Source organism: Lepisosteus platostomus, chromosome 3 (assembly GCF_059453375.1).
Source record: "Lepisosteus platostomus isolate fLepPlt1 chromosome 3, fLepPlt1.hap1, whole genome shotgun sequence".
Lineage (NCBI taxonomy): Eukaryota > Metazoa > Chordata > Actinopteri > Semionotiformes > Lepisosteidae > Lepisosteus > Lepisosteus platostomus.
The window spans coordinates 58,381,703-58,525,881 of NC_142613.1; the positions used below are offsets into that span (position 1 = coordinate 58,381,703).

The 144,179-nt window shown below is 38.1% G+C and overlaps 5 protein-coding genes and 1 long non-coding RNA gene across 10 annotated transcripts; 3 read left to right on the plus strand and 3 right to left on the minus strand.

Moving 5' to 3' along the window:
- Nucleotides 1-13,655: 13,655 nt before the first annotated feature.
- odc1 (ornithine decarboxylase 1) lies at nt 13,656-18,409 on the minus strand. The gene is made up of 12 exons (XM_088626184.1): nt 18,253-18,409; nt 17,161-17,307; nt 16,659-16,786; nt 16,401-16,574; nt 16,120-16,292; nt 15,900-16,034; nt 15,636-15,717; nt 15,407-15,490; nt 14,959-15,121; nt 14,715-14,830; nt 14,412-14,626; nt 13,656-14,308 (listed from the first exon to the last, which is right to left on the minus strand). The coding sequence occupies exons 3-12, from the start codon at nt 16,758-16,760 to the stop codon at nt 14,170-14,172; spliced, it is 1,383 nt and encodes a 460-aa protein (XP_088482310.1). The 5' UTR covers nt 16,761-16,786; nt 17,161-17,307; nt 18,253-18,409; the 3' UTR covers nt 13,656-14,169.
- A 73-nt stretch (nt 18,410-18,482) lies between these two features.
- On the plus strand, nt 18,483-47,859 carry LOC148675148 (uncharacterized). 4 transcript variants are annotated; one of them, XR_015935457.1, is made up of 5 exons: nt 18,483-19,178; nt 26,615-26,667; nt 42,235-42,370; nt 44,307-44,472; nt 45,454-47,859. It is a non-coding gene; the product is annotated as an uncharacterized LOC148675148 (long non-coding RNA). The 4 variants fall into 4 exon arrangements; XR_015935455.1 differs by having other exon boundaries at nt 37,532-42,370; nt 44,307-47,859; XR_015935454.1 differs by having other exon boundaries at nt 44,307-47,859.
- nol10 (nucleolar protein 10) lies at nt 47,074-69,215 on the minus strand. Its single transcript, XM_088626183.1, has 21 exons — nt 68,998-69,215; nt 68,556-68,601; nt 67,367-67,465; nt 66,287-66,364; nt 64,242-64,279; nt 63,295-63,431; nt 62,942-63,007; nt 62,114-62,174; nt 61,612-61,697; nt 59,875-59,953; nt 58,634-58,783; nt 57,766-57,832; nt 56,326-56,378; nt 55,457-55,583; nt 54,111-54,190; nt 53,752-53,850; nt 53,248-53,334; nt 52,601-52,774; nt 50,304-50,551; nt 48,819-48,921; nt 47,074-47,350 (listed from the first exon to the last, which is right to left on the minus strand). Exons 1-21 carry the CDS (start codon nt 69,061-69,063, stop codon nt 47,225-47,227), a joined length of 2,070 nt encoding a protein of 689 aa, XP_088482309.1. The 5' UTR covers nt 69,064-69,215; the 3' UTR covers nt 47,074-47,224.
- A 1,705-nt stretch (nt 69,216-70,920) lies between these two features.
- LOC148675150 (V-type proton ATPase subunit C 1-A-like) lies at nt 70,921-90,917 on the plus strand. Its single transcript, XM_088626187.1, has 13 exons — nt 70,921-71,131; nt 71,737-71,918; nt 73,513-73,580; nt 78,861-78,946; nt 81,240-81,334; nt 81,635-81,726; nt 82,643-82,741; nt 84,335-84,403; nt 84,867-84,959; nt 85,068-85,161; nt 85,487-85,584; nt 88,043-88,172; nt 89,316-90,917. Exons 2-13 carry the CDS (start codon nt 71,790-71,792, stop codon nt 89,406-89,408), a joined length of 1,146 nt encoding a protein of 381 aa, XP_088482313.1. The 5' UTR covers nt 70,921-71,131; nt 71,737-71,789; the 3' UTR covers nt 89,409-90,917.
- A 1,185-nt stretch (nt 90,918-92,102) lies between these two features.
- On the minus strand, nt 92,103-99,471 carry pdia6 (protein disulfide isomerase family A, member 6). 2 transcript variants are annotated; one of them, XM_088626186.1, is made up of 13 exons: nt 99,314-99,471; nt 97,697-97,838; nt 97,329-97,386; nt 96,941-97,067; nt 96,748-96,854; nt 96,107-96,237; nt 95,904-96,018; nt 95,419-95,559; nt 94,556-94,640; nt 93,780-93,852; nt 93,185-93,343; nt 92,941-93,037; nt 92,103-92,758 (listed from the first exon to the last, which is right to left on the minus strand). In XM_088626186.1, the coding sequence occupies exons 1-13, from the start codon at nt 99,327-99,329 to the stop codon at nt 92,690-92,692; spliced, it is 1,320 nt and encodes a 439-aa protein (XP_088482312.1). In that variant the 5' UTR covers nt 99,330-99,471; the 3' UTR covers nt 92,103-92,689. The 2 variants fall into 2 exon arrangements, with proteins under 2 accessions (XP_088482312.1, XP_088482311.1); XM_088626185.1 differs by having other exon boundaries at nt 96,107-96,240.
- A 10,075-nt stretch (nt 99,472-109,546) lies between these two features.
- kcnf1b (potassium voltage-gated channel, subfamily F, member 1b) lies at nt 109,547-113,070 on the plus strand. Its single transcript, XM_088626189.1, has one exon. The coding sequence runs from the start codon at nt 109,876-109,878 to the stop codon at nt 111,310-111,312; it is 1,437 nt and encodes a 478-aa protein (XP_088482315.1). The 5' UTR covers nt 109,547-109,875; the 3' UTR covers nt 111,313-113,070.
- Nucleotides 113,071-144,179: the final 31,109 nt, after the last annotated feature.

Here is a 144,179-nt window from a genome sequence, read left to right on the forward strand (position 1 = left end):
TCAGAACATCTCTTAATAGTAACAGAGCAACCAGGTTTACCCCATACAGCCCAAAGCAGTCAGAAAAAAGAATTCCCACCACTTAAGCTCCTAATGTCACTCAACCGAAGTCCATTTAGCAAAATGTTTCTCCTATTTCTTGTGTCCTCAGAGACATCTTTATAAAGTCTTAGTAGCACGCAGTAATGAAATCGCCGTGACTGTTGACTCCCCTGACACATAGCTGATTGATACTCCTTTGCTGAGTTGCTGATCGCATGATCTGTGGGGGTGCAGTTCAGGGGGAGTCTGCACCTGAATAAGAGAGACAGAAAGGAAACAAGGCTTAGAAAATGAAATTGGCATGACTAGTGGTAAACTTATACAGTATATTGTCATATCCCTGTGCTTATCCCTATTACAGCTGGAAAGAGCACCCTTAAAGTAGAGTATTTGTGAAACCCAAATGCAAAGAAACAGTAAACTAAAATTCTGAAGAGTCAAGAAGATCAAATATGTGCATCAATTGGTGAATTAGAACCTCAGTGTGTTGTAGTGCAGTGATAAAGGTTTACCTCTGTTTTCACAAAGATGGCACAGCGGTGCAGTGGTTAACATTCCTGCCTCACAGCACGGAGACCAGGGGTACTATCTGCGTGGAGTTTGTATTTTCTTCCTGTGTGTACAGGGATTTTCATTAGGAGCTCTGGTTTCCTCCCACAGCCCAAATTCATACCAGTAGGTTATTTGGCTTCTGGGAAAACTAGCCGTGGTGTGAACGTGTATCCCGTGATGAACAGGTATCCCATCCAGGGTGTATCCTGCCTAGAGCCCGTTGCTTCCCAGCATAGGTTCTGGCTCCCCCATGATCCTGAATTGGATGAAGCAGTTTGAAAAGGGATGGATGAATGTTAGTGAGTGTTTATTTTCTCCTATAGACCTCATTATTCCTCCAAATTGGGTGTAAATTATCATTTCATGTAATTCATTAGAATTTAAAATGTCATAGAGTGATATTAACCAGAGTATAAAACCTGTTAAGATTTCATCAAACCTTAAGAAAAGCTGACATCATGCCTGTTATGCTCTTGTTTGTATTGTGTTCATTGAAATGGAGTGGTCGGATCTTTTCCAGCTAATATATCTTTTCCAGCTATCCAGGTAGTAATAAGGAATGTCACTTAAAATGTATACCTATCAATGCCATTAGATAATGGGAGAAAACACAGAAATGATTATAAAAATGTTCTCTGGAATCCAGTTTATTCCTTTCATATTTCCCTTTTCTCAGGATGTGGCATGTTAGTATGTTACGGTAATTTATTGCATCATTCACAGCTAGCCACAATTTGCATCATAAACCAGTTGTGCCTCATATTTAATTACTACATCAGTATATATTTCTTAGACGAAAAGGCAACCTTTCAAGAAATTCCCGGATATATTTTGTTTTTGTTTTTTGTCATATGACTACTTTGATTTGACCAGATCTCATGTTTCTACATTAAAGATGTCTGGTCATAACAATGGTAAGGATAATGCTAAGGATGATGTCTACAGTGTTACTTAGAAAAACAAAGGATTAAAAGTGTGATTCAAATATTTAATAAATATTTCAATAACATATAGTATTTTTAAACTTTTAAAAATTGGAATCCCATATTTATTACTTGAACCTTTTTTGTATGAAAATACTCCTTCACTTACTATGAATTACTTCTGTTCAGAACCTTAGTATTATGTTACACACGTTTAAATATCTGTCACAATAATAATTAATCACCTTTTAACGCGTGTCCTTTCTGTCATGCAAATTAAGCACCAAGACTTTTATGCTAGGCTTGTTCTTTTTTCCGCACTTTTCTGTCAAGATCATCCAACAGAATTTCAATACAGAAGGAGGTTAAGGAAACTGTCAAGTCCAGCTTAGCAGTTTTATCTTTTTTTCTTAATTATAAGCAATAAGTCCTTTGTTCACAAGGTACCTTCCAGTGGGGTATCAATTGTACTGAAGAATGGAATAGTTTTGTGCCACTATTGTATATTTTATTTTTACAACATCAAAAGAGCCTCTAAACTTCAATTCTACTTACACACTAACACTCTAACTATTTCTAGAGCACATTTTTTCTTCTTATTTTTCATCTCAGAGTTGAAAAAGCCAAGCATTATTTCTAAATACTCATCTTCAATGTTTTCTTTTACCAATCAAACCTTTTCTTATCAACCTGAGTTCTTAGAGATGTCCATGTACCATTTTCTTTCCCATTAAAAAGACATCTCTGGGACTGCTGTGAAACACACAGCACACTGAGGGCTGATGAGGAAATATTATACTTAGCCTTGGGCAATCAATCTTCTTTCTCTTAGTTGTTTTTATGTGTGCTTTTGTTTCTATAGTTACTTGGTTTGTGTATCTGTTGATTACGTTCTGTATCACATTGGCTTTTTATTTCCATTTATCTTTTTCACAAAAAATAGTTTCAGAAGGCTAAATATGGGCCCGTCCCCAAAGTAAAATATTTTAGCTCATCCCTTTAAGGCATGATAACTCATTTACTGTGTAGTTCTCTGGTTTCAGGCTTCCCGTTAAAATTGCCAACAGTCCATGGTTCTTAAGAGATAGACAGAAATAGAAGAGTTTATCTGCCATATGTCTAAGGACATGCACAGTACAGCAGACAACACAGTACAAGAGATAACACCACACAATGTAGACAGTTAATAATAAATAGAGACAGTATGTACAGTACAGACAATAAACAAGCAGAGAAATAAATATGTGGTGGAAGTAGAAGCATTAGTAGTAGTAGTGGCAGGAGTAGAAATAAGAAGAATTAATTTTATTTCATAAAAAGTAGTGCATTTGGATCCACTAGATTACAAATTAAACCATATAACAATGGAGACGCATACAAACTAGAATTAAAATCTTGAGAATAAAAGTGAGTTTTAAGACATCATTTGAGACTGTTGACAATGACAATAAAACAAAGCAAAACCATTAGAAGTCCACAAGTACACAATTTAATACAGTAAATAGAAAGAAGTGAAGCTTTGAGGTGAAATTTAAAAGTTTTACTGGCTTGCAAGATCTGACAGGGGCTGAGAGGTAATTCCATGGCCTTGGGCCAACAGAAGATATAGTTTGGACAAAACAAGGCTAGGGTTCAAACAGCGTACATGAGTTGTTGGTGTTTAAGGAATTAACAGCAGACTGGTGTATTTAGGAGCCAAACTATTCAAGCTCTTAAAGCAGAGCAGAAATATATTGATTATTTTCCCCCAGAATCAATAGGAGGCCATTGGAAGGAAGCTGAAACAGGTGATACTTGTTTATTAGTTTTGGTTTAGATCCAGCCGAGCATGATGTTGACATGAAAGCACTGCGTTGTAATAATACCAACATAAAACGCAAGCCTGTCGAAGACCAAAGTAAACATTAGCTTCAGCATATCAACATACAGATGTATCTATGCATTTAAAAATAAGGAAATAACCAAGGAATGTATCTATAAATTTCAGTTTTGATATTGGGCAACATAAATTTGAAACTCCATTTTATCTCAAAGAAAAAAGCCACTTTTAAAAAGTATAAAACAAAATGCAGCAACAACAGCATTTTCTTCAGAAGCCAATTATTAAGACAGATAAATAAATCTGTAATTCAGAACAGTGCTGAAAATAGATGCAATTGTAATTGTACTTCAACACCCATTGGTGTTGAGCTGTAATCTCCCTATTGGCCACTAGATGGCAGTCAACACATTCATGTAACTGTCAAGGGGCTGAAAATGTAAAGAACTGAGAGCAAAGAACTAATAGATGGAGCAAAGCGTGCTACAATACGTATCATTAACACAGCAGATCATTGGAATTTTCAGTTTCTAATATAGAATGATATGTCAGAGATGTATAGTTTTTATTTAAGTTTATTTTAATAGAAAAGAGTATAAGCAAAGTTGGTATGGTGGTACATTACTTGCCATTGCAACTTTGCAGCTCTGGGACCATTAATTCTTAGGCTGCCATCTGTGTGGTGTTTGTGTTTTTCACACTGTTTCATTTTACTTGTCATTTTATTGCATGAACTAATTTTATAACTCTTTTAATCTGCAGTTTTCAGTGGATGGCACAAATACTGTAGATTTGAACTAATTGATTTCTTCAGAGAATAAATATTCCCATCAAACAAGTATCTTGTTTTTCTGACCTATTTGACTTGATTATCCTTTTCAATTAAGATTTAAACATCTCTCAAGTTTCCCAGTCAAGTGTTTTCAAGACTTTTTCAGAGCTGCTCTATATATTCTTTACAGTATAGTATGTCAGTGATACCTCTTACATTTTTACTGAATGCTCATTCATTCTGACAGGTACTAGTTTAGTTTTACTGTATTTAACTGTTCTAGTACTCATGTCACCAGCAGTACCAAAACACATATTATTGCCAATGGAAAACATTTAGTAGAGTACCTTGAGTTTAAAGAAAATAAAATAAAATACTTCGTCAGCATTTTAAAAATGCCTTTAATGACTGTTAGTGTTTGTTTCTTATTAAAATGGATCAAATGTTGCTTTCATGAAGAAATATCTTGAAGAGTATGCAGAATGAATGATGCTGAATCAAGTATTTTGGTTCTAGCACTGTGATGTGGGAGATCACTGACTGGGACTTGTTCATTTTATGTCTCGTAAACCAAATAATCAAACTCTGTTTTAATGGAACTTGGTACGAGGCATTGCATTGGAGAAACAGGCTTTTCTTCTTCACCCATGACAATCTCACGATTTGGTTCATTTACATATAGTATATCTGACACTTCTGGGAATATCTGACACTTCTGAGAATACATTAAGGTGGTATTTTATGTTTTAACAATATGAACAAAACCATCAAGGTTATAAAGTTAATGACATTATATGCATGATTTTCTGAGACCAATTCGTTAGAACACATCTGTGGCCTACCATGTAACAAGGAATTTAGTAAAAGCAGGCTTAAAGAATTTTCTCTTACATACAGTATGTTAGCACAGTAATAAAAGCCTTTATTGTTCAAAACTTATATATAGTATATCTTTTGCCCATATAAATAGAATTAACTACGGAGATATTTTTGCCCACGGTGCAAGAGGTTATAAACAGTTACTGTATGATCGTGTTGAAGCTGGGTGCAGAGAAGACTTGTGTACAGCTATAAAGTACATACAATACATCTTTACATAAGAGAGCTATGAATGGACATGTTACTGAGCAAGTGTCTTAGCCCGTTGTATAGGACTGTTGTATACAACATTTTTAATGGCATTATTATTGTTGTTGTTGTTGTGTGTTGCAAATTAAACAGTAATACTGGCAGATTTGACAGTACGTGTTCACTGTTTTACATTTCTCTTCTTTACATCCTTCATTTTACTGAATTAATGTTACATTGAATCTAATCATACCTGTGTTTTCCACTTAGATTATTGCAATTTTGGGGATTCACAAAACTGTTTCACAAAGAAAATACTTTGATGGCACTGTAATATAAGATCTAAAAGTATTAAGAAGGGATTCAGGCAGAGATATGAAAATTTAAGTTCTACTAGCCTCACAGAGTGAAGATTAATACGATTTTAATACAATAGTTATATCCAAAAAACACTGCACTTTCAGCTCCTTTCCTTATCAAAAGCTTCATACAAACATTATGGACAGAAATAAAGTTTGATATTTCCTTTGTCCAGTGTTCCATTCCTCATGTGTTCTTCAGTGTGCCCACTGTCGTTTAAGCTTGTGCTTGTGCTTGCGCGTGTAGCACGCGAACAATTTACATACCAGGCTTTTATTGAATCTCCGAATGGCACAATGTTTCATTTCACTCATTATTTAATTTGTGATTTTCAGAGTGTGACACTAATTGTCCTGAACTGACTTAATTTTCCATAGAATAAATATACCTACCAAACAATACCTACTGTCTTGTTTTAAATTCTCAGTCTGACCTTTTTGAAGATTTGATTATCTTTTAACTGTCTTTCCCCAGTCAAGTGTGTTTTTAGAGCTGCTGTTTGTATATGCTTTTAAACATAACATAGTACAGTATGTGCTGAATACTGTATGTGCACTGTATATATAGACTAGACAGATATATGTTGTTATAAACATAGTATTGTCACATTGCACATGAAACAACATTGTTATCTACTAAATTATTCAGCACAATAAATGTTGTAAATTTTGTCTGTTAGCCTATGGTTATTTGTCAGTGGTACGTTTTGAAGGTTTACTGAATGCTCATTCATTCTGGCAAGTGGTAGTTTAGACTTTCTACTGTGTTTAACTGTCGTATGCTAATACTCATGTCACCAGTGGTAGCAAAACACATATTATTACCAATGGAAAACATTCAATGTACTTCCCTGGTATTAAAGAAAATAATATAAATTAATGTGTATACTGTATGTGTATTTCCATGTATACTGATGGAAAAAAGAAACACAACACCTCCTCCTCCACACTCTGGCTCTCCTGTCTGTGTGGAACAGGCTGAAGAGTGATTCATCCATGAAGAGGACCTGATGCCACTGCTGACGAGTCCATCACAGCCTCTGTCTGGTCCCCAAGCCAGTTGGTGTGATGTCTAGGAGGTGTGAGCAGAGGGCTTCTGACAGGTCGCCTTGCTCTAAGCCCAGCAGCATGGAGCCTCACTGTCCCATCACTGATGCGGGCATTGTCTGCCAGTGTCATGCCCTCTACAGCTAGAGGGCGCTCCTACTCTGTCCTGTTCTTAGTTTCCCTGCTGGTCGTTCCGGTGTGTGTTTGTTTGGGATTATCCAGTATATAAGGTCACCCTTTCCTCCTCGCTCAGCATTGAGGGTTCAGATGTCTTGAGACCCGCCTAGCACCAGGTCGTCTCCTCCGCAGCCTAAGGGCATAGGTTTCTACCCGACATCGTCTGACCTGCTGAGCCCGGGCTATTCCCTGTTTTGCCGCCACGCATGGGGTCTTTTTTGCTCTCCTGCCATTCCACGGCTTGCGCTTTCTGACATCTGTGACAGCCGGCAGTTTCAGCAGCAGTATGAGTGGCAGATCTGAAACGATATCTCAGATGGACCGGTCTGATATGTCGGTCCTGCTCTGGTGTGCTCACTCGAGAGCGACCAGATATACATAACAACATATATCTGTCTAGTCTATATATATATAGTGCACATACAGTATTCAGCATGTACTGTGCTATGTTATGTTTAAAAGTATATACAAACAGCAGATCTAAAAACACACTTGACTGGGGAAAGACAGTTAAAAGATAATCAAATCTCACTATTTGGATCATTGACATACCATATATCTGACCGTTCTGATACTGACCAGACTCACACCTGCTTAGTTTCAGTAGGTTGCCAGTTGTGAGTTGTAGGGTGCTTTGGCTGGTTACTGAGTGGTTCAATGACTTCTTCTCGAAACTCATGGTAATTCTTCATTCATGCCAATATCACCTGGGCTTTTCATCTCTTATGATCTTGAGGCCTTTATCAGGAGCAGCAAATAATTTGTTTTACCTCCAGCTGGTCTTTGTCCCTGGGATTCACTTAGTTCTATGCACACCCGAAATTCCTGTTCAGGCCCTGGAAGGTAGACCCCTAGGCACTGGAATGATCTGACAACAAACTAGATTCATCACCCTGAAGATTGGTTTCACGCACAGATACAGAAGAGTTACAACCTCTGTGTCTTCCATCTCCATGATGCCCACTGGTAGTCTGCTTTCCTTGGCTCCAGAACCACAGCCCATAGCCAGATAGAGCTCCTGAGATGGGGAGTAGAATGTTGGGGAAAATTCCTGCTCACCTGGTTGTTGTCACTAACATTGATTTCTTTTGACTTCCACCACAATGCCTAAAATTCAAGGGTGTCTTCTGTAAAACTAAGGCCCAGTCTCTGCCTCCAAACCAAGACTGACTGTCCTCTTGACCTTCTGTCTGGAGCTAAGCCCCATAGAGTTGGCCTGTACTCTCTCTTCCTCAGTCGCAAGCTGTGAAGGAGTATATTGAGTAGAATCTAGAGATGGGATATACAGTATCCACCTATCCACATCACCAGTAGGGGATGGGTTTTCATTTTTCAAAAAAAGATGGGTATCTTGTGACTCCCTTCAGTCTCTGTAATGTTCCAGACATCTTCCAACACTTAATGTCTTTCGGGATTGGGTTGACAACTTCAACTTTTCTCTCTGAAACTGTCCAGCGCAGAGCTGATGTGGCCACCTGGAAACTGTTGGCAATAAGGATGGCCCTGGAGGAGTAGAGACATCTCCTTCAAGGGGCTACTCATCCATTTGTGGTCTACACTGATCACCTAAACCTGCAGTACATTGAAAAGGCAAATAAATTAAACCCTTGAAAGATGGTTTGGATCCTATTCTTCTCCCGGTTCAATTTTAAGGTATCATATCAACCGGTGTTGTAGAATGGGAAATCTGACACCCTCTCAAGAATTCACACTCTCAAAGAGCCGCAGACCAGAGCCATTCATATCCGTGAATTGATGCCACTCTCTTGGACGTCGAGCAAGCATTGTCGGCAGCAATTGCATCAAATCTCATGCCGCCAGAAGCTCCAGCAGATAAGCTCTTTGTTCCCAACACTCCAGGTCAAGGGTGCAAAATGGGGTCACCCTTCCAGGCTTGCACGACACCCAGGCATCCAAAGGACCCTGGAACATAAACATCCCTGGTGGCCCACCCTGAGGTCTGATGTCAAGGCCTTAGTTGCCTCCTGGTCAGTCTACTCCAGAGCCAAAGCTCCTCGTACAGCTACCACAGCATTAATACTACAGCCACCTCCAGTACAAGGGCATGCACTAGAATCCATATCCACAGTTGTTCTCATGGGTCTCCCATGTTACTAAGGTAATTCAGTTATTTTCACAGTTGTTGACTGGTTTCCCAAGACCACGCATTTTATACCTCTCCTCAGATTGCCCAGATTGGCACCTCAATATTTCTGTCTGCATAAAATCATGGAATGTGTGAATGCCAAAATGTATCAACTCACTCTTCCCTGACACCTTGGGCAATGGATTTCACTGACATTCTACAATCAAATCAAGAAGCCTGAATCTGTTACACTGCCCATCAAGGGATCTGAAGAACTCTGGCCACAACTCATTTGACTCTAGGAGGTTGCAGGGGAGCCTCCAAGGCTCCTCGCATGATCTACGCTTTCCATGTCCAGAACCTTAAGAAACCATGTTGGGCACTAGCAGAACACCCTCTGAGGGTGGGCACTGTCACTGCAGCTAGCCATGGCTTGCAGTCATCAACTACCATGGCAACAAATTGGATTCCCATGAGGGATTTTGAACAGCCTATCACCAGCTGAACTTGTGCCATCTGTTGCTACTTGCAATCAGCCCCTGGTAAGTTACTCAATCAGGGATATTTAAACCTTTCCAGGGTTTCATTGGGTGCTCTGACATTGAGTCTGTTTATATTACCACAGATCTTCAGTTTTTCTGATCAGCCCATCCTACATTCCTGACTTTCTCTCCGCATTCCTTCCTTACACTGCTGACCTTGTCTTCAGATCTTCCCTTTGCCTGACCTCATCTTCTGATTATGTTACTGAACTCTGCCTGGTTTATTACCATGGCTGCAAGCTGCACTGTTTTAGTCCCTGCTCTTACTTGAGCCCTGCCTGCTTCATTTTCAACTAGTCCTTCAGTTGCGTTCAACGCAGTGTCTACTATCTATGTGTGTAAGGAGGACCAACAATTTGCTTTAAGTCTCTCCTGTTGTAACAGTAGGAAACACGCTGAATGTTACTAATAGTGCTTAGTTTAAATGAGATGAAACCAAATTTTAATTTTTAATTTACTTTGATCGGAATCTTCAAAAACTCATCACAACAACTCAAGGCAACGTATATACGAACAGCCAATATGAAGTGTTCAGGAGGGATAACAGCGGTCAGGTTCAATTGGCTTCAGCTATCTTAAATTGTAATCATTCCTAATGTAATTTCCTAAAATTAAAAAACTATAAACTATAGGTAAGGTAAAACAAAAATTATTTTCTCATTTTAAAATTTTGCACCAATGTATAATGGCCAAAGTCAAAATGTGAACAAGTGAATTTCAGCACAGAATGTGTCTCAAGGTTTGCTGAGGGGAGAATCATTAAAATTGTCATTTTATTTTCATTTATTTTCATGTCATTTTTTAGCAATTTTCTATCCCATCTGTGCATGTAATATGCCTGCAGTAAGCATCGATCAGATTATTTTAATACCTGTGTCAAACTGAACTTGTATTTTAAAAATTGAATACCTTTAAGGGAATTTTAGAACAAATACAGCACAAGTAGAACTGCTTAAGAATTGTATGTATCCTTCAGATGTGGTTATCCGCCTAAGCATTCTAACGAGAAAGAGCAACAAAAGACAGATAAAGAACCAGAAGGTAAGAAAAACTGTCTTATCTTGAGCAGTATCTGAAGGTTTTACATAGATATGAAAATCTGCTGTCTTTTTAAAATTATTGAATGAAATACGAAAAAGCACAGTATTTTCAGATTTTTATTAATTAAAACCTGTTTTGAAACATGCAATAAGAGTGATTAAAACTGAGAGAGAACATGCACACAGGAATAAATAAATCTAGGATAAACATTTAAATACTTTTTTCATCCAGTTTAGGTATTTTAAGCTTCAAACCTACTCTGCTGTATAGAGTGCTGTTGTGAAGACATTAATTCCTCAGTGTATTTATTGATTTCTGTATTTTCTTTTGTCTAAACAGTTCAAAATAAGTGATTAATTAAGCTTAGACAGGTGAGAATGACGCCACAGAATATTAAAACCCATGTTTTGGAAAGAGCTCCTATTTATTTTGGAACCACACATGACAAAATATGACTAAGGATATTACCCTGACATGCAAGTCAGCAGCTCTGTGAACTCCTTGCAGTTTTTGCCTTTGAGATCCCCTAAAAGTAGGTCTTCTGAGGTTGTCTATCCAAAGAGGGCTACATTTTAGTGGCAGATGGTCTTTCTACTCCTCCTTTACAATGCAATTAAGAGTGAGAGCAAAACAACTGTGGCACCATGGTCTAGCCAATCCATGAACACAAATGTCAGTAAGCATCTGTGGATTACCAAATAATCCCTGCATGTGTCCCTGTAAACCGACTTCTTGGGACTCCTACTTGAATGTTCTCTGTCAGGAATACGACAGTCGTTGTACACTTGACATACATGCGTTTCTGTTATTGTGCAGCACTACTAGTTTTTAAACAAGATACATTTCTCTCTCTATGCCAGTTCCCTGCAAACTAATAACATATTTAGACGGTGTAGAGGCTTGAATGAAAATCAGAAATAACTTTGGTAAGCATGTCCCCTTACAATACTAACTAGTCCTTAATTAGTGTGTTTAATACATACAAACTGCTAAGGTTTCATTACAATGGATCCTTAACGACTGAATTTAACAGGTGGCACTACTGTGGCTGAGAAATCCCTTTGCTTCCTAAATGGAGTATCTGAAATAGGCAATATGCTTAAATAATAAGAACCATAAAAGTATTTTATTTCTTTAGATCTAAGTTAAGTAGGGAAACCACTAGCCCATTGCTAGCCTTATTAAGATGATTAAAGTATTAAATGAAGTGTACTGTATATACACAAATATTCAAAAGATATTACTACATTAATATTTACAGTAGTAAATACTGTATTACTTAATATTTGGTTTTAATAAAACCAAAATTCAGGAATTATTTATCAACGTTAAATTTGATGAAATACAATCAATGTTAGTGTATGTCACTTTAATTGACTAACACTATTAATTAAAATTATTACCGAACAGACCCTTTGGGCCCAAGGGCCTCCTCTCATTTGCAACCTTTCTAATGTTTGTGAGAATAAATCAGATTGTAAATTCAAGTAGAGCTGCCAAGCTTTTGAAATGTGTAATAGCCACGGACTTAACAGCTTTTGAAGAAACAGTGCCTAGGGATTGGGGTGGCAGAGTGGCTACCTTCGCACCCGTGCAGTGCTGGGGTCCCGGGTTCAATTCCAGGCCTCTGGAGTTTGTATGCTCATCATATTTGTGTGGGTTTTCGTCTGGTGCACCATTTTCCTCCCACCATCCACAAACATGCCGGTATGTTAATTGGCTTCTGGGAATATTGTGTGTCCTGTAATGGACTGGTGTCCCATCCAGGGTATATCCTGCCTTGCACCTCTTGCTTGGCCAGAATAGGCTCCAGCTTTCCCACAACCCAGTTTTGGAAAAGTAGTTAGAAAACGGATGGAAGGAGGTTGTGCCCAGCATTGATCAACCAAGTCGAAACTTAACAATTTGAAATGTTAATGAAGGATGAGAGAAAATAACACTGGGGCTCAGTTAACTATAATGTTAAGGAAACCTGATTTACTGCCAAATTTTGAGACAGGTGACTGTAGAACTCAAAACAGTTTTAAATTGTTGGTTGCAAAGCTGTGACAAATTTATCTTTGGCCATTGCAATGTAGCGTCTTTCCTATGGCATCTGATTTTGTGAAAATGGAAAAGGAGGAATACGTTTTTTTTTTAAACCTGAAGTCTCAAACTGAGAAACATCTTAGGTTAAATTAATTTCCAAAGTCTACAGGAGAAAAATTTTAATTCCGTAAGTATTCATACCCATGAACTCACAAATTTGGGGAACAATTACAGCTGCAAGTTTTTTTCTCCAGTTACTTTCGGTTCTTATTTTTAAGCCATTCCAGTGTAGCTCTGGCCTTGTACTTTGGGTTACTGTCCTGCTGAAAAGTGACCTTTCCTCAAAAATACACCTCTACTTCACCACATTTCATTCAGCCTTGACATGCTTACCAGTCCCTGGTGATGAGAAGCAGAATTATAACAATCCTGCCACCAGCATATTTGACAATAGGGATCGTGTTGATTGAGTGATGCACTATGTTGCGTTTGTGTCAGATGTAATCTCTCACATTTAGACTAGGTAGTTCCTATTTTAGGCTTATAGGATCACAAAACCTTTCCCACGTTTGCAGTATCACTCAAAATTGTTGCAAACTCTTAAGGAGTGAGAGGAACTCTTAATGTTGCAGTCCTTTCATATTTATCGTTGATATCAACTCCCCTCCTTAACAGGTTTCCTCCTTGCCCAGCTGCTCAGACAGGAAGAACAGGCTGATCTAGGCAGTGCCTGGGTGGCATGATATACAGAAGCTCATTTATTTTTGCATGTAGTGCTCTTCCTAAAAAGCACTTAACTTATGGAAAATCTAGACTCCAGGGCTTGTGCTCATTCAATGAGGCGATGCCACTCACATTAACTCGATTTAGGGGTTCCCAATCCTGGAAGCCCACACATGCTGCATTTGTTATAATTGAGACTTGGTTCTTAAATTCTGAAGTGAATTTGAAGTTTGTTGCCTTTTCTAAGTAGATGAATCCCAAACTCTAAAACCCCCCCCCCCCCCACACCATTAAGCTCAGATGGAGCGGTGTTTAGTTTCAATGCATCATGAAGTGAGTCTAGAGGTCAAGAAGCTCAGCCGAACCAAAAATTGAAGGTCTAGCTTAAAACTAAATACCAAAGGAAAGGCTACTACAGTGTATCTACTTAACACCCATTGCTATAAAAGGACAAATTAAGGAAACAAATACACCAATTAATTTTCACTAAGCATTTTACTTATAAAAATACAAAATTTAAAAACGTTTCCATAGGAACAGTGTAAAATGCAATCCCATCTCTTTCACATCCATTTTTGAAATATAAACTGGCTTCCAAGTCTTAAGTAGAAGGCAAATATGTATGCAAACTCATAATTAAGGTTTCTACATGGAAGAGGAGAATTTATTCTGGATCTGTAACAGCCCCACTCCCTTTCAGGAAAAACCCCCTCAAAAATCCTAATGCTGTGAAGTTTGAGAACATGTCATGCTCAGCAATTCATTCCACACACCTGACCCAACTACTAAAATCCAGTTATTTGCAGGAACAATCACGGTACTAAATCTCAGAATAAAGTTGGTATGACACTAGGAGGTAGAAGAGCAGTTTTTCTTCCAAGACAAAATGCCAAGCTTACATATAGAAGTACTACATACAGTTGCCTTCACTCTGCCTATTACTGGTCCCTAATGCTACTGCCCCCTACTCCTTCCTCCCAGAAAAGCTGGTTACAGCACACGTGTGGAACATGAGGATGAAGGAAGCTCTATTCCACTCTCCCAGGCGCAGCATGTGGGCATAGTGCTAGGACATAGCTCCTCCACTGGCTGGATCAAGCCTTGCTCCTGGATTTGTTGCATCAGTTGCCTTGAGGGGGGAGGAGGGAAAAAAAAAATGGTAAGGGATCAGAATTATAAAGATGGGAAGTCCATATTATGAACATATTGTGAATTAACCATCTGGTACTAACCAAGCAGGCCTTGACATCACGTAGTGAATGTCTGGTTTCTGGAACCCATTAAAGGTGGATGATGCAGCCACTGTGTAGGCTCCCATGTTCTCAAACAGCATCCAGTCTCCAACCTGGAGTTCTGGCATACCGCAAAGCTCAACAATGCGATCCAGGCCATCACACGTTGGTCCCCAAATGCTGCAGGAGAAGAACTTTTCATCTGGCTTTGGCTTCTGAAAGTGGAAGAAAAAAAATCAAATTGAGTTTCCAAGCAAATAAATGGTATCGGGGAACCAACCGAGACGTTGAAAAACCCTTTACCTTATGGAGAACAGGCAATACATGGGCATGGTCATACAGAATGCAGTTGAAGGACCCATACACTCCATCATTGACATAATACATCAAAGTTTTGTCATTGGTCCCATCATCTTCATCTAGGAGAGAAGAAATGGGAAAATGATGAGCTTACCTATTCAGACTTTTAAACCTAATCCTCAGCATTTACCCACAAAGCAAAAAAAAAGTAAACACCCCTCAAATAAATTATAAGCACAATCCTTACCATCAGAGGCCGACTGTTCCTTCAGGACCACCTTCTTGGCAATGATGTTGACTGCTAAGGTATAGGCAGATGCAACATAGTATCGGCCTGGTTCAGCAATGATCTGGACTCCAGAATCAGCAGGGAAGTACTTATCAAGGGCAGGATTAATTACAGCAGTTATCTGAGAAAGGAAAAAAAAAATGCTTTAAGGGATCAGCCACAGACAATTCCTGCACAGTAACAGACCCAGGTCTTAGCACCGCCCCTCACCTCCATGTTATTTACTACATTTGTCAAATCAACAGGCATTTTCACGTCACTCTAAAGACCTGCAAAAAAACTCACTCTGTTTTGTCAACCCAATGATAGTGCATGGTGTATAGTTAGTTAGGATTAAAAAAGTCAGAGCATCCCCCAAATCAGGTTATTAAAGTCCTTCTCCCATAATAAACTTATATCAAGTTACCTCTTCAAATTTAAGTTTCACATCCTCCGAACCAGGAAAGCCACCACCAATATCCAGGAGCGTCATGTTGAACCCAAGTTCTTCCTAAAAGAGAAGATACTGCTTTACAAAATTGTCCATTTTCAACTTCAAGCCAACACTGATATTGACAGCTACAGAAGTTTCAGATTATTGCTTTCGCACTAAATGAAGTCCAAAAAGACACTAGTAACACACTTAACATACTTACGCCCATATCAAAGACACAGCGCGCATCAGAAATGGCTTGGCTGAAAGTGTCTGGGTCAGTACAACCACTTCCCACGTGGAAGCTAGGTTTAAGAAAAACAGAAATTGTAACCGAAAACCAGGTATTAAATTGTAGAACATTACACAAGCTAAAGTTTAAAAAAAAAAATCAGTTTCGCTATACAATGCCGAGATACAGAGCTTCTCAGATACGTCAGCATTATACGTTAAGGGAGATTGTCACTCTTTCCAAATAACTATTTACCTTACACCAATGATGTCCACACCCAGCTCCTTTGCCCTTTCCAAAAGGAGACGGCTAGTTTTTAGCGTAGCTCCAAACTTCACACTCAAGCGGCAAACGGCCTTGGAGTCATCTGTAGCAATTCGAAGAACCAGCCTGGAGATAAGCAACATGTTTAACATTAAACAGTGTATTGACTCAGCAGACCTGGGAGAAGTAGGGAAAAAAAAAAACAACCTACTTTGCATTGCTATGGCTTCTTGCCACTTTCATCAACTCCACTTCGCTATCAAAGGTCATCTTCTGCACACCCTGGGCAGCAGCATATTTAATTTGCGAAACTTGTTTGCAAGGGTTTGCATAGATGATCCTCTCAGGGGAGACTCCAATGTTCTGAACAAGCTGAATTTCAGTCTGTGGGGAAAGAAAGGCATCACTGGTTAATCCCCCCCACATCTCAGTGATGACTCGATACTTCAAAACATGTCGGTCAAGCCTTCATCACTGAAAAGCAGATATTACCTTGCTAGCACAATCAAATCCTGCCCCCAAAGATGCAAGGGTCATCACCACAGCTTTGCTATCATTGCACTTCACAGCATAAAATGGAGTGACACGGGGCAGTGCTCTGACCCATCTTAGGTGCTTCTTAAGGACATCCCCAAGGTCAGCAACATAGAAGGCATCCTTGTCATCCTGGAAAGACCGAAGCCATTAGTTTATGTTTAGAAGTACAACAGAAGCCAGCAAAAAAAAAAAGTTTTCACCAAAATTACTTACAGACAGGGAAACTTCATTGATTTTTTGTTCGACGATGTCTCTGGCAGTGAAACCTTCATCCAGGAAGGCAAAGTCAAATTCGGCCGAGTTGAAGACGCTCATTATTCCAACTAGACTGCTGGGGTTCTCTGCAGTAGAAAAGGTAAGCGTTAATCAGAATATCAGAGCGCCCCCCTTCCTCCCTTCTACTGTCTCAGGTAGAAGAGGCCTGGTAACAACTAGCTTTCAGTTGTGCAATCAAACAGAAAAAGAGTTAAAAATAATTAAAAAATTACAAGAAAAGCAGGCAATCTACTTGTACCCAAATCTCCATTTTAAGATGTCTACACTGTAATGCGAGTAAGACCTTTCAAAAGATTTTAAGTCTATAACTTGCCCAAGAATGATTCTTAGCTCTTGATAACTTGCTTTCCTCAGAAAATGCACTTTCAAACCAGATAAAATGTGAAGAGACTGTACACATTTAAAACAGTTTTATAGGGCATAAAATAAAGGAACTTACACAGATGAGAAAGAGATGGGATCGGCAGCAGAAAAACGGTCAGCCAGACAACCAGGGCGGCTCACCGGTGAAGTTGAAACCTTTCAAATAGGAAGCGAGGCCAGGGCCCTCTAAGAAGCCGATATCTGCTTTCCTGAAATGAGCGTTCTAAGGGAACAAGAACATTTTTAAAAAAAAACTTCGCAAAGATATTCGCGTTACAAGCCTAAATTGATGTCCCTACAAACCCTGCCGGCGGAGCTCAGCCACTATTTTGCAGTCTTGAGTCTTTGAACTGCCATCCGTGAGCTTTTTAAAGGATATGAAAAACGGCAGCGGGACCCGTTTAAGACTCATTTACACGAAGTATAAAGGCGCGGTAGGGAAGTCGCAGTTTGCATATTTAAAAGGGTCAAGTCGCAGGATATACACCTCCCCCCCACCAAACCCTGCAAAGACCTACGCACTGCAGAATGAATGGCACGTTATCCAGCCGAGCCGGCAAACGCAAAGCCCGCCCACACAAAGGGGGGGGGGGGGGGGGGGGAACAAGATAAAGGGAGCCAATGGGTGGAAGGGATTCGAGACTGGAAGACGATTGACGGGAGTGAGAGCCAATGGCGCAGAGACGGGCGAGGGAGGCCGCTGCTTCTTTAAAACCACAATGTGTTCAGTCAGGAGCCACGACCATTTTCATTCAAAGCCATGCCTTTTCGTCCTCATAAAGAGAGCCATATAATCCATTTTAAAAAAATCTACTTAGGGGGTAAAAAAAAAATACAATAATGTGACTAGCCTGTTCAGTTCCGAGGAGGAAAAAAAGGTACCTTTTCGAGCTCCTCCGATTCAAAAAAAGGATTTAGGTCATTCTAGAGAAATTCGTAATTTTACCAGTACCTGATGAGATTGAAACGACTGTGGTACAAGAATCTTACCACGGATGTTCATTTTAAAACACTTACGATGGTTTAAATGTGGAATTCAAAACTACGATCCTATGTCGATATACGATCGAATTTATAATTTACTTTAACGCTAAAGAAACCGCGGCCGTAGGCAATTCAAACATACCGACGGGAAGATTTATGTAGCAAAAAAGAAAATAAATCTCACCTTAAAAAGCATTTACGAAGAGTATGTCCATTAGACCAGATGACTTGAAATGAGAAAAAATAGACCCTGACCTACTCCCTTACCCGGGCTTATCTTACAGCTGCTTGAAATGAAAAGACACTAGTAACTGCTTGTGGGTTGAGGCTTTTATATCCTCTCGGTTTCCAGGGCAACGCTCCAGCTGGAACCGGCTGAGAAACCAGTTTGCTCTTGCTGCGTTTCAGGCCACATGCTCCGAGAAACTGCTCACTTTATGACATCATACAGAGACGGAACTCTTAAAGTGGGTAAGGGAGAAGGAAAGTTTTCTGGCACGTCTCAGACGTGACAAAGAAAAGTACATTTTACGGGAACAGTAAACCATTACCGGTGCTCTGCATTTACGTTTACAATCGGAAATGATTGTAGTTATTTAAATGAGGAGTTCTTTAAAAATTTGAAGAAATGTGCTGCCCCGCTCATGAAATGTAAAGAAAATTTGATAAAAAAATGGACCTTTTCACGGTTGCCTATGGTACTAGGTGTTACACAAATTGGGCTGGTACTGATAATGACGAGCATTGTTCTGTGGCTGAAACATGTGCCTCAGTGTATCTGAGTGTCCGAACTATGCAGATGGAATCACGACTCAAGTATCCCATTGCCTCAGGGTGGTTGAGTATCGCATGATTTTATTAAAACGGGGTTTTAACCGTACATAGGTCCCCACCTTTAGTAATGCGAAAAGGAAGGACGTGTTTTCTTCGTCCTTGTCCTAATGAATTCAAGTCAGATTCAGCCAGATAAGGACCTCCCTTCAGCCTTGGTGTGAGAAAGGAGACAACCAGTTCCGTCCTGAATGTGCAGGACAACACCTGGAAACAACACGTTTCCCAACACGTTGGGGCGTCTGCACTGAATTATTCTGTTACTCAACTCCTGTAACTGTAAGTATTATGTAACTGTTATTACAAAAAAATGTCCTGCAAATTGTGTGGAGATTTTATAAAAGGGTTGCACCAATGTTTTGCCCCTTGATATGTCGGCGTGCTCTTTGCAGATGGGGCAACTCCCACTGATAAATGTGTCCCTGTGCTTACAACACTGTTGGTGTTATTTCCTTTGCACCTGATAAAAGGCAGCTGCACATCCTTTGAGAGCACTTTCAGTGCTGATTGTCACAACAAAAGACACTTGAGAGCATTGGTAGTTACATGCAAAAGGTTTGGCTATAATTAGGCTAATGTCCTGGAAATGTGCAATTTTAACACTGTTATGGTGGTTGTTTATGATTTAACACTCCTTTTGTTTCAAGAGGCTGCCAGTGGCGTGGTTATACACAGACTAATACTTAAATGTCACAGCAAAAGATTTGTGCAGTACTTGTGAATTGGTAATGCGAGTTGATTTATGAAGTTCCACTAGGAACCTATTAGACTATGAAGGTGTGATGGGTTGGAAAACTATGCCCCTGTTGTATAACCGTCGCCTTCCGCACAGCTCAGAGTCACGCCAAGAGTTGTGGGAGTGTGATACAAGCTACCCAACCATGTGGCTGAAGCTGAAACCCTGACTTCTTTCCAGAAATGTGTGGATGAGAAATTTGGATCAATTACCAAACTACCAGACAGGCTACATGAGCTGAATGGCCTCCTGTCATGTCTATGATTTCTACGCGTGAGTCACTTGTATAAACCACTGCCACCACTTTTATCAATGTAGGGAGGCCCAGCATTTTAAGTGTGTGAGAATGCAAGAAGGCTGAAGATAATAAAAAGGTGAAATATTCATGGTACGTGAATAGGCTACAACTACAATTACAAAACTATTATAAAACTAGACTCTTAGACTAAATGCTGCTCGCCTCAGCTTTAAAACACAGAGCATGTTCTTTTTAAATGTCTAATCTAATGCAAGTCTGTGATAGTATGCAAATAACCAGTTAATAAAGTGAAGCCATTACATGATTAAAATGAGTGAAAGGCAGCGCTTTTAGAAACTGGGGGCATACTTTAGCAATTTACCAAAGCAGTGGAAGCTAAAATACCCTGACGAAAGTTGTGGCATATACTATAAGGGCAGTCCTCTCCCCTCTGCTGTCAGTGCTGCTCACTGGGAGGTTGTGAACATTGCCCCAAAGCTTTATTTTGTCCCTTCCCTCAGCTGCCCCGTCCTTATAAAGCGCCAGATGATATCACTCATTCATTGACCTTGCCTTTCAGCATATATTCTTGTAGAGTTAAATGACTTCATCGCATGTGAACCGTCATCTAATGAGTACTAATGTGTTTCTGAACTTTAGGTCTTTAGGACAAATGTTTTAAGCCCGTGGAAAATAAAAAAAAATAGCCCACCTGAAATCACTCGGAAAGAAACGCTTCTTAAGAAATGACCCAGACAAGCCTGTATGTCACATGTTGCGCTGACTTTTACCAAGTAGCTTCCCCGTGTCTCCACAGTCAGATGGTGTCTGGATCTACATATTAATCCTCGTGTAGCGCAGAGCACATGGGGAGACAGACAAATGCAAAACACATTTTAAAACAAGCATGGAAAGCTCTTTTTTTTTCAGAATTGAAAACCCCGGGAGTGGGAAAAATGCATATATTGGTTTTCCATACCATCGGATATCATCACGAGCTGAACCGTGCCTTGTGCAGATGAAGCCTGCTCCACAAAGAAGCAGATGAGGTTGCTAATTAAGAACATTGGTGAACAAAGCATGAGGAGGCATGAGCTGTGGAGTTAGCTTTCTGTGCCCCTGGCACAGCTGTCATACGCATCAAAAACTGTCTCTTTTTTACAGAATGTATTGTATTTGGCATTAGTTTCTATCAAACTGAGGCTCATCTCGAATAGTGGTGTCACGTGAAAGTATTTGTCATTGCATTCCCTAACCAAGGTGGCTAAACAGTTTACAGTCTGTTACAATGGAGGTGAGAAATGTTTGAGAAATATTGCTCACAAACAGGCATACAGTATGAGAATGTGTTTTTGGGTAAACACAAGCAGAATTTAAAGTAAACACTGAAGCTCTAAAAAGAATCAACAGCAGTCATTAAATTACCATATGAAGGTATGAAACAATTGTTTTTTTTTATACTGTGTCTTGTAAAGGTTACGTGAAGAAAGATTTTCAAATGACTTATATTTGTAAATATGTCTTCTTCACAAATCGGGTAAAGAAGTAGACAAAGTAGCCAAAACATCTTTCTAATTGAGAACCTTCCTGGTTCTACTTTCTGCTTTGGAATTAACCTTTACATGTCTAACATCCCAAGGTTTTGCCATTCTTCTTTTTAAACAATGGTTCTTATGGCATTAATTTAGGTAAACTAACCAATGTTTATTGAACTGTATTGAATACTGGTTTTGAATAAGTGTACATACCCCTCAGTAAGTAGTCCATGGAAGCACCTTTTGCTTGAATTACTTGAATAATTCTATTTGGATAGGTCTGTACCAACGTACCACACCCAGATGTGACTGTGTTTGCCTGTTCCTCCTTTTAGAACTGTTCAAGATCAGTCAGATTAAGAGGGGACCATTGATGGACTGCATCCTTTAAGTCATTCCACAGATTTTAAGTTGGATTTAGGTCAGTGCTCTGAGTGGGCCACTCCAGGACATTTACCTTTCTGTTCTTTAGCAACTCTACTGTTGCTAAGGCTGTGTGGTTATAGTTGCTGTCATGATGAAAGGTAAACTTCCTTCTCAATTTCAGCTTCCTTGCAGAGGGCAGCTAGTTTTCTTTAAGAATCCATCTGTATTTTGCTCCAACCAGTTTTCCTTCGGTCCTGACCAGTCCAGAGTCTTTGCTGCAGAGAAACACCCCCATATCACAATGCTCCTCTACCGTGCTCTACAGTAAGGATGGTGTTCTGTGGGTGATGTGCTTGCTTTGTTGGGTTTTACCAAATGTAACATTTTGCATCGAAGCCAAAAAGTTCCATCCAGGTTTTATCAGACCACGAAACATTTTGTCCACGTGGCTTAAGAATCTTCACATTTTGCATAACTCAAATGTTTCACCGTGGGCTCTTTTTTCAGTAATGGCTTTCTTCTGGCCACCCTCCCGTACAGCCCACACTTGTGGAGAGCTTGGGATATTGCTGTGACATGTACACACTGACTAGTGTTTCACATACGGTATAGGCGTACAAGTCCTCAGCTGCCATTGGATTCTTGGTGGCATCTGATCAGTCTCCTTGCTCGGTCATCCATTTTGGAGGGACAGACCTGAGCAATTCAAGGCTTTGTTGGTGCCATATACCTTCTGCTTCTTTATGATGGTCTTGACTGTGTTCCAAGGGATACATAATTATCAGGGCAGAGCGGTAGCTCTGTGGCTAAGGATCTGCACTTGTGGCTGGAAGGTTGCCCGTTCAAATCCTGCGGCTAGCAGATTAATCCTTCTACGTTGGGCTCCTGAGAAAGGCCCTTAACCCCATCTGCTCCAGGGGCACTGTACAATGGCTGACCCTGCGCTCTGACCCCAAGCTTCTCTCCCCGTCTGTGTGTCTCATGGAGGGCAAGCTGGGGTATGCGAAAAAACGAATTCCAAATACAAGAAATTGTATAGGGCTAATAAAGTGATTTTATCTATCAGGCTTTGAATGAAATGGCAGTAATGCCACAACCTTATTCCAGAGGTCTTTTGATGGCTTCCTGTTGCTCGTAGTTGGCTCTTTACTTTGAGGTGCACTATCCAGCAGAGTAGGCCAATAGGTACAACTGATTTTATTCTGTATTCTTCAGGTTGCTATAGTTGAACACAGGTAGACACTAATTACCTTGTTGTGTGATTTGTAAAGCAATTGGTTACACCCAAGCAAATGTACAATTGCTATTTCTAAGAGGTCTGGAAACTTACCCAACCCATTTTTCTCAGTTTTCATTTGTAATTATTTTTCAGAATGTTTGAACATTTGATTTTTGCCTGGAGATTACTGTATGTGTTACAATAAAGGAAAACAAAATCTGATTTAATGTGTCTTGATTTCAGTCTGTTAGGCCACAAAATGTGTTACTTGATGTGTAGACTTTCTATTGGCATTGTATGTCATGGTCAAGTATATTTGATTAAACGTTTTAAGAAACATTAATTAATCTAGTAAATGAATTCGTGAAGAGAAGTGGTTCGAATGAAGGGGTTTTTTAAATTTGTCTTCAACTGCATATATAGGTCCCTTCAAAATGTAATTTTAAATTATATGTGATCTTTCAGAATGAATCAGAGACTGAGCACAGAAGCACCTTCTTAGTGGCTGAGCTGTAGATTCAATACCATATATTGAACCATTCAAAGATGATGGCTCTGCACTTTATTTTTATTGTCGTCACCAGATGTGAAGCATCATGCCTCGGAACATGGCTCAGTAGAAATTACTGTTTGTAAGAGAACCAGGAAGGCTCTAGCAAAAAGGATGTCTCCCCCTCTGTGAAGTGGGGAGATTAATTTTAGAACTGGGCAAAGGGTGGCTTCCACAATATTTTAGTCAGAAACTTTTAAGAAGCTTAAGTTTGGTTACAAATTATTTTTATTTGAAGCTAACACTAATAAGCCCTCACCCAGGTCTAAGGACCAATGACGGAAGAGCATGGAATCGGCATTCTTGACATGTCATCACTATTGACAGCGACCTCAGTCTGCTATCAACGTTTTGTATAGGAACTGGACAAAAGAGATCAGAAGCATAAGCAGTACAACCTGGAGGAACTGGAGATTTTCTGCACAGAGAAGTGATCAAAAATCTCTCTTTTTGACAGATAAGCTGTTGATGTAATTTGCTGCAAATAAGTTATACTTTTAAAATTCCTTTATTTTACCAGATGGGTGAAAAGCTAAAGTCCACCCCAGAGCTCACCCTGGTTTCCTTGGCTCTCTAGCAGACTAGAGAGCCTGTGGCTCCCCTCTCCTGGATGGAGAGTACAGGTCCATCACATGGATTACCCTAACAGCAATGTAGGTGGCTACTTCTATAGCCGGTTGGATTGGAGCAACTGGAGTGCAGTAACTTACACATCGTTACAACAGCAGTGCCAGCAGCAGGGTCTTGAACACAAAACCTGTTAGATAAGGGTCCTGCAGATCACGCACTATGCTACACCACCTCTGTTTTCCAAATAAGTCTGGAAAATCATTAATACATCAGGGCTTTTACTATAACAACTTGAAGCAACTTCCTGAAAAGTATAGCAGTAACAGGTGCATTCACACACTTTTGTTGTGATATCAAATTATTAATGATATGAATAAAAAGTGAGCCATACAAACATATATAAACAATAAACATGTAGTAAGATTTAGTACAGTAAATGGTAAGAGCAAATTCTTAACATTATATACTGTACAGTATATACAGTATTAATTAAGGCAATTATCTTTCAGACATAATTCTACCATGTGTTTCTTCTTAAGAATACATTGCAGGGTTACATTATGTTTAAGAGTTTAAGGACAAGCAATTGCTATGCCCAGTGAGAATGTGAATAATAATTCTGTTTCACCCTTTCACAGTGCTAGATAGCAAAACCATCAACATTCGACTTCACACATACAAAATCTAATTCAGCTACACTTCCACAGGCAGCTGTTTCTGAATGGCATTCCTGGTAAGACATATACACAGTAAGCCTGCTTCACTGGTCAAAGTTAACCCAAGATCCACTCAGCCCTGAAAATGAGCCCTGAAAGGGAGCAAAAGCTCTCTATGGTAGCTAAGTTTGACTTTATACAAGGAAGGTGACTTTATAAGTCTGTTTAAATAAATCTGCTTCCCAGCTTTGTAGAACAGTGAGAGAAATTAACTTTCAAATTCCCATTGCTGATACAAAACAGAAATAATTCAGTTGTATTACAGTACTTTCCATTGAAACTCTATCCAATTAAAAGGCTTGTGGCTTGTTAAAGATTACTTGTTGAAGTATTTTTGTTTTTATGTATTATTTAGACAGTTTTAACAGATATGGATGCTCTGTCTGAAATGAGCATTGCATGTGATCTTATATAATTATGAAGGATGTGATATGATTTTTTTCTGTCTTAAGACGTTCATACTGTACGTGCATAAACACCCAAGCTGAATCACATTCCAAATCACTTGCTGCTTTTTAATTCACAGTTCACGTCTTCCCAGACACTAGCACATAACATGCTCTGTAAGCCTTGATTGTGTAACATAAGAAACATAAGCTACGATATGGTCAATGTTTGTTTGATTTCTGCAAAAGTTGTCTTGCATTAAAGCAGCTAAGCGCTATTTTGTAAATAAGCATAAAGGGTTTAATTAATTGATTAAAAAACTTTTTAACTTACATTTGGAAAATTGAATCATAGTATGATGATTTTTAAATAATTTTTTTTGTTTTTTTTTGTTGTTGTTGTTGTTATAAAGTTTTTTGGCAAGTTGCATCATGTTTAGAACTCAGCTTTTCAGAACTGAAATACATGCTCGTATCACCTGTTTTTTCTTCCATGCACAGGCTCCCTGTGGAAGGAAAAGTGGCGTTCACCTTTAAGGTCTTGCATGGTTTGGCTCCCAGCTATATCAGTGAATGGTTATCTCCTTGTTCTGCTCATTGTTTGTTAAATTGTGGACTCTGGCACTCTTTCATTTGCCAAAATACGGTTCCAAACAATGTGCTATTGCCATAAAGCAGTTGAATGAACTCTCAATCCATCTAGCAAATCAATCCTTACCTTCACATCCTATAAAACTTTAATTCTGTCCAGTTTATGTTTTTGTTTTCAGTTTGTTTGAATTTCAGTACCTTGAGATGTCCTTGTGAATGAAAAAAAAAGACTATCATTATTCTCAGCCTAATTCCATCAAGGCTGTATTGCACAAACCCCAGAAATTCTATGATTTAACATGGGAAAATCATAATCCAACTATTTAAAGCCAGCAGGTGTTCTGTACTGGGGAAAGAGGATAGGATCATGAAAGGAAATGAATAGACCCACTTCCTATTTTCTGTGAGACAGTATTTGTAATAATTGAAGAGGAGAATATCAGAATGAGAAATTTTAAAAATGAGAGGAGGCCATATACCCCATCTTGCCTGTTTGGTGGTAGTAGTATATTGATCTGAGGATCTCATCCAGCCATTTCTTGAAAGAAACCAGGGTTTTGGCTTTAACAACATGGCTTGTTCCACACTCCCTTACCTTTAGGGATAAAGCAGTACTCCCTGCTCTCGGTTTTAACAGTTTTATTCATTCTCACTTCCATCTGAATTAATATTATTTAATTGTGGATGGGAATTTGCAATTATTTTGTTTTATGGTGATAATTCTGTTATTTATAGAAGAAGAATCTGAAACTCTCAGAACTAGGCTTCAAACAAGGCTGACTTTGTCCTTTTTGATATCTTTGCCCAGGAAGAGGATTTCAGCAGAACATGGCCAGGGCAGCCACAGCTGAGAGATCTCTGGTGAGTCAGTAAATAGTGGGAACAACGGCTGCTGTTGATCTTCAGAGATATAATGGGCGCAGAAACAAAAGGAATTAAAGTTCCTGCCAATTAGAGGTCAAAAGCCCTTGAACCAGTTATTGAAGATGACATTACAGCACATGTAGGGGAGAGATGGGTATCTAGAGAGTGTGTCCTCACTAGATTTAGCTTTGACTTTTCAAGAAGCAATTGACATAAAACACAACACCTGCCATATTGACTTGGACATGGTTCAACTAGAGCATGCTGATATTGTCAACATCATATTATAAAAATATTAAATAGAAAGCTGTAGCTTTGAACCAGTGTCCTGGAGAATTAAAAAACCTCTATACAGGCACAGAAACTCCACTCTGAGTATTGCCTTCAGTGATCTTTCTGAGTAGACAAGACAACCATGCATGGCTGATCATATAAAGTATGGCTAGAGGAAATATTTTATGGTTAATAATGCCTAGCCAAAGCTTTATTCTCTTCAAAGGCATCCTTTCAACAGCCCGTATTAAACAGCTTAACCAGACCATCCATTATTTTTGCTCAGCTAGAGTCACGGCATTGGCCATTGTGGAATAAAGATGGGAGCAGCAAAACAGTCACTCTGTATATACTGTAGGAGCAACAGTTTGACCAAATCAGATGTGAGGGTGTCCTCATTCCAAAGAGAAATTCACTGGGAATAAAGCCATCCAATAATTGTATGTGTTTGAGGATGTTTATTTGAGTGTTTAGGTATGGTAAGATTTGGCTTAACCCACTTGGACGAGGGTCGGCCTCTCGGCTACAGGGAGAGTGAGCAGTCAGCAAGGGGCAGCTGCAGAGGTGGAGATGGGGTGAAGAAGGTATGCTTGAGGTGAAACGTGAAAAGAGGGATTGTGTTTAATATACATAACTTTTGAGAAATGGCGTCAGAAGTGGTTAGAACAGCTGAGTTCTAAGTGACCTGGTTGAGAATTTCAGTTGAGAATGTTGATGTTTTATGCTAACACCCCATAAAAAACGAATATCAACCAAAGTACCAGAAGGAAAGTGGTCAAAAAGTGATTAAATGTGTCTAGTCAAGCAGGAATCAAGTACAGTGTAGTAAAACAAGGAATAAACATAAAAACATTACATAGAAATATCAGGAAAATGCAGTTTGTTTCAACAGTGTAAGATTTATGTGAAATTTTAAACAATAAATTATTTCTGAATGTAAAATTTATAATAAAAAACTACAAGCTCAGTGAGTTAAAATCTGTGTGTTAAATGTTCCTAATTCATATCTTACAGTACATCTGCTGCTTTCTTGAGTTGATTAAATATTTCCTAATTTATCATATGTGAAGAATGCTGTGCAGAAGAATGATTTAACTCTACATTTTATTAGTTTATTGTTACCCATAGCCACTGTCCTCTTAAATTTAATGAGTGTTTTTTTTTTAATAAAACCAAAAGAAGAGCTATTGGAACAAAACACTTCTCATGCAGAAGATAACCATTATCTGATTAAGTGATTTACTCAACCAGCTGCTACTAGGTAATTTACATTGGCAGACAGGTCAAAGTTTCAATTCAATCAAAGTTTAAATAGCATAAAATAGCCAAATGAATGTCCACCAGAAAGTGGCTAGATTTTAATTACAGGGATGTTTTTTTATGTAATTTAATTTAATGTCATGAAGAGTTGTATGTCATGAAAAGATGTCATTTATTTCCAAATCGTTTTAAATGCTGGGAGCAAAGTTATTCCAGTCTCTTGCTCAACTATACAATGTTTCATTGTATCATCAAGAAACTTGATAAGTAGTACGCAGAGTTAAGAGATAGAAGAAATATGATCTTGGCCCCTATCCCATTTCCTAATTTTCACATGGTTGTTCTTGTACAAGAGAAAGGATTTGTTTGGCCTGTTTTGATGTACATGTTGGCAAGCTTTCTCATTTTTCCTGAAAAGGCTTTTATTTTATGGACTTGTTGTGGTAGGAACAGCTTCAGAACATTGTTAGTTTTTGCTGAGGTTAGTGACTTTCTAGTAACGCAGTGCTCACAACACTGTGAAAAGAGACCCTTTTTACTAACTTAACCTCCTAGCTCCCACTCCTCCACCATCAATTTGCGATCTCTAACTCAATGTGCGATGCATTGCCTTTTTTAAATGAATAACCTTGGAAATGGTGTTTTGGAGTGGAGAACTAATAACGTACCTATTTTTCTCTCCTCTATACAGTCAGCTAGAGTTATTGATTATTTTGTGATAGGTTTAAGTGCTCCAGTTCCTACCTTAAGATATTAGTCTTTCATTATTTATTGTGGTCTATTTCCAGCAAGTTGGAAGTACTGTATAGCACAGTGCTGGGAAAGGACAAGCACTGCCTCCTGCACATTAACCAGATTTACTTCAGGGCTTGGAAAAAAAGGCATCATGTTTGTTTTTCCTCTAAACCAATGTGATGAGGAAACAGTGACAGTCTATTTCTATTTCTTTTGTTGTGTCTTTCCAAAGAATGAGAGAACCAGCACATGGTTTTGATATATAGCTGACATGAGCAAAATTAACAATAATATAATTCAATTGGACAAAAACCAGTTACTGCTAGATCATGAAATAGTAGATATACCTGTTGAACCTGGCCATTTAAATACACGATGTAGGGAGGGACACAAGTCTAAACAGAAATAACAAGGACTTTTTCTTGTATGTAGTTTTGATAACACAAGTGACATATTGGCAAGCTGAATGTTCAAAGTGAAAGTCTCATAATGACCATGTCATCTTATGCAAACACTTAATCACTAATGCAGAAAACACTCCTACCTGTAAGTGCAGTAAAAGTGGTGATTGTGTATAATATATCAATTATATATGATAAAAATGTAAGACAAGTGTTTGAATTTAGCAGTGTACTTGAATGAGGTGTGTACTGTAAGAAATGTATTTAAATGATATTAAATGATGTAATGGTAGAAAATTGTAATTTGTATAATTGTAGGACGGTCTCCAAAAAAAAGATCTCAAAACCTTGACAGTCTCCTTGTGGTTTCAGAGATAGAGTTCCTGAGAAGAAGGTCTCATTAGCACAACGTCTTGGCTCCACATTTGGACTCTATGGCAGTAATACACAAAAAAAACACATTTTCTGGGTAAAAAAGTAAAACATAAACGACACAAACTTAAAAAGGTTACATATTAGGGGAAACCATCCGTTCTCACTTTCATTTTCTCTTCTCATAGATCAATTCTTATACATTAACATCACACTACAGACTTGCAGACATCAAATCTTTAGTTTCCCAATGTAAACATGTATTAACAAAGATGAATAAAATGTATTTCGTTAGTAAACAAATCTGCATAATGATAAAAAAGAAATAGGACTAACATAAAAATGAATCCTTTCTGTGCTCTGACCTACTGTACATCAGAGCACAGCTGGGGTACACACTAACTTTCAGCATTTGACCAGCATTGCCAAGGTGTTAGTCCAGAAACTGGCAAGAACAAGCTGACCTGCATCAATACCAGTTCGATGACCCCTGTGAATTCCACAGGCAAGCGCTGTGCACTGGTGTGATATACAGTAGCTCTCTTTGGCTTGTTGGTGCTGAGCTAAGAACTGCAATGCGGTGCATCATTGGAAACTTCTCCCCCCCCCGCACCAACACCCCTGGCTGTGTTAGCTGTCTCACACTGCACCCCTGTCCATATTCTGTGGATAAGCAGTCTTCCAGGAATGTGCAGAAAATCAAGGAAAACAAAGTCTTCCCATCCACCAGCACCTCAGTAGGGCCCCATAAAGTTGCACAGGCCCTTTTTCACCCATATAAAGTTTAGAAAGCAAAATGGAGCCCACAAGAAGTCACAAACAAGTGATATTAAGCTCTTGAACTCTGGCAAACTCTTGAAATGAAACAACTCTTCCAACTGTCCCCTAAGACAGGGATAGCACCAGGGACTCGAAAGTTGCTAACATACTGTACTACCCTTCCATAAACAGATTAGTGATCTTATTAATTCTAGGTGATTAGTGTTCACCTATACGTAAATATTATCCTAAGAAATAACATGGATTTAGCTAAGATAGGTGTTTCCTAACCAACTTGTTGAAGTTTATTGAACCAACTACACGGTAATGGATGTATACAGAACATATGATATGTTGCGTTTAGATTTTCAGAAGGCTTTCGATAAAGTTCCTCATAACTACAAGTGTGAACAATCTGCTTTGCGTATTCTGTAGCTTCTGCCTGTAGGTTCACAGTGGCGTGGTTGATGCTTTTCACGGAGGAGATTACCAGCCGGTAATTGCCTTCGCTACCACTTAAAGTATCTGCCAGTCTTCAGCAGTGCCAGAGAAGTAGACAGCAGCCTGACGTCAAATCAGGCTCCGTCCCGAGCGTGGCCGTCTGTCAGCTGTCCTCCCTATCCTCTCAGGATCGTCCTCTTGGGCCCTGTTTTCGAGAACCACTCCTCAACCACCTCACAAGCCAAAATGATGCAGCTGCACTGTGCTGGTGGCAAGGAACTGTGGGGAAGGAACTGATCTCTAACATATAAAAATAATAATAACCTTTACACCACAGTAAGTCGGGCTGTCTAACTTCTGACAATGAATTTAATGGGGTTTTTTGCTGGTCTTCTGTGCTGGTTCACTGAAGAAAATGTCAACATGAAAAACTAACAAAAAAATATGCATACCAATTTTTTGTTCAATATTCCTATAGCCAGGGGCATTGATCGTTTACTATTTTGGTTTTTCCTTTTTGTCCTTTTTTTTCTTTTCCTTTTTGTCTTGACAGTTCATTTCTTGTGAAAATCACTCACAACGGGTTGCAATAGATGTCCCTTTGAGAAGACTAGGGAATCGTTAGCTATGGTTTTCTCTTTTTCTGATTTAATGATGGTAACATTGGTATATTTTTTGTTCAAAGGAAAGATAACTCAGCACTTAAGAGTATCCTAATTGTACTTGATTTAAGGTGTTAAAAAGAGTCTCAATATAGTAATTTGTCTCCTGAGGGAAATAATCCCAACAACTAACATATGCTGTATTAAAGCCTGTGGCTATTTTCAGAGTTGTACCATGAGACAATAACTGTTTTGAATTACTGCTTAATAGGAATGTTGTTTTGTATTGTTTGATAAATACTTAAAAATTTCCTTTCATGACTCCTAAATTGATTTTTGTTTTATGTCTGAAAAACTAGAAATTATTGATTATTTTGGACTGTTATTGATTCAACAAAGCTTTGATTGCCAGTCCCCAGCAACAATATTGATAACACATTATTGCACAGTGCTGGGAGAATGCAGACATTATCACCAAAGCCAAGCTGCAGTTCTTTATTACACACCCACAGCACATTCCATGAGCTTCCGTTATCGGGCATTTTATTCAGCATCTCCCTCTACATCAATTGGTTGATTCAGAGTAGGAACAGCTTCTTCTCTTTCCTTTATGTATTGAAGCATTTAATTTTAGATTTAATGCCAAACACAAATCCATTCTTTTTAGTACATTTGCCTGTTTTCCTGCATTCGGAAACCTCTATCATATTATTCCAAGAAGTACGTGTACCTATTGTGTGCTCTTTCAATTGCTAGAAGAAAAACTACAATCCATTTTCATAAGACTTTAAATATAACACCTGTATTGCATATGTGGAATTAAGTGGTCTAACTATTGTTTGAATACAACGTAATGGTTAAAAGTACCATTCTGAAGCTGAACATAACATGTGTGAGCCATGTGACACAAAATAACTGGGTGAGTGTGACATGGTGTGATGTTTATAGATTTTCTTCTGTTTTGTATTGGAAAATAAGAGCATCACTCAAGCGTGTCAGCACCTTGATGCCACTATGAAAGGTGTGTTTTCAAATGCTTCTGTCATGGTACCACTATCTCCGACGTGCAGTTCAGGATCATGCCGGCATATAATCTCCAGTTGACCCAGTTTTTTTGTCTGCTAATGTCTTGCCTCTCGTTTGCCACATGGCTCTATGTGCATATGGACTCCTGCAGTCTTGACAGAACAGCTCCAGGGAAGTACAGTTGCCCGCTTTATCACTCAAGAACTTCAACTCCACAGGAACTGATTTTCTCTAAAAGGTATAAGGAAAACTGGCTCCCTGAAGGTTTCAGGAAGTAGAAAAAAATACTCTCCACTCAAACAACAACACCTTTGACTATTAGAGGCAACAGCTGCACCGAGGGGGGAGCTTGCTTCTTTCACACAGTTTATCTCTCTAGGCTAAATGTAACTTAGCAGCAGATTGTGTGATGGTGGAACCATTTATTGAATTTTGTGAAAACTCTGGCTTAACCCACTTGGCTGAGGGGCAACCTCCTGGCCATGAAACAGGGGGGCTAGGACCCCCAAGCTTGGTGAAGAGGTGACCAAGAGGCTGCTGCAAAAGAAGAGATGGGGTGGAGGGATCCACAAATGAGAGAGGAAGAGGAGAGGGTGATGCATGGTATACAGTATATGTGAACTGAGGCAGTTACGTCAGGATTAGTTGTGAGTTGCAGCAGCTTGCAGCTTACCTTGCGCAGTCATTCTTCAAACAATCATATAATCATTGGTGGTTGTGCTTGTATTCCCTTTGAAGACAGAGCGTGGGTTTCCAAATTCCATATGCCATTCAGTTGTTTTTTCAGTGAGATAAACTAGTTGGTATGCTGGAACTTGGAAACTGGAATACACTGCATTTTAATGAATGGTAAGGTTACACTATATAATAATAATAATAATAATAATAAACTTTATTTTATATAGCGCCTTTAAAGGTGGCTTCTCAAAGCGCTTTACAGGATGACAATAACAATAAATAAGAAGACTACAACAATAAATAAGAAAAATTTCACAAGACAGGACACAATTATAATTACAGCAATACAACAATAACAATAGAGGAGACCGTGGAAGATGGTATTAAGAAGAGCAGAGGGGTGAAGAATGGAACCAGTTAAGTAAAGGCTTTTCTGAAAAGGAGGGTTTTGAGTCTGGATTTGAAGGAGTTTAGAGAAGGTGACTCTCTAATATCCTTGGGCAAGGAGTTCCAGAGCTTGGGGGCATAGCAGGAGAAGGCCCTGTCGCCCATACAATGTAGACGGGCTTGGGGGACAGTAAGGAGGGCAGAATTTGAAGAGCGGAGGTTGCGAGGTGGGGAGTAGGGCGATAAAAGTTCAGACAGGTATTGAGGTGCCAAGCCATGTAAAGCCTTGTAGGTGAGCATGAGGATTTTAAAGTCTACGCGGAATTTGACCGGAAGCCAGTGCAAGGACTCCAGGATAGGAGTAATGTGAACACTTGCACTAGATCTGGTCAGGATTCTGGCTGCTGAATTTTGGACATACTGCAGCTTGTTCAGAGTAGATTTAGATACCCCAGGGAGCAGAGCATTGCAGTAGTCAATTCGAGAGAATACAAATATGTTGATCAGCTTTTCAGCCACAGTTAATGATAGCATAGGGCGTAGTCTTGCGATATTTCTAAGGTGAAAAAAAGATGTTTTGACAGTATGCTGTACATGTGGGTCGAATGTTAAGCCAGAATCGAATATAACCCCAAGGTTTTTCAATTTTGATTGGAGCTCAAGTACAGAGCCATCTACAGACAGGGTTACAGGACTGGCTTTGCGAAGTTGATGGGGGGTACCAATAAGCATGACTTCAGTCTTGTCACAGTTAAGATGAAGGAAGTTTTGAGTCATCCAAATTTTTATGTCAGAGATGCAATTAGATAGAATAGAGACAGCCACATCAGTGTCGGGTTTGGTATGGATGTATATTTGAGTATCGTCAGCGTAAAAATGAAAGCTGAGGCCATGTGATCTTAAAAGCTGACCAAGTGGGAACATGTAAATGCTGAAGAGCAAGGGGCCCAGTATTGAGCCCTGAGGGACACCAGACTTGACAAGACCAGTTTCAGACCTGTACCCATTGAGAGAGACAAAGTGACAGCGATCAGTGAGGTAAGACTTAAACCATTTGAGGGCAGTGTCAGAGACTCCAAACACAGTCTCGAGACGAGAAAGCAAGATGTTATGGTCAACAGTGTCAAAGGCAGCACTGAGATCAAGAAGGATGAGTATGGAAAGAGAACCAGAATCAGAAGCTATTAGGAGATCGTTGGTGACTATATATATTCATCTATTCACATTTGGTGGGGCAACCCACTCGTGGAACTTTCCTTTCACTAGGCTTGACACGGAGTTTTCAGAGCTGTGCACTTGCAAGAGCAATCTGAGTGAAGCACCTTGCTCAAGCACCCTGCAGTCCAGAGGCCTGACCACTACTCCACGCTACCTGTACCTTTCTGCATCATTTTATGGGGAGAAGAGTGAATTACTTTCTGTTTTCCTTCAGAAAACCTGGATAGAATTTCACATGGAAACATTTCTCTGCCACTGTTACCTCAACTTTCCCATGAATGCAGGAGATTGCCTTCCAAATAAAACCACTTCTGGGATTTACTTCAAAGGCATTAATTAGCCTAATTTTGTGACTCGTCTTTTTAAATTAATGAGACTAAAGTAGTTTGACATATTTTTCTTTAAGCAAATCCCTTTTCACATTATTTACCTTACTAACAGTTTCAATATGAAAATGCAATAAAAGAATCGGATAATAGAAGTGGAAATCAGTGAGAGTTTATGCATTGGTTGATTGTGATGTAACGTGAGGTCAATCAAGTTTTACTTCCTTTGCAACTAAAAAGAATAACACTATATAACTCCCACCAAAGACTACCATTCAATTTCATTTTTCACTCCTGTTATATTACAAATATTTGGGATATTCTGAGATAAATCTTGTACTGATTATTCCATTCTGAGATACAGTAAATTTCAGGAGGGCTGTCCTGGTATTCCCACAGTTCTGAGTATTGGTGTTTATACACACAAAAGAGGTAGCAGCTGGAAATATCCTGCTAAATCGCTTTACAGTCTTTGGAAAAGTATGTGTAGTTCAGCAGAGTGGGTGGGTGAGAAAGGATCATTTCAGGCCTTGTAAAGGCTTTAATGCACCACTGGACTGTGATTTCAAAGTGACTTTGGAGTGATTCAACCTATTTTGCAGACAATATTTTTATAACTTACGAATGTTTCCACCATTTTCACATAGTATTATTTCATAACTATGGCTATTATCCAACCAGACGAGACAGCCTTTGAGATATAATGTGTCAGAGAACCTATGGACATTTTGGTGTCATGCCACTCCAGAGGGTGAAAGACTGTTATTGCAATTAAAAATGCCATTTTAAAAGATTTAGAAGCTGTGGTGGATTCAACCATCTTAAACATGTATATAATGAATCACTTTTTCTACTTTGTTTAACCTCCTCCTAGCCAGGCTCTGCTTTTAGGTTATTGACTAAGCTGATACCAAAATCCACACCTGTCCTTCAAAGTAGTTTACTTCTACCACAGGATAGGTTTTATATTTACTTTAAAGATGTGAAAGACATTAACAAACTTTAGAAATATTTACAAAACACTGAAAAACAGAGCAGTGTGCAAATTTATTAGGATATATGTGCAGTAGATGTGTCTATTGTTGAGCTTTGCCAAGTTTCATTCACATATTACTTACTGTAGGTTACATAATAGTGATAACTCATCTAAGATTAACCTAACTAAGAACAGCAAATATAAATGTATATGTTCTGCAAATTTCAATGATTTATTATTACACCTTTGGCTCATTGCCTGATTAGGCTGGGCCTGAGCATGTCACTTTCTGGAATAAAATAGTGTTGCTTACTTAGAACCATAAAGACACTTCTAAAAACTGCTCTGAATCTGGGGATTTACACTGTATTGTAGTGTAGGTGAAATTGACTTGAACAGTGTTGAGACTGGAAATCTAGGAGAGTTCAGAAAAGTGTGGATTATGAAAGCTATTAAAAAAAATCTGTTGTTTAATGTTATATAGTTACACACTATGTAAAACAATTCAGAACTCATTTTCATTTACAATGACAAGTTACAGAGGACAGCATTAATTGGAGCACTTTAAATGAAATACCTAGATCAAATGGGATTGGTACCTGTTATGCTCTAGTCTGGAGTCCTAAGCCCCAGCCACTACTATATATTATATAAAAACCAGTAAAAATGTCTGTATACACATTGGTATGTTCTCATCTGCATTCTCAGGTCTACATATGAATGAAAAACATTCCAATGGAATGAGTCAAGGTAACTGTACTGTATATACAAATTATCTACATCAAATGTGAAAAAGAGTTTTAAAAGATAAACTGGCCATAGACTGTGCTGAAAAGATCACAGAGGTACAAGTCAAATGTTACGTTGCCTCATCTAATCCAGGCTGTGGGATATATCGGGCACATAACAGAATAGTCAAATTCTCAAATGGAAGTTCCCACAGTGAGATGAGTTAATCACAATGGTGTAAGTACAGTATTTGCTATAGTCAGAGAGCCCGACTTTAAAACTTTCAAAAGCAAAAGTAATCTTAGCTTTACAATAAAGACTAATGGTCTATAAAATAGCTTAAAGCCTCCTTATCAAAGACTTGTATAATTACTCTACCTACTAATCAATTTCAGAGACAATCCCGAAGCCCCCTAAAGCTAATATACAGTAGGTCCATCACAAATCATACTCCTTCTCGTAATATCAAAACTTACAAAAATGTTACTTTCTCTAGCCTGCTATCAAAATGCCAGTGAAAATTCATAATGGAAGTTTCTTGTACAAAATGATTTGTTCTTATCTTGATGTAACAAATAAATTCACCACACGATCACTCGAACTGCCTTTTGTTTAGTTCCAATAAATGGAAGAAACTATCTACACATTTCTAGAACAGTTATTTGTTGTTTGCAACAGGGAGCCTGTCGGGATTGAACAAAGGCGTAACAGAGGGAACACGCAGACGGGAAACCTTCTGAAAGAATGCCCTCTTGTTCTCACCGATTTCATGAAGATGCAATTGTGACTTGCTCATACTGTATGAGGTGCAAATGGGAAAAAAAATCCTGCTGATTGCAGTTTGAATTTCACGTTTGTCTTTTTACTTTATATGGTGGGCTGTAAAACAGAAAAGAGTAATAAAGTTAAACTTTCAGTTAGGTGCTGTGCTATAAATAAAAGTGCTGCATCACACACACACACATAAATGCACATACAAGGTCAAAATGTTTCAAACCTTTAATCATGTCACTAAATCTGAAATTCATTCCAGGCTAAATATAACAACACCTACAAAGCAGGGTCAGAAAAACGGTAATAAAGGGGAAAAGCCCAAATAATTGACCATTAGCTTTGCAAATCTAATTGCAAAAAAATATTAAGGAACAAAATGGCATGAGAAGCCTCTGTGGCTATCCAGTGTACATTGTTTTGATGGCTATTTGTATAACCCCAGTAACATCATAAATAGCAGTTATACTTGCTTCTCTTTTGTTCATTTTCTAAATTCAAAATATCAAACTATTAAGCCTCGACCAGGCTGTAGCATAGTCTTCCCTTTTACAGAATGAAGATTATTCCCCAACTAGGCAAGCAAGCTGTTGTTACACATAGTGTCATGTCTGTGGTGAGACAGGGCCTGCAGCAGAGCACTGTATTTTGCCATGTAAAATTGTTGCAGACTTTAGCTTGGTTTCTATTGCCAAAATGGTCAGGTTCAACCATTTGTTAATCCAACACAGAGACACTGTCATACTTTAAATGTAGTCTTTTGTGGCTTTTGCCAAATACAGTGAAACTGCACTAACCGCCTTATTCTGATATCAAACACCATTTGCAGTCTTGTCAAATCATCCTTAATTCAGGCTCAACTGGAGTCACAGGGGAATGTACTTGCCAACTCCCGCCAAAAAAGCTCTTTGACGCAATCAGTTGCTGCATCTTTCATTGTGTATACTTTTCCTTCTTTTTGTGTGAACATGATGAAATGTAGGGGCACAGTGACAGCGCAGCGAAGTCTGTTATCCTTTTCCTGGAACTAGACATCCACCATAATAGCACTAGTGCTTACAAATCATTAGCAGTTCTTTGAACCAGTCCTCCGAGTGAGGCTGACTCTGCAGGAGACAGGCTTTGACATCTCATCTGTGTAAACGGGCCTATTGAGGCAAGCAGTGGGAAAGGATTATTCTGTAAAAGCAGCTCCTTTTGTGCTAGATAACCAAACCAGCAGCAGAGTCTTTTCAGTCACTCTCAGTTTTCCAGACTCCTTCAAATTCTGTTTAACTCCCCCCCGCCTTCCAACATAGTTTCATCTCCAACATCACAAGAGAGAGCCAATGGGTTGAACGGTTGTGCATCGCAGATAAAATAAAGTCTTAAGTCTTAACTTGTAAGTTAATACAACTGTGTAAAGATGGAGCTGGCAGAAATCCTGTGAATGTCTTGTCTATCTCTGCAGATTAAATCTGCCCCTTTATATCTACCGCTATGTATTCGTGTACTTTCAGTTATTTTTCTTTTCAGATATTTTCAGTACTTTTCAGATATTTGGGTGCCTTTCAGTTTACATTTTCCAGTTTACCCAAATTGTGGTCTATTTTTTTACATTAATTAGGTGATAGGCATTTTACAAAAGAAGAGTCGCAAACAAGACAGCTTTATAGACCCTCTCTCGGTTATCTGAAGGCAGATTGTGTTCTCATTGCTGTGGTGTGCCAATCTGTTTCATAATGCCCTGTTGTGGGCATGACCTATCTTGTTGCTAAACAGAATCAAACTCAAACCAAGACTGCAGAAATCCACAGTCATTTTCCCATTTAGGATACTGTTACTGGATGGTTTAGCAAGCAAGGGCGATCCACTTGGAAAGCACGATTACAACCTATTCTGCACTGGAATTAGAGATTTATCACCCCATAGAAAAGAACTGAACAACTGATTGTAGGCAATTATTTTTTGTTTCTTTTTTCCAACCTTCAGGAATCTCTGTCTCAAAACAGAACTCAAGGCAAAAACAAAGAGTCTTCTTTTTGGGCCCAATATCTACTTATGTTGGTAATATACAGCATACTATAGTATACAGTATATACTGTGGCTTAGAACAAAAGAAGGAAAGTGTGTACCTGTGATGTACTGTAGATGACTGCAGCCAACTTTTCTTGTATATTATTTTTACAGACAACAGTACAGAAAGCCCAGGCTGCATTGCATTAGAATTTTGTTTTCCTTTTCCACAAATTCAACTTTTAACATTCATGAAAATATCATATCAGTATATTTGTTGAATTGTTCTCATAGGTAAAAAACACACAAAAGTGAGGTTACATAACTATATACTGTAGTACTTTTTATGCAGCTACAGCCTCTTTGGTTACATTTAAATCAGGGAGTATTGTTTTCATTGCTGGAAAGTTTGAAAATACTGTACAGTACCTCAGACTTTTCCAAGGGATAGTTAAGCAAGAGACACTGTCATTAAAAAATAGCTATAAGAACACACAATATTTCCTCATGGAATGTCTGTAAGAACATTAATGGAGCATCTTGATTTCTGATACATGCACTCTCCTAGCAAAAGAGGGAAAATAACTTAATAGAAGGTCAGGTCATTTTCACAAAGGTTACAAATGAGAGATGATCACATAGCTCATTCAGTTATTAGCAGCTATTAGATCTGTGGATCATCCTGACATATCTTGGAAGAAACAAGGGTTTTGGCTTCAAAACAAAGCTGAGTACCTTGTTCCACACTCCCACAAACCTATGTTTAAAGACGTACCTCCGATTCTCAGTTTTAAATGCACTTACCTGTAGTTTCCACTTGTGTCCTTTAGTTTGTTTCACTAATGATTCTTAAGAATTCCATTGGGATGACTTTAAATGCATTTCTCTTCATTTTTTCTCTGTTCAAGATTCAAAACATTTAGTTATTTTAGCCCATTAGTGTAGGACATTCCTAGAACCTGTGAATGCTGGCTAGCTCCTGGTTAATTTCATCTGAATCCAGAGCAGCACTATCTTTTTTTGCATTGCAGTGACCAATTTGACAAAATCAGGTGTCTCAACGGTGCTGTTCTATTTTAACAAAACATGATTTAGATTATGTTCTATACACCCTTTCTACTCTAGAATTGTATAAATGTTCTGTTTCCCCATGCCTAGATATAAATTATCTGTCAATATAGTCTTTAATAACATCTTCAAATTCAGTGTTTCCCTTTTTGAATTTGGAGTTTATGTTTTCCTACCTGCATGTAATACTTTGCACTTTTCAGCATTAAACAGTTAAGCAAGCGAATACTTGTCTACATTAAACATCAACATCTTGAATTCTAAAACCTTTTGAGCTTCCTTTGCTGCTTTTACAGTATTGTCTGAAACATCTATTTTCAAAAGTTTACAAACCATACCAGAATCTAGATCGCTGATACGAATTATGAAGAGCAATGGTCCCAAGAAAGATCACTGGTACTCCATTAATCACACCACCCTAATCAGAACAGTCATCCCTTATCTGTGCTGTTCTGTATCTATTGACCAGTTTTCAATCCAAACATTCGCATTAGCTATGCATTGCCTATTGCCTGCAAATTTGTGAAATAGTCAATCCTTTATGATCAAAATTAAATATTCCACATCTTACATACTGTGTCCATTACTCTTGTTGCTAGAGTTAAAACAACACTAACGTTAGTAAATGTAAACTAATTTTAAGATCTGCCTTTTCTAAAATATTTCCCTAGCATCTCTTATACGTGATTCTCTATTTAAGTTGTAATCACTGTTTCCATTACCTTACACATTACAGAATTACTAATTACTTGGTCCATATTATCACTCTTTTTATAGATGGGCACTAACATTTATGATTCTCCAATCCACCTGTGTCTTGATTAGTTCTTGGAGGAGTTATGTTAAGAGTCAGAATAACAGTTCTTGGTTCCTTGAATTCAGTTCGTAGGATGCCGATTGGAAGAAATGTGTCAATGGCCTGTGAAGAGCAATTTTTATTTCCTTAAGTACAATACATTTAATAGAATATCATCAGATGCTAGAGATTGATCTAAGGCTTTTCTAGTACCTGTAACACATTTGTCTCTTCTACACTAATTCAGCACAGAACAGAATTGTGTTACTCCTCAGCCTGAGGCATGTTGCCAATTTCTTACTTGGTAAATACTGGAGTGAAATAATTTTGCGACATTATACTGCAGCTTTAGTGGATGTCCACTGTTCCTGTAAGACAGAATGGGGTATGTTTAGCACTTCATTTCAAAAAGAGTATTCAGGTTCAGGAAATTAGCCTAGAGGAATCAAAACTCTCTAAATCTACATGTGGGACAGATGAATAAAAAAACATTCTAAAGTTATAGTGCCAGGAATATGCTACAGACCATAAAATACAGATATTAAATATAATTCAACACCGTGTAATGAAATAATGAATTTATGTGCTCAAAAAGAAGTGTTATATATGGAAGACTTTAACAATCCCCACACAGAATGGGGAATATCAGTAGCGGAATAACTTGTAGACCTGGTTAATGTCAACTTTCTTATCCAGTTCATCCGAGCACCAAAAGTATGAAATGCTTGACCTTGTCTTTTCATTCTTTCAGGACAGAGTGAACCAAACAAGATGATGAGAGAACCATTAAAGAACTGTGATCTTAAGATTGTGTGTGTTGAAGTATGCTTACAGTCTGAGTCAAAGAATTTTCAACATCAGTAAAGAAGATTATGAAGGAAGGAGAAGTAGGTTTAGAAACCTAGACTTTTATTTCTCAGTTTATTTGAGGAAAGTTTAAATTTCCCATGAAAACCACTTTTTCTTTCACACGTTTTCTTAAGTTCATTGTTCCGTCTTGAAATATAATTAATAGACCTAAGCCTTTTGGATGTTTTCTGTTTTCTAAATCATTTTCTGATCTCTAAATTGATGTAAAGTGCAACCCCCACCCCCTTTTCCTCAATTTTCTGTGTCTCTCCAGAACATTGTATAGTCACCAATGTCCATGAAGACATGAGACCAGCATGCACTTAACTGCATTTCATATGTTTTATTTTTATTTGGTAACCACTGCTAAACTTTAGAGACTGTCTGAATGGATGAATTTGCCACGTCTGTTGCCACCTCATGCAATGGACCAGACGAATCGGCTCCAAAAACCACACCTCCTGTTAAATGAGTTAGAACAGACTTTTTTCCTCATACTGTAGCTTTCCCACGTATGCTGAGACAAAAACCGTGTTTTGATATTACTGTACACAAGTCATGGTTCCTGAGGACATGAACCACAAGCTGGATTGCTCCCATTATTATGGACATGACAGTCCACTCCAAGGGACCATACAGTACCTTGTTCTAATATTTTGGTAGGGTGGAAAATATACTTTTGTTAATGAGCCAATTTGTAACTAAAATGACACCCAAATCTAAAAAAGATTCATTTTTTTCCTTTAATGCTCAATATTCTCAGTTTTTTCATTTTGTAATCACTATGTAGATTGTGTGACTTTAATTTTTCTCATTATAAATATATTCCTAGATGTACTGTATATTTAGTAAAAACTGTACACCACTTAACACATTTTAAGAACATAAAAACAGTTCAAAGAGAGAATATGGAAAATGGCCCATCTAGTTTCTCTGGCTTTTCAGTTACTAATTGATCCAAGGATCTCATCCAGCCATTTCTATCTTTATGATTCCTCATACTGAGTATTTCCAGCTCTTCTAACTACTGTTTAATAGGATGCCAGTTTCATTCATCTTATACGTCTAATGCTATACAGTATGCAATTACATTAGTGTGCGTGCAAATGTTATTGTTCTTAGTTAAACAGGAACAGACTGGCATGAGGCAAGCACACCTAACTTTCGGAACAGACGTATACAACACAAAGGAAGTATTGCAATTTTTAAATTGATGCAAGACATGTCTTGCCGGGACTTACAGATACAAAAGATTAACACTTGTACAAATAAGCTTCATTACACTCCTGGCATTTTTCTTAACTCCACCCATACTTACTATCTCATATTGCCAGCACGCCTTGTGAATCTTCTAATAGGCTGCACACAACTTTCATCTGTAAGGGAGCCTAGATCTTCTGGCTCTGCTACTACAAGCGTGCCAGCACTATGCAAATTCTAGGTTTCAGTTCTAACCCTCTCTGCACCCTTCTCCACCATTACAATAGACAATAGATGTATTCACTATCACTATTCACGCATGTCATTCAATACCAAAAAGTACTAGGGTAGTTGATTTATGGTCAAATGGAATTTAATCATATGTAAGTATTTACAGGAGGGTTCTGATACTTGTGCGAGAATGTGCAACATGTAAAATGTCACTTTAGAACACAAGAACAGTTACGAGAGGAAGCCATTCGACGCATCTGGTAGTCAGAAGCTTATAGATCCAAGAATCTCATCCGGCCTTTTATTGAAGGAAGCCAACATATGTGCTTTAACACATGCCTTCCCTTTGTGTGTTTTTGTCAATTTGGTTCAAGCACTGGTCTTCTAAGTAACAGTGGCAACCAGTCATAAAATATTAATAAGAACACCGTTAAAAATTTACAGCATCAACATCTTCTGAAACAATCAAAGACAAAGCAAGACAACCTTCTGGCCAGATAGTGTACTTTATCAGCTGTTAAAATATTCTGTTTCGCTCCACAGGCACATATGATATATTTTAGAGGATCAAAGTGGATGAGCAGCCAAGAACCGCTCAAAGCAGTTCCTCTCAGACAACACAGCTTTCCAGCTGAGCCCCTCAGGAATTCCACAGCATTTCAGGCATCTCGTGCTGCGTCAGTGGACAGTGCTCCCACGTCTCATACAGGTGACAGCTGCCTTTTTCAGGAAACTGCAGAAACTGCTCTTTTTCTTTTACAAACAGCTGCACAGTTACTCAGAAATAACCCTCTAGGTTAATCATCTAGTCTTTCTAAAAGGTCACCTTCCTTTGGAAATTTGTTTAAAAATAACATTAAATAATCACACGTAAAAGTTAATTACATGTAACCGACTTCCATAATTACTTTTTGTCATTGCACAGTACTTTAAGCAGAGTGCTTTTAAACCCACAATAACATTATCATGTACTATGTACACACAGCTGTGAAAATGTCTAACAAGTTGAGAATATTCTACTAAATTAAATATTAATTTATACTCTTAACATTATGGATTACGTGCCAGTAAATGCATTCTGACAATCCAGATCAAAGCCACTGAAACATTAAAGTAAAACATCAAATGCTAGATGAGTTACTGTCTCTAATCTGCTTAAGACAGCAGACTGCACAGATTCAACTTTGACTAAGTTACAACATTTTCAACTGAATACATTTGGGCTTCCTTCAGGCCTTGTCTTGTGCTAGTGGATATCCTGGAGCATTGACTTAACTCCTGTTCTTCTTTTGCTCAGTGTAATTAGAACAGTACTTGTGTATCCAGACAGTGGTTATGAAAATTGCACTGGCTGTGCCACTACATGCATAAACTGGAGCAAGTTCCACTAATTGAAAGGCCTCAATTTCTTTCAGGGATAAGATCAAAGTGGAAAGAAAGAGAAAACAACAGAGTGCGTAATAAATTCACAGGCATCCACCAAAGCCAGTCTTGGCTGGCTTTCGTCTGCTATTGTTTTCACAGAGAACTCTCTTCTTGGGCACAATACAAACACTGTTACCTAAGAATCACTGTGATGCAGATGGCATCAGTATCCATATTCAAAAGAAACGTCACTATTCCCAGATCAATCTGAGCAAAAGAAATAGAAAAGAGCTTCGTGCCTCATTAGCTGTTGTATTGTTTTTAGCACCAAAGAAATCAGACAAGAGGTGCTGCTCCATCTCTACATAAAAGCAGAGCAGCGTTAAAGACAACACATCTAAGTTTGTTAATGTGGCTGCATGACTGTGACCAAGAGGCAAGTTAATTTTTTGTCTTTTTTTATATAGCTGGCACTGTGCCTTGGCCTATATAAGGGGGGGATTTATGTCTCAGCAGATGGTCTTACTTGCTGTCTTTTATAAGTAGATCTTGTAAACAATCAGTTTATGTAAAAACAGAACTTGTGCGTAGTACATCATCAGTTTTTGATGGTCACACTGGGGGATTAAGTGTTCACTTCAAAGAATCTTCTCATTAATATCCATGTCAGTGCAAGAATCTTACTGAAAAACATCTATGGCATGCTGCGTCTCCATAACCAAATGGTTCCGAGACTTTTATCATCCATGGCAGACACTGGAGAATGCGTTACAAATTTCTTTTCCCTTCTGTGCTTTTTAAAGAAAGCCATGCTTCCCGGTGTCAGCAGCTGTCTGTCTTTACCCAATTCATAATTCGTAGGTGAGGCAACCGTGGTGACATTTTCCATGACCTTGTCCCCAACCAGAAGGAAGTGGAATGATTGCTGGGAAGTGTGTCTTTTCCAGGGAGGAGAGCGGGATTCCAGCTTGTTGTTTCCATGCAGAAGGAAGCCACAGCTGGGCATCCGGAAGGGAAAGCAGAAGCCTCAGCATAGCCTACTGCTTTTATCCCCGGCAGGGAAGGCAAGAGCAATCTGCATAAATCAACTCCTGACACGTGTGCTCCGAAAGACAAGCACTCCACCCACCCTCCCTTGTGCTGAAGACGCTTTCCAAATCGCCCCCCAGGCCCCAGACTTCCTCCCCTCCGTTTGAAACACCGACCCATCAAGGACTACACTTCCACCTACCAGCTCAAAGATCACATCCTGCAGCTCACAGCTTCAGACCATCACAATGTTCGGACTTCCAAAGCAGAACAAGGGCTCACGTGCTGTCAGTTGTTTTTTATTGGGGACAGAACACTTTGAAACTTGCTCCAAACTGCAACACAGTCATTCTGAAGTTTAATTATTTGATATCCTTAAAATGTTGAGCATCATTGACATTACCCCTGAGAATTCAGGAATATAGTCGTTAGTGGTTGATGTTTCTCTTTTTTTTCTAAAAGCTGTTTGTTTTAGTTACTGCCTCTTAAAAACGTATATTAACATGAACAGCTCGACCCTGGGCTACACTGCTTCAAACTGGACCAAGGAGGAGTGCATTGGGAAAAAAAACACAAAACTGTTGCCTCACTTTAGACCTTGAAAAGTAATGTAATCAAGTTCATTCCGCTTCCTCCATGGTCACAAGTAACATCAATAACAAGGATGTTGCGTCAACTGGTCAGTCATATGCCTCAACTTGCAGGGCGCTGCTGAACGTCAGCTCTGACTAGAACCTTCAAAAGACAAGTGAGGACATTTTCTGCATTAACATGTTGAAGGAAACTCCACTCCATGTTTAAAACATATGTTGCGCATAAATACCATGAAGCCTGGCAGCAGGGCAGTAAACGTAAGAAAAATAACAGTTGTTTTGTCTGTACAAAGCAACCTTATCTGAAAAAGAAGGTATCAAGGTCTGTTGATACTGCTTTATTGTAAAGTACTGAAAGGCTTCTTTACCAAACCTTTGTGTCTGAGCTGAAGCCCACTGTCTAAAGCATGTTAGCACCCCCAGACTGTTGAACCAGGGTCCCAGGCAGAAGTCAGCATAAAAAAACATTTTCTTTCAAAAGCGTCCCCGTCCTCTTCCTCGGGAAGGCCTGCTCTGGAGATGGCCGGCCGCTCGTCTCAGCCTCTTCCTCTCTTGGTGGTGCTGCCGTTCAGCTTCCTGCTGCTTCTCCTGCTGCTCAGACTAAGGAAAGAAAGGGCTGTCAGTACAACGCAGTGCTGCTGATCGATCTGACTTCGGCTGCTGGATATTGTCGTCCCTAAGCATTCAGAGGAGGTCGCTCCGAGCCTGGCGCGAGTGACGTGGAACTAAAGGAAAGTCACCTCGCGCTTTGTTGTGAGCACAGAAAAAAAAAAGTGCTGCACAAACTGGACTGCAGTCAACATGCAACTTCATTCTGGATAGCTTCCCAGTCTAATTCAGTCCCTGGATTAACAATGCCAAAGCCACATATAGCACTTAAAATTGATAACTGTATAATCCCATGTGTTCGCAGGCATCTTTTGCTGCCTTTGGGAGGATGCCTGTAATTTACTATAATATTAGTGTTTTAAGATTTAATTCTAAAGCACATTTTCTTAAAGATTCCCTCTGTGCATTTGTAACTGCGAGACACAATGCTTGCTATAAAAGCTCATGAAAAAAATGATCTTTTGATCTTAAAAAATAATTCAAAAAAAAAAATATTTTTTAAATTAATCCAGGGATTGTCTTTTTACCACTCCGCCCACACTAAAATAAGGAAAACTGAAAGAAGGAAATCACAATTGTCGGGCAGTAGCATTATGCCGCCTTGCTTTACATTTAGTTATTCCATAGGAAGATGATGAGAGACTTGTGTAACCACTTTGACTAGATAGCACAGCTGGGCTTTAATGGAAATCCTGGAAACCAGGCACTTACCAGGATTGCATTACATTCACCTATGCCATAGATGGCGAGAGTGTCTACTACAGCACTGGGGTATAGTAGGGTATCGCTTTTTGCTCAGCACTGACTAAACATAGAGCAGTAAACTTACACCACTGTATGAACATAGCCCCAGACTGCCATGGTGCAGGTGCAGCAGTGGGTTTCTTCCCTATTGTAGGTATAGTATGTTACCACATATGATCTCTGCTGCCCAACCCAATAACCCCAGAATTCCATTTCCTATGAGTTTCCAATTGTCAACTTTTGGATTTACTTCACAACAGAGGTCATATTCCACTAGAAGGAGGAGAGAAAGTAAAAAACAAGTCTCCACGATCTCTCAACCAATGAGGAGGAAGCACAGGCACAAACCTACGAGAAGTTCACACCACTTATAAAATCAATACATATTAAATAATGATAATAATTAGAAAGTATTCTGTATTGCTTTTATTATAATAGTTAGATGTTTACAGCACTTTAGCTATTTTTTTAAATAGGGATTTAGGCCCATTATACAGTCTACTGAAAAAGAGCTATCCTGAAGAAATCCTGATGCATACACTAGCCTTTTGTTCCATCAACCTGGGATTTTCTGGTATACGCCTGAATTGTGATCTTTCATTTCAGCAACTTGAGTTAAGATCCTGCACTGGCAATTCTATTCTAAGTTTTAAAGAGTCTAATTGTAATTTTGACAGAGAGAAAAAATTGTTATAAACTTAAAAAAAAAAATCACCTTCTTCAGTTTGAATGTCAGCTGTTTGCTGCCCACTGTGGTGTCAGAGACACTGAGCGTTCCAGATTTCTCTTCGAGTTTCAAACGATCTTCAAGCGTAGTTCTAGAGGAGAAAGCAGATGTGAAAACAATATTAATGAATATTATTTCAAAAGCAGGATGAAAATTTATCTTCATAAGAAGACGTTATATATGTCTTTGGTTGTTTGAAGACGTATTTTGAAGAAAAAATCAATTTGTGATTAACAGGCAAAATCACAAAGGCTTTGGTCTTGAAAATTATATGCCTTCAAAATACTGGGAACTTTGATGTCCTTTTAAATCAACTTGGAATGCAAGAAGATTTATACAAAACATCTTCTTTTAAAAACATAGTGTATAAAGTATTCTGAAGGACTCTTTTGTATATCTTTTACTGTAAAACTGGAAAGAACCGCGTGATTATTCAAATACTTCGAATTTTTAGTACCCACTGTTAATTTTGTTATGCCCCCCCAATGTGGAGTCAGCAGTTATGCATTTTTCACTTCTCGGCTTGCATTCTCCACAGGGTGGGGATAAAGAAGTGCAGACAGAATCCTCTGACTGGCTCATTTTCAGTCACTCATCTTTTCATACTTCACAGTCACCACAGCAGAACACCAGAAGTTTAGGCAGCAACACACCAACAGCACCCGAGAGTCGGCAGGGGTCACCGTGTCACTGAGAGAGCCCTCGCCAACTAACCCCACCCCAAACCCCAGAGAAATTTGTTAAAGAACACTAAATTAGTATACAGTAGACGTAATAATTCCCTTGAAGAAAATACTGCGTGCACGATACTACGAGTACTATTAATAAATGACTGAGACTATATTCAGCTCCATGTCGCACTCCATATAGAAAGTGGAAGACTTCTTTTGAAACTGCATCCAGCACTAAATGTAGATGCTGGCAGAGATCCAAAATGTAAAAATACTCTCACACCAGTGCTTGTAAGGGCCCGATCAATACTTGTGTTCATTAAGAACCAGAAAACCAATAGCATTCCATAAATTAGGGACTAGATAAAATACCAGTGTGAAAGAGGCCCATATATTTTCCCATAGGTCACCGTAGAATGTGTAAAAATTGCTGACATAATTCAGCATTGCTTAACAGCACACAAGCCTTCCAAAACCAACAATTAGGTTAACAAGACTAGATTCTGTCTGGTTAAATTAAAATACTTGATTTAAAAGTATATTTTGAAAAGAAGTATTCAAAGCAATTTCATAGAAAAAAATCAAATTACACAAGTCTGATGATTGTTTTTTTTTTTTTTGCTTGTGAAAGGCACCATTGTGTGCCCTTTAGTGTTTGACATTCATTCTTCCTTCTGACAGAAAAAGCACAAACGTCTTCGCTGGAAATTGGGGAATTCAACAAAACCGTCGGGGACAGTCACAGCTTAGATACAGAGGGGTGAATCAGGAAACTGGATATGGAGATACGAATCCCACTCACTTCTTCAGCTTCTGCTTCCGAGCCGTGTCTTTGAAACTGCGGAACTCCTCGCCAGCCTTGATCTCGAAGAATCTGGGCTCCAGGCTGGTCCGTCGGTCCTCCAGCTTCTTCTCCCGCCGCCTGGCCTTCTCCTCCTGGCGCAGCAGCTTCCGCTGCTGCCTCACCTCCTCCACCCAGCTCTTGTCATCATCGGAGCTGTCCGAGCTCTCCTCCTCGCTGGCTTTCCCCTCGGGCTCTTCCTCTTCCTCCTGGGAACACGAGGAAACAGGCTCACAACTAGACTCCCGCCCCGACCTGAAGACGGGTTTCTACCTGATACTTCATTTGCTGGAAATCTGGCACACAAAAAAAAATGCTCAAACTGCTTTTTACGCCAGCAATGAAGTCGATGTTTTTACACAACAGCACCACTTACAATCATTCATCATGAGAAGCATGTTCCAGAAGCACACGGTGCCAGGCAGGACTGTGCCCTGGACAGGATGCCAGTCCATTAAAGGGCCTCATTCACATTCACGCACACGCACACGCACACGCACACGCACACGCACACGCACACGCACACGCAGAGACAAGTGAAAGACTCCCATCAGCCCAGCTAGCATGCCTTCGAAAGAAGGGAGGAAACAGAGCGCCTGTGAAAACCCATACCAACCCAGGGAGGACATTCAGGCTCCACACATAAGGTGAGCCAAAAATAACTGAAGAAAAAAAATAGCTATAACTATTTTTGATTAGCTTCTACCCTCCTTCAAGATGGAACTGTACAACTCAAGAGACTCAACTACTCATTACAGAAACATTCTATTAGAACGTACAGTAACAAACATTTACTTGCTTTTTTCCCCAGTAAGAGTCTCATATAATGTATTTTGTAGGTGTCTCTTAAACTCACAAGACATCCTTGAAAACATTTAGCCAGCAAGCAAACTGTAGAATTGGAATAGCACTGTAATTATCAGAATTACAAGGTTCAAGAAATTGTAGCTACCAGACTTCTGAGAAACGCTGCACACAAAACAGATCTTTCCTCGGAGCTGCCGGTACAATTACAAACCAATCCAACAACAAATTCTCTAATAATGTGTTCTGAGTCAACTCATACAGGCCAGACTCTTGAGGGAAAGGAATTGGTCTGTCCATTTAATGTGTGGACAAAGGAAGATGTGAGAAGAACGCTGGGCAGAAGACTGCAGAGACAAAAGGCTTCACAGAATTGGTGATCAGAAACCACCTATCCTCCCACTTGTTCTAATCATGCATGAAAAAAAACATGCGACACAGCCTTTATTCGTAATTCTTGCACAATGCATTAAACAGAAACTGCAGTATCTGAAAATCACAAACTCACAGGAGTAAGGAAGATGTCAATGTAAAAGCAAAAGCCCATCACAGTGTGTGCTTTGTCTTGCAGATACCATTATCTTCTCTAATGTTTCACTATGGTCTCCTCTTTCACTCTGTACATAGGGCACCGTCTTGCCACATTTTTTACTTTTGTTTTTGCCTTCCTTCATTGACTTAATGCCTGTGAGTTTCTGAGTCTCTTAAGAACTGAATGTGGTGAAACTAAAACCGACCATTCTCTAATGCGATATTACCGATCAGTATTTGCACACAATTTAGATAAATATTGCATTAAAATGTACAATGTAATTCCTGACAAATCCCTTAATTTTTATGGAAAAAATGGTTTTGAAGGCAATAGCATTTAACTGAAAGCATACTGCCTCATTCATCCGACTGCACCCTTATCACATTCATTAGGAATTGACCCTGAAAATGCAAATGTTAAAGACTTGCAGAGTTCTCTTGGAGAGCATCAAAACTCCACATTCACTGATCAAACCCACAGACTGTAGGAGGTCTTCCAGCTGGCACACTCTCCATCTTAAAAGCATCCATCAGCACAAGCAAAGAGCAGCCCAGAATCTAAAACAACGCTTCCGAGAAATCTCTCCGATTTTTCATTGCCATTGGGCGGGACAGGTTAGGATTTAAATAACTGTTTCAGTTCTGCACACATCCCTTACTAATGTTCATAACACGGTGGCTGGGTACAAAATTATAGATAAGTATTTGAAATATGAGAACACGAAAGAAAAAACAGTGGTACAAACGTCCTAATTTGTACTTGGCATCTTATACTAAACAGGGAGAAAAGCACCAAGCATTTTCCTGGCACATTTATAATGCATGTCTGAGAGTGAACGATGCAAATCTTGAAGGGAATAAAATAACTCAGGACACTAGAAACGGGGATGTTTGGGCTGTTAAGCTATCAGGACTGTCATTACCTGCAAAGGAGCCTCCTGCTGCTCCAGCATTCTGAGCTTCTTTTTCCTTTTCTGGTTGACCTTCGACACAATGGGATTAAGCAGCCGGAACTCCTCACTCATCTCGTCCACCTGGTAATCTGGGTTCTCGAACATCACCTTGAAGCGATCATCACTAAGGATGCTTGGCATACGCTGCATGAAAGAAGTAGAACAGAAATGAAGAAGGAGAACGCCAAATAATGGGGAAGTTTAATTAAATGCATGATGACGGGATTATAAGACTTTAAGTGAAAAAGAGTCTTTCACAATCATCTTGGTGTCTCATGAAATCATCCATTAAAATGAAATGGTTTTAGTCCTGATTCCCCAAAATAAAGGTTAAGGCAAGACTTTTCAGTTGACTTAATTTCAGTCAGAATGCAGAGAAAAAGGTCTATACCAGGATTACCAGAAAAATTCCAAGAAGTGTGTTACACAGAAACACTTTAAAACAAAACCAAAATAAACTATGCTCATTAAATGGAAGTAAAGTATTTCAAAATCCTACGGGTGACAAAGAACACCACCCTAGACCACTATATCAGGATCATGACATGCCCCAGGAGAAGAAGGCAGGGAAAACCCGGAAGAACTCTGAAATGTCATTGTCAGGAGAAGCTGCTCACCTTCCCTTTCTTTTTCTTCAAGAGATCTTCATCTTCCCCTTCTTCCATTAGCTTCATTGCCAGCTCCTTGTTGACACTCGGCAGTTTCTGTTTCACAACACACAGATAAAGGGAAATCCGAACTAAAACATATGCCAGACAAATGTTCATACGCAAGGGCAATATTGTTTTGTGCTGTATTCTAACAAGACTATTCCCTACGCAAATTATGAAGACAATTGTGGCTCTTGGCCATGTCACACTGTTCATGTATAAAAGAACACCAAAGCTTCGACCCACAGTAGTGATCATTCACTTCATCTTTCAGTTTTTTTATTTTGTTACCTGCGTAACTAAACTGATATGAAGAAACGGAAGAATGACTATTAAATAACTTCAAGAATAAGGTACTGAAAACGGTGAACTTAAATAGATTAAAATAAACAGTCTTATAATTAATAAAGGAGAGCAGGAAAGAAAACAGCAATTCCTTCAAGGTCTCTCCCGCTTCCCAGGATACTGCACCTTTATTTGCACTCTTTGTGTCCTGGTGTCTTCTATCTTCTGTCGAATCTTATCCTTGCGATATTCATCGTAGGCAAATGGGTTGGCCATGGACTTCACCTAAAAGTACAGCAAATGTACCCAATTGTATAAGGACTGTATGGTATTTAAACACAGTAGTTATAGCTACATATTTACAGAAAAAAAAGGTTCACGCAAAGTACCATATTTAAAAAATGAAAACTTAATCAGAATGAGTTGGTTCCTGACCTTATTTTACCAGAGGTACAATACAATAGATGTTTATTTTAAATAGTTATAAATCTGAACCATGCTCCCACAATCATACACAAATAAAAGAATTATAGAAGTGGACAGACCTTATGGTACAATCGAATATCCATGAAGAATCCATGCATGTAAGCTCGAAGAAGTGGGGATCCAATCAGATGTGCAAGGCCTATAAATTCAAGTAGAATTTAGATTCCAAGGCTCATTTAAAGCCATACTCCACATCTAAATACACAAAATTTGCAATGGCTGTGAATATAAAGGAATGTGCAGTGCTTTTGAAAGGTAATAATACTGCTATTATAATTATGATAAAGGCTGCTTTCTAAATTCAGTTTGGGTTTACAAATAATTAAAGCAGAGAACACATTAATGCCAAGCTCTTAGTATTTCAAGTACCATTATAATCCTCAATGTACACTGCACAAAAGCACACACAGACTTTGGTCCTGAACATCTTTTATCTTTTTTTCACAACGTCAGCTCCTACATCTGAAAACCGAATCCTGATTGCTAGTTTCATAATTGCCAGTGGGATTAGCAATTGCTTCTGTCTTCCACGTGGCATTGTAATTAATACTCCCTTAAAATGCAACAGAAGCTGTGAAGTAAAACTCACTGTCCATTTCCAATTCATTATAAAGCTCTACAATAAAATGAAACCTACATATCTATTTATTCACTTTTCCAACTGTTTTCTAACCGCTTTATCCAGTACAATTGAAAACAGGCCACCCTTTATTCAGCTTTCCTTGTTACCGATTTTAAAACAAGTAGCTTAACTACTGGATTGGTTTCTGTTTACTATCACTGTTTTGAAAGTGGTCAAGAAAAGCCTACAGCCATGCCAGTTCCAACCTGACAGCACAGAAATACGTGTACAAATTCAGTTTAGCATGTAAAAGTAGGGAGGAGAGTACAAGAAATAATATGCCTTGGAGCACTCATTCACTGTGTGCTGACGTGTGCAACTGCTATTAACTTGTACTGTTCATGTGGCGGAATATTTCATTGACGTTGTAACTTGAGGGAGGCGGCAGAAGCAGTGACTCTGACAAAGGATGAAGGGCACTCACAAATACAGCAGTAATATTTACTCAAGGTGTGCTGCATGGTGTAACATTGGTTCAATCATCCATTTACAAAACTGAAAAGAATGACTGCCCAGCTTTTTGTACAATTTTTTTACGATTCCTCAATATATCTGGTTTGGACTCGAATATACCACCTCTTAATAAAAAAACCCCACTGAAAATGACTGTTTCAAAGATTTTTTACATCGCATTATTGTTGTCTGGCTTCAGGGGATTGAGATCTGGCTAACTGCAGGCTTTTTAGCAGGAGCAGGCTGCTTTCAGTGCGATTCTGTTGCTCTGAGCTGCAGGGAGATTACGTAACAGAACATTCCAAAGAGGTAACTAGTGCCTTGGCTCACCCAGGTTTTCCAAGTCCTTTCTGGTGACGAATTTGTAGTCATCGTACACCGTGGTTTCTGGGTTCTCCTCCAGCTCCTCTGTGAGGTTGTCCAAGAAAGAACACCAGCGTGGAGCTGGTCCCAGAGCCTAGAATAAAAGGGGCAACCCATGGCAACAACTCCAAAGATGGCTTTTAAAAGTATTAGTCTACAAAACAGGGTTTAAAAAATGCATTTTGTTTTATTTTCTGTTTCAGTATTTGCTGGAAAATGTTTAAAAAGTGTTAGGAGTGTAAAACCATGATCTTACAATGGTTCGATGCATTCAGTGCACTTTAGATGCTACTGTTTTTGTTTCTGTTTATTATTAATGTACAGACGTGCATCGCAGTGCAAAATGTTCAGATAGTAACACACAACAAGCTAGCTAGCTTCTAGTGACAACCTCCTAATGTTGCATGAATAGGCTGAGAGATTCTATTGCAAAGCCGTTCTTCCCCCACTGCTGTGTCAGCATTTTCTCCCAGCTTGTGCTACAAGTCATATCAAAGAGAAGTGCCTCATCTTGTTCTAATTCTTAGACGTTTTTTTAAAAAGCACTAAAATAATAAAATGTGAGATACTCAGCCTTACCTCATAATAACAAAGTAGAATTTAAACAATTAAGCAACAATCTTACCAGTGATATTAAGAATTGAAAATATCCACAAAAAGCTTTCACTCACTTTTTTAAATTAATCATTTTTAGTTAGTTTTTCAACACATCTGTAAGTAGCAGTTTTCTTTAGATAAGTTGTATTGTCTATGTTCTACCCCTTAAAAGTACAATAATTTCTATTCTTTTTTTCCCATCAAAAGAAATATTATAATATGAACTTATAAAATCTTACGGGAATGTAAAATGTATTCATTTTGGGATCCTCATTAGCCGTAAAAAGCATACCTGTAACAAAAAAACCATTATTGTTAAGTCTATTCTATTTTCACAACCTTGAACAAGGAAACTAATGTTCCTAATACTAGAATAAATTCCAGAGATGGATGGTGGGGTTTAAAAAAGCAAAACTACCAGATTTGAACAATGGATTTTAAAAATATTCTCTCTCTCATTACAAACAAAATGCTCAGGTGAACAAGCTGCTATTTACTTTATTGTAATTGAACTAAAGTAGGCAGCAGTGAGGAGTAGTGGTCAGTGCTCTAGACATTTAACTGGATTTGTAACAAATTCCACAGGGGGTGCTGCTGTTGTACTCCGTAACTCTCATTAAGGAAGATAACTTTTTTCCAGATTAGCCAAATATTAGCAGGTGCTGCCACCTGCTGTTTGAAAGGAAGAATCTCAATATACACTGTGTGTAAAGTGTAAGGTTCTTCCTCCATGGGAGAATACGAAGAAAGTTACAGCAGAGAATCAACAGTAATGGTTTGGTTTTTCAAATGTTTTAAAGAAGCAGTTCAGGCACATTGAAAGGAATAATGCATCCAGCCTTCTTCTAACCATTTTTTCCCAATTCAGTTTTGCTGGGAAGCCCTGGACAGGATGCCAGTCCACTGCAGGGCAAACACACTCCATTTCCAGGGCGAGTTTCCCCAGAAGCCAATTATCCTACCAGGATGTTTTTAGACTGTGGGAGGGAACTGGAGCCCCTTGAGAAAACCCATTCGGGAGAATTTAGAAACTCCATTCAGACAGCACTGCTGGTCCACAACTGAAGTCGAGGCAGCATTGCTAACCACTGCACCACTGTCTCCCACATTTACAGAAAGTAAACGTGAATCAAGTACTAGTTACTAACCTAAAAAAAGTTAAAGTTTAAACAGTTACTAAAGGCCAAACCCTTTATGACATGCAAGCAAAGGTGCTATGAAAATCTGACCTTCAAATAAAATCTCTTGACAGATCTCAGAGGGATAAAGTACAGTTTAAGCTAATGTTCCACTCACAAAGTTATATTTTTTATGCAAGCGAGCAGTGTGAAAATCTACACTGTTTAAACAGATGCACAGGCTCAAGTAACAGGGTAAGAGGATATGGTCTTACATGCCAGACCACAGTCCCCTTGCAGTCAGGCTTTGAGTAAGGTTGTCTTTCAATTAACTTCTTCAGCCTCACGATGCCAGAACAGGCCCACTGCATTACTGAAAAAAGGCCTCATCAGAGCCTTTTTTTCATTCAAATGTGGGAAAAGAATGTTCTGTCACTGGCATTATAAATACACAATAAAATATTCAGAAAAATAATATTAACATAGTGTTAAAGAATCTCGATAAAGGGAAACATGTATCATACCAATGGGTGTCCTTGACACATTGTGTGTGATACTTACCAGAATTGGGATACAAACAGATATCATTGATGTCATGCTGTGGTTCTATTGAGGCAAATACTTTTCCCTGAAATTACACAAAATCATGCACACCGTCAAACCTTTCAGTTTTTTTTCCATGAAAGCCTGACACCATGCTTGTACTAGAATCCAGAGTCAGTTAGCCAGATTGTTCCTCCCAAACTTGATTCCCAAGTATACAGTTTCAAACAAGGCAGTAAAACAAACTGTTTTATTTCAAAATTTAACACACAAAATGTTTCCCTATCTAAAAAGATGATGATAATATTTTTTTAGGTAATATGATGTTATTACTTATTACATTATTAGATGATCTCTTAAACAAAAATATTTTATTTCAGATTGTGACAAGCTATAATGCCACATTTAGTAAGCGCAGGGAATATTATTCTGAAGGCTCTGCAGTCTATCAACAACTTTAAAATAATTTCAAAATTATGTTCTTTGTAACAGGTGCATCATGTCAGTGACTGAAATTGGCAACTGAAATTTAATTTATTTTATATTCAATAATCCCACTATTAATTCAGCTGAGAACGACACTTTATTGAGAAAACATTTCAAACTTGTTTGTTTTCCAGTCTGTTACTCATGAAGTATAGAGACTCTTTAACATAACCAGACCCATTTTTTGTTCTGGGATGCAGAGAAAATTGAACACTCTTTATTCTTCTACGTGCTATTTTTAATTTTTTTGTTTACATGTTTTAAAGGCTTTTACAGATGCTTAAAAACTGTTCTGCATCAGATAATGCTACTGAGCACATATCAGATTGTGTTTCTGCCTGTACAACAGTTAGAAGAATGTCTGAAGCAAACATCTAGAGATGAACCTAACTCAACCCACCGTATCTGTGTTCCACATCTTGATAATCTTGGAATCTGCAGACAAAACCAAATCTAATTGGTCCTGAAACTGAATGGCTTTGATCGGGAGCCCATAATAATGATCCTTTACAATAAGTGGGCGACTGGAGCGGAGATCGTACATCAAAACCTTGATGAGAAACAGAAAAAATGTTTAAAGCAGTTTTTATTATCTGTTCTTCTCCACTGAGAGGATACCCATAAATGATCTGACCACAGCTGAAAACAGGCTTATAACGGAAAGCAAAAATAGAAAGCATTCTCAGCCATATTCAATCTCCTAGAATCATTACCTTTAAAATAATAAATACAATATAATAAAAAAGGCTTCAGATTTAGGTTTAGCAAACAGTCTTGTCTGACTTCTAGTTTTAGGAAGTTTTATTATTAAACATTATTATTTCAAACATTGTATTTGTTAGAATACCGTCAACTGCAATCATCCTCATTCTGAAAAAAAATATTTGTTGGGACCTGTGCAGCCAATATATTTAAATAAGTATACTAACAAACACACTCCAAACTAGACTGCAAGGAACTGGGAAGCAGAAACTAAATGCGAGTTGAATGGGCTCAGAGATCAGTGATCAGTCTATAACTCTGTTGAAGTGATTGAAGAGACAACATTCAGTAACTGAGACTTACCGTGGAACCTTTTTTTTTTAACTAGCAGATGTGTTTGAGTTTTTCTTGCAAACAAAATACAGCAAATGAAGGTATGTCACCTTATAAGAAACGTAACTGGTGAAAAAAGTCCTGAGCAAATAAATTGTGCTGTGGGATTAGAGACTCTCTTTATTTGCTTGAACACATACTGTACACAACAGGAACAGATAAGACAGTCATCTAGCAAGCATGAGAGCACCACGTTATCTTTGTTTTTCTACAGAAACTGTATAACAAGGGAAATTATACTTCTTTATTATACTTTTTTTTACAAATCTGTTTTTTACAAGAAAACCCAAAGTAAAATGAAAACAGAAAAATTTAGATCCAAATATCTCAACAAAACTATGCCTTCATTCTTATACTACTTCAACTTGGAGAGAAGACATGTAAAGTAAAAACTATTTGATCGTGTTTTTGGCTGAATAAGCTTATGATTTAGTTTATACTAAACTGATTCACAATTAGAACATCACAATTAGACACTAATTTACACTGCCTTTTCAGATACAGATTGGCGTCTTCATAAAAGTTCATAAAAGCTCAAGCACTTACCTGGCCTGTACTTGTTCCTACTGCCATATGCAGTGCCCCTTTGAATTTCAGGGCAGACACTGATGGCAAACCTTCCACCCTGCAATGGAAAGACAGTTTATGACAACCACTTCGTGATAACACAGCAGAGAAACACAGCTACTCTCCTACTTCTAAGGAAGGGACTGGCCTCTAGTTTTGTAGAAATAACATAATGATATTCTGGATGTTGTTATTTCATTTCAAATGACTTAATTTGGCAAATCACTTGGTTAAAACAGATTGTTTTCATCATCTTACATCACAGATGAGATTATCTATTTTAGGCCTAAGACAATTGATAATTAAAATTTCTTTACTGTACTCGAGCTTAAGTCTAAATTGAAAACCCTGGGGGTGATATTTGATTCAGGCTTGATATTTGATCCACATATGCAGCATATTGTCAAAACATCTTTCTTTCACCTTAGAAATATCGCTAAACTATGCGCTATGTTATCACTGACTGTGGGTGAAAAGCTGATCAACACATTTGTCTTCTCCCAAATTGACTACTGTAATGCTATACCTGCTGGGGTTTCTAAATCCACATTGAACAAACTGCAGTATGTCCAAAATTTGGCAGCCAGTATCCTGACCAAGTCTAGTTCAAGTGATCACATTACTCCTATCCTGGAGTCCTTCCACTGGCTTCCTGTCAAGTTTTGTGTTGACTTCAAATTCCTCACGTTCACCTATAAGACTCTGCGTGGCCTGACACCTCAGTTCCTGTCTGAGCTATTATCGCCCTACTCCCCACCTCGCAACCTTCGCTCTTCTAATTCTGGTCTCCTATCTGTCCTCCAAGCCCATCTACACTTTGAGAAGCCACCTTTAAAGGTGTTGTATAAAATAAAGTTGATTATTATTATTAAAATATTTCTAAAGATCAGCACTATTGCTCCAATTACAACAAATTATTTTTTAATTATGTGGAAGGAACTTACTGTTGCAAGACACGACAACACCAATCTTGCTTTAAATACAGCACACAGTACAAAACTGTAGATTATGATTGGGATAATTTATTCTCAGTTTATCTTCCTACTCACTCAACTGTAGTGGATGATTTTGGACATCATGAGTGGAACACATTGAATGCAAGTCACAATTTATCTGATTAAGATTTTAATGAGAGCAGGCTATAACATTAAGAGATGTGTATGGGAAGCTGTGTCAGTGTGCAAGCTGCATGTATGTACCAAGCAGAGGTTAATTCCATGTTTAAAATCAGACTTAAGAAACAACAACTTTTCAGCTGTGGAGTCCTTTTCAAGTGTGTTATATAAGGTGGAATTAACTTTGACTTCAGCTAGAACAGATGACAGCAGTTTTTTTTAATGCTCAAGTTTCAAGAACAAACAAGCATTTCAGTTGTTTAATTAACTTCAAATGGAATTAACAATGCAACCAGGTTTCTCACTCAACAGGTTCCAGATACAATTCTTCAAAGAAAACCATATTTTTTATGCATTGAAAAACTGATTCATGACAAGCTATAAATTTAGGCAGCTCTTTAGTGAATCTTTGTTGTAGCAGATAGTGTTAGGTGCATTAAACATTTTACTTATCTTTTGTTAAAGACAGTGGGACAGGTTACACTGACAGGTAACCACTGGTCTCATGGCACCACCGCACTTGAGTTATTAATAAAGCTTTTTAATGGTTGGAATTAAACCTACCCAACAGCAACCAGTTATGTTTTCTTGTATCACTTACTGCGTATTTTCTGTGACACTACTTAAAGCACAGTCTAGTAAGCCCACTCGATTCCTTGTCCGTGGATCCCAGCATTCAACATTCCCCTACAGAGACATCGACATTAAACATTACAAGATGAATACAGGTAGTTCTTGATTTACACGGCAAGAAGAATTTATGGGAAACTGCTGCATAACTCAAAAATATATCAATTAAAAACTAATTTTCTTATAAGAATACATGTAAATAGGAGGGTGAATACCAAGTTCACAGTAAACCAGGGGACTGAACTCTCAAAAAACATTACACATTTATTCATGTTTGATATTCATATAGCTGTACTAAAAGTCATGTTTCAATTACATGTTAATGTTATCATATAAAGGTGAGCTTGTTGAATTGAGTGCTTAATTTGGATTTAGGATTTGCAGGTGAATAAACCAGTATTGAATGAAGATGAACCGATTATATATAAAAAAAAGCAGGAATGCACAGCCTTATTAGTGAAGTCCTGTTGTACCTCTGCTGTTCCAGTAGCAAACAGGTAATGGACAGGATTAATATCACACACATTGTTCTCTCTGTAAACAGAAATAACAAAGGGAAAACATTAAATTGTTCCATTATGGAAGGTTTATTTCCTACAAAGCATATATACTGAACATCAATGAAAATTATCACTTGCAATGGTAACTAATTCACAACCATATCAGGAAAACAACAAACTATTTTAGTGGCAGGTTCACTGACACTGAACAGACGTGACAGGTAACTTCATTATCATTTTGTAATTCATCACTCTTTTGTCCTCCACATTGGTGGTGGCAAAGGGGAGACCTCATTATTACTACTACTATTACTACAGTGGAAGCAAAAGGAGCTTCCACCAAGTACTAACTCAAGGGTGTGTACACCTATTTTTTAAAGTTTTCATTTGTAATAACTTTGCAGAATGTTTGAGCATTTGTTTTTGACTTTGATGTTATGTATTACACTGTATAAATAAAGGCAAAATAAATTCTGATATTGGTTTCAGGTACTGGTTAAGCGACCAAATGTGTACTTTGGAAAGGGTGCGCAGACTTTCTATAGCCACCGTGCCCGAGAATTAAATGTACAAACTGCTTAGCAATAAGGATTTCTTAAGATTTTGGTTTTTATCGCTTGTATGAAAATTAAAAAAAAAATCTAAATTAGGTAATAATAAAACAGGGTTCAAGAGAAAAGCATTAAGTACAGTTGGGGTTTTTTAGGATTTTAATTTGTTTTGGAGAATGAAAGTTGACATAGCACTAGCATCCTAATAACACAGTTAGATTTGTAGACATATTCCAAAAAAGGTACTTACACTGCATCTGTTTGTAATGAATTCAGAAATCTCCCCTGTTCTAAATTCAATCTGTACACCTCTGAGCTAGAAAATAAAATTACAAAATCTCTTCAAAAAGGACACTTCTTGACTTTCAATTAAATGAGCATCAGCTATTCAAACAACTATATTGCATCTTTATACAACTGTATTTCAAAATTCTGTTTTGGGACAACAAAAACACACAGGACATGTAACAGTGAAAGTTGTGTTAACTTTACAGTAGTTTCATCTCTTGAAAGGCCATCTAATTCCAACTACCTTTGGCATACAAGTGTGTTTAAATGTATTAAATTTTCAGTGCACGTAATCACCACAGTCAGTGTCCTTACCTTGCTCCAACAAAGTACAAGTCACAGGATGGACTGTGATACGAGAAGTCTCTGCCAAACTTTGGTATTCTCGTCTTGTAGTAATAGCCATTTTGAGAATGAAATTCTACATAGCGGTCGCAATGCAAGAAGACAAGCTAAACAAAAACAAAATAATTCATATTTTTCCTGTCAGATTTAATTACCAATTTAAAATTGTTAAGTTAAGCAACTGAATTACAAAATTATTATAATATGATTGAAGGTAGATGCTCTGGTGTAAGTAATTAACAGGGATTTTGGCTGGTTTATTCTTTTGAGCGATAACTGCATCATCTATATGTGCAAACATTTGTAATGTAACTAGTGTGCATGCAATTCTCTCATGACAAACACAATCTTAGTAATGTGATACAGTAGGCATTAATGACATAAGAATGATGGTGATCTGAAAATTATTTTCACATATATACAGCTACATTTTTTGCTCGGATTGTTATATTGACAAAAGAAAAATACATTTAAAACAGGGTTTTCAATACATGACAAAAAATACCTTCCCATAAATGTAAGACAATGTCAGGAAAAAATCTGTGGTCTACCTAGGTCTACAATATATGAGAATTATTTTTTCTGTATTGTCATATATTGTAGACCTAAAAAGAGCTTCATGAAAATCCAAATAAAAGATTAATATAATCTGATTAAATGTGTTACACAAAACATAATATTAGAATTATTTAAATCATATTAAAAATTATTTCCTCATGTGAATAAATGTCAATTTACTAATTTCCATAATTATATTTGGGGTACACAAACTTTTTCTAGTTTCCAAAACTCAACTGATAATCAATTTTTAATCCTTATTAAATTTCTTCTACATTTTAGGATGGAATTATCCCAAACTTGTTTTTAATTTGATAATGCTCTTTCAAAGGCAAAGAGTGCTTTGCAAAGACACGTACCTTGGAGTAGTCATCAGACAGGATGTCAAAGGCTACAACTGTAAGGAGAAACGAGGCTGTTTAGTGTCCGGAAGACTGCACTTCTTCGATTCCGACCAAATTAAACTACAAGTCAAATCTGAAAGTGTTATTGTCAAGACAAGGCCTGTTTCACTTTGTATCCTTTCCATCAACCTGAAAATATTTAAAAAAAAAGACTTATTATTGTACGTTTTATTTGTTACAGCTATAAGTAACCCAGTCTGGAATAGACAATTGTGTGTCCTTCACCTCTCAGCTCATGACTGGAATCCAATAACCGCACAGCCCACAGGGCCCCTGGATGTTCTGCCCCAACTGCAGGAGACATGTGTCCCATGAGTATATCAGGCCCAAAGCACCCAGGAGGCCACAGAGGTGAGAGAGCACTGACAGACTAATCCCTTCCTACTGGTCTGGGAAACCCTGGGGACGTGTCGTGCCTGTGCTCGGTTGACAGCTTTTACCTGTAGAGCCACTCAGGAGGCCAAGAAAACATTTACAAATAATTTACAAGTGTTTCATTTATGGCACACTGTCAATTCATTGTGCTAGCAGCCATATCACTCTTCAACTCACAACTGGCAACCCACTGAAGCTAAGCAGGTGTGAGCCTGGCCAGTACCTGGATGGGAGACCTCCTGGGAAAAACTGAGGTTGCTGCTGGAAGAGGGGTTAGTGGGGCCTCTCCCGGGCGCTCTCGGGAGACATGCTCTCCCTGCGGTTCCTGTGGGTTTTAATGCCCCAGTATAGTGACGGGGACATTATACTGTAAAAAAGGCGCTGTCCTTCGGATGAGGTATAAAACTGAGGTTCTAACCGTCTGTGGTCAATAAAAATCCCAGGGCGTTTCTCAAAAATAATAGGGATGTATTGGCCATTACCAATCATGGCCTCCTAATAACCCTCATCTATGAACTGGCTTCATCACTCTGTTCTACTCCCCACTGATAGCTGATGTGTGGTGAGCGTTCTGGCGCACTATGGCTGCTGTTGCATCATCCAGGTGGAGCTGCACATTGGTGGTGGTGGAGGGGAGTCCCTATTACCTGTAACACACTATGTAAGTGTAAGGAGTAATAATAATTATTAGCATTAGTGCTATTTTAGGTGGTTTAAGGGCTGAGGATCCAAACATAGCACTAGCAGCCATATCATCCTGCACCCAGCACCCACCCTGCATTCCACCCAGTTTGGAATAGGCTGTCAGGGAAATAATAGGACTGAAAAGTTTATATTTCTACTTATAGTACACATATTTACATTTTTTTTTATTGAGCAGGTTCTGCTGGGTTACTGTCGAGTCAATCACAGCAATATGTGATGTTACATCTTAATTTTAATATAAAAAATGTATCCATATCATACCACACTAACTTTGGACATTTTCATTTTCTCAGAGCATTAGGCGTGGAGCAAATATTTAAGAGAAAAAAAAAACAGCAGAAAGATCTTGGGAGTGAATTGTCTATAGTGTCCCAAACTGCTGACAACATCTTTTCATGCCTATCACAATTTATTTGTTGTGTTATTTGATCAATGTACTAGAGGGGAAACAGCACCATAATTAAAATTTAATCATCGTATTACTTCTTTATTGCAATGGGCTTTCATTACAGAGGTCAATACACAACCTCACCAGTGCGTGGCAAACCCGAACTTGATATCAGCCTTGTGTGAAAAGTATCTGCTTACCATATGACCGAGAGTGCTGTGACTGCACATTTTCTGTACACTTGCCCATGTACTACCTGCATCTTCATCACCAAATGAATGTTCAGTATAATTATATAACCATGATTGTGCCACCGACTTTTCCTATGAACTGAGTTACAAGATTTAATGTATCTGTGGTAATTGGGAAGATTAAAGATTGTGTGGGCAATATAAGAAGAAAAGAAAGAGAAGGCAGTTTCCAAAAGATATTTAAAATCACCAACACTTACTGTCACACATCAGTTACACACTCATGGTTAAGAGCTTCACGAATGAAAAATTGCAACCAACGAAATAAACCTTCTGCTTACCATCGGAGTCGAGGCATCTTTCAAACTTCAAAGACAACTGGTAAGTATCATAACAACGAATCCGGGGCTTATAGGTGCCTGTAAAACAGTGTGATTGAAACATCATGCTTCTAGCACCTGTAGAGCAAAAGCCAACTAAAAATCATTTAAGATGCAGCCCCTAACTTCCAACCTGTGTTTACAGCTTTAAAACTGTTAAAACTTACAAAAGGAAAAATTGCTTCCGAAACAATCACAGATTCACCCAAAAATTAAACAAGTCCTTTAAATATTTCGTACAGATGAGTTAATTACTGATTATTCATTACAATCAGATGAACAGCTTTTGCTTTATTTTGTTGCCTGTTACAAGGCAGGGGAGACAAACGTACTAAAGGAACACTGGAGATTTTATAGCAGTCTCTAAATATCCAGTTTAAGAACAAAGAAATTATTAAATTAAAAAAGGGAAATGCTTTAATTAAGCACATAATGAGTTCAATTAAGTAATTATGGCAGAGGAGAATGGGAATTCAGAAGCCTTCTAACCCTTCAGGAGTGGAGCTCTGTTTTTTTTAAAAAAAAAGTGCGTGCCCCAAGACGTTTATACCTAAAGAAGGTACTAAAAGACATGCCTCCGCAGAGTGTAAGACCCTGCTTGGTTCATAGGAAGTGATGAGAGATGTTAAGTATTGTGGGGATGTGGTGTGACATTACAGCAAGAAAATAGTAATTAATTAACACACTATTTGGAAGTTAACACTACTATAAAAACTGAGATCTAATTAAACATGAGGTAAATTTATTGTCTGCTTGTTTACTTACTGGATAAGTGTTTATTTGTGATAGTTAATATTAACAAAATATTCAGATACTAATGAAGTGGTTGACTAAAATGATTAGTCTGAAACCAACAGGAAAACAATTAAGTAATACAGAGATCTCTTTCTTTAGGTTCTACAAGCCCAGCATCTCTAATACGCTGAATTCATTCTATATTTAAAGTATAATAATCTGAAGATATTGCAGATAAATGAACTGGAAAGCACTCTCAAAGGATGTATTGCCTGTATGTGCTCGAAAACACTACACGTCACTCACCAGCTGCAAGGATATACTGTCCATCGCGTGACACTTTAATGGACGTACTGACTGTGGGCATGTCAAAATCCTGAATGAGCTCAATTCTCCTTCGTATGTCTGAAAAAGAGAGACGTTTTTTAGATTCCTCTATTTTAGAATTCTAAATACAAAGAAAGATTTTATACCTCAACTAATATTATACCTCAGTACTTCAAAACTGTTCCCCTACTTGCAAGCTGTATGTCGCCATTTACTGTATATGCTTTCTTGACTGTACCTTAAAATGTCATTTATGTATGTATTATGAACAGTATTACAATCACAGTGATACCAGTCCTGCTTTCTCTTCCAATTTCCCTGGAGAAATACTCATTCACATAAATATTGTGGGTTCTAATACATGACATAAATTTGGAGACAATTACATTTAGTTGTTCTTGTACAGCATGTCAGAATTCATCCCAACTATTCACTATTCACTTGTCATACTTCCTATAAGCACTGTGTAAATGTCTTGGATATCTTAGATAAAATAAGGAGTTATATATTACAGAATAAAGAATTTAGTTAAAGCCTACACTAGTCTTCTAGTATAGTAATAATAATTCTTTGCATTTTGTGTATATAGCGCTTTACATTCCAAAGGATCCCAAAGCACCTTATATGTCATAGGGAACCCATTTTATCATTAAGTGCTTTATGTGCTAGCTTCCCCACTATAGTTCTATAACAACCTATTATTTATACTGCTTAGTTTGTGTTACATGAAAGCATACCTGACATTTAACAATCAATAATTGGTATTGATCAGTCCTCAAACAATTCAACCGATAAAAAACTAAGGTAAACCATACTTGAGCAGCCAACTTGAAGTGTGGTAGCAGCTAAACCAACTCATTTAATAATCAACACTAATGAAAGTGTTGATGAACTAATGAAACCCATTACTCCTCTCTACACATCCATAGTGCTAAAAGGCCGCTGTTGTACTGGAAAATCTTTTTGTATTGCCGATTTATCATGATTATCACTTAAGCATAAAGTTAATCTATTCTACATCACCTATATTAGTTTAACAAATGCTCCAAGCGTACCGTTCCACACGTTAAAGTGCTATTTAGCATGCTACTGGCCAGGTAACTCTATATAAAATAACTCACAATATCAATCACCAATGTCTAAGCAACTTTAAAATGAATATACTCACCGACATCCTTCTTCTGTAATGCCCTTTTCTTTCGGTCCGAGAGCCACTGTGCAAAGAAGTATATATATATGGGTCACTTAACGAGTGACATTTTGATTCGCATCACAGAACCAACAATGGAAATTACCTAAGTAATGAGGCACGGTTATCATTTCTACATCAGTGTCTTACGTACCAAGAACCTTCATCAAAACGTATTAATGCAGAATGTCGAAATAAAGCAACTGGACACAACGTCACTATTAAAATCCCGAAACAACAAAGGCGTAACAAAATGCAAATTACCAGTTTACAGGCTGGGGTTCTTAATTCAAATTTAATTTTAAAGATATATATCACGGCTTTCCGTATTATACAATAATTTCTCTACACACGTATAGCTTAATTACATGATATCTTGTGTGTAGCTACAAATATACAATACTACGTTTGGTCGATTTACCTCAGGCAACGACTTTCCACAGCTTAAGTTATATATCTTCACGTCATTTACACTGGAAATCTGCATCCTTTCTAATATCAGTCGAACAGCTCATTAATAAAGTCGGATAGAGAGTGAAGACTGTAAATCATGTATGTTCACAGAAATATGGTGCCCACGTTGTTTCACACTCAGAGTATACACACACTTCCCAGTCGGCACTAATACTGGTGACAACAGGAAGCGTGTACGTTTATTAACCTGTCCGTGAAGAAACACCAGGCGAGTCTTTGGCACAGCAAATGTGTCAGGAGGGTGGGGGAAGAGGTGGTTCTTCTGTAACTAAAATTCTGTATATGATTTGCATGTGAGAATACGAGTGCCTTCTGTATACATTTACAGTGGCTAATAAAAACTTTGCAACATTGATTTTTCTTATGTAAAATAACTTTACATTATGTGCTGTGACGTGTACATGCAATAGTTTTAATGTGATGCAAGTGAGCTTTAATTACGCGATCATGAGAATCCCGTAACACGTACATTTTCTTTAAAGGTAGGAATATTGTATGTGATATCAGTAACTGAAGCGACGTTATTTGATTTCGTGGCAAACAACAAAAAACACATAAATATATTTAAGAAAATGTATTTTAATCATTAAAAAGCCGTGCACATACATCAGATAACATGCAAGTCCATAACAAGTCGAGTAAAATCTCCATTGTTTAATGACGAACCTGATGTTTATGTAACGTTTTTTTATTTGTTTGGGGGGAAACAGTGGAGTTCAATAAATTGCCTTTGACACCCTTGCTAGTGTGGTGGTAGAGGGTGTGGGGTCTGTTTATGGAAGCCCAGATGTAGAAGTAAGCGAAAGCGGACGTGAATTGGGAGGAGCAGGTGGACCGCTGCGGCGCAGATGGACCTGCTGCCAGCACACGCCTCTGGGAACAAGTCACCCCACAAGGACAGGGCTTCGATCGTGACACGTAGTGTAATCAACTCACTGGAACCCACTGCTGTTAGGTCAGAAGATACGATTCTCCACCTTAGGTGGACGCATAGGCAATCAGTTTACATACAACGTGAAAGGGTGATCACTGTCTAAAACACAAACCCAAAGAACAGATTGATCGATAGGTTTGTTTAAACGGAACATCCCTTCAATACTGTATGTCAGTAAGAACAACAGCAGTGCGCCCACACAGGTGTAGTGCTATATAAATGATAAAACAGAACTCTTTTGAGCCCCGTCTTCCAACATCAGCCTCCATAATGTGTACTGTTGGACAGGTAATGTCCAAGCTGCTTTTTTATCGGTGGTAGACTCGTACTACTGATCAGATCCCTTTCCTTAAGGAAATAACTCTTCAAAATGCCCATCAGTTTGATTCTTCACTACGTATTAAGTGGTGTTATTTTTTCCATAGGAGTCTTGCTGGTAACTTATGTGCCTTTTTAAATTACAGTATGTGTAACATTTCATATTATAAACTTACTGTCAGCCATCTAAACATTAAACTTTACTATGTCTAAAACTATGATGTCTAGTGAACACTTTGTAATGATTATGTAATAGTGGTGAATAAACCATTTGATTCATTCATACCGTATTAAAAGAATATTGTGAGTATTACAGGTGTATGTATTTTGTTCATAGACGGAAAGATATAGAGATATTATTTATTTGGGATGACCTCGTCTACATTAGGACAAAGGAATGAAATTCAGATAATTTGAAACAGAAGGGTATCCAAATGCATAGAATTGTATCTTTTACAATGTTAACGCTACCTCTATTTTAAATAAAAGTTTCTGAAAAAAAGAATGCGCTAGATGTGTTTTCATCACCAACACAGGGAATATGCAAATACCATAATGTTCTAACCTACAGCTGGGTGATGTAATAATAGTCATCTTACACTATTCCGTCGCTAGAAAAGGCTGGCTTCTCCTTACCTGGTTCAGTGTCAGCGGGGCAGAGGAAGACAAGACAGTGTGTGGTTTTAAATGCTTAGTACTGAATTACAGTTTACGACTGACGAACACTTCAGGCTTAATTTCGTTTACTTTGCATTTTTTAAAACATTTTCCTAAACCGTGTTTCTCGTGGACAGTATTAAAACATGAAGGTAGAACACTGCATGTAAAGGTAAGTGTGTACAAGTGTTTTTAAGTTATTTTTATTTTAAAAAATAAAGTAGGCGTTAAGGTATTAATGTAGCATAATAACGTAGTTGTCAATAAGATGTTTTTAAGAAGCCAATATCAGAAAAGACATTTTAAATTTTTAAACTAGAAGAGATCATATTTCCTTAGCGTGGAAAATATTTTAGGTAGAGACTCTAGCTGACTAATGTAGGCAGGTATTCCGTTCCCTTATTACTTTACAACAGACTCGTGAAATCATAGAGTTCCATGACATCACCTGTTATTCGATTTTTCGAATAGGTTTCTATTAACACTAGGTTATTGCTTTCTATAGCGACAGGTATGATAGTTTAATTTAATTATTTTCAGCCAATTATTACTATTTTTTCTTATGGACAGCCTTAATATAATAAATCTGGTAGGTTTATCAAAATCTAGGGAATTAAGATAACATACCTTATTTTTTCGGTAGAGAGTTTCTATAGAAGAGGTTTTGGAGGTAAACAGGGCAAGCAAAATCAGAAAGACCTACATTTGCATATTGACTTACTTAAATGGTGTGCAGTATATAACACTAAAACTGTAATGTGTTTTTTATTCCTTTAGATCCTAGAAATCATATTGATAAAGGTGTCAGAGCATCGCTCTCAGGGCCAGAAATGGCTGAATTCTGGTTAATTTCAGTTCCCCTTGACAAAACAAGCCAGAAATCTCTGGAGAGAATGCAAGCTGTGACAACAAAAGCTAACTTATCCAATAATTTCAAATTCACAATCCCAGATCTGAAGGTACAACCATTTTTTAATTACTATTTAAAAGCTTTTTTTTCCATTTATACTTACCCTGTAATCTTTTGAAAATGTGTTTTTGGACCTTTCACTTTCTTAAACAGCTTCATTTGTAAATTTGCCAGCCATCAAGCTAAAGCCTGTAAGGTTGTAAGGCGAAACATGATCTTAACAAGCTGTGGGCACTCAGGTTAAGCATTGCCCTGTTTTATCAAATGCCAGAGGAGGCAGGTTTCATGCCCTAGACAACCGCACTAAAAGCTTACTTGAGCCAATATTAATCTAGAGATAAGATAACTTTTTTGGCCATATAAATTTCTTGCATTAGGAATTTGTCTTTTTACATACCATTAGAGCACAATGCCAGCCATTATACAGCAACCCTGGAGCAGTTAGGGTTAAGGGCCTTGCTCAGGAGCCTAATGGAGCAGGATTCCTCTGCCAGCTGTAGGATTTGAACCAGCAATCTTCCAGCCACAGGCACAGAGCCTTAGCCACAGAGCCACCACTCCACCCCTAGTGCAGGAAAGACAATGCCACAATTATATGATTTGCAGGCTACTGTACATTCAATTTTAGTTTGCATTATAATAAAAAATATCACAAGTTTATTAACCTGGATCAATTTTGCACGCAGAAAAGATATGAGATATTTTGCTTCTCTGTCTATTTTCTGAGTATCAAATACAGGGTCACATGGAAGACAGAGACACAGACACACCTGGGTCAATTTTCCCAATTGACCTACCAGTATATCTTTGGACTGTGGGAGGAAACCAGAGCACCTGGCAAAACCCCACAAGAACATTGGGAGAACTTACAAACTCCACACAGACAGCACCCCAAGTAGCAAATCGAACCCAGGTCCCAAGTGCTGTGAGGCAGCAATGATAGCCATTGTGCCACCATGCTGTCCTTCTCTGCTTAGTTTTACTCCAAATCCAAATTTTTACTACTTTTAACTGGGCTATGTAACTAATTTCGAGTACAATCTCAGAATTGTGAATAAAGGATATATTTAGAAAAGAACCATAAAAGAAGTATCCATCATTAGTTAGTAGTTATTGGCAGAGAACAGGGGATCAGTTTTAACACTATGACTAGGTAGCTCAGTTTAAATGCCAAAAATTACTTACTGCATATAAAGAAGAGACTGAGGTTTTTGTCTTTTCGGCCCACTTTTTTCTGTTTCTTGAGCCTACTAGCCTTCATCACATGTCGATAAAAGTTTACACACTGTCTCTAAAATAAAATTCTAATTTTGTTATCTTAAATCCAGTGAACTCCACTTGAGGGTGGAGCGGTGGCTCTGTGGCTAAGGATCTGCGGCTAAGGATTTGCTGGTTCAAATCCCACAGCTGGCAGAGGAATCCTACTCTGTTGGGCCCCTGAGCAAGGCCCTTAACCCCAACTGCTCCAGGGGTGCTGTACAATGGCAGACCCTGTGCTCTGACCTCAAGCTTCTCTCCCTGTCTGTGTCTCCATGGAGAAAAGCTGGGGTATGCAAAAAGATGAATTCCTAATGCAAAAAATTGTATAGGGCTAATAAAGAAACATTAAAAAAGATGCATTAATCATTATTATTTTCCAACAGGTGGGAACCTTAGACCTTCTCATTGGGCTGTCTGATGAACTTGGGAAACTGGACACCTATGTGGAGGGGTAATAACAAGCAGTTGTGTTATTTACTGCCTACAGATGGATCAGCTGTTCTGTTTATAATATAAACAGTTGTCTCGTTCTTTTCTCCTAGTCTGAAACAATCTGGCCAAGTAAGGACCAGGGCTCTGTGAGGTTAAGGCAGGAGCCAGCAGGATTTTTCTGCCTATTCTTTTAATTCAACAAAGAATTAGTGTTGACAAAATAGTTGCTCCTGCCTACCTGCTATTTTAGTTGTAACATTTCCTTGTGACAGAAGAGGTGCAGGTCAAATTAATTCTGGTTCCGTTATTTTACCGGCATTAATAAGAAATTCTTCAGAGTGTGTTTTTTTCTCTAGTGATCTGGCATCATTGCTTACCTGTTTTTCTCCATTTCTAATAGTAGCCGTGACCCTAAATGTAAGTGCACGTTTATAGAAAAATGTTTTGGGGGGTACAGAAGTGATTGCTGTGCAGCCAATGACAATATGAAGATTAATTTCATGATGAGGTTTAAGCGAGGAGTGTTGTCAGTGTATGTTGGCTGCAATGAAACAAGTAAAGGTTAATTTTAACCTGAAAAGTAGCAAGAAAATAAAAAAAATGAAAAAAATGTTATTTTTCATATTTTCATCATAGAATTAACCTTTCCTTTACATCTTATAATTAGAAAGTCCCGATGCTGTTTTCTCTGTTTATACTGCCATGATGCAGTGAGAGGTTGTAAGTAAGAGCTTGAATCATGTGATGAATTGAATTAATTTGCTTTGGATTAATTTGTGGTACACTTTACTGCTGGGCCCTGAATGAGGCATTTGAGATACCCTCATTTATCCTCTTTTCACCTTAATTATAGTAAATGTGACATTCAATTAGTATCAAGGACCTATTGATATCAATGCTTCACAATATTTTGATTCCCATACCAGAGAATATGAAACTATACTGTCTTAATAAATGAGCCTAATATCTTAATAGTGAATAAAATTAGAAATTGAAATGATTGATTGAAATAATGAACACTTTGTATACAGATTCAAAAGAGTATAATTTAGGTTTCAGAACATGTGGAAAATAATATGGAATGTGCCATCAGTGTTAAAATGCTATCTTTATCATCAGTTCTAGATGAACTCTTGTAACTATCCATTTTATCTTACTTGGAAAATATATTACTTGTAGGTATCCCAATAACCAATACACCAAAAGGTATTTTAAAGTAAAATGTAAAATATTTTTGCTCAAACCTGTTCACCAGAACCTGTTACATGGCATCATTATTTGGTAGGCAAATAAGGTTAGACAAAGGTGATGTGCAAACTCCAAATGCAACAGAGAAGAGCATTTTCAAAAGCAAAAGTTTTTTATGCTGTGTTTGACGTCAGTGTTATTTATTCACATTCCCACTTAAATTGAAAGAGTGTCTGAATCATCATCAGCACGTGCAGTATAATGACAACAGTAATACACGTGTGTGATTCAAGGTGATTCAAGGTGAAAAAAGAGGAGAAAAGTTTTTCATAGAAAAAAAACGTTTTGTCTACAAACACTTTCTTTAATGATTAAGATTAAAAAAAGATAAAGCGAATAATTCATGTTTTAAATGTGATTTTATTGTGTAGTTCCTGTCACAATTATATCAAAACAGCGCATAAAAAGGCTATTATATTGTCCTGTACAGACAACACAAAATAATTGACATACAGTGTTAGATCAAAATTACAATTTTAGTTTGAAGCAAACATGCTGAGAAATCACAATAAAGCAATATATAAAGCACTAGGCAGGGGAGATGTAGTTTCAAAGGAAAACTGGTGCAAATAGATGTATGCTGTTGTTGCGGAGTGTCAGTAGACATGCACTGAGGTTATATCTGTGTCTCTGCTCTTGCTTTATGTGAAACATCGTGCCCACATACAGAAACATGGGAGAGTATTACTTCTTTGTACGATGATAGAATCTTATACAGTACAGTATAGATACAGTACAGTACAATACTTGATGTTTGGTACGTGAGCATCTCCTTAGAGTCCTGGAAATATGTAATTTGTTTTTTTGCTAACAATAACACCTGGTCAGAGAGCTTTTGAGGTTTCTCTGTGTACATGCAGACACACAATTTAAACACTAATATGGCCAGCAGCCAGCAGCCATATCACCCTCCAACTCACAATTGGCAACCCATTGAAGATAAGCAGGTGTGAGTCTAGTCAGTACCTGGATGGGAGACCTCCTGGGAAAAACTAAGGTTGCTGCTGGAAGAGCTGTTAGTGGGGCCAGCAGGGGGTGCTCACCCTGCTGTCTTTGTGGGTCCTAATGCCCCAGTATAGCGATGGGGACACTATACTATAGACAGGCACTGTCCTTTGGATGAGACATAAAAAAACAAGGTCCTGACTCTCTGTGGTCATTAAAAATCCCAGGGTGTTTCTTGAAAGAAGTAGGTGTGTAACCCTGGCGTCCTGCTCAAAATTTCCCATTGGCCCTAACGAATCATGGCCTCCTAATAATCCCCATCTATGAATTGGCTTCATCACTCTGTTCTCCTCCCCACTGATAGCTGATCTGTGGTGAGTGTTCTGGTGCACTATGGCTGCTGTTGCATCATCCAGGTGGAGCTGCACATTGGTGGTGGAGGGGAGTCCCCATTACCTTGTAAAGTGCTTTCAGTGGAGTGTCCAGAAAAGTACTATATACTGTAAGTGTAAGCAATTATTGTTACTGTTTTGTATTCATAATGAGAAGAGGCATGTGCCTTAATCTGCATTGAAGGGAGGAGTTCTCTTATGAACTGATAATTCACGTTCTGTCAAGCAAATCCTAAAATCCTTGGCCTTAGGTAATATTCTGGCTTCACATAATGATTCTAACATCTCAACTGTTTGTGCTGCTCTTCAAGCATCCAAAGCTACCAGATGGTTCTGCTACCTTTGTAAAACATTTTGCTTTAGATAGCATTATAACTGTTTTTGAACTTTTATTATAATCTATAGTCTTTGTCTATTGTAAAAGTAAATACTGGTTAATCTCTTAGGCTTTAAAGTAAAATATGTTACAATGTTTTACTAAATTTCTGGTCACAGTGACACTACACATAAATAAATTCTGTGCTAGTAATGCCTGTACATGTGTGAAATCTCTCCTAATGTGAAGAGGGAAGCATCAGCAGCAAATGTCTGTCCTACAATTTGTCCGATGCACTTTACAGTTTAGTCTGGAAATCTAGGCATCTGCTGGAATATTTATGAAAAAAGACTATATCAGGGTATTTCAAACACAATTTCAGCATGTTGTTGTATGTAAAAGGGTGTAGAAAGTGGGATAAAACCAATACATTTCTGAAGCTTTCACTGGTGTAGGAAGGGGCTGTCCCATACTCCCTGAGGACAACCACCTGTTTCCACCTGACAGCAGAGCCCCCCCATGGCCTGACAGCCACAGTGTAGGATGGCAGTGCTCTCATTAGAAATTTATGTCCTGGGATTGCAGACAGTTTTTCCATGTAAGATCTAAATTCACTCACCACAAAGTACTTGAGTCTTTGAAACATGGAAGGAGTTAAGCCATTAAGGTGTGAGTTTCCTAATTAAGGCTATGTACAGTGCAGGCACTTTCTACTGCAGTGGAATCTGCCATCTGGCCAGGTGGTATTCATTTAAAGGTACCATAAATGAAGCCTTTCCTTTGACAAGAAGAGCTTAGACTTATTGGAAACAATGGGATGGTCTTAAGTTTTGTTAAGAGAGGGCTACAACTGAGAGGAGACTATTTGATCTGTCTAGCCCATTTTAGTAGTTAGCCCATCTTAGGTTTTCATAACAGCTGTGTCTTGAAAGAAATGACACAGCTGACGTCCACCGCAAGGCTGGGTAGCCTGTTCCCTACTTCCACAACTCTCAGTATTAAGAAGTGCCTCCTATTCTCTGAGTTTAAGGCACTCCAACTTGCACTTGTGACCTTCGGTTCATGTTTCACTGTTAATTCTGCTAATTTGACCTTGCACTGCCTTTGAGAATTTAGGATACTTTGACTCGGTTTCCCTTTCAGTCTCCTCTGTTCAAGATTAAAAGGCTCAGCTCTTTTAGTCTGTCAGTGTGGGAAATTCCTTTATTCTTCAGAATGTATCTAGTTGTTCTTCTCTGGACTGAGTCCAGAATGCCAGTGTCTTCTTTTGAGGTCTTAGTGGTGCATTTTTCAGTTTTAACACAGCATACATTAAATCAGCACTTTTAACTATTTACAGTATCCTCAACTAATGTTTGCCTTTTTAATTACTTAGTTATTACTGACCATACAAAAAATACAATAATTCTTGCAAATGAATGCATCACCATCTTCTCCATTTACCTGAATCAGATATTTGATTGTGTCATACTATTGAATAGATTGCTCTACAGTGCTAGTTTATAAAGCTTCTGTTTAATCTTAACTTTAAACATATTTTAATCATATGATATTCTTTTCATACATCTGCAGGATACCTGAGCAAATCATTGCAGCTATCTTTCACATTCAGCAGAAACAAACAGTACCATCCTTTCTTGTGAAGGATGCTTCTGAATGTCAGAAGATGCCTGTCTACCATTAGCACACATATAGTACTCTAAATTAATGTAAAGACACAAAACATAATCCTGTACTTAAGAAGTCTTCAGCTGGGCCCTGTTCAATTAATTGTCTTACAGGTGCAAACACAATTAATGTGAGTAATATCGGAAATTCTCTTTAACGTACCCATTGCTATCATTTTACAAACCACCACTTTATGACATGTACAGCTTTCCAAAAAGCCTCTGACCCCAACATGAGACTGACAGAAGAGTCAACAGGAACAGAGAGGATTCTCATGGCATTTTAGAGTATTTCGAAGTTCTACTGTACTTTTAATTCCAATTAATTGTTCTTGATTTTGTGCGGCACAGTAGTCAGCACTGTGGGCCCTGGGTTCTATTCCTGGGGCGCTGTCTGTGTGGAGTTTGTATGTTCTCCCAGTTCTCACATGAGTTTCCACCAGGTGCTCCTGTTTCCTCCCACAGTCCAAAGACATACAGTACTGGTAGGTTAATGGGCTTCTGTGAAACTGACCCCAGTGTAAGTGTGCGTGTGTTCTTGCTTGCGTGTGCCCTGCGATGGACTGTGCCCTGTCGTTCTTGGGACAGGCTCCAGGCCACTGTGACCCTGAACTGGATAAGCTGGAATTGAAAGTGATCTGATGTTCTGGATTTTAACAAAGCACAAATCAGAAATTCCTTGTTGTGTTTTCAGTCAAACTCTGTAAGTAAACAACATGTCATTTTTGCAGTGTTATAAAGAAACTTGCCCACTACATGTCTGACGTAATAGAAGAATCCAAAGACAAAATGCACGAAAACCTGCTGGCCAATGGAGGTGAGTGCTGTTATAAACCATCTCCCATAAGTTGCAGTAATTGAAATTATATTTTTATAGTAATTATATTTATATGTATATACTGTATATACCAAGAAGTTCAAGTAGGTCGGCACGCGTAGGCTGCAAAGGAACAGGTAACGGGTTTATTCCATGCTGAAAAGAGAAGAAAGGAAACACAGTGTTTTGGCCGTGGAGCCTTCTTCAGGTGTGAGGTGTGAGGTGTGAGAGATTTAAAGGGATATTAAATCCCTTGACTTGCCTGTCATGATCCCTGCATGATTTAATATGATTATGTCATTTTTCAAAAATTCTGGAGGACGATTTAAAAATGATTTATTAATGTAAAGATTGATTATCATTAATTCATGGCAAAGGCCTGCCATCGTAGTGGCTCTAATGACTTGCTGTACCTGAAAGAATCAAACCATGTCATAGGACATGAACTTGTGACCTCTATTCACAGACACAACCAATATAATTGTGTGGCCATTTACAGTACAAAAGCATATATTCTCAACACAGAAAACAGCAACAGGATATATTTATCAGTACACATAAAGTAGGGTTGATATAGTGAAGTGGTTTTGCTTTCCTTCTCTAACGTTTGCTCTACCACAGACCAAATTTAAATGTCACCTTCAGAGATGCAGTACGGTCCTTTCAGGAAGAACAAATATACCTTGGATGTACAGTAACAGTCACATGTTTACATTTATATATCTTTGAAAACCACCTTATAGTATGTTAATTTTTGGGACACAATCAAATCTTTTTAAATCATTCAGGGTTCCTGACAAGTTAAGTTATAAGTGTATAAGCCGTTTAACAATAATGATAATTTCCGACTCCTGGGCTCCGGAAAAATGGAGTGGAAATGTTCTGCCTGCACAAGGCAGCACTTGAAAGTCACCAGCACAGGGAACATATTGTACACACGGTCACTTGTTACTGCCACAACATGACAAGAGCCTCTACAACAGCTAGACAGTAGAGCTATACTGAAAAACAGAACAATAGAAAATTCAATACCATTTTACAGCTCCATCCCTGAGATCAGTCCTGCTACTGTGTGCCTACCACACATCGGTATACACTTTGACAACTAAACATTTTTAGTTCATCAGGAGCACAGACTGTTCTCTTCGTGTGACAATATTGAGTATGTAGACACAAAAGATCTTGCTTTTCTTAACACAAGCAGTTGCAAACAGGCTACAGTTGAAAGCACTACCTGCCTTTCATTTATTAGCATGGCAAAATAAACAAGTGTGTAAATGTGACTTAATGCAAGAAGAAAAAACTGCCTTTCAATCACAGCGATTTTACCAAATCTTACCAAATCAAGGTGTAAATAGGAAGGCTTTTCTATTTACACCTTGTTTTGTACCTTACAACATTATCTGATTGCAATTTAAATTGTGTTTTTTTTGCTTGATCAGTACATATACAGTAAAGTTGATAAATAGACATGAAGGCCTCATACATGTTAGTGGAGGTGTGGAATTTGTTCCACATCATCTGGGTGTTATTATCCTGAAGATGATCCTGCCCTTAGTTAGAAATCTTCTGACATTGGAAAGTATGAGCTGTAATTGAACTGGAGTTCCATAACAAACCCTTTCTTTCTAATGATTTTGCAAATAAACCGTTTTCCCTTCTTAGGGCAGAAGACTTCCAAGAAAATTCAAACACCTAAGAAATCTTGCTTTCAAGCTTTAATGGGTATTTGCTTTTGCTGTGGTTAAGTTGTGTGTAGGCATGTGAATGAGGTGAAGAAAGTATGTTTCTTCAAATATGAATCTGGATGTGGGGATACAGTGATTAGGTTATGGCGGATTACTGATGACTGACCCCATAACTTAATCACGATATCCATGCAACCAGGATGCCATCGTTTGATCTTTGCAGACTTGGGTTGAAAACGTGAACATAGTGCTGAGTGAATTTCTTTGTTGAGTTAAGCTTTCTCCAGTGGCTTTGTCTGTGCCTCTCAGCCATTGCATGTGCTGCTTGCTAATAAACACTACAAACTGTTTGTGTGCATTTCACTGATGGTAAACCAACCACAGAAGAAACAGTTAAGTAGCCATGCTAGGACAGAAATGTGTCAATTAAATTAATACTGATTGCTAAAAGATAGAATTGTGGAAAGTTTTGTTTTTAGAGCAACTCATCAGTGAGCTGTTTATTGCTTGGATTTGTCTGTGGTGTTTTACTGTGGTTTATGAAATGGTGTGGTGATTTTCTCGTGGGACAGTTTATACATATGCTGTATTTTGTGCTGTTGTAGTTGACCTGGTGACCTATTTGACACAGTTTCAATGGGATATGGCAAAATACCCAACAAAGCAGCCTCTGAAGAATCTGGCAGAAATCATATCAAGGGTAAACTTCCTATGTACTCCAGCATTCGTAACATACTATTAATAGATTAATCACAGTTATGCGATTTTGTTTTTACAGGAGCGCAGGCTTTCTAGAATTTTAAATTCTGAATATATTCATGCTAAAGTCATTGCCAAAACAGTTTTTAACTCACTTACTGTATGTAACAAGTTCAGGACGAGATGGTTTTGACTGCCATCAGCATGTCTTTGAAATCCAATGAATCGAGGGTTAGCTTCAATAAATTACTACTGTACATAAACATAAAACATAAAATGTTGTTTTCTCCTCTGGTTTCAGCAAATCTCCCAGATTGAGGCAGAACTGAAGTCCCGCAATATAGCATTTAACAATGTCAAGGCGAGCCTGCAGGGCATGGAGCGGAAAGCCATGTGAGTTGTCCTCTGCCACTTGCCCCTTGGGTGTGAGCATCTCATTTACTGCATAGTCCTTCTCCCAGGATCTGTAATACACACACTGCTGTTTCGTGTTTGGGTAGCATGGTGGCACAGTAGTTAGCATTAGTGTCTTGCAGCTGTGGGACCCCGGTTCAATTCTGGACCTGGAGTGCTATCTGTGTGGAGTTTATATGTTCTCCTTGTGTTCACCGTCCAAAGACATACTGGCAGATTAATTGGCTTCTGGGAAAATTGTCCCTGATGTGAGTCATATTGCTTCAGTAAACACCTTGCTGTATAAATGGGTCGTCCAGGTCTTGTAAGTGACAATGTGTGCACAATTAGCTTTTTTAAATAAAGATGTATAAATATTTTACAAATATTTAATGGCTAAGTACAGACTATAGTACAGATAAAAGAAATACAATTAAGATTTATCACATTACAATCAAAGACATTTGCTATCTTAACTCTTCTTTATTTTGTGAGAATATAAAACAAAAAATGCAGGAAATTTTCTATTTAAAAATAGGTGGCAAAATCAATGCTATATAAAAGTTTTATGAGAAACGCTTTGCCATTATTTCAGTTGATTGTCATTGAACATTCACTTTTGAGCATGTGGTAACTGGTATGGTCTTACCATATTTAATTGACCTTTTCCATATGTAATTGATAATTGACACAAGAACTGCAGTGCAATCTGTTCACATCTCAGCTGGGGGCAATTAATATAATGTTTGTTTGAAGACTTATGGAACGTTGATGTATATTGGAAATTTAATGTGTTTTTAGAGACAAAGATAGCAAATTGTAATGTTCTTAAAGCCAACTGAAAAAGTTTCTGTTATAAGCTGCTGATTAAACAATTAAATACCATATGATACCCAATACTATACCCTTTTTCTAGAGGGAACCTTCTAACCCGGACTCTAACAGACATTGTTAATAAGGATGATTTTGTGCTGGACTCTGAATACCTGACAACTCTGCTGGTGGTTGTTCCAAAGTAAGTAATTTATTGTGTAAATAGGTATCTTTTAATTCGCACCAGTAACACACTTGCTGTACCAGCAAGCCCTACCATGTAGCTCAATAAACAGAAATGAAGAAAGGATTTTTACTTGCAACAAAATGTGTTTATTGTGTAATTTTCTTTCCTCTTTTGTCCCATTTCCCTGTTTTTCTCTCTTATTTGCATCATGCAATTGCGCTGTAACCCAACACAGCAAGGCCTACGAGATAATCTAAGGCCCCTGATCTCAGTATCTGATAAGGTCTTTGTTTCATCCATTGGCAACAAGCCATTCTACACTCAAAAGCACAGTGTTGTACTAACGAATGTAATAATGAATCCTGTGCTGTAGGATAGTTCAACGTTGTTAAAACTAGACGATGTTGCAAAGAGGGTGTGAAGAGCCCCAGTCCAGCGAGTTTTATTGGTCATTATTAAGTCACTATTTTTTTCGGGTCTGGAAAAGTTATTTGGGCTCAGTTAAGCAGGTGAGCCTTTTTTAAGCAAACCAGCCCTCTGGGACCACACCACACTTTTTGTTCCGGGGTGTTAGACCCATAAAGAGTGATCTATAAGAGAACTGGATTTAGGTTCAGAAGATAAGGTAAATTACAGACGGGAGGTCATTTGTCCCATCTAGCCCAGGATTAGTAGCTTATTGGTACATTTCATCTAGCTTTTTCTTGAAGGCATTAACAAAATGACTGGATTGACTGCCCACAACTCTGCAAACATGGCTGTTTCACGTTCACATTTGATATACCTGCATTGTGTCCCCTCATAGTCTCTGTTTAAGACTAAACAGGTTCAATTCATTCAGTCTGTCAGCATGGCACATTCTTTACATACATTGCGTATGTATCTGGTTGCTGTTTTCTGGATTGAACCAGAGCAGTAATATATTTTCTATAATGTGGTGGCCAAAATTGTACAGAGTTTTCTAAAACCTTGGCAGTCCATTATACAATGTTAACTTCACATCTCAATATTTAAATTCTCTGTCTTTGACTATATAACATTTTGTTTGCCCTTTGTATTGCCTCCACACATTGAATAGAGAATGTAAATGGTGTGTCAGCATAAACAGTGCTGAGAAAACGTTTGCGAATAAAGCCGTAAAAATACTTAAATTGTTTAATTTTACAAAATACAAACTGTTTGGTCATTTAAAAAAATATATATTTAGAACAAACAAGTGTATCACAGTAAAAAATGTGTTCCCATAATTATATCTGGGATTCACAAATATTTTTTGGTACTGTAATTTTATTTCATTAGTAGCCTCTTCTATCTCAGGCTTTACTTTTTTGTATGTAACATTTATGTTTTTAATACCTACATGTTTTAAATCCCATACTTGTCTACATTATACAATTCCTGCCAGAAGTTCATCTTGAAGGCTTTCCAGGACCAGGACTCGGTGTTCAAAACAATTCAGATGATTTTCGTTGTTCTTTCTTCTTTATTCAATAGTTTAACTGCATGTAAAGAAAAAATTAAACAAATTCACTCCTAATGTATATTATTGTATAATTCAAAAGGAAATACATTGTCATGTGGAACATTTTAATGTGTTTGCAATTGTAGGGCAAATTACTCCATTTGGCAAAAGACCTATGAATCTCTGTCTGAATTTGTTGTCCCTCGTTCGACAAAGTAAGTATGGAAAGGGGTTACTTATTTGTTATTTGTCAGAGCTTGTATTTTTGTCCTTATTAAATGGTGTTTCAGTAAAGAAATAGAGTTTACCTTACTTAAATAACTTCTTGGCTATACAAGGTGTAATTTAAAAGACTATGAATGTTACAATAATCATGTAATATCCTTTTAAAGTGCTACTTTTTACTAAAATGACAAATTTTAGACATAAGAATATTAGAAAAAATATTAGACACTAAAAGTTTATTGTCTCACATAAAAATGACAGTTTCTGTGATTAGGTCTTGTTATTACAGTAAATGCAGGACAAAAAAATTAATTGAATTATACAGACTTGTTTTACTTTGTGATCAGAACTAATAGTTCTTATGAAACTCTAAGGATATCATACTTCATGCTTAAGTGAATGCTGCGTATTTATGTGAACCTGATTGTTCTGACGGTAGTTTCCCCTCTGTAGAAAGATAATGGAGGACTCTGAAGGAGGACTTTTCACCGTAACCTTGTTCAAGAAGGCTGTCAGCGACTTCAGAATAAAAGCCAGGGAAAATAAGTAAGCGTGAGAGGCACTTCAGTAAGAAAGGCTGTCATGAGATCCGAAAATTCCCCTCAAACACTAAGGGAGGCTCATAACACATTGCGTATGCTCTCTCCTCTGCAGGTTTACAGTAAGAGAGTTCAGCTTCAATGAGACCGAGCTGCAGGCTGAGAAAGAGGAAATGACACGGCTGGCAGCTGACAAGAAACAACAATTTGTGAGTTAGCTGCTCAGTCTTAAAAGCGTGGCGATAAAAATGCGTGTAGCTGTATGATTTTCACAGCTAAGGTAGGAAAACAACTACGCTAGCACACCAGAGCTGATTGGATTTGCTTTACTAAGTAAATGGAAATGAAAAAATCTTTAAAAACATTTATACTTTACATACTGTGCAGCCTGTAGTTTAGTAAGCAAAATATACAAAATATGTGGAAATAATGTAAATTATTCGTTTTTTTTCTTCATTGATGTGTGGTTTACATAAATAGAACTTTTTTAAAAACTCCTTAATGCTTGTTTTTTGTTTATAAATAAATCTTCAGGGTCCTCTTTTGAGATGGCTAAAGGTAAATTTCAGCGAAGCATTTACTGCTTGGATCCATGTGAAGGCACTGAGGGTATTTGTGGAATCTGTCTTGAGGTAAGCAGAGCTCCTGAGCATGTTTTGGGTTCATCTGTTTTTTAGATTTAAGGCAAAAACAAAAAACAAAAGGTGACAACAATGAATGGTTCTTTGGTTCCACTAACTTATCCCATTATATTCTCTAATGGGAATTAGTATCTGTTAGAAACACTTATGTAATAAATAAGAAAAAAATAAGATAATACAAGTCATAAGCTACAGGCTCTTTTGTAAGTAAATGGGTTTTGAAGCTTGACAATTTTCTTTTTTTTTACATTACTCTAAATCTGCACACATGGATGTAGATAAGACATCCCCACTTTACTATCATTACAATTTGGATAACAGGATAAACCTGCAGGTTTTGAAATTATTTCGACTCCTTTTTGAAAATTAGTTTTTGAATTTTTTAATTTTGAAATTAAAACCGAGGCCCCCACTCCCCATGGATTTCTCAGGTGTAACCCCAGTGTCCTGGCCAAATTTCTCCTCTGGTCTTTACCCATCATGGCCTCCTAATAAGGCCCATCTATGAACTGCCTTTATTACTCTGTTCTCCTCCCCAATGGTAGCTGATGTGTGGTGAGTGTTCTGGTGCACTATGGCTGCTGTTGCATCATCCAGGTGGAGCTGCACATTGGTGGTGGTGGAGTAAGTCCCAATTACCTGTAAAGTGCTACAGTATGAGTGGAGTGTCCAGAAAAGCGCTATATAAGTGTAAGGATTATTATTTTCTGGTTTCTTCTCAGAGCAAGAATGTACAGTACTGTTTATTTTTTAGTGTAAAACCACAACTACATACAGTATAATATCATAGATCAGTGGTTCTCAAACGTTTTGGACCAAGTACCACCCCTAATCCAACCAAAGCATCCAAGTACCACCTACAAGTCATCATCTCATAGGAACCCCAGAAATTATCAATGACCAACATGAGCGCATGTGCACATACACTCACACATACATATAATAAATATTATAATAATAAACTTTGTTTGATATATTAAAATGTGGCTTCTCAAAGTGTTTTACAGAAAAAAAAACAACACATAAAAATAAAAAAGCACCATTTCAGTGAGAGGGGTGAGCCTGTTTAGTCGAGCAAAGCAGATGTGAATTAATTTTTCGAGCCTTGATACAATTCACAACAGTCTAACAGATTTTAAATCGTCAGGCATTTTCTTGACGGCAAAGGTCTCGCGGTGGATGTTCCAATGAAACCATTAATTTCTGGAGCAACCTCTCTAATTCGTGCAACTACACCGCTGTGTCGGTTTGTCATTGCTCTATCACCGTCTGTACAAACTCCGACACATTTTATCCAGTCGATGCCATTCTCTTCGATAAAGTAATTCAGAAGCTGAAATATGTGCTCTCCTGTAGTTCCTGTTGGTAGCGGCTTACAGAACAGAAAGTCCTCACGGCACGTACCCTCAAACTCGTATCTAACGTAAACGAGCAAATTGGCCAAATCGACTACAGACTCATCTAATTGCAGTGAAAAACATCTGCTCATCTTAACGCGCTCTGTCAGCGTACTTTTGATATAATCCTTCATTTCAATAATTCTATGAATGACTGTGTCTTTCGGGGGAGGGGGGCAGCAGGTCGAGCTGTTCAGCAGCTTTTTCTCCACACATAATAATGTGGGGCTTACCTGCTTTAGCAATCCGCAAGCTTGCATTTTTCCACGTTTCCGTTTTTATTTCAGTGTTTATTTTAAGTATTTATTTCATGCGCATGGGAGAGAAACACAGAGACGCTCGGTGTATTTTTCTCAAATTAACTTAGAACAGTTCTTAAGTATTTTTCTGTTATTTTTCAGGCTTTCCTGTGCTCACAAGATTACCAGCGTTCGTAGCACGCATTTCTATGCATTCCTGTGTTTACAACGTTGGCATTGTTCCAAAATCACGCACATTCTCCTTTCTCCCTGTTTGCTGGAGATACAGTAGTTTTTTTTAAATACAATTGGTCACTTGCGTCCGTAGCACGCCTTCCTATAGAGTGGTATAGAATTACAGAGTATCTCTTGTGTCCACTGAAGTATTAGCGCGCACTGTATCGTAGTACGTAGGCTGCGTATTCGATACGTACTGTATAAAAATACAAAATATGAAAACCCGTCCCGATTTTTTCAGCGCACACAACAGTTCCAGGGTCATTTGGCGTACCACCTGGCGGCACGCCACGTACCACTGCCGGTACGCGTACCACAGTTTGAGAACCAGTCATAAATGAAGTCTTACCAGAGTATTTTGCTTGAGTTTGCTATATTTCTCTAGATAAAAGGAAGTGTCTTCTTAGTTTTCTTATTGCAAAGACAATAAGGTTCATGTGTCTACACTAAGAGAAACTGAGAATTTCAGCAGGATTTCAATTGTAGATAGACATGAGAGTTAATGTTACTTTGGAGAAGTGAGGTTGTGATCCGATCAGTACTGCACTCTGCCATGTTTTGTAATTTTTGTTGTAGGTATGGGCTCCCGGTTAACTTTCAAGCAATTCTACTGCAGCCCAGCAAGAAGAACAGTAAACGCCTGAGAGAAATATTAAATTCACTCTACAAGCACTTGGACAGTGTGGCAGCATCAAGCAAACTGGATGTATGTAATAGTTTCCAATAGTTTTAAAAATATATCTTAACCTTTTAACTTGTAAAGGCTGTGTGTAGGAACTTCCACATCACCTATTTGCTACTTGCTACATATCTTGTCAGATGTTTCACCTGGGGGATCTTGTGTCCAGGTTTGTTTTTTTTAGTAACACATTCTGAAAAGGTCTCGCACAGCTGATAAAAATGGTGTTCACCACAGTACTGAAGCCAGCAGAGTGCCGATAGTGGTTCGCAATCCTGATCCCAGGAGGCCACACTCCTGCTGGGTTTCATCCCAGCTGAGCTTAATTATCTAACTGGAGCCTTAATTTAAATTAAGTTGCTTGACTTACATGGATAAGGGTACTACAGCTAATTTATGCCTATGCAGTCCCAGTGGAGCTTAGCCACTTGGGAACTGCTATCTAGGAAATGGTCCCCATTAGCTAATTCTACTAAGCACTTTTGATCAGAAAAGGCCTTTAACCTTTAACTCGAACCCTTAAGGGTCACAAGGTCTCCAACCATTCCCTTAGTTACCTAATTACACTATTTGCTCAGCTGAAGCAAATTAACCTGAGATCTGATGATTTGAAGTACTGAGGTTGTGTTCCGAGACATATCAGATAGAGGCTACCCCGCCTCCCACTGCTCTTTCGGCCACTATTCCTGTAAAAATGGAGAGGAAAACAGTAGTTTCGTTTATACGTTTTTATATTTAATCCACTCGTATTCTAAATGTGTGAGAACTATGCATTTCTACTAAAGAGAATCCTAGCTGAAGAGAAGCACTATTAATCCAAAAAAGAAACAGGAATGAAGGATTCTTGGCAGGGCTGATGATTTTCCATGATCACATTGGATATATTACTTTATTCTTCACAGTCAAAGCAAAAATACCTTTTCATACCTCTGGGAACTGTATGAAGTAAGGAATTACTGTCTATGTCTAATAAACATTAATCCCATTAATACCGATGAAAAGCACTAGATGAATGCAAGGATTTATCTTTATTGGAACTCAGACCCAATCAGCAATCTTAGGGGCACAAGCAAGGTAGTACAACTAGGAGGCTGCCAGTGTGCGAGTGTCCTTGCTTGCTCGGTGTGCAATGAGGTGCAAAATACTCACACAGGTTCCCTTCTCTTGCAGGCTGGAGTTGATCTTCCTGGATTAGGTCTCAGCAACCAGGAATACTATTGCTATGTCTACTTCACGATTGATGTGAATCTGATTGATCTTTAACAGGTGTAGGTGCCAAGGTACAGAGGAGGTCCAGTCCTCATCCGAGAGAGAAGTCAAAGGAAACCACAATAAACAAATTGGGCTCATGTCAGGTTGTTTCAAATGAATAAGAATAATGGTAATATTCCGGAAATCTAGCTTTCACTGCTTTAACAAATTCAGTACAAGATCAAGTTGCTTTATAGCTATAGTATAATGCATTTGTTTTCATTCATTTGTTTAATCTAGAGATCTCGACAAACATTTAGCCATATTATTTAAGAGTAACAAAAGCAAGACGACTTAAAGTCTATGCACTTCCTGAAACGCAATGACACGCAGGAATTCTAAGCATGGATCAGTAGCTGAAGGCTAAGCATGACCGGTTTACTCAGCTGTGTTCTAGTGGGGAAAAAAAGTCCCTTACACTGACAGTATGATGTGAAAATGGCACAAACCCCAACTGCAACGCATACAGGGATACATATGAAGAGCCACAGGAATTTGGACTCTGATTACCCTGTAATTACATCTACTACAGAAATGCTGTGATTTTCAGGGCACACTTACACTCAACATCTTATTAGAATAGCCTGATGCAATAACTATACTGCTAAACAGACATGTAGAGAGATACGACTATAGCACCTAAAGTGATGTGTGGTTATAAATGGCAACGTGCGAGACGCAGAGCTCATAGGACTCATTTACATTGTTTTAATCTTCTCTCTGAAAAATATGCTGCATTTTGAGGAGATTTAACAAGTACCAAGGAGTTGTGTTCAATGACATAACTGATTTTTTCATGTTTTCAGTAATGTTAGTTTTACTTAATGCTGGAATCAGATACGCATTTTGAAATACTGTACTGTCTGTAAACGTATCTTGCTTAAGTTAAGTTTCTGAACTAAAGTTCTTTAGTTCAGAAAAAAATCTAGTACAGAGTAGTTTTTCTGTTCTGGGGATAGCATACTGTGACTTTAATCCTCCAAAACAAGAACCTGCGTGTTTATCTGAAAAGGACTTCCAACCAGTTTATCTATAAATCAACATGTCTCATTGGCCTTTCAAAAGAGGAGCATGTCTGATTCCAAACAAAACATTTTTGATTTACAGATGTAAAACTACATTTCATATTAATGTTTGTTAATGATTCTGAAAGGTAGAATGTTTTAAATCCCATCACACTAAAATTATGGAATTTAAATGTACAAAATACAAAAATACACAGTAAAAAATAAATAAAATTCAGTTTTGCTGTAAATATGCCAGAAAAGCAATATTGAAGTGCAGATTTCAATTTATAAATGCAAATTGCTTGGGGGTGAATAATGAGGAATATTTTTAACATCATTTAAGCATTTTGTGCTTTTCTGCCTAAAATCCCTATTTACTAAATAATCTGCAATGAGTAACTAATCATGCATTTTTTTTTATATATCTTGGTGTCAAAATGTTAATCATTTTTGATTAGGCTGAAATACTCCAATATCTTGTTTGTATTTGGTGCAATAAACTTTTATATTTTCACTTCCATCTTTTTTATTTATACAGTAATGACAGTCATACCTGTCTTTATTATACAAGAACAACAGATTTGGACTCACTGTGACCAGGGGTGCCCTACTAAAGTCAACCAGAGGTCTGCCGATTTTCTTTCCCCACTCAACTTTTAAAACTCCCAAAAGAATTATAGAATTCTAGAACTGGAACTGGGCACCCCTGCACTATTACTTAAGAGTTCGAAAAATGGAACACAAAAGTGTCTCCCCTTGTGGTCCAAAACAAAAACTGCCTCAGGAGAGGATAATGCCCTCCAGTTAGGCTCTGTTTCAACAGTGCCAGACCCATTATTATCACACGTGCCTTTTCTTAGACCATTATTATGAAGGAGAAACCTCTGTTCATCCAATGTGAAAGTGTTTCCAGTTTATGAATTACTAAAACACCTCCGTACACTTAATGCACTTTAGCAGTTCTCATGTATCACCCAGTCCGATTTAATATGCACTTTAAATACTTTGTTTAATATTACAGGACTTAAGACCATCTTAAACATTAAACCAACCCACCTCACTGAGACTGCTTCAGTAAAATAACTACAGTAGCTAAATAAATGAGTATGTCGCTTTGGATAAGTCAGCAATAACCGGGGGGGGGGGTTAAGGTGGACACTTTAGTGCCAGCTTTAATGTTTAAACTGTTCCAGTTCAAAATTCTGAAAACTAGGAACCTCTACTGCAAAACGTAATTCTGCCAAATCAGAATTTTGCCGACCATCTCTTACAGGCATCTTGAATCTCTTCACTGATCCGTTCCTGTTTGCAGAGCACACGCACTTAAAACACGGACTCGCACCTTGACAGGCCAGTACAGCTGTCACTTCACCGTGTTCAGGCCTGGGCTCCTGCAGAAATGACATGCGCCGCAGTTTTCACAGACACGCGGACACGCCACACTTGGAAACGTTTCTAGAGCAAGGGACTCAGTCCGAGTTTTCCCCACATTACCATTCGATCACTCTCCTTGCAGAAGAGCATAATCCCATGAAAGCATCTGCAGTCTTCAGGATATTACAGCCCACCATTTTCAACATTTTCCCCAAATTGGACACTGCAGTTCACAATAAGGGAACAAACCGAGTCCTTAGCATAAAAGGGCCCTCTCCCAACATAGTTCCTTGCCCCATCCCATCAGGAAACAAAAATACACACATTTTGAGAAGTTAACTTTTTTTTCAAAACAAAAATGCAGTATTCACAATCAAATGTTGACAGCTAGGTAGTAAAAAATATACAATGCATTTCCCACATTCCCTCATTGTCTTTTAGTGACCGCACATAAAACTGGAAGTAGACATTCATACTCAAGACCTTATTTTGTTTAAAGTTACAGCAGGAAACAAATTATTTTAAAAAGGGGATGGTACACTTGATAATCCAAATTTCACAATAAATTAGGATTTTCTCTGGGTTTGGGTTTGTGAAGGGTCAGTCCAGATATCAGCAAGTTTAAAGCACCAGCATTTTGTGAACAAGTGGACAGTGCATTTTCAAAGTTTCCCCTCCTTCAGGGGAAAAAACAAAAAAGAAGAAAAATTGCCAGTCCATTGAAATAAATGTTCCACTTATCCCTAAGACAGGAGTAGGCAGAACAACACTGCCTTAAAACCCCTTTGCTGGGTTTGGATTCACTAATCCTGGTTTGATAGAGGGATGGAAATAAAGCCTTTTAAAGTCTTTTAAATATGTGGATCCTGGTTCACCAAAAAACCCAGACTTGAAGAAATGGGTACAGTACTCTCATAACTCATCCTTCCCAAGGTCATCGAGCTCCACATCGCTCAGGTCAATATCGTCTTCCACAGGAAGCTGCAACACAAAGAACAAAATGTCAGGTCCCACACTTGGTTTGTGAGCCGAGTTCAACTAATCCTAAATGTTCCAGTTCACTGGTTACCACTGCAGATTTAGAAATACAAAGGGCTCAACAAGGTCATATTGCATTTATGGCATTTAAGGAATCACTATTCACTTAGTGTACTCCTATTTACCTCTCCGTCTTTGCCATCCCAAGACTCCACGGGATTAATCTTGGGAAGTGCTCCTCCTCCCACTGTCGCTGTGGATCCACGTCCCATGGAAAGGTCCCTGCACAAAACAGATCGGAGCGCTTTTTTATGGGATTTCGCAAGCGGCACCCAAGTGGAGGTTCTGTACTTCACCCGTTCCCACACAACCAGTAGGGGTCAAACCCCTGCAATTACAAAACCACCAGTCAAGGAGGAGAGGGGTTACCTGAGAAACTCATGGATCCCAGTTTCGCTGAAGGAGCCTTTCAGAAGGGCATACTTCATTTTCCTGGCATTGATAGCTGCCATGGCTGGATAGCCAAAGCCCCCGATCCCCAGCGAGGCTTCCAGATCCATCTGAGCTCCGGCTTCCGTCCACAACCACCTGCAACGACACCAAGTCTCAATGAGGACCGGAGCCATTACAGAAAATGTCTTTTAGAAACATAGTCCATCGACTTTTTTTTGGGGTGTGAGGCAGTAAAGCCCCAATTCTAAGTTGTGCAAGCCAGCCCCAAGGACTTCACATTCAGTTCCATCGCCAGCCAGGGAAAAACTGAAAAGACAGGTCTGAGTGAAGCTTTAAAACTTGACCATGCGATATGAGATCCAACAAGTTAGGAAGCCTTGGTGTTGAAAACAGCATGACATGAATATACATCAGGCTTGACACCCATCTGGTTTTATGGATTGTTTCCAAGTTAAAACAGAAAATGGGCATTCTTAAAAAGGATGAATTGTCTGACGGACTCCAGTGGCATGCAAGTGAACTAGGGCTTTTCCTCACAACTAAAAGTTTGTAGTCTAGAATGCATCATTACCCCCAAATCTTTTTCTTGTATTTTTCTGCCATTTTCATCATGACATCTAAGTATGCATTTCTGCCAGCAGCACCTGTAGAAACAAATAAATGCATGTGAACTCCAAACATTAGATTTGTCCCAGATGGAGGCCCATGTAGATTCTTTGATGTCCTCAAAACAAGGTGTGAAAGCAATTAAAAAGCAAACCATATGTTTTGGTATATAGCAAAAGTGTGGAATTTAAATCCAGGGATATTATACTCAAGCTCTATAAAGCACTAGTAAGACCTTGTTCAGAGATCTGAACAAAATATTGGTCGCCAAGGATATTGAGAAAGAATATTATAGCGCTAGAAAATAATTCACAGAAGAGCAAAAAGACTGTTCTGTGAAAACAAGAATCTGACGTACACTGACAAGTCATGAGGTTGAGATTTGATCCAAGTAAACAAAATCCTCACGAGTATAAGTGGGTTCAGACCAGGGCATTGTTTCACACTTAGTAGTGAGACAAGGGCATGGGGTCATAGGTGAAAACCTAAGGGAAATTAACGGAGGACAGAGAATAGGAAACACTTATACTCAAAAAGTGGTGTGCGCTTTCCAGGCAGATGGCTATGGTACAGACTCTGTGCAGCTTTAGGAGAGGGCTGGACAAAATTTTAGATTCACTTAGCTACTCCACTGCCAAAAGGGCAAGATGGGCCAAATAGCCCCATCATGACTGCAGAGCGTTATGTGATGAAATAAGGTCTTAGGATACTTAACTACCAACTGTAAAAAGCCTATCATACCTGTATCAAGAATGTGAGGCAAAACAGCAATGATGCAGAGCTGATAATCTTCACAGGTCTTCTTTAAAACGTCTTCGTTGAGGATCTGGGGAAAAAATGCAAAACAAGGATCAACAAAATTATTTTTCTAATGATTTAAAATGCACCAATGATCTCTGTTGCATGAAATGCACACCTGTATAAGCATTATTCCATCTAATACATACAAGTTTCAGAAAATATTGACTTGCTTCATGTCAATTGAAAGGAACCTTATTTGATGTAAGCGAGTGGTATGTCAGTAAAAAATCCTCAAAAAGAAATGGAAAACTTCATTTGGTCAATGTTCTAGACCAGAGATAGCTACTCCTCATAATGAAGAGCCTCAACACTCAAGATCCTTCTTATCAGATGGAGAACATAACCATTCAGTCATTAAGTGAAGCCTTAAAACAAGCACAACAAAGATAGCAGATCCTGTGGCTCTCTGAACCAGGGCTACCTGGCATAGCACTGCCCTGTACATTGTATGCTCTGGAACAGAAGAGCATTTAGTGATATTTCCAGTTGTACAAAACACACTCTTGAAAGCTGAAGAAGAACAAAGGCCAAATTGTCTCCTCTTATTTGTTGCCTATCTATCCCACTTAACAGTTCGATCACATCCAGCCGTTCCTTGAAAGAAGCCAGAATATCAGTTTTAACAACATAGCTCGAGCAGCTGGTTCCATACTCCCACAATAACTTAACTCATAAGCTTATACTTACAAGTGCAGGGCTCTAACCACTGTACTGCCAGCTTGGTAAAGTGGGCAAAGACAGAGGTGTAAAGATATTACATTTAGTAGCCCAAAGAAACCCGGCATGCTGCTGAAGGTGCTCACCTCTAGCAGCTCAGGAGGAGGAGCGTTCTCAGAGAAAAGATCAAGAGCTCGAGCCACAATGTCAGGCCTGGTCCTTCCCCCGTCATAGTCTTCTGGATCTTCACCTTTACGGAAGATTTTAATAGTCGGAAATCCTCGGACCTGAAGAATAGAAAGCACTTACGGTCAAGTCTCAGATTGCTTTCTAAAACTTTGGTCACAGAAACAGATGTCTGAAATTGCCTCTTTGCATTTATTTTAAGTGAGTGAATCCTCAAGGAAAAAAATAATACATCTTTGAGATCCAACTACATGCATCAAGGTAATACACTGCCAAGTGCTCTCTGGAGCCAATGTTCCTCAGTTTAAGCCTCACTTACTGAAGGTAGTGCTTTCAATTCAATACTTGATTCAGTTATAAATTTTAAGTAAAAGCTGAAATGCAAGACAAGTGGGTTTTATTTTTACCACTAGGCGTATCTTGTGTAAAACAGCAGGATGCTTACCCCGTATCTGCTAGCTAGCATCTGATGAACTGTAGCATCTACAGCTCCCAGCTTCACTTTGCCTTTTGTCTGCTCTTTCACATCTGTGGCAGCAGCCGCCCACTCTGGTTCCAAGCTACAGAAAACACAAGAAGAATTAACCATTTCGAAAACAAAACACTTAAAAAAGAATTAGTGTATTGTGAAGAATTTTGCATACGTACTTTTTACAGTGACCGCACCAAGGTGCAAAGAACTCTACCAGCCAAATGTCCTCGCTATCAAGGACGGTCTTATCAAAGTTGTCGTCCGTCAGCTCAATGACATCCTTCTTGCTACCGCTTCCTCCACTACTCTGCTAACACAAAACAAAGGGGTCTATGGCAGAAGAATACCAAAGATGCATATTTTACTTTTCACAGTTTCAGCAAAGTTTTCTTTCACCTTGGCTTTCATCGCTGCAGTTACGTATATGGAGATAATCCTAGCAGTGTCAGAGCCCGTACTGTGTTAAACATTTTTAAAAAATAATTTTACTTTTACAAAATGGACTGACTAATGGATGCGTTTTTAACTGGTAAAAATGTATGGAAAGGGGGTGATCTTGTTAATATGGGGAATAACTTTCTTTTCAGCTAAACAAAACATACAAGCCCCATAGAAAATCTGAAACCAGAATTAAGTTTTAATGTTTCCTTACCTCAAAAAAATGTAGCTGTCAACTGGATAAAGATATCCTTGTTTTTTTTTCCTTTTTACACATGATTCTGCTTACACTACATAAAGCATTCACTTTACAAATGCCCAGACTGGCTTCTCCCCCATTATGTCAAACAGGCAATGACTACAGAAATACGCTCTGTACCTGTCTCCCATGATCAGATCCACCGGTCTTTCCACCCAGTCTGTCCTTGACAATGGACTTCAGAGAGTTGAGAGCCGAATCTACAATTGCTTGACTTGACCTGGCACCTTTAATAGCAAGAAAACATCCGCATTACACAGCGCAGAGTACAAGCGTGATCACAACTTATACTGCTCCCTGTAGTTCATGTTACCTTGATAATCCTCTGGCTTGTTCTTGTTCAGACCAAATACCTTGATTGTGGGAAACCCTCTGATGTTGTATTGACCAGCAAGAGACTTGTGTTGATCAGCATCCACTGCACCAACTTTAACAACACCCTGAACAATTGAAACAGGACAGCAAGACTCAGTTATGTGCTGCTGTAGCACAGTGATGAATCACTCATCAGAAGACATCTGTAGCGACATCATAAAACTGCCTTGGACAGTACATGGCGATTAAAAAAATTAAACCACTCAGAAGGCATGACATGATAAAAATACATTTTCTCTAAACCTACACCCCTAAGTACACATTAGAACACTACTGTATACCTATACCCCAACTATACAAGTAGTGCAATTTACTGAAGTACTTACTTTTAAAGCAGTGGCAGCTTTTTTCCAGTCTGGTGTTAATCTTTGGCAATGGCCACACCTGTAGAAAGGATGTTTTATATTGTTTACTTTGCAGATGGCAGTAATTCACAGTACTGTACAAAGCTTATCTCTGCTCAAGAAGTCTCGATTATCAGGCAGTTAACACTTTACAGAAATAAAAAGGCTGTCAACTGACAATGCAACCAAAAAAATGGTTTGAATGCCAATATTCGTAATAAAAAGCTATTCAAAACTGTTCTTAAATATCAATACAAGATACTGCATCATTCTTGACTTCCCCCAAAAGTGCAGTCACACACTTGTGCAAAGAAAATCAGCTTTGCACAACTTAAAAAAAATAAACTTACCAAGGAGCATAGAATTCTACAAGCCACAGGCTATCGCTCTGTATAACCTCCCTGTTGAAGTTTGATGGAGTAAGCTCCACTACATCATCGCTTGAAGAATACAGGCCATTAACAGTCAGAATCAAAGTGCAGGCCACCGCACCTGAAGAAAGAAATAGGACATCATAGAAAACATAAGATTTGTTAACGAACTAGACTGAAAACTTTAATTTCAGCTAAAATAGCAGGTTCGCCCTGAAAGGTTTATTAAACTGCTTTGGATTGCCCACTATACAAATAATGCCATACTTGCTAAATAAAAACACTTTCCAATTACAGCATTGCAAAATTGAATGTGACCCAACAGTAAAAATTATTTTTCTTGCAGCTTGGCAGGAGGGTCTTCCCATGATGGTAGTTAAACTCACACAGGTCTGTAAAAGCCCAAATCAAGAAAATGTCCAGCAAGACCTGTTGGAATTACCAATAAACTATTCAAACAGTAGTTGGGCATACAATGTGGAGTTCTCCCTCATCTCCAAACCAACTCCAAACTGTGGATCCCAGTGCTCATACGTAAGAGCAAATTATAGTGTGGATACCTGCATTACAGCTACAAATACACAAGACCAATCGCCATACAACTCACTCCAATGAATATTATAAATATGCCTCAGTGCGTTTTTAAACAGCAGTAAAAACTAAACGACCCAATGCAATCGTCCCAGATAAAAACAAGATCATTGACTTCATGACTAAAGCTTGACCCAGGTATGCGCTTCCCATTTAGCTTTTCTTTATTATATACACCGCAGAGAAGTAAAGGTTTCCAAGGAAACATACAGGGCGATGACTTACCTAGGACAAATATCCTCCTGGCCTGTAAACGTTTTTTAATGACAACGACATTTTGCCTCGAAAACATTTTTTGTATGCGTTTTAAAGAGTTTAACGATTTCTTTGCAGCAGAAGATACCAGCGTCTGGAGGACCGTAGCCTCGGCACATTAACTTGGATTGGAACCATTCGGCTTCAAAGATGATAGTATAAATGTAGCTACCATGTCCTACTCTTCCTTTTAAGTCTACAGGACTTTCCTTACAACATTAATGCAAGACTTAACATGAAGCATCGTAGCCTGGTTCATTTCGAGCACACGTTATTTTTATTACGTCTATACAGACCAACACTTCCCCAGAGCTCGTCGGTAATGTTACGTTTCAGTGAATGATTATGGATCAGGCCTTCACTAAGTGGAAAACGCGCCGTGAATATCGGATGAAGGAGATTCCCCCCAACAGTCACGACCTATTAGTGATGCAAATGTAAATAAAATTAACCACTAATGCAAACAAAGCCCGAGCGTATGAGCTTCCGTTCTCAATAAATAAAAAAAGCGTCAAAATGAATCTTTTTGCTAATCACAACTTGGATATAAACACCGTTCATTACAGTCTCCAACACTTTACACCTAAATACTGAAAATCCCACATTATGGATCATACAAAAACACAAAAACTTAGGCCGACATACAGTATGCAATACTAGAACATCGAGAGGGAAAAAAAAAGGCAGCCTCAGTTTGACATCTCAACGGCTTATGGCTGAATGCATGCCAGCAAATTAAAGATTTCCTACCTATTAAGGTATTCATGTTTGATGTTTCTGTTCTCCGCAAACCTATCTCTTCCCCAAATCAAAATCGCAGTTCCTTCAAGTAGCGCTCACATGCAGCGCACCGGGCTCAAAAGAGACAGCGAACCTCGCCGTGTCGGCCGCTGATTGGCCTGCGGCGTGTGTGCCGAGACGCGCCCAATCGGAGCGAGCCGTGTAGTTTCCACGCTCGCTGACTGGCCTGTGAGGCTGTAGGAAGCAAGCAGCTGTGAGTCTCACACCGGGGGCGGAAGGTCGGCGTGGAGGGTGCTGAGAGGGTCTGAGCTGAGTTTGCTTGATGGGTAGTAAGGTCGGGTCTTGGAATTTCAGTTTTGCCAGTTGCAGACTTTTTGGTGCACATGACCGAAGACAACAATCAGGAGTTTATACGCTAGAAAGAGTGGTGTCGTGTCTCTAGGAACTTAGAAATAAAAATACAATACAGTACACCGATTAACGATGTCACTCCATGCATTTTGTACTGTATTTACCCCTGCGTGTTTTTAATAATAATAATAATAATAATAATAATAATAATTGCTTAAATTATATAGCGCTTTTCTGGACACTCCACTCAAAGCGCTTTATAGATAATGGGGACTCCCCTCCACCACCACCAATGTGCAGCATCCACCTGGATGATGCGACAGCAGCCATAGTGCGCCAGAACGCTCACCACACATCAGCTATCAGTGGGGAGGAGAGCAGAGTCATGAAGCCATTTTTTAATGTGATTTATGCAACTATCAGTGGGAGCATCATAAATCATTAGACACGGAAGATCAAACGTGTAGAGGGTAGTTTTCCGGAAGTCATCGTCACTTCTAAACACGACCTGCTAAATTAAAAAAAAAGTGTCTATTTGACTCAATTCTTTAATTTTACGATTTCAACTTGTACATTTGTAATTTAAATTTAATTTATATTATGTTTATTCTAAGAAACGGTAGCCATTCGGACAGTGTTTTACTTGGCTAAATTGATCCTAGAAAATCGTCCGGTCGTTTCTTGAAAGAAGCCAGGGTCTCGGCTATAATAAGTTCCAACACTGTGAGTTGCTTGGATAGGAGCACCCACTAAGTAAATATGTAATTGTGTAGTATATAACAACTTCAGAATTCAACATTATAATAAATAATAAAGCAAGCAAAAAACTATACAAGGTACTGCAATTAAAACACAGGAATAAATCATAGGATCTATGTGTTCAGTCTGAACAGGTTCAAAATCAAACGAGAACATAAACATACAAACAAGAGGAGTCCATCTAGCCCGTTTGCCTGTTTGGTCAGTAATAACTAATTGAGCAAAAGATCTCATCCAGCTTTTTTTAAAGGAAGCCAAGTTACTGGTTTCAGCAGTATGACTGGGTAGCTTGTTCTATTCTCCCACTGCTCTTGGCATTAAAAAGTGCATCAATTCTAATTTTAGATGCTCTTATATGTAGTTTCCTAATTTTGTTTGCGTTGTTATTGCTTTCCACAACTAGAAAATTCACCTTAGGGTCAGAATAAATATTTGTTTCTAACTCACATTCTTCTTTCACATTTTTTTGGGCTTTTTAGTAGCAGTATGCAAACCCATGTCCTTGTCTACTGTACATTTAAACATCATTTGCCAGGTGTTTGCCAGTCTTGAAAAGACTTAAATCTGAATGTGACCTAACATTTATTTAATCAATTTTAAGAGTTTTCATACAGTTCTTTAATATATAACAACATCTTAACTTCCAACAATGAAAGCACAACAGTGTACCCAAATGTAGCTAGAATTTACACGATGCTCACTCCTAACACATTTACATCAAAGACAAGACTGATCATTGTCATTCTAACCCCTGTAAAGCCTGATATGTATCAGTCAGTCGGACACACAGTAAGGAAGCACAATAGTTACTCAAGAGATGCTACAATATATAGATGGGGCCGACTGCGTGAGCACCAGTCTTTCTTGCTTATTGCTAATTTTGCAATATTAGACTTCTGCACATACCTAATCTTTTCAACTTCAAACCCGATGCAAGTATCTCTTATTGCTTTTTTGCAAAGAAAGAGCAGTACATCACTTTTCCCCCAGTGTTTTCCCAGTGTGCAATGTGTGTCTGTAAGATAACAGTTTCAGTGATTCGTTTTCCTGAGCAACCTCCAGAAAAGTCAAGTGGGAGGAATGCAGCTTTGGTTTTCATTACAATGAAAGAAAGCCTAAACAACAAAGTTATGAATTAACCCATTCTTCAATGGTAAGGTGATGTTTTCTAACTAAACAGACCTGTTCATACAATTTTTCTCATCCTACTCATCTAGCCTTCCTCTTTTTTTTCTCTGAGATTTACTATATATCTGTTACCAAAGAAATAATATTTCAGTAATATCTAGAACATGTGGAGATCACTATCATTTTTGTACCCATACCAGGGACCACAAACACTGTTTAGAAATATGAAAATTCAAAGGTGCAGCGAGAGGCTTTGGATTATTATTTTTTTATTTAAGATGACCTTAATTAAAATAATACACAATACTAAATCAGTTAAGTAAAATATATTTGCTTCAACAGGCTAACTGTAACTAGCTCAGATTAATATTTGTCCACTACTTCAAGCAGTCTGCATCTCTGACTATTACAAAAGAGACAGAATGGTGATTTTATATATGAAAGAATGAATCTAAGTAATTATTTTCATAAAGCCCTCCATTTACTACCTCCAATAACTACTTTTAATTAATAAAACTCGGTTTGCTTTCTGCTGACCTTATATTAATAATTTCCATAAGTATAAGCACAGAAATCATCCACCATTAATTAATGATATCAGAAGTTTTACAGGGGCGTAGGTGTTACTTTTAACTTTTATTAGTGAGTTTGACTTTAGTAAGTCTGTCAAACGATATCGGATCAGAAGTTGCAAACATTGTAGAAGCAGCAGTGGAAGTTTAAAACATTTCAGATGGTGTCTGAAACAATCTGGCCAACCAAGATTTGGCGTAATTGATTATGAGTAAACAAGTCAGACAAATAGCTGAATAGTCTTCCTTTATTTGTAATTTGGCTTGTGTTCTTCCATCCATCAATCATCTAACCTCGTCATCCAGGTCAGGGTCGTAGGGGAGCTGAAGCCTAACCTGGTGAGCAGTGGGCACAAGGCAGGATACACCCTGGATGGGCCACTAGTCCATCACAGGGCACACACTGACACAATCACGCACACCAGGGCCAATTTTTCCAAGAGCCAGTTAACCTGCCAGTGTGTCTACGGACTGTGGGAGGAAACCCATGCAGGCAGCACCCCAGGAATTGTCCCCAAGGCCCTAGTGCTGCGAGGCAGCAAACACTGTACTGTATTCTAATGTTCCAAAAATCTGTAAAACTTACCAATATGGTACATGGTTCTAAGGCAACACTGCCTTAGTGCAGTAGTGAGTGGATATATTGCATGTGATATATTGGATTCTGCTGGTCAAGGTGTAACAGGCCTCATGCACTGAGCCAGTTACAGTAGTCACATCACTTACCTCTGAAATCCAGACAGTGTATACAGTGCATAGGGTTCACTGGAGACTGTGATCGAATCCTGGTAGGGACAGGTAGAGCTTCGCTTGTTATGTGCCCTAAAAGCTTTCATTCAGGAAATCTCACCGATAACCAGCTGCATGTGTGATAAGTGGTCATGCATTTCATTTTGACAGCTCCACTTGTTAAACCGTTAAATGTTAATGGTGTGCAGCAGGCGTTACGTGCCAGTAGCCTTGCTGCGCAACAGATCATGTGAAGAAGTGAGCAGCTGCACATTTTTGAAGAATCTAATTTAATTTTTTGTGTGAAGGATAGCACTTACTATAGTACAGTGTCAGTAAAGATCATGCCAGGGCACTGGTGTGGGGCAGAGCAAAGAGTGCCACCTGCTGGTCCACTTACACCACTTACAACATTGATCTGGTTTTCCTTACGTCTCCAATCCCTGTGATGACCAAAGTTTAACTTCTGTGATCTGACAAGGTCAACCTACAAGATGGTACTGCAGCTCTAATTCAACACCTTATACATACAGTATAATGGCATAAGTTACATTACCATGACTAGAAATTATTATAGTATTATGAATAAGAAAGAACTTGTAAGAAAAAAAAAGTTGATGTTTAAGTCAATGTTTTTCTGGCATGGGTTGGAAATGTAATTGAAAGGATTAAAGTATCTTAATCAAGAAAAAAGATGCAGTAGTCTATGATTTTTGTGCCCCACACACTGTGACATTCTGGAGTTCATAGCTTCTGGGTTTTAAACAGCAAGCTAAGAATCTCATTACAGATATCGGTTCTCCTAGCACTGCCTTTATGTCAGCTTAATACTCTGTAGGTAGGTTTGCTTTTGCAGATCATCCCCTGACAGATCATTGTGAAGCAGTCAAGGAGCATACTGTATGCATTCCTTAAAAGGTTTAGAACCCTCGTTTGAAATAAAAAAAACAAAACTCTGTATCTGACAAGATGAGGCTATATGTTGTGGAAGTAATGTTGGTGCCCTCTAATTTTTAACCTTCCTCACATTCTAATATCTACCGTGTGGGGTTTGTACACACTATAACTTTATGACCTATAAGAGCAGCGACCCAAAGGGATGTGAGCTCACAGGGATGTGGTCTGGAGATTATGAGGGGTGGAAAGCATCCTGTGGGGCGACAAGCCTTCATATGAGAGAGGCTGGGTTTGGCAGCACTCCTGACAACATTTTCAGTTCACATTGCATTGTTCTGACTGTCTTACTTTGGTAATTGCTGTTTGAGATGGTGTCTTCCTTCTAGGATTTAGGTCATGAATACTGAAGTGGAAGATACACCACATTCAGTATATTTCATTAAACTGAAATATACTGTAAACATATATATATATATCTCTGCCAGTATTTTTGGTAATATAGCATGCAGCATGCCTGTCACTGGCTCTCTACACAGCCACCAACCCAACACTTTCTATGATCTTGTCACTTAAACCACAGGAGCTCTGCACATAGTCAGTCGCTACTTTATCTAATGTTTTCTTTTTACAGGATGGAGCCTGACTACGTTTTACAGTATTAGGACATAAGGTTACAAATGAGTTTTCAGCAATTTACCCTGTCTAGTCTGTTGGGTTGCTCATAGTTAAGTGATATGAGGATTTCATCCAAATTACATGTTAAAGTTGCCATGGTCTCTGTTTCACCTTTATTGGTATTTATAATTAATAAGATATCATTCCCATATTTTCTTAATTTGGAGACACTGGGTTTTTGGTGGAGTAGAATAGAGTGACTTTTGAAACAATGAGTAATAAAGCATCAAAGCAGAGCAGAAGATGTCGCAATCTGAACAGCATGTTAATTAGCTGTCAAGTCAGTATCTTCCAGCATGCGTCCTGGCAATTGTTTTGTCTGCACTGACTTCAGTCTACCCCAGACCTCAGGGTAGTCGCCAGATTTGCTCAATCTTAATTGTAGATTAACTTTTCTCCTCTTAGGGAAAAGATACATTCTCATCAGGGACTTGACGGTCACTATCCTTGATCCTAAGTGGCTTCAAAAACACATTTACTTAAACTGTTAAATTATTCCCCATAATAATTGTGTATTTATTTACAGTGCCTTCCAAACATGTACGGATAGCAAAGTCAAAACTTTTAAAATTAAGAAATTTGTTTTTGTGATCAAGAGATTAAAAAGGATTGTAAATTCAATATAATATTTATTTTATTTTTGAGTAATTCTGTGCATACATTTGATAATATTAAGTAAATATATGTTCTGTTCAACACAGAGTTTTCAAGTCATAAGTACCTGTGATAAGGGACGCTGTGACAAACTCTGAAACACGCATACTTCCACCATCCCAACATTGTCACCTCAGTTGTTTGTATTTTAAGTGGTCTGTTCTTTCAGACCCTATCTTAGATCCTTGTTCTTACTTATCTCTCCGGAAAGGCGGCATGGTCCTCTTCCTTCTGTGCTGCTCTCGGCGATCTCTTTCACACTCAGCTCATGAATCATTACTCTTTTATTCCATCATCACACACCCAGCAGCAGAGTTTTCAACACTATGTGCTCCATGGCGCCTAGTTCTCCTTCTCTTCTGTAACGTCACTACTCAACTCTAGACCTCACTCATATTCACCACCAGATGACTCTCCAGCACAAACTTTTGTCCCTGACAGAGCTTCAGTCAGAAATGCTTCTCCCTCACTCTTTTGCACTCTGAGACACCTGTCTCAAGCTGTGCCATCTAGACTCCTCTTTCTCTCGCTGCTGTGGGGAGAAGGTACACTGCTGCCTTGCCAGGCGGTTCCCCTCTCCTCCAGGTGCCAATGCCTCCAGTCAGCCCTCTCTGGCTCAGCTGGCTATCCTAGTTCCTCAACCACACACTTCACCCCCACAGGGGCCGGCAGATGCAGACCAGCTGTGTGCCTCATTGCATTCTGCAGGTTTTCCTAATGAACAGGTGGCCATCTTGGCTCAAGGCCACACCATTGCGCCTGGGGTTTGAGCCAAGATGGCAGCCTTCTTGCAAAACCACCTCTCTCTACCTCTCAGGCACATTCACTTGAGACAATCACCATCTGGATTCTGCAACCCCAATGAGCTCACAAAACGTTTTGTGTAATCATCTGAGGAGCTTTGCTTCAGCTATTTTGAATTCTTGTCTATTCTTGTGGTGTTCTGACTTCAGTTTTTCTTCTTTCAAGCTGTAAAATGCACATTCAACTGGATATAAATCAGGCAATTGATGTAGTCAATATAAGAAATTCCTCCTTTTTTTCCCTGATTATCATCTTGGTTGCATTGTTCATGTGTTTGGGCCCTTGTCATGCTGCATGGAGATGCACCACCCAATAAGTATAGAAGCATTTTCTTCTAATTAAGCAGATAAAATGTGGGGAAGTGTGTAAAGTCTTAGAACATTCCACAGTTTAGGTTTAGGTGGATTACAGTGTATGATGTCTTGATTTTGGGACACAGAGTAAGCCAGAATTCAAAGAGTGGAGATCTATTGTTTAGCAAGTCTTTGAGGTAGGAGGGGGTATAATTATTTATTGCTTTTTTAGGTATGTTCTGCCTATTTCAAGGCAGAACAATACAGATTCCATGTTTGGCTCTAACGTGTTGTTGAAGATTTAGAAAAGTTGTCTAAGATTAGTATGACTACTCTCAATAATCCATCCATCCTTTGATACACCCTGAACAGAATGCCAGTCCAACACAGGACAAATACACAGATACACACACTCACACCAAGGCCAGTTTTCCATGTCGCCTAGTAATCTACCAGTGTGTTTTTTATTTCAGTAGAAATTCATGTGGAGAACATGAAAATATCATACAGATAGCACCTGAGGCCCAGAATTGAAGCCAGGGCCCAAGCACTGCAAGGCAGCAATACTAACCACTGTACCCCTGTGCCGCCACTGTTGCTCTTGATAATGTTAAAGAAAAACAATGATCCTGCTGAAATAATGACTTGCTTAGTGTCCTATTGATGCTGCTTTCAAGCCAGTTGATGAACAGTGAGGTCTGTGTCCCTCTATAGGTGCTCATAACCAGTATCTTTAATAGATCATAGTAGCTGGATATAGCAAAGAGAGAGAGGGATAGAAGAGACACAGAGAATTTTTCAAGGGGCCGTGCAATCCAAATGCAAATGATTATGAGATAGGGTGCTGTTGTGCAGCTCAGCCATGTCACCTACAGCTTTGGGATGGGCATTAAATGGACATTAAGTATTAAACTACAACATGCATGGGGGGGGGTGAGGAATGATCAGATTTGCAAAGAACAGCTGGATGGTCCGTGATTTTTACCTGAGAGCCATACTCTTGAAGACAAAACCCTGTTTTTTTTTTCCAAGAAACATCTGGCTTTTGTGCTTTCGGTCAATTAACCACTAACTACCAAACAATCTAGATGACCTCCTGTCATTTGTAACCTTTCTTTTATTCCTATATACAGTATATGGCCATAGGTGGGGACATTTATTAAGACACAGATATGCTGTGTGAGACCAGAACATCTTCCTATCATTCCACTGTTATACTAATGTCAACAGGGAAAGTGAAAAAAATCCAGTGCTTCAGGGTACACCATCGCCTCAGGTGCAGTAAAATCCCTATCTGACAAAGGAAAGCTGTTAAAGCAACAGACAGTGTGGCTAAAACATATGAATCTCTCAAGAGGATCCTTCTGTGGTACAGAAATATTCAAGGATGAAATCTTTCCTTATTCTGGCAGGTTGACTTCAGTCTAAATCACCTGATTCAGTTTAGAAGGAAGACATTTTGTATTATTGCTTAGCTTCTGAGCTCTGACAAGATCGATGTCTTTTTTTCTAAATGGAAGGGACGGACCCATAGGTTAATTAAGTAAATCATTGATTTTCCTTATTATTGATTAATGAAACTGTAGAAGCGAAATATGAATGCAGGGCCAGAAAATAAAGCTGTAACAAGACGTAAGCACAGAATGCTACAGTAGTGTCACATTATTATATGACATGAATATGCAGAGCCTTTAAAAGTGTAAACACAGGTTGCCAGCAGGTGTTTCATACGGAATGGTTTTCAGAATTATTTATCATTCCTCTTAGGCTTTTGGGATAGACTGTATTCAAGAATTTTAAAATTTGTATGGAAGAGAAAGAAACCATGTATTAAATTATCCAATCAGACATGTCAAAATGCCTGGATTAAGCCTAGAATTGCCACATTTTCAATTTTATTTATATTTATACAGTATGGTTTGCATTCTTTGTCTGTTAGGTGTAACCGTGACTCTCCAGTACATTTGTGTCCACTTGAAGGAAGTCTGGTCTCACCATACAGACTACAAGATCTGGCATAGCTCCTAGATATTGTATTTTGTATAGTTACACAATTAATTACAATTTTAAACACACATAACATTACTGAAGAGAGTATGCCCTTTCTCTAATTTTTCATAATCATTAACTCCTTACAAACAATTATTCTTCCTCTTCTCCACATTGAAGTGACAAAGGAATCTGCATTCTAGAGTGAAGAAGATCATTTGAATGCAGAAAGTCTCTTGTTCCAGGGCTTGCAATCGCAATAAAAAACTGCTGGAAATCGTGATGAGTAAGTAACCATGTTGTATACAGTATCCACTGATGGGGTTTATATAAGCCCTTCAAACAATACTGAGACAATGCCAAGGTTTACCTTTGCCAACAAATATTTTTGGCTGCTTGTGACTTTTTTAACTCTGATGATAAAATATTTTTTTTTGTCAAAACGTCAAGAAAAACATTTAAACTTTTATGTTTGTGTACTAGTGTAAAGCAGGAGTTAGGACGCTATACTCGTTTGAGGGTATGTCTTTAAGTGACCAGATGGGGACACTACTGCTATTCCCTTGACCAAAGTACTTTACAGTAGCTTTAATGCACAATCCAACTGTATAAGTTGGTACCGACATTTTATACAACAAACAGGTAATTGTAACTTGTGTAAGTTCTGTAACACTTGATACATTGTCATCCAGTTTATTAAACACATGTAAAAGACGAAACTGTTTTGGGCGTTCTATGAATTTGTGCTGTATTAAGATTCTCAGTGTCTCTAAGCCTTCACTAGAGGGAGCAAGTTCAACGTTACATTTTAGGAAAAGACTGCTTTCATTTTTAAACCACGCAAAGAGCAATGATATTAAAAGACGCTATGCTTAAAAACGATCACTAACTGCAGCATCTACTGTTCGATGCGTAGTTCTGATTATATTTTTTTAAAATACTTTATAATAATACCGTCTTTCTCAGAATACATTTGCAAATTTGAGAAATTCGTCACATGGCATATTGCAATGTGAAGATTTAATCTTAACGATATTAAACTTTTAGTTTTGAAATAAGCAAAGTTTGAGTACATCTTCTTTTTCTAATGTTTGAGTTTCTAGTAAAACCCAGTGTTATATACACACATTATGCTTTATTTGATTTTATTTGAAATATTTTGTTAAGCGCACTTTTTGAAATGCTGTCATGATCAGCAAAAAAAAACAAACATTGTACTAGATTTAATATGCAGCTACCCATTAGAGAATAAACGCTTTCCCCTTTCGCCAAGACCTGTCGATTACTTCACTTTTCATTAATTGTTTTCAGGATTTATGGCTGTGACGCGCGAGCTGCACACCTCGATAAATACCCCACCCAGCGAAGGAAACTCCACTTTCGGCACTTAGTGTGCTCTGTGTATAAAACAAGCCAAAGGAAGGGAGACCTGTTATATATCACGGTCGCTTTCCATAAAGATGTTCTGTACGCCCTGCGCGCGCCACTGTTGCGCTTTTCTTCAAGTGCTTAACTAATCGCTGTTATCTGTGCGCGTTTTCTTTCACCAAACGCTTGATTTCTGCAGCACTGCTTCGGACCTTTATTTTGGATTCCTGTAGCGCAGTTCGGAACACTTGGAGGACTTTTTTATTATTATTTCAGCACATGAGAAGGTGACCCCACATTTAAAACACTGGCAATGTTTTGAAAGTCTGCTCGACCACATTGAGAAGGAAAGATGTGGGGGATGCCCAAAATGAGATATGCTGACTGTAATGGTTCGGAAACGAGTGCGGAGACAGAAATCATTGTTAACATCGGGGGAGTACGGCAAGTTCTCTATGGGGATGTTCTTAATCGCTACCCGGGGACCAGGCTAGCGGAACTGGTGAACTGCTCCTCTGGGGGTTATGATGCTATTTTCTCCTTGTGCGATGACTACGATCCAGGTAAAGGGGAATTTTATTTTGACCGGGACCCGGACGCTTTCAAATGTATCATAGACGTTTATTATTTTGGGGAAATCCATATGAAAAAGGGAATTTGTCCCATCTGCTTCCTAAACGAAATGGAGTTTTGGAAAATCGACCCAAGCTTCCTGGATGAGTGCTGTAAAAGCAATTTGAGTGAGAAAAGGGAAGAACTGGAAGAAATTGCTGGCAGAGTTAAATTGATACTGGACGATTTGGAAGGGGATCCCTCCGCTACCCGCTGGCAAAAGTGCCAAAAGTTTCTGTGGAAATTCATGGAGAAGCCGGAGTCCTCGTTGCCAGCGCGCGTGATTGCTATCGTGTCTTTCTTTTTCATCTTGATTTCCTCAGTGGTCATGTGTATGGGGACCATCCCGGACTTGCAAGTCGAAGACGCGGAGGGCAACCATGTGGAACACCCCACTTTAGACTCCATCGAGACCGCCTGCATAGGGTGGTTCACCATTGAATATATTCTCCGCTTAATATCATCGCCAAATAAGCTGCACTTCGCCCTGTCGTTCATGAACATTGTTGACTTTCTAGCCATCATGCCGTTCTACGTCAGTTTAACCCTAACCCACCTTGGAAACAAGATGATGGAACTGACCAACGTTCAGCAAGCTGTACAGGCTCTCCGCATCATGAGGATCGCCCGCATTTTTAAACTAGCACGGCACTCTTCTGGACTCCAAACCCTCACCTACGCCCTGAAACGGAGCTTTAAAGAGCTGGGTCTGCTGCTGATGTACCTGGCAGTGGGGATCTTCGTCTTCTCAGCCCTGGGGTATACCATGGAACAGAGTCACCCCGAGACGCTTTTCAAGAGCATCCCGCAGTCTTTCTGGTGGGCCATAATTACCATGACCACTGTGGGGTACGGTGACATCTACCCTAAGACCACCCTGGGCAGATGCAATGCCGCCATAAGTTTCCTGTGTGGGGTGATCGCAATCGCGCTGCCCATTCACCCCATTATAAATAACTTTGTCATCTACTATAACAAACAGAGAGTGCTGGAGACCGCGGCCAAGCATGAGCTCGACCTCATGGAGCTACACGCTGGCAAGGCTACCAGGGAAACCGGGAAACCGAGCAGTACCACTGCGTCGCTAGAGAGCAACCTGAAAATGTCACATAGCGACACTTACATCCCGCTGTTATCAGACTCGAACTATAGGACAAGACTCCAAAGCTGTAAATAACTTGCTTTAAGATTTTCGATTTGTTCATCAAAGACCGGGACGTCTTGTGCAATGTAAGGGTGCAAACGGCGATGGAATTTAGGCGCTTAGGACTGAAATACACTCATCTTAAAAGAACATGGAAAACAGTGCGCATAGCTATTCCAAAATAAGATTTTCTGTCATGATGTGTGTTTTTTGAGCAGTTATGCATTTTGCATGAATATCTACGTAGTGTACAATTCGTAGGATATTTATCGAAATAATATAATGAAACGTAAATGGAAATGCATTAAAAATAAAAGGAAACGTAGTTTAACAAACAGTAGTATCATGCTTACCAAAGGTTACAATCTTTTCGCAAAACTGTAAAGTTCTGTGTAGTGTCCTTTTCCTAGAACTGGATTTTGTTCTTTTATCTCTTCTTTGCCGTGTTTAAATACAGTACGTCCGACGGGAGATGTTTACATTTATCTTTCATTTTTAACCCTACATAGTAGCAATACCCGAATTACTAAAAAATATTCATGACTAATAATAACCGCTGTCGTAGCCTGTACTTTGTTAATATGGATAATACGCGAATTAATTATAGAGGACTAAATTCAATCTGTATTTTTCACCACTTCATGTTACATTGGAAATATAATTACAGTACATCTTGGTCTACCGGTTGGAGCAGCATTTTGTAAGACTGTGAATAGATCTATGAATGGTGATACTATAGTTATTTGAAAACAAATTGATTTTTTTTCAGTTAACGCTAAACTGTATCGCCGTCCGATGCGTGTTTCTCATTTAACACGGTATTGTAATTTTATTTATGGACTGTCATATTTATAATTTTAACTTTAAGCTCCAAATTACTGTATCACCCAATCTGCATTATTCTCTCGTGCGTTACCTTCTGTGTTAAGTATATCTTCTTATATCGCATGTCTTAGTTCGATTGCAAGACGAAATGAAAAGGTTGAAGAACCCCTTTAAAAGTGGAATTCAAATGTTAGTAGGTTATGTGAAACACGTACAAAGATGGTTTGACACTGCAGAAGTAAATCTCATGTTCTTAAACTGTAACGTTTTCTTGCAAGTATTCAGAAAGATTAAATCATTTATTCTATACATTAAGATAGACATGTATCTTCTTTTTTAACAAATGAAAAAAAACGTAAGAATAAATGTACTCGTTTTCAGATTTCTGCTTCTATACAAACAGAAGACTGAAACTTAAAACACGTATTTTCTATCACTACAAGTATGTATCCCCAATGTTCCACTTTTATCAGCAATTTGAGACCTTTCGGGTGTATTCCATGATCATGGCGATTGAAAACTCACAATACGCCTGTTTGGAATCGAACATAAATAAGCCTATGAATAGGGAGTAAGAGTGTTTCATTTGAAAGATTATTATAACGAATTTGCTCAGATATTGTGCATCACTAAATATATAGTTTATCATACAGTATATATCCACGTTATTCTTAGTTTAAGTAGAAGCGACTTTGTTTTTATTATTATTAACATCATCACATGACTTCAATAAATCTAAAAGTATAAAAAGAAAAAGTTAAAAGATTTAAACCTACAGCCGTTACTTGTACTATACTGTAGTTAACATGCGTGTTAGATTGAAAGTATTCCCTTTTGAAAAATGTGAAAAAATATTATAGACATTATAAAAATAATACAGATGCTAGAATTTGTGAGAGGTGCAAAGTTAAGGTATTCTAAATATTTGAACTGATATTTTAATAAAACATTAAAAGAGAAAAATCAGATTTACAGAACGTCTTGGTTTCTTCACGTCTTGTTTTGATTAAAAAAGAAACGCCTGTGTTTCATTATACCATAAATACTTGTCACAAACAGAATAAAGACGGAATGGATTCCTTGCATGTGTGGTAGTTAGGAATTTGTTGCACTGAGCTGACGGTCTCATGCAGCAGTTTGTTGAGGGATCCCAGGTAGGCATTATAGAAATATTGCTGTAATGCATGGATCATTTCTTTCTGACAACCACAGCTTTTTGTATAAGCATGCCTTTGGCTCTCTGTCCTAAATGATGTCAGCCAAGAACTCAAGACCTGCAGGACAGTTTTTAAAAGGCAAAATAACAACATAACAAGGTGATTCCTAAAAGCTCAGCTGGGTTTATATAAAGCGTAGGTTTGTCCCATTGATTCATAAAAGCCACATATAGCGATTCCAATAAATTAATCAGTCTATACAAATCTTTTTGACACATACTTTACATTTAATTTCAGGACAAGTCATACAAATTAACCCTCTCTTCTAACTAATTTTGCTACAGTATCTGCAGGACATATTTAATGCAAGGCTGTTCTGTGCTGTCGAACTACCCAGCCGAAGTCCAGTATCTACAGTAATTAGTTTCTTTCGTACAAGCTGCCTTTCTTCTGATTTCCCCATTAGTCTCCTGCCTCACTGTGTTTACCCTCTGAAAGCCACCAGCTGGATAGATAGCCAGATAGAGAAAGGTTAAGAACAACACAGCTCCTGACACAGGGTATTACTTTCATGTTGTGAACTGAAAGACAAAACAAACACTTTAGTTTTACATTTCTTTTGGAGATGGGCAATGAACTTGTATATGTTTCTTAACTAGATGATATTTTAATTAATATTGACAGACATTCCCTTATTTCTACTATATCACTACTATATTACCCCATATTACTACTACTATGAATACTAAGAGTAATATATTATTTTTATTTTACTGATATGAGCATTTAGCTACCAAGGTTGGACAACTGAAAGAATGATATTACAAAATACATGAGGGCATCATCCCTAGGCCATAAAACCGTTTTAATTTGCTGTTTAACAATCTGAAGCCTATCAATAGGTTGTTTTAGGCTTTGCTCTACAGTAAGAGTTATGGACTGGATCCATCAATATTCTTCACCTGCTGTTAGGCAAAAACAAAAATGGCCATACAATTACTTTCCTCTTATCAAAACAATTTTTTGGGATGAATACATCTGATAATAATAATAACATCACTTTATTAACCCTTTACAATTTCTTGCATTAGGAATTATCTTTTCAAATACCCCAGCTTGCTCTCCATGAGACACACAGATAGGGAGAGAAGCTTGTGGTCAGAGCGCAGGGTCTGCCATTGTACGGTACCCCTAGAGCAGTTGGGGTTAAGGGCCTTGCTCAGGGGCCCAACAGAGTAGGATTCCTCTGCCAGCTGTGGGATTTGAACCAGCAACCTTCCAGCCACAGGCCCAGAGCCACCACTCTGCCCAGTATGATGTCATACTGGAGTGTTTAGTGGAGCTTTTAAGGTAACTTTTTTTGCCAGCCTGGATGGAGATTGCAGTATGCTACTAATGAATACAAAGCGCTGGCAGGCCCAAAGTGAATGTGATAAACGTATCCCCAGGATTTAATGTGTACCCATTTGTATTTCTGTTATTTTCAGCCATTAACACGTGGGCAGGCAGATTAATAGCAGGTCTACAGCAGCTTGTTTTTCTGTCCACCCACACATGCCCAGCCATATCTCTGTTTCAGCCAAGCAGCAGGCACTTTTTCATCCTCCTAGACCAGACCTGTCATTCCTTTTGTGGAGATCCACAGTGCCCATTGACAGGTCAAATATTTCAGATGGTTGCATTGCTAGAGATATACACCTGCTTGGTGCATTGTGTTAAAATATAGCTGTAGGTCAAATTGTGTGTGTGAAATTGCTACAGTATCTCTTTTCTCCTGCCAGGCCATCCTTTTCTTCAATAAGTAGGAGACAATGAACGTAATTCATTGCTAACCAAAAATACAAGGGTAAGAGATAGAATAAAAACCTTTAATTATTTTTGAAGTCTCTCTGTGTTACTAATTAGCGGTGAAATATTTTATTTTCAGATTATTATTGTGGTTTACCAAAAGTTTAAAAAAGCAGCAGAAGGGATAGGATTGGTTATTGGAAATGAAAAAATAAATAAAAAAGTGACATTTCAGTGAAATGCAAAGGAACAAGTAATAGGTTTATTCCATGCTGAAAAAAAGAAGAAAGAGAACACAACGTTTCGGCCGTGGAGCCTTCTTAAAGGCTAAGACTTCTTAAAGGCTAAGGTTAAGAAGGCTCCACGGCCGAAACGTTGTGTTCTCTTTCTTCTTTTTTTCAGCATGGAATAAACCTATTACTTGTTCCTTTGCAGCCTACGCATGCTGACGCAGCTACCCACCATTTCAGTGAAATGCCTAGCAAAAGTATTCGAGTCCTTGCTCAGTTTTCACATTTTATTGCTTTAAAGCTTGCTGTCATGATACTTTAAAGTAGCAATTAATATTTGTAATATACACAACCTACACTACCTACTCCACACATTCAAAGTGACAAATAACAAAAAAGAAATAGATAACTAATACGAAAGAAAAATGGAAAAGACAAGATAGCATCATTTTTCAAACCCTTTGCTATGGTCTGTCAATATTAATTACATTAATTGAGGTGCACAAAATAACCTTAGAAAGATATACAATTGGTTAAATGTTCCTTGTCTGTGTGCAAAAACTAGTGGTTCACATGATTTCAGAGTAAATACAACTGTGTCTGTGTAAGATACTTCAGTCAGGTAGTGAATTTCAAAGATAGAACCATGAAGACCATGGAGAATTCAATGGATAAAGTTTTAAAAGACATAGGCGATTAGGGAAGGTTTAAAAAAGACACTGAATATCCTTTTGAGCATGGTGAAGGTGGTCGTTAAGACAGTGCCTAGATTAAGCTATCCTTCCAAACTGAACAGCTGACAATTAGGAAACTGATTTGAAATGCCAACATGAGGCCAACAGCAACAGTCTGAAAAAGCTACAGAGTTCAATGGCTGAAATCATCAGGTCTCTTGTGCAGAGCAGATGAAGTGGAGCACAATAAAAGCACAGCAAACTAAGGCAATTATTATTATAACCACAGTGGGTATACATGCTTAAACGAGTGTGTTCCCCTTTAAGAAATTCCCCCCAGTTGCCTACCTGCCTATCTGTCACACATGGAGCAGTACTTTTTAATGGCTTGACTTTCTGACTGTTGTTAGTGTGTCATTTATTTGCATAGGAACCTTGATTCTGGGTAGATGGGCCCACACCAGGCAGCAGGCAGCTGAGCATCTTAGTTGAAGAACAGAATGAACATAAGAAAGGTTATAAATGAAAGGAGGCCATTGGCTGATCTAATATATTCAATTGCTAGTAGCTGTGTGATTCTAGGATCTGATCCAGTTGCCTCTTGAAAGAAAGAAGCCTGGGAATCGGCTTTGGCAATATGCTGGATAGTTCCACAATCTTTATTGTGAAGAAATACCTCCTCCTCTCCATTTTAAATGCACTTCCCCTTAGATTTCACTCTTGTCCTTTCATTTGTGTTTGGTAGAGGTCTGATAAAGCCAGATGAAGTGAATGTCTGCTGAAGTCCTCTAGGTGGTCTTTATAAATGCCTCTGAGGATTTTGCACATTTAGTTCAAGTCCCCTCATTGCCTTCTCTTTTCAAGACTGAAAGGTTTCAGCTCTTTTAGCCTGTCAGTGTAGGACATTCCTTTAAGCTCTGGGCAAACAAATCTAAAGTCTAGACAGCTATCAGAAATATTGGCGACAAGGATAACAATTGCATTTTTAAATAGGTGCGTGCACACATGAATTAGCTTTCCACAGCCCAGCTTGTATTTCAAACCAATGATTGTCTTTGACAAGATAGTCCTACAGATTTATTGTCCGGAGCCAACAGCAAACAATGACTCTTGATTAATGACAGTAAAAACCAGGCACAGGAAGAAGTCTACTGAGATTGCAGAACATTGTGCTGTAGATTGGCTGAAACATGGATGTGACTTACTTAGCTCTTCTCTTTTAAAAATACAACAGTAAGAGACCTGTTCTGAACTATTTATCATACACATGCATAAAATATTCTATTAATTAGCCTTCAAGGCTACTATATTTAGGAGGTCTACTTATGTCTGCAACCTACTCAATGCAGAGCGACATAGACTAGAGTGTCATGCATATTGTGTGAGCACCCTTTAAACTAATACTGCAAATCTTCAGACTTTTTCATTGTTTTTCTGCTTGGCCTATTAAACCTGGTGCCCCTATTAAAAGTAATATTTCTATTTTTATAATTCTAGTATGAACATGAGCTGTACACTGTTATAATTAAGAGATTCTGTGAAAACTGCTCAGGAGCTGTATTCAGGAAAAAGAATGTGGTTCTGAGAAATTAACACATCCACAGAAAATCTGTATTCTTTCTCTAATATTAAATCAAAACACATCCTATAACCTGTGGTGCTTCCTTTTTTTCCTCTAACTGCTGTACAAGAGGCATTTTTGGTAGACAGAGTGCGTTTTAGAGTAGTCTGTAATGTAGTACAGTAATTGTTTAACTTTTGTAATTTTAAATTTATTTAGTTATTTCATTTAATAAATTAAATTTAAAATAGTAATGTACTTATTCAGTGTATAAATAGAGTTTTTATATTTCCAAAGAGTGCGGTAAACCTATTAAGGAAAGCATATGCTTCTCATACGGCTTCACAAAAAGCTGTCAGGGAGTGTTCTGCAAAAGCAAATCTAGTACTGGGGATTTTCGCAGAGTATTAAGCCAGCATAAAGGTAATGCTTGGAGATCTCATATGTGTAATGAGATTATTAGCTTGCTATTGAAATCCATAAGCTATGAACTCCAGAATGTCACAGTGTTTTTTATATCTAACTTGTGTTGAGGTTCATTTATGTGACATAGGTCCCATAATGACAGATGCAAAAATTCTTAAGTTACAAAAACTAAAGGTTGAATATGAACGAGAATACAGTTAGTAGATTGAACATACAGTATAAGAGAGTATGAAAAATCTGACGGAATAGCCAAACTAAGAGCTTCAGGAGTTCTGGACACCAACATCCTTAGCTACAGAAAAAGGTAAACATAATTTAAGTGCATCAAGTCAGTCACATGATGTAAGTCAGATATGAATTAAAGTTCAGAAGACCTGTGCTCTATGGATTTAATAACAGGATTTGTGATTCCTCAGTGAGCAGGGATGGAGGTTAGCCCTACAGTAGGTGTGGTGTTGCGAGAGAAGGAGGAGTACATGGCGACTCCAGTGAGCAGGTTACTGTACTTCCAAAGCAATGGAGGACAGACTGGAGTGGCTGGCTTTGGAAAAAAACGTGGTGCTTGGAGAGGAAGCGAAGGCGTCTGAATCCAGATTTAGCTGAGGAAGAGTTATGAGCAACCAGGTGTTGCCGGATAGGGAGGAGGAAGTCAGCATGAAGAAATTGACTGCTTGGGAGACTCGAGAGAATGTGTAAGTAAAGTGCATTAAAGTGGAGAAATTCACTTTCAAATTGGGCAGGGATTCAGTGGCCTGGTGAGTCAGTAATAGCACTGCTATTTTGCTCTTTTGGTTTTCTTTGAAGCCTTGCACTTGTTATTTGCCAAGATAGGCACAGGCTTGCCTTGCCTGTGACATAGTATTGGATAAATTGGTTAGAAAATGGATGGATTTTTCTTTTAGCATGTGGGTGAAGCCTTTGAGAGTTTCACAGTAAGGTCTACATCAAGAGCATCGTGCACATTTTTTTCTGTTTTAGTCACTCTTCTTGTTTCTCATTTCCAGTGTGCACTGGGGGAGGGCTGAAAGAGAGATAGACATAAAGAACAGGACAGAGGTTGACCCCAGGAAACAATTGTACTGGAACTATATGTGAAGGGTCAAGGGAGAATGAGGTCAGCATGGCAACTACAGTGAACTTGCTGTTTCCAAGGAGTATGGAAGTCAAACTGGTGAAGTTTGCTTAAAAAAAAGATAGGACTGATAAAGCTGGAATAGCTGAGAGCAAGTTAGTGTGGTGGCACAGGGTCAGAGGTGAGATTGACCAGCGAGGAACATGTGAAGAGGTCTCACTTCATTTTGGTTTCACTTTTGAGTTGGCTGGTGTGTGTTTTGTTGCCGAATGAGTGGAAGTGCTGCTTTCTGGTTTTTTTCCAGCAGGTGGATGAAGAAGGGAGTCTCAGAGAGTGGTAACGTAAAGTCTGTCTTTGGAGAGAGAAATGTAAAGTGAAACGTTTGAGCAAAAAAGATAAGAAATGTGATATTTTTATGTAGGCAGGCAGACGTGGGCAAGATTAGCATTTGGCCTAATCCCAGAATTTCATTTTAAACAAAGATAACTAAGATCATTTTTCTACTTCAGCAGTACATGTGATTGTTACTGTAACATATTGTTGGAAACACAATTAAAAAAATACAAGTAAAATAAGTGTTTTTTTTTCCTTTTTCTTTTAACAAAAATCCTAAGTGCCAGGTAACATTTCTAAATTTAACCCCAAATAAAATCAAAACTTCAAGTGACAAACTAGTGACAAATTTCAAGCAAAAATGCTCTGTGATGTCCCCTTTCCATTGAATGGGCGCATGAAATGTTTGACCATCAAAAAGTCATTATCAAGTGACATGCTTGGAATTTGCAATTTCTACAGTGGTCACAGTTCTGATTTACTAAAGGTAGTATCTCGTTTGGAAATGAACTGACAATGCATTAACTTGTGTGCTTTTTATTCTTGCTGTATATTTAGCGATCACGTATTCGACAAGACCAAGCCATTTTTTATTTTTTATGGCTGCTATGGCCTTTTGAGTAATGAGTCTTTTCTCACATATGCCAGATGGCTTTTTACAACACGTTTCTTCTTTTGAGAACCCATAAATTCCAGTCCTGTTAATGAATCCCTCTTGATTAATAAAAATCATTCATTCCCTAGGGTCATGCATGGCTCAGACCTTTCCCACCTCTGTGGTTACATTAATAGCCACTCAGTCCTTCTGTAATTTCACTGTTTTGTATTTGTATTTAATCATTTCTGAAATATCTGATCTGCCTTTCAACTTTTTAAATTACATATATCCTCACTGCTTATCTTTTAGAAAAAAACAACAAAACAAAAACAAGAAAGGTGAGTTGGTCTGTCTCATCATCTGATCATTGCAGGTGATCAGATGTTTACACTACAGTCCTATTAAAAAAAACAACTTCTTAGACTTTTTCAAAATACCCATGCCAAAATGTAGATTTTGGTTATAAAAAAATTAAATAATACGATTATAATGGGTTTATTAAGGGCTTAAGAAGTTATTTTGTATACAGTAGCACCTACGGAGGCCTTTAAGAAGCAATAAAACTTGTGTTTGTTATAAACAGAAGGAACAAGTTAGATGTATTTTAAAAGGGAGAACGTTGTGGCAATGATTTAAAATTACACAATGCCCAGAATTATGCAATCACTCAATATGAACGCAACCAAACACTTGTTGGACAAATTGGGTCTTCCTATTCAACAGCAGCATCCTCAAACACACAGAGACATCAGGCCTTGCAGCTCATTAGACAGTTTTCCTACAAGCTCTTGGTACATGTTTCAGCCGATGCGTAGTAGAAATCAGACCCAGAGTTCTTGAATGTTTTCATACCATCTGTTACTGTACATCAAAGAAGTTGTGGATTGGTTCTTGTTTCCTCCTCTTGCTACATAAATAAACTGAGCCCAGTAACACATTTGCCGAACAAACCTGAAGTCCAAACCTGGTCATAGTGATATCTGCAGCTGAATGAATTTGGAAGCTTATTGAAACATTCAGTTTGCTTATAGATAATAAAATACTTTCATAGGCGTAGCATGAGAATGGGCCAATACATACTGTATGGCCAATGCAAACAAGGATTTCATCAGGAGAAATAAGCACAAAATAAAACCATAGACTGGCCAAGTAAATCTCCAGATTTTAAGATGATTGAGTATGCAATGTTTAACATGAAGAATATAGTGAAGTCAGAACAGCTCAAGAAACTTAACAACAACTCAAGTGTCAAAAAAAAAAGCTTGGAAAGGAATCTAAAAATGATAACAAAAATGTTTGATGAACTCAATAGGTCACAGGCGTCATGAAGTTATTGCCTCAAAGAGATACTGTATGCTACCACGAACCTTTTCACTTTCTAATTTCCTTAAAAAAATGTGTACCAATATACCAATATACAGTACCTTCAGTATACGGTACCAGTGGTCACTTGACATTATTAGTTTGAACAGAGAAGTAGTCTTGTGAAAGTGTGTTGTAATTTGAAAAAATGTATGTATGGAAATAATCAAAATAGAGCATACTTTTATTATACTTATCATTCATACTGATTTCATTATCACAAACACAAAGTTGACATTTACTTGACTGCAAGGCAAAAAAAAATACATTTTTAACTTTGTTGTCCCTATACTTTAGAGGGCACTCAATGTGGCCGCACCATGTACCATGATTTTATGAAAGTCTTTAAAATTGAGGGGTTCACAACATAGCTGAAATATTATAATATTAACATGCACTTCACTGCATACGATTATCTTTTGTAGAGATTAAAAATAAGAACACCTATTGCAACGTTCTGCTATTTTATAGATTTTAAATTTGGATAATAAACATCAAAAGGTTACTCATGCCGGCATCATCTGTCTTGTCTTCTCGTTAAAATTCCCACAGCAAACGACCATTATGTCCATATTAATCTAATAAGCATCTCTCATAATTAGAAAGGTACAAGAATAAAAGTCAGATGATTCTGACCTTTTCTTTCTGTGTAGAGAGAAACAAAATACTTGTCTGCAATTTGTCCTCAGTAGCAGGTTATCTTAAGGTCATTCCTACAATTTATCTGTTATTACATCTCTCATGATTTCCATCTGTTCAATTTCTTTTGTATGTTAGTGTTAATAGTGACATGACCCATATTCACAAAATGAATTTTAATCAAACAAGGAAGGAAAATATATGTGTGTTGCATGTTATTGAATCATCTAAATATTTTTTCTGTTTACACTGAGGTTTTCTTTTTCTTTAGCAATACACACTTTTTTTTGCTTAAGTGACAAGAACAAATTTGTTGTATTTTTCCTGACAAATCTGATGCCACACGTTTCAGCACTTACCCACCCATTCATCCATTTTCTAATTGCTTCGTCCAATTCTAGTTCATGGGAGAGCTAGAGCTTATCAGAGCAAGAAGCCAGTGCAAGGCAGGATACACCCTGGATAGGATGCCAGCCCATCACAGGGCAGGCTCATACATCTGGCAAATTTTACCAGTAGCCAATTAACCTACAGGTATGCTTTGGACTGTGGGAAGAAACCCATGTGAATGGAGGAAGAACATACAAAGTCCACACAGATAGATCCCCAGGTCCAGAATTGAACCCAGGACCTCAGTGCTATAAGGCTACAATGTTAACCACTATGTCACCTTGCCACCCTTCAACATTTTTTATGTCAATCACTATTATTATTAAGGATCAAGTAATAGGTTTATTCCATGCTGAAAAAAAGAAGAAAGAGAACACAACGTTTTGGCCGTGGAGCCTTCTTCAGGTGTGTGTTCTTCACACCCGAAGAAGGCTCTTCACACCTGAAGAAGGCTCCACGGCCGAAACGTTGTGTTCTCTTCTATTTTTCAGCATGGAATAAACCTATTGTTTCTTTGCAGCCTACGCATGCTGACGCAGCTACCCACCTGAACTATTATTATTAGTAAAACAGCGAAAGTAAGAGAACCAAAACACATTTAAATTGTCTCATCCTTCAAGAGCTTAGAGGCATAGATGGAATGCAACAATAATGATTGCACAGCCACTATTGCAAAGAAGTGCAATGGTGTTTATCATGAGTAACTGTGTTCCCAAAGTCCACACCAAAAAACTAAGTGAAAAATATAAACTAACCTAGGAAACACGAAACTATAGTACAATAATATATACATTAATTGAATAATAAAAAAAAAATGTTAGGTAGTTCCCATTTTACACTACAATCAAACTTCCTCCTATCTCTCTTCTCCTATCTTGAGGAACTCCTTTTCTAGGTTAAACTCCTCCCCCTATAATATTCCACTATAAAGCAAAAAATAATTCTACAAAATAATAATCAGAATTCTGATATACACCATTCTCCAGTGAGTACACAATTAACATATGAACATATTATTAATAAAAATAAAACATCATTACTCCTTTTATGTACATAAATATTTTTAAAGAAAATACTACCTACTCTTAATGGTATCTTCTTACAAATCAATCCATGCATACGCAACCCTGAAACAGGCACTACTAAGCCAGACTCTGTTGCCATGCCAAGGTTTGGGTCTTACAGGTTGTGGGAGAGAAATCAAAACAAGGTATTTATTTGAAACACGTGAGTTAAACACCAATTTAGTTCATTTCACTTCTAAAACAAAGAAAAACAGGTGCTTGGTTTGTGTTAATGTTTAATTTTGACCATCCGTGAACAAACTTACTGTACTCTGTGTGTGCACCTGCAGAGCAAGCAAAGCAAATAAGGCAAATCTGGGATTCCAGACTAGGTAAAATGTGTTTTTACATTTATTGCCTTTGTTTGGATAGTGAAATGCTTGCGAATGTGTGTGTGATACCTCATGAGTGCCAGGTGATCTGGTAACGGAGTCTCCAGTCACAACATAGATACTTGATGTCATCTCAACATTTCAACAATAATGATCATGTATATCATTATATTGTATTCTGCAGGATCATGAATACATTATATGCAACAGTACTATGATAAATGGTTATGAAGGACCCAAAGTTCCATTTTAATATTTTTTTACTGGGAAAAGCCAACTGTGAATTTTTCATAGCTCAGAGGGAGGACGAATAAGTACAGGAGCCCATTTTCAGGCCATTCGTTTTATCATGTAACAGGTAATATGTCCCTGTACAGGAGAGGTGCTCACCTCTCCAAGTGCACCGTGGGCCTTTAAGCTCTCAAGAGGGAGACCAGAGGCCCTTACCCAACTCATGCCACCCTTGCCTTGGCAGCATTGAGCAAATTGTTCTGGACTGTTTGGGGAATCACAGCCAGCTAATGACATGACTCTGGCTTGAAGTCACGATCATGGAGCTCAACCTGTGCCCAGGGGAGCACCTTTAACATCTGTGCTGATAGGGAGGCTCCAAAGTGTCATTGTATTTTATGTATTACTGTATATAAAGATATATCATTTATGCATTTAGTCATTTACATGTGTTCTTTCTTCATCAGGGCTGCTCGAAAATTATTTAGGACTACCTTTAGTTCATCAGATCCCTTTGTGTTGAGCAGTGAGTCATTTAATTATCTGTAGTTCTTTTTATTTGAGGAAGAACTGAGGAGGCTCAGCGTATGACAGAATTAGGTACAGAAATACAGATGGGGTTCCTATGACATCCCTGCTTGTGAACACAAAACACAATTTTATATGCACAACCAGCACTGCTCCTGTCCTAAGAGAAGATACATTTGCAAATGTCTTTGTTAATTTGAATATTATAAATGGTAGGATCACATTAATGCAAATGACACTATCATGAAATAAGTACTTTGAAATCAGAACAATGAAAAGAAAACCTATTAGCTCAGTAAATTTGTACACTTAGTCGTGCTTTCTTATGTATGCCTGATTGTTTTAAGCCGTGATAAGAAAAACTATTTCTTTACTGATGGATGACATACACTTTAGGGGTTTAATGGTGGCAGTTTTACAGGAATAATAAATTACATAATAAGAGAACAAAAAGGACACTGCGGTGAGAAAGAATGATCATTTACATATCCCTATAACAGAATGTAACTGCACCATACACTAAGCAGCCTGTGATAGAAGCTGTGGATATGATGACTGACATAACTGATTTGAACTCAATTTTCTCTTTTCCTCTCACCTAGAATAACCTTTTTACATTTCCATAGGCCATTAACAAAAATCTTTCTAACTGTTGGTCAAGACGAGGTGATGCCTGTTGCCTGGAAAATTGCCACGGTGTCACACATTCATTTAAAGGGTGACAAAATGCCAATAAGTAATCACAAACCAATAGACCTTACCTCTATTACAAATAAGACTATGGAAACAGTCATAAAAACAAAACTTAATGATCATTTGTTAAAACAGAAAAACATAAATATCAGATGCCCAACCGTTTGTTTTGACTCTGAATTCTAGCAATGACAATTGCATTACATTGCAACCTTGGCCCCCAGGGGACACGCCATTCCTCAGGGGAGTTTGTATGTTCTTTCCATGTTCACATTAGTTTCCTTGAAGTGCACCAGTTCCCTCCCACAGTCCAATAACTTACTGGTAGGTTAACTTTCTACTGGGAATATTGGCTCTGGTGTGAGTGTGTGCATGCCTGTGTTTGTGTCAGTGTGTGCCTTGTGATGGAAGGGTGTCTTTCCCAGGATATACCCTTCCTTGACCCCGTTGCTTGCTGGGGTAGACTCCAACTCCCTTGTGACCCTGCATTGGAAGCAGTTAGAAAATGGATGTATGGATGAAGTTGTAATTCAATACATATGTATAGGTTCAAAGCACAATCTAAGGGGAACCCCAGTATATTTTAAATCCTGAATTCTATGGAGAGGGAGGAGTGACACATTTTTTAGTTGGAATCTTTGAGATGATTTAAACTTTCAATTGGTGAGACATAACATTAAATTTTTATGGCAGGTGCAGATGTCACATAACAGATGAAACTACAGGTTTGATTTGTGTTGACAAGAGGTGGCACAGAATTCTCTCTTTAAAATATTTGATAACATTACCAGATGTCATCAGGGCTATTTTTTTATATGCTGTAAGAACATGGATTCACAGTATCCTTCGTGGATGACACAAACAGGGTGAGTGGGTGAATGTGAGGTGAAGTACACTAATCTGAAAGTCCTTGCATGCTCTTTGTCATGTCTGGATCTATTTGGTAATGCTCACATTGTCTTGAGAGGGTCAGGATTTATGATTTCTTGTCCTTGGAGGTTCCCTGCCCTACTGCTGACCTGTCCCATAAGAAATTGTTCTCCTGTAGAATGAAACCTGGTTTGATGAAGATCTCAATTGAAAGGAACACATTATATTTAAATATCTGTAGCTGTAAAATAGTAATGACTTTCACAAATGTGTTTTCAATGCATATTTCCAGTTTCAGGCGTGTCATGGTAATTAGGACTGCCAATACTGAGCCAACATAACAACCATAGTTCGCTAATGCACTGCACTGACAAATTCAATTCAACTGCTTTCCACAGCACTTGCCTTGCAATTGGAAACAAGAAGCTGACTCATGTTGCTGCCAGTCATGCTTAGTGTCACTCTTGCTCTGGCCTGCATTATCTGAGTGAATGCAATTCCAGGTGCTCTGTGCCAGTTCTCACTTGGGGAACAACTGCATGATGGTACAGATGTGATGCAGAGGATTCTGCTGACCTACTGTACTCCCGTGACATCACTGCCTGACTGGAACTCTTCATGTGGGGATGCCTGCATGCTTGAAAAATTGTAATTGTGTGTCCCAGGAATGTAGTAATAACTAAATGTGATAAGAAAGCTTACTTAAAAGTAAGAAACAATGGTTATTTTTTATAAAGTTAAAACGAAAAAGATTTTTCGGTGATCAACAAGAGGATGTGCCAAGTGAGGATACATCAGTTTTATACACATCTGTCTCACAATGATGTTCACAGATCTGGATGCTGATTTTTGTTTTTGACCTGAGAGGAGTTTTCAGAATTGCAGGAGCAGAGATCAAGGCCTTATAGAGGGCTCTTAATTGGTGATGTCAGCCTCTGCTCCCATAGGATTTTTAGATTCTGCTAGAGCCTTTAGTTGTTGGAGATTTTAAAAGTTGGGCCTAAGGATCTCCAGGGCCAGCATTGAGTATAACTACTCTGAACAGAAAACAAATCCACTCTTAATTTTTTTAAATGAGTCTCTTTTACTTTACTTAATATCGTTGCTTAGCTAAAAATATCTGGGATATTCAGCCACAGATAATAGACTTGAATTAGGACTCCAGGAACCTGTTTTCCTTGCAATACAATGCGAAGGACAATAGTTCACCATCCCAGATATTCTTCGTAACATAAAATTGGGTGATTTTAGAGTGTAAAACAATATTGTCAGCCAGCACTGAAAATATAAAACCGCTTTCCTTCTATATTACAATATTTAACACAGAATACATGGCTTTCTTTTACTTTAAACTGTACCAGTCTGATTTCCTGAAGTATACCACTGGTAATACATGTTTTTAAAATGCAGATCCAATTTATTTAGTATGTGATATATTTTATGTCTGCAGGGCAGCACAGCATTGCTGCCTTGCAGGGCTGAGGCCCTGGGTTCAGTTTAGCAGGCAGGATTTTGGTTTTACAGATTTTGGGAACATAGGAACACAAGCAGGTGGCACAATGGTGTAGTGGTTGCTGCATCTCTTCAGTTCCTGGGGTGCTATCTGCATAGAGTTTGCAGGTGCTCCAGTGTCCTCCCACAGTCCCACTGGTAGGTTAGTTGGCTTCTGGACAAATTGGCCCTGGTGTGAGTGTGTGCGTGTTTGTGTGTGCCCTGCAACTGGTATGCATAGTACGGTGTATCCTACCTCGCTCCCATTGCTTGCTGAATTAGGCTTTAGCTCCCCTGCGACCCTGAATCTAAAGAAGAGGTTAGAAAATGGAAGATCTGCAGTTGATTGCCTCTTTAAGTTTCTTCATTTTCTTTTACCACAATTTTGTCAACACTTGGGGGACACGTCTCTCTCAATAGCAATCAATTTCTGCATACCTACCTCACATAAAATGGAAATAACATTGTCTTCAGTTTGTTTCATTGTGACTTCTATCTCGCCTCTAAATTTCTTTAGTGGCATTGGATTTTGATTGTACTTTTCACATGTTGAGTCCAGGTTTTCTAAAGACAGGTACTATACTGTATGCCATATAGCGCTATCCCTCTGTGTAAAGATGTTTACCTTTATTTCTAAGTAAATCGTATGTGCTTTTGGATCTTAGGTTGTTTTCTAGCCCCGAATCTGACCTCTTAGTTTACTTACAGTAATTCACATTAATTCATTAATCCGTTTATCATTTGTGGCATTAAATTCCATTGTTTGCAATTCAGCTCTCTCTACTTACTCTGGTTTGTGTGCAGTGAATATTTAGGCCACAGGACATTTTGCACATTTTACATAAAGCAAATAAATACAATAATTTTGTTATTTATTGTACATACGGTGATTAAGATATATTAAGCAGAAATAGTTTTACTGAGGAAAGTAAATGTAGGTTGCAGCCTTCTGTGCAATATCTAACAACTTGTCAGTGATACTAGTAACTACTGATAGAGGATTATACTAGGAAGAAAGTAACTGAAAATTGTATATTAATCAAAATATACAAGCCATATACATTTCTTTTTTATGGCTTATTTATTTTTATAAATAAAGACGAGGAAAACCTTTCTTGCTTGTTTTTCTGCTTAACATTTCATTTAAAAACCCCTTTGGTTTAATATTAATTGATTTCACAAATAATTCAATCTTCTTTTTGATGCTTCATTTATTCGGTTATTTTAATGTTATATACTCTAGAAGCACTACCTCTGTCAATCGTTCTGTACATGCTAAAATAACTAATATTCACTGACCCTGCAGTAAAACAAAGAGGGTTCTAAATGCAAATGAGTAAAATTTCATTACAAGAAAATCAATCTGGCTTGGGCCATCAAATCATTTCTTTTTCTTTTTTTTGTTACTAAATTGTAGAGGCATGGTTAATGAAATCATTAGAATATATAATATCTTCAAATCTAGCCATGCTTATGGAATTACTTTATTGCCATTTATGTTACTTTACACTGTCCAGGAAACAGCATTCATAAGAGCACAAGAAAGTTTTCAGATGAGAAGAGGCCATTCCAGGCCATTTAGCCCATTTGGTAGTGAGTAATTCATTGATCCAAGAAATTCATCCACCCAACAGTATTGGGAATAAGACTGGGTAGCTTCCTCCATACTGTCACAACCCTCTACAAAAAATAAATACCTCCTAGTCAGGATTTTAGAGCAATTTTCTTGTGTCCTCTGGTTCACGTTTTACTGTTTATTCTGAATAAATCTGCTGGGCTGACTTTCAGTGCCTTTGAAGATTTTAAATACTTATCTTTGATTTCATAATCTTCTCGTTCAAGAACCTGTCGGTGTAGGATATTTCCTCTATGCTTATGTTTCCAGTTTCTCTTCTCTGGATGGATGCCAGTGCAGTAATATATTTTTGTTTATAAAATGGCCACCAACAGTTTCCACACTATTCTAAATGTCCTTAGTCCTTACTTCTTCGAATTCAAATTCTGTATAGCATTAACGATAGGGTATTGATCTGTGTGAAGTAATGCTATGTGAAGATGATGATGAATTACTGCACATGTAATACAGGAAGAAAAAGAAAAAAAGTACAGTTAATTGACCCAATAAACCAAGGGTTAGACTAACATTCTACATTATAAGCTATGGTTAAAATTGTTTCTAACAATAGATTATGAAGTCCCAAGAAATAATATTTGTATATTGATACAAAAAAGACTATCATTGCTGCTACTTCTACATGTAGTTTTAGATTTAATTCAGTAAGTTCATTATAAATACATTTACATAATACATAAATACTAACTTTCTAAAGTCTTTCAATGTCTTTTTTATGTGTGATTTAACAGTCGGTTTGATCTCCATTGAATAACGACTCGGGTAACACTCTGGCTGTACTCTTGCTTTCATTGAGTAGTTAATTATAAATAATTGCTTGCATTTGTAGAATGCTTTTTATCCCAAGGGATTCCAAAGACACACAGGCATAAGATAAGATCCATTACACTCAACTGCTGAAGTGCAGCACCTACTGTACCTGGGAAAGTGCAACGGCCACTGTGTGTGCAGGAAACCCCCCAAAGCAGATCAGGTAGAGGAGTGAGACACTACAGTACTTCACCAGTTGAATTAATGGGAAAATATAGGATGGGCAGACTGTATGAGCCCTAGTGGAATTTAGCCAGGTCATAGTGTTTATCACCCCTATTCTTAGACACAGTAGTACAGGATCTTCAATAACCATGTTGTCAGGACCTCGTTATCACATCTCGCCTGAAGGTTGTCACCTACAATATAAAGTAGCAGAGCTTTTGTAAATTCCACTCGAGAGGGACTACTGATACACTAACACTACTTGAAGCAGTAACCTAGTTTTCAATGGAGGTCCTCTGGTAAGTCCCAGTACTTACCAGTCCCAACCTTGAACAGCTTCCAAGAACTAAAAAGTTCTTTATTCAGTTTTTGCAGGGCGTTCACCTTGTACTTGTTTTATCTGGAAAAAAAATACAGTTCATGATCTTGGGCTGTCCTTTTCACTGATTAGTTTCCGTGTGCTCCCTTGTACTCTTTTTTTCTGCCAAGATTTTAATATAATTGTCATTTCTGCAACCTTCAATCTTTCTTGAATGGATGCCATTTTGCTGGCAGGAGCTGCATGCTGGTTGTTTAAAAGTAACAAAGCAATCAAGTGTATAAAATGATACAGTGGATATAATAAGTCTACACGCCCTTATTGAAATTGCAGGTTTTTGTGATGTAAAGCCAGAAATCAAGATAAATCATGTCAGACATTTTTCCATCTTTAATGTGACCTTGCAACCAGCAAAATTCAAGAGAAAAACAAAACAAATAGATAATTATTAGGAAAAATAATTGAAATTAAAAAAATAAGTATCTATCAACTTTGCACACCTGGACTTTGCAATTTTATTCCACTCTTCCTTGCAAAAAAGTTCAAGCTCCTTCATATTGCCAGGGGATCTCCTGTGCACAGCCCTCTCTTTAGGTCATTCCACAGGTTTTCTATGGGATTGAGGTCCAGGCTCTGACTGGGCCATTCCAAGACCCTCATATTGTGTGGCTATCAAAGAAAACAAACTGAAACAGAACCTCTGTTCAGATACCAAATAAACTGTATGTTTTGCCTTTCACAAAATCAGGTTTAGGATTAAGATAGACCATGGGACTTTAATCTGAGGATGTTCAAAGACGGCTCAGAAACCCATCCCTAACATGCCTGTAGAGTTCCCACTGTGCTGAGTGGACTCACAATCCCTTTATTTCCCCAACACTCATTTTCACAATTTGAGAAATGTACATTTTGGATGTCAGTTCATATTAGAGGGGCTGTGCTGATAAATACACATATGGGAGGCAATTTTACACATTAAAAAGGATTTAACATAAGCAAATCTTTGAGCTCAGCTATAGTAATAGTTTGTGTTAAGAAATGGTCCACGTGTATACTTAGGGCATATACAGTACCTGTTATAGAAATTACACTCTAACGTGAAGTGATCTCGTTGTGCGCTATAGCCTGGGCCAGCTCAAGGCAGAAGAAAGGGTATCTCAGTTGACTCATACCATTTTCCACAAAGCATAGTTCAGCCATTTCTGATGTCAAATTAACAAAACCCTACTGGGGACTATTAATTACTACCCACGTCCTCTCTTTCTGAACACCTTAATTACCTCTGATGACAGTGTCAGAAGCTTTTTGCATTCAGGCCAAGATTTTGGCATTTGTTTTCAATTGTTTTAATTGAAAGAGACTAGGTGGATCTTGCCTTTTGCTTATTTGGCAAGAGAATTTACTTACAATGTATAATTCATTCCTTTTTCCAATCCAGTAATATTGCTACCCCTTTTTAACTTCCTCAGTATGTAAATATTGTATGAACAAGGCTAAAGAATGAAGGTGCCTATTATGGTACACTTTGCATATGTGATTACTAATTGCTATTAGCTGGTATAGTATAACACCCAAGGCTTTCATTAATTTAAATACAAATGTATTATTGTTGAAAGACATCAAACTAGAAAAATAAAGTAATGCACTGTACATATTGTATCTATTGCAATACAAAAGGGGCTTGTCTATGATTTTAGAGTAGGTTGGTCTACATAGCACAAATAAAAACTGCAAAAGAAAGGGGACGTTTTTATGTTGTAAATGGCATAACATAAATGATGTAATAATTTACATGAAATTACAATATAAACCCTACTTTTATTTTTCAATCATTTTTAAGTCAGTTAGTGAGCAGTTAGTACAGTAGTTAGCCGTTTCCTAATTCCTTAGATCTGTGATATTATGAGACTCCTAGCTGCAGAATGACAGCTGTATCATAATTCTGATTAAAGTATTAAACTGAGCTAAGTATTTGTCAATTTCATAGATATACAGTGTAGTTATGTTACAGTCATAAGAATTGTTCTTATTGAATCTTTGCTGTTGCTGCACAGGATAAAATAGTGTTCAGTTAATTTCAGAATAACATTTGATTAATATATAATTAATAAAGCAATATTAAAATACATTTGATAGCATTGATTCAGATGAAGAGTACTTTTTTTCTCTGTATTTCGGTGTTTGGGAGTTTCAAATATCAAATACTCATGCAGTATACAAGTGGTGTAGGTTATATCCAAGACCTCAAGTGCTAGAAGACTACCCTTATGTTTCCCAAGAAGTCTGTTTCCACAGACTACAAAATTGTATGTACTCATATACCACAGGAGCAGATCATGGAAGCACATGCCACATGTGGGGTCAGCTGTGTGAGAGCCAGTGACAGACAGGGCACATGTACATGCAACCTGCAGGATGTTAGAAACATAGTGTTAGAAGCAACAGACATTTTTAACCAATAACAGAACAAATCCATTAACATTTTTTTCTAAGAACATTAACAATATTAAAAAAGGTTACAAATTGAAGAAAGACTATCAGCCCATCTAGATTGTTGCCTAGACAGTAGTTATGAGATTCAACCACCTCAGTATAGCATTAGATTTGGATATTTTTTCCCAGAATCCCACAATCCTTTGTGTAAAGAAATGCCTCCTGATCTCGGTTCTAAATGCACTCCACTGTAGTTTCTATTTGTGTTCTCTTTTCTAAGTCTCAGTTTTGATTCTGAAGAAAACTAAAGGGCTAACTTGTTTTTAATATTTGTTATTAAGAAACTTTAGATTTTAAGATGTATTACTCCAAAGCCCCTTGACAGCAACGAAATGAAATTTAGACAAAAGAAAGAAGAAAAGATGTTCATCACTGAGTAAATTAGCAAGGGGGACCCCTTGACATTAGCACTGAAACCAGTGAATTTAAAACTTTTATTGTGTTTTGCTATATAAGCATCAATAGATACTTTACTGAAAGGTGAACCAATAATTGAAAAACACTTTTGTTTCCCATAGTAGCCTTATGGTTCATTAAAGACTACATTGTTTAAAAGAATGAAAAAGCAGTTTTCTGTCAAGTTCTGTCATAATGTTTCTTTTGTTTTGCTTTTTGCTTTGTTTTCATTCTTTACCAATATATGAATCCTTAATATACCAAGCTCTAATGTAATATGAAAATATACAAATATTTGAAGGGTGTGTCTTGTTATATGTTGAACCAATAATGAGAAAGGGTGTGGGATGAATACCAGAGTGACGAAGGCTTGAAAGAAACAATACCTTGGTCCATGTGAATCCAAAATCTCAATGCTGATATACAAAAAAATGTAATACCAGGAATCTAGCACAAAAACAGAAGAAATCTCTAGTAATCAAGTTTTAGTCATGGAACACTGTTATTTTTTACGTGCAGTTGGTGGGCAGCATGAAGTTTCGATTTTATGCTTTCCTAAATTTATAAAAACCTTACAGATGGAGTTAACATTACCAGCTTTTCTTTCAGACGATCCATTTCATGAAGGTAATGGACAGGCCTCAATTCAGGTCCTGTCTTGCACTGATAACTTTGCAACGGCCCGTAAGTACTGTTAATGGAGATAAGGAAATGGGGAAAAAAAGGGAAATGAGGAAAAGTGAATATTGTGTAATGTTCAAAAGGGACTGCGCCGAGGTTCATCTAATATTCTGGCTTCAGCGCCTCTGGGGATTTTAGTCTCAATTTCACACTATTGGCTTTGTATTTTGTGTACACAGTGCATTTGCTTAGTCCTAATGAGCCACTATTCCACATTATTTGTGTAACAGATCTCAGTGCACTGATTGAGCGTCAGCTCTTTTCTGATATCTACACAGTGTACAGCACCGCTGTGGCAGAGGTCTTGGTCTGTTGGTGTGGGAAAGTTATCTACTGTCTAGAAAGGGGCACCAGCAGGGTCAGCGCGAGCCGCAGTTTACACATTTACACATTGTAGTTTACATAGGCTCAAGGATTTATCATTCAAATAAGAACAGTAGTTCACTACTCCAGTAGTGTCAGTTCTTGTCCAGGAAGGGCCATATGGCAGCCTAATAATCAAATATTCGATTGCTGTTGTTTCTCTCTTTCTTTACTTCCTCATTTGATTGCATATCTCATTTTTTTTAAAAGGGGATGTTAAAGAGAGTCATTGTGAGCTTGTTGTGGTGCCGTAAACTCCCAGTAACCTGGATAACCGCTGCACCAGTTAAGCAGGTTTATCTGAGTTCTCTGCTGTCTGGAGAGTGATGTGGAGCATCTGTGAAGTCAGAGGTGGTGATAATCGAATCCCAGTGCTGCCTCACCCATCACATACCTGAAATAAGAAGTCACATGCAAAGAGCATTTCATTGGTGAGACTTCTCCCAGTATAGTTCTGAGAGAAAAGTAGGTTAGCGTACTGAAGCTTAGGTTACTCTCAAGAATTAAAAAAATTGCAGAATCAACATTAATTATGAAAAGAATAGAATAAGAGACTTACTGATGTTTAAAATTTTATTAGGCACACATAAGCCTTTTCAGGACAAACAAAGGGGCACTCTATACTTGCAATTCTCCGCTCTTTGGTTCGGTTCCCTATCTTGTGTGAAGGGTGTTCTAGCCTGCTGCTACTCATTATAAAGATTTAAACGTCTGTAAAATGTAAATGCAATTTACCAAACAAAATTAAAAAGGTATGATACAAGATCACAACTGTTTTGGATTATTTGGTGTTTTGTAATGCTCTTTTGTTTGTGTAGCTACAATGCTGTACAATTGTAATTGCAGAGGTACAGTACTGTATACAACACATTTTATCTGCAATGACAAATTGCACAGTCAACATTTTATTTAAAAGTATTTTAGAATGAATTGAAGAATGAATACAATTAGAAGTAATCGTTTTACCATGGTACTATTTGTACCATGGGCACAAAGTGGGGTACGCCCAGGACTGGACATCAGTCCACCACAGGGCAGACACACAGACACAAGCAGATGTTCCCTAAATATTTTTGTTTCAATTTAGAAGATCTAATGTTAAAAAAATCAACAAAAGTCTTAAACATTTTTCTGTATTTCTTTCTGCTTAACACTTCTAATACTTTTTTGGTCATTTTTCTTTTGCTGGTGCTACAGTTGGGGAAGACATTCTAATAGTTTTTGCATGTTTGCAAAGTAAAAATGCAGAAGAACACCAAAGCTCATCTAGCCTGATGAAGACACAGGCAAAGAAAATCTATTTAATGAACATGTTCTTCATGAAAAGTTTATATGAACAGTGATTATTGTTGAAAACTGAATAAGAAGAAACTGTTTATGATCTATAAGTAGGTTAGTTTTCCTGCACTTTCATCAACAGTCTTATTCTATGAGTGTTCTTGCTTCTGATTTGCAGCAGAATGATAATTAATTATTTCTAAAATAGAGCTCTCTTATGGTTTACTTCATAGCAACCAGTTTGTTGATCAAAGTTCACATTTGAGATTGCGTTCTTCTTATCACTCAGATACAGAGATACTCGCGCAACATATCTTACCAGAAAATTGTGCACTCATTTGAGCCCTGTTCTTTACTTTAAACGTTCGCGGTATGATTAACTAAACGGGCTACCATTCCACAGTAGTGCAGTGGATAGCAGTGCTGGAGCCCTGGGCCCAGTTCCTGGGATGGTATCTACTGTATAAGGAGTTTCTGTGTTTTCCCCATGTTCGCATGGGTTTCTTCCAAGTGCTCTGGCATACTCCCATAGTCCAAAGACATACTGGTACTCTGGGTTAATGGGTCTTTGGGAAAATGGTTCCTGTTGTGAGTGTGTGTGCATGTCTGTGTGTGCCCTGTAATAGACTGGTGTTCTGTCTAGGATGTATCCCTCCTTGCGCCCGTTGCTTGCTGGGATAGGTTCTGGCTCCCCCTAAAACCCTGCATAAGGTGGTTAGAAAATGGATGAATGGATTAATATAAGACACGATACAAAAAGTAAAACACTTTTTGAAATGTATTTGTGGGATGAGCTCTTATGATGTGGACTACATTCTAAAATTGTTGTTTTATATAAGAAATATCTCTTTCTATAGCACTGCATTGGTATTTTTAAATTACAAACAAAACATAGCCTTTCACCCATTCCAACCCATGCTGTGAAAGATATTAAGCAAATTGACAATCTAGGATGTGCTTAGGCATGCCTGATTTTAGGAATCAAAACTGAGTCTAGGGAAAAAGAAAAAAATTGAATTACTGTGAAATTTAAAATCATAGATGCATAACTTGCATCCCAAACACACAAAGCAGATTGCATTATTTTTTGTTGTATTTTTGTCATCCCTGCAAGGTTTTTTAAATTGTTTTATTTTACATATATAAAGTGACTAAATGTGATGAAATATTGTGTAAGTAAAGATTTTGTAAAAATTGACCACAATTCATCCCTAACATTTAGGGTGGAGTAGAGTTTCTTTGGGATGACATGTCAGATAGATTATTTTATTTTGTATGTCTGTGTAGAACATGTGTTGCTTTAATTTGATTTTTATCCTGTGAAAACAGTAACATTGTGAAAAACTGTGACACAGATTTATCTGAAACAAAATAATAATATTTTTACTTCAAAAGGGAAAATAAAGTTCCTTTAACATTCTCTAGCCTTGGCTACATGCTGTGCTCAACTGTACACTACTCAATTCTGTTTTCTCTAAAAAAGTACATTGCAATTTCAGTTGCTTCTTTCTGCTACCAAAAAGCTCATTTGTCAGGATCTAAAACTGTTTTTTGATAGTTTTATGTGTGGTTTGCATTTATATGTGTTTTTACATCTAAGGAAATAAGAGTAAACTCATGTGGTGATAGAAAGTGATCAAAAACAAATCTGAAGTTAAAGATCTGGGAATTCAAAAAAGTGTTACGCCTGCTTCTCTTAACTGCAGTTCATTTCCTGCCTGTCCAACGATGACTCACTTGGATAAAACACTTTACTGTTTGATTTTTGAAGGCCCCTGTCATACAGTATATTCATGAACTTCATATATTTCCATTGAGAAGATGTGTGCTGTATTCCCTTCAGAAATATCATTAAATCTTATTTTTATTGGAATATAGAAATAATTGCTCCCTGGCACACTGTAATAAAAAGTTACAGTATATATATATGAAACATTTAATAAAAAAGTACATAAACTAGTGCTGTCTCAGAATCAATTTTAAAATGTATTTAGTGGGGCTCCTGAGTGTCTCTCCTGTGAAAAAAATACTACAGTGCAGGATAATTTAAAATACAATTATAATATAATTTAATATAAAAGTTATTTTGGCATTATATTAAATTTAGTTTCTAATGAGATCTCAGTACCTTCAATTGACTTCTGGCAGGGAGTACACCAGCACACTGTGCCTGACATTTCTTGTTTTCAGCCACAATCTTATTTTCTGCTTTTGGGTGTTGTAGGATAGGTTAAGGAGAAAGGAAATGCTTTATTGAAAGTAAGGTAGTGGCTCTGCAGCTCTATTTTATAGAGGTTCTCCCAAAAAAACAACACATTCACCCCAGATTCACTCAAACTGTGCTCTTGTGGTCCCACTCTGCAACTCGGAATTACTGTATAAGTCATTGGGTGAGAAAAGTGAGTATTCGGCAGAGTATTCGGCACTATATTCATACAATAAATGTTTTTGTTGGGGTTCGGTGTGATTTTTTTATCTTTTGTGTCTGCTATCCTCTTTTAATCATCAAGGTCTAACTGTTTAATCAACCATTACCGATTGAACGAAGCACTGTTTGCCTAGACACCCATCTATTACCACACAGACAGACAAGGCGATTTAGATTGAATGGGTGCTGGACAGGCAAAACTGGACCTGCAACACAGGGGGACAGCACAAAGGAAAAAAGAAGGAACTAAAGCATTGTGACCCTGCACATCTACATAGAGTGTCTGACTCCCCCCTTCCCTCACCCACTCCTCATGATCACCCATACACAGCATCAGTATTATTTTTAATAAACAATGTGACCATAATAGAATGGAAATAGTATATACTGTATCATTACTTACAGAAATCCATATTATACTGTATGTTGTAGATTAATTGAAAAAGTTGTTGTGTTACAGAGTTGCTGGTATCTGTGCTACATTGAAGACAAAGAAAGAAGTTGACGAGCTTGTGTCATTTGTGCTCTAGCCAGGGTAGCAGGCTGTTCTTCACACAACACATCCAGTGAACCACACCTGCTGCATAATAAACACTTCAAGATCAGAGTGCACACAAGGATGAGTTGTAAAACTAGTGGTTGCCTTTCTGGAGAGATGCAAACCCCTTTGTCCTCCATTGTCCCTCCACTGATTATGTGTGAGATAATTATTTAATAAGATACCGTCACCCAACACTGCCCTTCCTCTCCTGCAAGGCAGGCTGGGCTGACATAGTAGCTAGTTTCCATTTTTCGCCCCACTGGTTTCCTGAAAGCATGTCTCTCACTTTGCTGAGTTTGCTCCTAGAAAACTGAGACAAAGGAATTGGAATAAATGCGTTGTGAAGAGCAGATCTGCCCATCTCCTGGTTTATTCTTGAGTTTGTAGCCATGTTTCTCCCTTTCACTCTTTTTGCTTTCTTCCCCTGCTCCCCCTTGGTCACTTTTTATTTCTCCAAGGTAGAAATTTTCACATTTTGCTGACAGTGGAGATCTTGGATTCACCGATAGAGCCCCCAAATTAAATCCCAGCCTCCTCTAGATCATCGAAAGACCTCACTGCAGTAAGGGCCTCACCTTCCCAGGTCTCAAAAAAAGTACTTTAAGTCAACGGACCGCTGCATGCAGATTGTGAGCCAACTACTACAGTCAGTGCCGAAGGAGGATTGGTTCATGTCTCTGGACCTAAAGGATGTACAATTTCACATTCTCAAGGTGCTGCCCTCACTTTGTGGTCTAGGGTCAAGCCTATAAACATAAGAACATGGGAAAGACTACAAAAACAAGGGTATCAGCACCATCTAACCCATTTGGTTGCTAGAGGTCATCTGATCATCTAACTAGTAACTGATCTGAAGAATGTATCAGCTTCAACAACAGGATGGGTACATTTTTCAAGACTCCCGCAATCATTTGTGTAAATAAATACCTGTTGCTCTCAGTTGCAACAGCACCTTTCCTGCCTTAGTTTGCAGTCATATAATTTGTTTTGTCTTCCATTGCAGAGTTTGTTGATTTTCGGTGTGAATCAGGTCCTGACACAACGCTCTCTTTTCAGTATCCTGTCATTCAAATATGTTCTTAACCTTCTGCTTACTGGTCATTAATTTTGAACTGTTTCAATGACCCAGGACACACATGTTCCACATACAGGTGTTGGAATTACAATCATTTTTACAGGATTTTTCAGATGATTGAAAATTTTTGTAAAGAAGATACATTATTGAAGCAGATACAATTACAAGAGCTTTTTTAAATGGTTTTGATTTGTTTAGACTCAAATCAAGTGTCTCAAATCAGGTTGTGGTATTTCTTGCACTTTTCCAAGTTTATAAAAGCTTTTAAGACATTCAAGTCAAGACACACTTTTATTCTTTAATAAAAGCCTTCCATAAATTATTGTACATACAGTACGTAGTTAAAATTTTACCTTTTGGTTATATTTATGCTTAATTGTAAAATATATTTTCTTACTTTAGCTTCTGCTGGTAAAGTTAGGACAATACTGTGAGACTCAAAAGTAGTTCGGAAAAGATATTTAAAGGAGAACTGCAATCCTATTTTCATATGTCGAGGTTAGAAAGAATGGGTACGTTTCAAACCGCAAAAAAATTCAAACGGACACTAACTTTCAATTTACACAAATTTTAGGTATGTCCGGCAATCTGAACGAGGCAGCAAAACTTTCAGTGACGTGTGTGGCCCTATTGCATTGTAAACAAGTAGGCTTGTGAATACATCTCTTTAAACCCAACAGAAATAGTGCTTTCAATTTCAACACGGTTTTGCAGACAATTACTACATACTTGTAAACTTGGAACATTTCTGCAGTGAATTGTCTGCTGCACAACCTGTTTTTATGCGCTCGTGCATCAGATTACATTAGTCATTACAGAGACTAGTGAGGAGGAAGGGCCGAATCATGTCGCAACTCACGGGAGCTCAAATGAGAGTTTGCGACAACTTGGCGACTTACAGTAGTTTCACAAAGTTAATAATTATGTGCTTAATTCAAAGTTTGTGATTTTTTTTCTATAACACCAGTGAATTTATTTTGTTATCAAGATTTAATAACTGGTCTGAGAAATTGGGACTGCAGTTCCCCTTTGGAGCACTTTTTGTAATACTAACACTGGGTATTCTTTCATCTATAATAACATCCAACTGACAGACGGCTATCTGCTTCACTGGTCCAGAAAATGTGGTCTGGCTTTAGATTCATATCACTGGTTCAGACTCAGTACCTAAAGAAGTATTATTCTCAATATATAAAATGACCAGCAACTTGATGCAGGGGTTCATATAGTGTACTCTTGATATACCAGTTGACTGATATCATCATAATGATAATGTATTTAATATATTACACTGGCTTAGATAACATGTCAAGTTCAAAGAGAACTACAATCGATTAAATAACGGATTAATATAGTCAGAAACAATCTGTTCTGTAAACTTTATATTTTATAATGAAAGCAAATGAAGAGACATGTTTGCGAGTACTTCAAAGATCATTTTTAAAATGCGATTCTGTATTTCACTTGCGACAAAATGTGGGGACATTGCATGCCTACTTCTTCTAAAAATGACATAGCTTTAATTAAACAATATAATTGTAAATCTGGATTGGAACAAAAGAATTAAACTTAGCACTGACCATAACATGTTTCATTTCCTTAATTTAGCCCCTAGCCTATGTTCTTGATTCTAACACACTCATTGCATTATCTGATTTACACATGTGTCCTAGCCCCAGTTTCTTGCTTAAGTAACATTCGAGGACACTGGTAGGGTGCTGTGATTCTGTGATATGTGTGCACACGTCCACACTCTCTGTAATAAAATAAATGATGAGAGATGATAATGATGAAAATAAGTAGCTCATGATGTAATCCTACAGTACTCAATCAAGTGTATAGATGGAGGACGCAGCCTGTGCATGTGTACAGTATGCATATCATGACATGATGTTCTTTCTTTAGCATCCAGTTGTCAGAATGCTTGGTGTTCTCTGTGCATTACCTCATTTACAATAAATTGTAAAGCCTGCAGGCATGTGCTCACAGAACATCAGCAGCATGTAGGGAGTATTTGGAGTATTAACAGTCATCATTTTTGTATTTTGTACAGTCTATGAAAAGACAAGAGCTATCATCTGTATTTCAGAAGGTACAAACAGTATCAGGTGTGATTCTAATGTCCTCTGTAATATAATTTTAATGAGATATTATTGTTGTAATTGTTACCTGTATCATTGTTTCATGTTGGTCTTTTCTTTACATTTCTTTAGATAACTGAACATACTGTAGGATTGCAGACAAAATGATGGGGTTTACTGTAAAGCCTTACACGAATACAACTAAAAAGAGAATAAGATGCTTTGTTTGCTTAATGCAAAATACAATTTACTTTCAACAAAAGAGAAAACAGTCGGTGATATGTTTTTTGTCATTTTATTTGAATGTTTTCTGCTCTCAAAAACATTAGGTTAGGACGTTACTACCTTCCAACCTGGTCTCCTGAGATTAGAGATTAGGGTAGATTGAGGCCTGGTCAGTACTGAGTACAAGGCCTTCAAAGAAAAACAAGTTGATAGCTGATGTCCTGTAGCTGGGCCAATAAATGACACTCTTCTCCCTGGATCAGAATCTACAAACCAATGCCTCAGCATGGCAACCAAGCATACTGTACTGTACCAAAGTAATGGAGATGTTTTCCTCAGATGAGACATTTTACCGAGATTCTGACTATGGGGTTTTTGAAGATCTAATGGCACTATTTGTTAGAGTAGGCTGTTAAAATTCAGCTCTGGTCTTGCACAATCCGTTCTCACTGAACATTCCCCTTCATTCAATTGGTAAAGCAATTTCTCACTTCTCTACAGGACCCACTGTGCAGCGAAGTTGTCGGTGCATAATGGTTGCTGCCTTTCACTTTTGGTCTTACAGTTAAGTGTCGGATGAAGTGAGTACCTTCCTGGATGTAAACCACTTTGGGAGCTTTTGAAATGAAAAGCACCCTGTAAATGCAATTCATTTTATTTTCTCACACTATCAATCACAGCTGCACACAATCTACGGATCTTGTCAAACAATTGCTCAGCACATTGCTTTTCATTCAGTTGTAATTCTCTTCCTTCACATATGCATGCAGATTGTAGCCTTCATTTTCTCATTCTTCATATTCCAGTTTAATGTGTAAATGAGGGTATTTATGAGGCTACAATATACCAGGTAATTGTTACTTTCATGAGGATGAGACAAAGGGGCTGATGAAACAGGATCCATATTTTAAAGTTTTGCTTTTCTTCCTCTTCACTAACTTTTTTTTCAGTACATGTTTTCTGAGGGTATTGTGTAATAGTACTACAGTATATATACTCTAAATGTTTCCAGCAAAACCATCTCAGTTCTTCACTTTTTCAGGTTACATTCTGGCAATCTTTCCTCTGCTATTCTTTTCTCTTACTGCAAATCAGAGCTGAGAAATTCAGTTATCATTTCATGTGTTTCAAACAGTCTTCCATTACCTTTTTGGTCAATCTCCAAATTGACTGAATGTGATGGTGTGAATGTAGGATCTTTGTTGAAAGCCACATATTGGAGTGAAAATTAGAGACACCTAGCTTCATTGAGTCGTTGGCATTTAATATGATGGAAATTCAACAGAGCATGTATGATTGGCTCTTGGGCTACAGTAATTGGCCACTCCCATGAATTAGAAATCTGCTGTATATTAGCAGCCAGGACTGAAAAACACTGGAGGCTGTATTTACTCTCCTACAGGAGTGGAAGAGTGCAAATGTGAATGATGAACTTGCAAGGACTGAAATGAAGGATTTGCAATGATTATTGAAATCAAGACTGAGGTACTTATAGTTCATTCACTCAGGTAAACTATTCCACTCTTTAGTTTATACCGCTCCATTGTCTCATTAGGGAAGGTGATTAGTGCTGTTTGAAGTATAGCACAAAAGGGTGTTTCATCTAATGGAGAGACATAGAGTAGTCGAGAGGAACTTACCTGTTCCAGCCTTCCAGAGACTTAGAGAAAGGAAGAATTGATCAGAAGAGAAGAGTATATATGAGTTCTCAGGGAATGTGCATAAAAGTGAGCAGCAAAATAATAGCATCAGTTTCTTAGATAATTCTGAATTATTATGTTAATATACAGTTACATTTCTCATAATTTTAATCACCAATGTATCTATCTAAATGATCTTTTTTTCTCAATTATCAATTTATTGCTTAAGAGTATGCCTTTGAGACGCAACTGAAGGCTTTTCAGTGGTTTATTTTACACCACATCTTGAGTGAGAGTGAAAAGCAAAATAAATGAATAAGATGGAGAATCAATAAAAGGGAAGTGCGTATTTTTTTTTTTGCAGACAGCTGCCACTACTCAAGATACTTAACATAAATTTTAAGGAATATATGTCAGTAATTCAGAAGCTGTTGACCTGGAAGGCAAATTGGGAAACCATTGTAAATATTATTTGTCAGGAAAGAAAGGCTGTAATTATTCGGAGTGA

Excerpts from the sequence above, each read along its gene's own strand:
- nol10 (XM_088626183.1), bottom strand. The coding sequence starts at position 69,063 with ATGCAGATTTCCAGTGTAAATGACGTGAAGATATATAACTTAAGCTGT. Across the intron at positions 54,191-55,456 it reads AAAGGACTTGGAAAACCTGG|GCCTTGCACATCTGATTGGA; the intron begins GTGAGCCAAGGC and ends TTGAATTTATAG. Across the intron at positions 47,351-48,818 it reads TGACATTCAAACTGAAGAAG|TCTGAGCAGCAGGAGAAGCA; the intron begins GTGATTTTTTTT and ends TTCTTTCCTTAG.
- odc1 (XM_088626184.1), bottom strand. The coding sequence starts at position 16,760 with ATGAGCGTCTTCAACTCGGCCGAATTTGACTTTGCCTTCCTGGATGAA. Across the intron at positions 16,035-16,119 it reads AGAAGCCATAGCAATGCAAA|GCTGGTTCTTCGAATTGCTA; the intron begins GTAGGTTGTTTT and ends GCTTATCTCCAG. Across the intron at positions 14,627-14,714 it reads TATTGCCTGTTCTCCATAAG|AAGCCAAAGCCAGATGAAAA; the intron begins GTAAAGGGTTTT and ends TTCCACTTTCAG.
- pdia6 (XM_088626185.1), bottom strand. Across the intron at positions 97,387-97,696 it reads GTAGAATTCTATGCTCCTTG|GTGTGGCCATTGCCAAAGAT; the intron begins GTAAGTTTATTT and ends TCCTTTCTACAG. Across the intron at positions 93,853-94,555 it reads GCCTCACATTCTTGATACAG|GTGCTGCTGGCAGAAATGCA; the intron begins GTATGATAGGCT and ends TTGTTTCTACAG.
- LOC148675150 (XM_088626187.1), top strand. The coding sequence starts at position 71,790 with ATGGCTGAATTCTGGTTAATTTCAGTTCCCCTTGACAAAACAAGCCAG. Across the intron at positions 73,581-78,860 it reads CTGGACACCTATGTGGAGGG|TGTTATAAAGAAACTTGCCC; the intron begins GTAATAACAAGC and ends TCATTTTTGCAG. Across the intron at positions 84,960-85,067 it reads ATAAAAGCCAGGGAAAATAA|GTTTACAGTAAGAGAGTTCA; the intron begins GTAAGCGTGAGA and ends TCTCCTCTGCAG.
- kcnf1b (XM_088626189.1), top strand. The coding sequence starts at position 109,876 with ATGTGGGGGATGCCCAAAATGAGATATGCTGACTGTAATGGTTCGGAA.